Consider the following 144179-nt stretch of genomic DNA (forward strand, 5'->3'; position numbering starts at 1 on the left):
CATGTTTGGCTGACAACAAATTGCGACATGACTCCTGCTGAAAGGTGGAGCCGAGGGGTTTTGGTCCGGGAGAATCCAGAGGAAGTGACTGAGAGTGGCTTGGTAACAGGGTTATGCTGCACGACCCCTTCTAGTCCAGAACAGGGTAATTGAATGTCAGTGAGCCAAGAAGGAGGTACAGCAGTCTCACATAAAACACTGTGGGCTGCACCAGTGTCTACAAGTAATGAGAGTTCCTTCTCTGCCACCTCAAGGGTTGAAGGTCAGAACCCTTAGGATAGGGGTGGGGATATGGTCCATTATTAGTGAAGAATACTCCCGTCTTGTTTTCCACAATACTCTGTAGGTCTGACCATGTACATTCATATGTGTGATGTACCTGTGACAGTTTCCTGAAAAAAGGCATGGGATTGGTTTCAGGATCTCGCAGTAGGTTCACTATGGTAAAGGACACATATTTTGGAGGTCCTTGTGGTCGGGTAAGAGCTAGGGCTTCCTTTACACTTCAAAATTACCCCTTTCTAAAGCTTACATATTCCTTTGTAATTCATTAATCTGTTCCTGGAGCAGAGTTGGTCTGAGGAGGCTCAAGGGTTGGATGCCAGAGGGGTCTGTATGTTTGAGTACAGGACCAGCAACACTGTCCCGATTCTCTTGTTTAGGTACTTCTGACTGTCCCCCTATCATGATCGAGGCGGATTGCTAGGGGCCATAAACGTGCCGTCTGCATTTCTCATGGGATATAACGGAGCCACTGGTGAGATTACAGGGGCGACGGGAGGATCAGGGCTGAAGGAGATTAATGGTCCAGCCATGGGCGTTGGCTGGGAATAAGATGGTGCCGTAGCAGGGACTGGGAGGACCTGCTTGGGGCTGACAGGGGTGTGACTATGTGGGCGTGGAGCACCACAGGCAAAACATGTCTCTCGGGAGGTGGGATTTTGCTGACAACATACATTACAGACCCACCCACTTCTTTTCTTCGCTGCGCCATTATAGGGTGGTGGCTGCCCCAGCCCAACAAGATTACCAGGTTGTGGCAAACCTAGCCACTTCAGTATATCAAAGATTGGATTCATCTGTCAATTTTACACTGTACAAGACTGAGGGCATTTCTATGCTAGTTTCAGGAACAGATGTGTATGCCACACATCCCCCCTCCCCCCTTGCATGTGGAAACTACTGGAATTCCATTATGGAAACCCTGTGCATGGGGACTTGTACATAAACGTTTACATTTTCAATAAAAGCGTTGTTGACTCCCAGACTGTGTGTCGGCCAGTTCTTGGGACAAAGGGATTATACTTATGCTACCCATATCTTGTATGCTGGATAGGACTACCAGCAGAGACACCGTGGATTATACTGTTACTCCGCTACAAATGTTTACAATAATATCTGCCACTAGCTTCATCAAGATTTTGCTCTCCTCCTGTCTGTTCAAATTCTTTGCTACAGTCCAGCCATACTTGGACTGTATCCACTAACGTCTCATCTTCTAATCTACCTTTCTTTTCTGTCAGCAAAGTTTGCCATGTGGTAAAACACAAAGTACCACCTTTACATATAACACATCCTTTCTCTAGCTTGCTCAGACTTTTCACAAATCATTTTTCTCTCCTGTCCGCCACGTACTGCTCAGGTGAGCAGTAACCCTTTGGGACAATTGCATTATGTCCCATTGTCTCTCGCACCTATAGAGACCTTTGTATAGAGTTATTACTGGACCTGATGAAACTTTGAGTCCCATACAAGCACACTCTGGGCTGCTGCGGACCTCTCTCCCGCCTTCTGTGATCGAGTCAGAGAGCCAGGTTGCACTCCGATACAGGCAAATAGGAGAACTCTCTGTCTCTCAGTCAGTGATACTTGTCAACAGAGTCTTCACAGGTTTTAAACACAGTACATCAAGACTTTAAAACACATGGGGTTCTTACTTTCATGCCCTCCAGGACACCCCAAGCTCACACGGCACCCCTCCCTCAGACAGGCACGGGTGGACTACACCAAAGGACACATGGAGGTAAGGTAACTCCTACCTCTTATAACGGGCTGCAGTCCCGGTGTCCATTAGTGAGATCCTCCTCGTCATGTCTTCGGGGGTACTAGATCAGGGGGTCATGTCCTTTGAGCCCCATGTTGGGCGCCAACTGTTTTGGGTCTGATCAAGGCACCAGGTAGGTTGATGTACTGCTACAAATTAGTAGAAAATTGTCTTAACGTGCACGGAGAAATCCAACTCTGACACACCCAGTTGGAGTCAAAGTAAATCTCTAGTTTAATTGTAAGTGTTAACACAGAATATACCCTCCCGGTAGGAGGTCACTAAATGTGGTGCATTTTTATTGGTTACTGGAAAGCAATAGCAAGCATTCAATGGGTTTATCTTACACTTCTTAAGAAATCATCTAATAGCGCAGCTCCGCAGACCCCTCATTGACATGTACATAGGGCCTTGGAATGCGCTCCTTCCCCCCTCCCATGTTCAAGATAGTGGGAAAGCTGTGTGCGTGTCTGGTGGTACATCCAGGAAGCAGGATTTTTCTACTAAGCGGTGTCTGAGCAGTGTGACGCAAGTGTATAAAGCAAGTATCCATACTGTTTCAATAGTCCATAACACTTCCAAACCCTTCCGTGTATTCCTGCACCGTATGCTCCTGCCCGTATATTGAATTGGACAACTAAAGGATTTTTTTTATCAGCACTTCTATTCTTCATTTTGAATTTTTACTGTTCCTAAAGTTTGGGGCTATGCACCACCATATGTGCTTTAAGGGACAGGTGTCTGACGACCCAGTGCATCCACTTGGGAGACCTGCCAGTGCCGCCTGCATTTACTTTTCTACTATTACCACACTACACTATAGTATTTGGTTCTGCTGAGGCAGTATTTACTGCTGCACTGTGGTATTTGGTCCTGATGAGGCAGTATTTACTGCTGCACTGTGGAATTTGTCTCCGCTAGGGCAGTATGTTGTGCTGCACTGTGGTATTTGGTTCCGCTAGGGCAGTATGTTGTGCTGCACTCTAGTATTTGGTTCTACTGAGGCAGTATTTAGTGCTACACTATGGTATTTGGTTCTGCTGGGGTAGTATATTGTGCTGCACTGTGGTATTTGATTCTGCCGAGGCAGTATTTAGTGCTACACTGTAGTATTTGGTTCTGTTAAGGCAGTATTTTCGGCTACACTATGGTATTTTGTTCTGCTGGGACAGCACTGTGGTACTTGGTCCTGATGAGGCAGTATTTACTGGTGCACTGTGGTATTTGGTTCTGCTGAGGTAGTATTTTGTGATGCACTGTGGTATTTGATTCTGCTGAGGCAGTACTTTTTCCTGTTCTGTGGTATTTTTTTCTGCTGAGGCAGTATTTAGTGCTGGGACGTGGTTTTTGGTTCCGCTAGGGCAGTATGTTGTGCTGCTCTGTGGTATTTGGTTCTGCTGAGGCCGTATTTACTTCTGCACTGTAGTATTTAGTTCTGCTAAGGCAGTATTTTGTGCTCCACTGTAGTATTTGGTTCTGCTGAGGAAGTATTTACTGCTGCACTGTGGTATTTGGTCCTGATGAGGCAGTATTTACTGCTGCACTGTGGAATTTGATTTTGCTGAGGGAGTATTTAGTGCTGTACTGTAGTATCTGGTCCCGATGAGGCAGTATTTACTGCTGCGCTGTGGAATTTGGTTCTGCTGAGGGAGTATTTAGTGCTGTACTGTAGTATTTGGTTCTACTGAGATTGTATTTTGTGTTGCACTGTGGTATTTGTCTCCACTAGGGCAGTATGTTGTGCTGCACTGTGGTATTTGGTTCCGCTAGGGCAGTATGTTGTGCTGCACAGTAGTATTTGGTTCTATCGAGCCAGTATTTAGTGCTACATTGTAGTATTTGGTTCTGCTGAGGCAGTATTTTGTGCTACACTATGGTATTTTGTTCTGCTGGGATAGTATATTGTGCTGCACTGTGGTATTTGGTCCTGATGAGGCAGTATTTTGTGTTGCACTGTGGTATTTGGCTCCGCTAGGGAAGTATGTTGTACTGCACTGTGGTATTTGGTTCTGCTGGGGCAGTCTACTTCTGTTGGCCCTGCCTACTTGTGTTGCCCTATCTTCTTTCGCTTTGGACCTGCCCATTGTGAGGGATGAGAATCCATTTTGTATAAACATGTCCTCCATCTTGTGCATATGTGGAAAATTAATGTACCAGCTGGCAGGATGTAGGGAGTCTCTGTGTATATAGTAAAATGTGTTCTAGCTACAAGGCCAAGGTAAGCAGCCCCCTCGCTCCCTTATCAGTGTCTGACATACAAGAGAGAGTTATGTTCCTTCTGAGTTCGGGATGCGCCGCTAACGAGTACTAACTTTGAGATAAGATGCTGCAGAAACTTTTTAATGACTATAATTCTGTTAGTATGGTGCCGAAGTATTGCCATTTATGAATAACCAATCAAATCATTAGTTTCACTTTCCACCCCTTTGGTGGTGTGCCAGATTTGTCTGTGATCAGGCTCGGACTGGCCCACAAGGGTACAGGGGAATCCCCCGGTGGGCCCCTGACCAAGGTGGGCCCCTAGTCTCCCACCCCCTGCACAAGTGGAACATAACACATTAGATTTACTGTACTACATACATATATTCAATGTACAGCACCTCAACTAGCCTATGTTCATATAAAAAACTTGTTAAATTATTTATTATATTCGACTGTACGGTACGGTGGGCCCCCAAAATAAATTTTACTGGTGGGCCCTAGGTACCCCAGTCCGACACTGTCTGTGATTATCTGTAGTGTTATAAAAACGTATGCATGTGTGGAATAAATTAGAGAGAATTTGATTCAGTAAGTGTGTCTGTGTCAGATCTCCGAGCGCTCATAAAGAAAACTTCAACTGGGACCCCGACAATCATAGAGGTGGGGGTTTTGCCCCAACACCACTTTTAGGTTACTTTTCCAAGAACCACTTTACGTTCCCAGCCCGCCCCTGCTCACTAATAAATGTGTGCATACTGCATGGACAGCATCTAAGCCAGTGGTCCCCAACCTTTTTTACACCGAGGACCAGTTTTATGCAAGACAATTTTCCCAGGGACCGGGTGGGGGTGGGGGGTTCTGCGGTGGGGCTTAAGGGGTGGGCAGGGCTTAGGGGTTGCTGGTCGGCGCTGATGCCCCCCAAAAACTTGGTGCCTCGCGTGGGGCTTGACTAATGGACACTTCATTGATCTCCCGACAACTTGGATAATCCGGACCGGGACGGACAGATATAGAAGACAGCGCTGCAAGGTAAGAGACTTTATTTTACATCATAACTGAGCCTCTCTGACCGGTTGTCTGGTTCAAGGGATTGTTGAAGGAACGTAAGTATAAAGTGCTTTTACAGTCGAGTCCATATTGGTAAAGAACCTTGAAAGTTGACAATACCTATGATTGTTGGGTTTAGTTTCAGATTATGAGTAACTTTGATTGAGATGTTTTTGGTCTGGCTTCAGGAGTCATGGTATACGTCTGGTTTGTTATTTACTATGTTTGGAAAATTGCAGAACATTTTAGAAAGGGAAATCAAAGTGCTTGGACTCCGATGTCCGGTTTGTAGACATTTGATTTGTATAATAAATCTCAGTAACAGAGTACACTAGAGTTGTTGCGATACCAAAATTTCGATTCTGTTTTGATACCATAAAAAAGTATTGCGATACTCAATATCATTCGATACCACGTGGAAAAAATAAAACAAAAAAGCCACGTGCATTCCGCATTTTAAAAAATGGTGACTCGCGCAGATTTTTAAAATATTTTAATTGTTTGGACTTTTCATACGTGGCGATGTTTATTTATTTATATATTTTCAAGGTAAGATTAGGAAAGGGGGTGATTTATACTTAATATTTTGGTGTGTTTTTTAAAACTTTTTTTTTTTTTTTTTTACAGTTTATTTACTAACTATCCTGGGATCTTCTTATCCCTTGTCCTATTCGCCCTAATAGAGCTCTTCACACTCTCCCTTCTGCCCTGTGCATAGTGCACACAGCAGCAGAGAGATTACCATGGCAGCCAGGGCTTCAGTAGCGTCCTGGCTGCCATGGTAACTAATCGGAGCCCCAGGATTACACTGCTGGGGCTCCGATCAGAAGCTGCCACTGCCACCAATGAGGAGGAGGAGGGGATGGGACCCTGTGGCCACTGCCACCAATGTTTATAATACTGGGGGGGTTGAGGGAGGGGGCACTGCGCCACCAATGATTTTAATGGGGTGGGGGGGTGAGGGAGCACTGCGCCACCAATGATAATTAATCCTTAATACAGGAGGTAGGTACTGGCAGCAGATCAGCGGCAGTTAACCCCTCAGGTGCCGCACCTGAGGGGTTAACTGCCACTGATCACAGCTCCCTGTCAGAGGCAGGGTGCCGGCTATGCGATTCTGCTGCCGGCACCTGCCTCCTGTATTATGTGGTAAAGATGACCTTATATGGGTTCAGACTTTGTTAAGCAGCAGGCTACACAGAGCGGTGCCCAGGGATGTCCCAGCACTTACTATGATTCCTGGGCGCCGCACCGTTCGCCCGCTGTGCGTTTGTGCCCTATTACCATCTCCTGCAGTCCTGCTCCATATGCTAATTACTATCGGAGCAAAGGGGAGGAGACAGCAGGTTCTCTAGTGGGCGTTCCTTCTCCCTGCGTTGCGATTGGACAGCGCTACAGCCAGGGGAGAAGGAACGCCCACTAGAGAAGCTGCTGTCTCCTCCCCATTGCTCCTATAGTAATTAGCATATGGAGCAGGACTGCAGGAGACGGTAATGGGGCACAGGCGCACAGCGGCCGAATGGAGCGGCGCCCAGGAATAATAGTAAGTGCTGGAACATCCCTGGGTGCCGCTCTGTGTAGCCTGCTGCTTAAAGTCCGGACCCATCAAAAGTCCTATCATTGGTGGCGCAGTGCGCCCTCCCCTCCTCCACCCCTCTCTCCCCATTGGTGGCAGCAGCAGCAGCACAGGGAAGAGGGAGACGCTGCTTCCCTCTCCCCGTGCTGCTGAGGGAAAATGAGCGCGCTCATGTTCAGAGATACTAGACTGCGCAGAAGCACAGGCCAGTATCGAAAAAATGGAAATCTTGGTATCGTATAGACACCGGGGCAAAAGTATTGATTGGGTATCGAAATTTCAATACCCGCAACAACTATAGAGTACACTAGGTGATATAGTGGGGAAGCTGTGAGGAAACTGAGGCTCAGTAAACAGAGTACACTAGGTGACATAGTGGGGTAGCGCTGAGGAAACTGAGGGGAAACCGACGTCTGAATTTTGTTTGCTCTGGTACAGTTAAAGAGCAATGGGGAATAATTTTAGTATACCCGAAGGTTATAAGACAGCCAAAACATTGGTGAAGGAAAGAGGAGGTAAGGAGGGTCTGACGAATGTGGACAGAGTGTTAAAAAAGGCAGGGATGAAGTATGGGAATCTTAACCTAGAGGTCTGGGAAAGATTCAGTAGGACACATTGTGGTTAGATAAAGGATCATGGATGTGAAGAAGTGGTTGATATATGGATAAAAGTAACTTGTGAGGTTGAAACTGAGGGATAGAGAGGAGAAGTTGTGTGAGGTAGATTGTTGTATACTCAGAAACAGAAAGGCAGTACCATTCCTTGTTGACACGAGGGCAGCCAAAACAGTAGTAGACCAGAGTTTCTTGCAGCCTCATCAGTTAACCCCTTGTTATGTACAGGCTGTGATATTTACAGGAGAAACTGTTTCTGTCCGTGAATCTCAGCCAGTTAAACTAAAGATAAAAGACAGTACGGTTGTTTCCCAATTGTTAGTTAAAGAAAACCTGCCAAAACCTCTTTTAGGGACTGATGTTTTGCAAGCTCTGGGAGCCCACATGCACTTTTACCCCGATGGCACTACCCGTGTAGATTTTGGGGCCCTAGAGGAAGTATTATATCCCTTAATACCAACACTGGCCTTGCCTGAGACTGAACCATCACAATTAACCCTTGTAGACCAGGCTGTTCTTGATGTGGTACGGAAGGATTTATGGTCAACATCAAAGGGGCATTTTTTACTGGCACATTATGGGGGGGACCATGGGGGAGATGTCTGTGCATTGAACAATCCTGGTCAAGTGGTGAAGACTCCAAGCAAGCACACCCCCAGGCCACTTTAACTGTTCCAGAGACTGCAGATAGACTATATACAACTGCCTAAGGTAGAAGTATAAGAATTTGTCCTTGAGTGTGTTGATCTCTTTCCAGGGTGGCCGGAAGCCTTCCCAGTAGCAAAGGCAAATGCAAAGAAGCTGGTCAGTGAACTGGTGTGCAGGTATAGTGTCCCTGAAGTTATTGAATCAGACAGGGGTTCCCACTTCACAGGAGAAGTAACAGGGGAAGTGGTGCAGACTTTAGGGATCACCCAACCTTTCCATACAGCATACCATCCCCAAAGCAGCGGCCGCATTGAGCGCCTAAATGGCACACTCAAATTGAAAATTCAGAATGCCATGCAGGAAACTCAGCAGCCTTGGCCAGAGTGTTTGCCTTTGGCCTTATACTCAGTCAGGACCACTCCAAACAGAAAGACAGGATTATCCCCATTTGAGATTCTGTTTGGGAGCGCCCCCAGATTAGGATTGTATTTTCCACAACAGTTGCAAATGAACCATGATAGCCTAACAACCTACATGGGGGCCCTCACAAAGAGGCTTGCGCATACCCATACACAAGTGTTTGCTTCCCTTCCAGATTCAGTAGAAGGCACACACAGTCTGCAACCGGGAGACTGGGTGGTGATAAAAAGACATGTGGGGAAAGGCCTGGATCCCAGATTTGATGGTCCTTTCCAAGTCCTGTTGACTACTCATACAGCAATAAAGGTTGAAGGAAAGCCTAACTTGATACATGCTTCTAACTGCAAGAAAGTTCTGACACCCAAGGATGAAGATCCTCCTGCTGATGGCGGCTCCAATCCTGGGAACAACGGCCCTGTACCAACAACTGAAGGATAATTGTCACAATGCACTTATCCGACACCACCAGGTGCTGTTAGAAGGACTCAATGACACTGACAGTAAAACTAAAGACTGTTGGATCTGTACTCACAGTCCCATGAGTTCAAGAACTCTGCCTTCTCTGGCAATCCCTTTGACTTTTAATTATTCATATGTCTTGTTGGTTTCAAGAGCAGGGCCTGATGTTTAAAAGTAACTCCACTGCAGTTCCTCTTTCCATGGCAGGGTGTGTGGCAGGCGCAGTATTATGAAGTGCCTTTTGCGCTGTGGCATTAGAATCATTTTGGTATCTCTGACTTTTAGTCTTAGGGTACTTTCACACTTGCGTTTTTCTTTTCCGGCATAGAGTCCTGTCACAGGGGCTCTATACCGGAAAATAACTGATCAGGCATGTCTCCATGCATTCTGAATGGAGAGTAATCCGTTCAGGATGCATCAGGATGTCTTTAGTTCAGTCATTTTGACTGATCAGGCAAAAGAGAAAACCGTAGCATGCTACGGTTTCATCTCCGGCGATAAAAACTGAAGACTTGCCTGAATGCCGGATCCGTCATTTTTCCCCATAGGAATGTTTTAGTGCCGGATCCGGCATTCAAAATACCGGAATGCCGGATCTGTCCTTTCGGTCTGCGCATGCGCAGACCTTTAACAATGAGAGAAAAAAAAATACCGGATCCGTTTTGCCTGATGACACTGGAAAAACGGATTCGGTATTGCACTGCATTTTTCGGACTGATCAGAATCCTGATCAGTCTGATAAATGCCTGATCAGTCAGAAAAAATGATATACGTTTGTATACAGTTTGCCTGATCAGACAGTCAGTTCAGGCAACGGAACTGCCTGCCGGAATCAAACAACGCAAGTGTGAAAGTACCCTAACCAGACTGTCTATCACTCTGTAATTCCTCTAGCGCTGTTCCATGCAAACAGAAGGTTTAAAGAGCACACCAAATGCTTGAAATAACTTCTTTATTAACTTCAACTTTTCTTCGTATATAACACTGCCGCAGCAGATAGTCCATGTATATAACATGTGTTGAAAAGATATCACAAAATGGCGGTATGCATAAGATGGTTCAACTGTTCAATCTTGTCATTCAACATAAAATGGTGGATATATTTCTCTTGAGTATCTGTACTCTGTAATATATACTTTAAGTTATTTAAGCACTTTATGATCTCTCTGAGAGCTATAGCTGAGGTCTAACTAATAGTTCACTTGCTGAATTTGGTCGCAATTTGCAATATGCAATTAGCAGTAACTATTTGCAGATTGGTTGAGTATGATCTGGTATGGTTGTATGAGATTTGGATTGCAATATGAAATTTGAATTGCGAACTCGGTAGTTTGTAATTGGTGGAACTGTAAGTAAACACATATAACTGGTTCAGAATACAGTTCTAATCACTATATTAACAGTAGGAACATTATATAGTTGTTTTTAAATACCCATTTTGGCCTCTCTGCCTCCATAAAACAAAGCTCTTAGTGGAGTGAATGTCTGTTCAGCTTCTCTCTCTGGTGAATAATAATTTCTAGCAGCTCCTGCTAGTGAATTTCCCACACTGGCTGTGATTGGTCTAGACTCCTGCCCAGCAACAACAGTTTAACTCTATGCTTTCTGTTGTTTCTGCTGTGTGATTGAGCTTACCTCACATCCATATAATGAATCTTAAAGGCATATTATCTTTTCTGCTTCTGTGAACACAATATATATAACAGTTATATGACATCCAAACATGAAGTCACTGTAAATAACTTTGCTTTTGTCTTTAACACACAAACATAGGAACTGTATTAAGGTTATTGGCAGGTCTAGCTGTATAAACATATAAGCTATGTTAGCAACCTAGGACAGGTATTAGCTGGCCAGCTACAGGGTGGGTGGAGGCTCCCTGGTGGCAAGACAAACAATAATGCAAGTAGTGTTGATTATAATATTAGTATATGCTGTGATTAAGCTTATGTTTATGTGCTACCAAAAGGAGAAACTACCAAGATTATTGAGAGGTCTTGGGAACTGCATCAAGACATGAGGGAATTTGGCCTCCGGCTGGCAGTTGGACCTATCCCAACTAAAGTACCTCTGGGTTAATGGGGGAATTGTCAGGGATGAGAATCCATTTTGTATAAACATGTCCTCCATCTTGCACATATGTGGAAAAATTAATGAACCAGCTGGCAGGATGTAGGGAGTCTCTGTGTATATAGTAATATGTGTTCTAGCTACAAGGCCAAGGTAAGCAGCTCCCTCGCTCCTCTTATCAGAATTTGACATACAAGAGAGAGTTATGTTCCTTCTGAGTTCGGGATGCGCTGCTAACGAGTACAAACTTTGAGATAAGATGCTGCAGAAACTTTTTAATGACTATAATTCTGTTAGTATAATGCCGAAGTATTGCCATTTATGAATAACCAATCAAATCATTAGTTTCACTTTCCACCCCTTTGGTGGTGTGCCAGATTTGTCTGTGATTATCTGTAGTGTTATAAAAACGTATGCATGTGTGGAATAAATTAGAGAGAATTTGATTCAGTAAGTGTGTCTGTGTCAGATCTCCGAGCGCTTATAAAGAAAACTTCAACTGGGACCCCGACAATCATAGAGGTGGGGGTTTTGCCCCAACACCACTTTTAGGTTACTTTTCCAAGAACCACTTTACGTTCCCAGCCCGCCCCTGCTCACTAATAAATGTGTGCATACTGCATGGACAGCATCTAAGCCAGTGGTCCCCAACCTTTTTTACACCGAGGACCAGTTTTATGCAAGACAATTTTCCCAGGGACCGGGTGGGGGTGGGGGGTTCTGCGGTGGGGCTTAAGGGGTGGGCAGGGCTTAGGGGTTGCTGGTCGGCGCTGACTGATTCACTCGCAAAACACAAGGTGCATCCCCCATTCACAGTATTTATTTCCCCCTTTCAGCAGCCAGCCACCCATTCACAGTAGTTATACCCTCCTTTCAGCACAGTCCCCCTTCACAGATGGCCAGACAGTAGGAGTACCTTGGACGGACCTGCGCACTCCGCGCACCAGCGGTCCTCATAGTCTGTTCCTGACTTGTGTTCCCACGCCTGCACAAACCAGAATTGACTGGCGCATGCGATGCAGGCAGCGCTGGACATGTGAGTGTGACGTCAGTGCGCTGTGTGAGTGTGTGATGTATTGTGATCCAGATGTGACAGGGAGGCCTGCTAACTTACTTAAAGAGCCCGTACCCGTCATTAACCACAAAAAAGGAGGACTTCTGGCCGTCCGTTCTGGCCGTGTGCCGGGCGGAGGACCAGGAGTCTAAAAACCGGACGTCTGGCCACCCTAATTGCCGCGGCCCAGCAAACAATCTTCCAAGGCCCGGCGGTTGGGGACGCTGATCTAAGCCAGTGAAGGCGCAGTCATTAGGCCGTTGCACAGAAGTACATACTGGAGCCAGTCCCTCCTTTTTCTGTCAGCAGTCCCTTGGAAAGGTTTTGTTGTCTCTCTCGAGCTCCCTCATCTCTCTCCCACTCACACCTCTCCCCAGATCCCCTCATTTGCCATATCCTATAAATAATCACACACGGCTATGAGTCACACACAGTCCCCCGTGTCAGCCTCCTCCCACTCTGCCCGGTGCCAGTGCCTTGTACTATCCCTGGCATATAGACCCTGTCATGACTGGCACCAACCGGCAAAGGCTGCTCATTAGCACAGCCATATGGTATTCACACGCATATAGCTAGCTGCACAAGTCTATGAGTTAACTCGCTGTATACGCCTCCCCTCCCTCCGTTAGGACACACGGAGAATCTCCCCCTCCGGGGCCTGTCACAGTCACGTGCCCCGAGAATGGGCGGGCTTTCTTCTTCTGGCTTCATTCATAAATCCTGAGGCCGGTGACTGAGCTGCAGCTTGAGACCGGACCGGTGGTGAGACTCGGGCATCGGGCGCAAGGCCAAGTCAGGGAGCAGCGCACCGGTGCCAGCTGTGGAGTGTGTAGAAGAGCCGGAAGGTTAGAGGTAGGCACTGCCCGCCTGTGAATCGATAATAGCAGTGATTTTGCATCACTTTGCCCCAGCATCCTATGGGCACTCCCTAGGTATCATCTGGGTACCGCATGTGGGTTGCTTCAGCATGGACTGAGCTCATCGTAACAGAAGGATGCACTCTGTGACCGTGTCATCCCTGTGATGTAGACCTTGCCTCCTCCATGGATACTTACCGAACATCATCTGGGCATCACATTAACTGGGTGCCACCATGAACCAAGGCCATACTTGGTGGGTTCTGTGTAATATCTATGTGGCAGGAGGTAGGTGGGGCATTGTTAATCTACCTGACGGCAGTAGTAGAATGTGTACATTTTGAGATTTTGCTCAGTGATTGGAGTGGGCACTGCCCTGGTGCCATCCAGACATTCACTTCAACTTGGATGCTGGCCTGTAATGATGAGAAGTGCCTGACGCCAGTGCTGCCTGTTTAGCAAGCTGGTTTAGATCATCTTACACTGTACATAGATGTTGTTTGATTGACTTTTGTTGTGGACAACTCACCTGTCCTAAAAAAAACAACTGGCACTGATTCCATACAGCTTACTGGAGAAGTGGACCTCTGCTTGTGCCCATCACAAGATCTGGCAGGTCCTACACAACAATTTTACAATGAGAACATGTCACAGTTTACAATGAGATTTAACGTTTCTCTAGGTCTCAATGCTGGATTCTCCAACCCACCCTACTTTTTATTTCTGCAGGTGCCAGATCATGAGCGATGAGTCACCTGTATGGGAAAATATAACTGACAGTTCTACGGTGAGAAGCTATACTAATAGACCCTAGTGCTACCTACTATTGATCTAGCCACAGGGGGTTTGAAATGTGCCATTGATTCCAGCCATTTGATCACTTGCACAGTTCTTGTTTTCTTTCATGTTCCTATTAGTGATTACATTATGTAACTTGTATTCACACCTCTACATTGCCGATCTCACTTTTATTGTAGATGTTTCTATTCGGAACCTGTCAGGTGGAACATGGTATCTGAGCTGCAGGCAGCATGTTATAGAGCAGAATTATATGTAGTTTTATGGCAAAAGATTCATTAAAACTTATATTTCATTAATTTAAATCCCTGCTCATTCTGGGCTTTGACATCAAGGATGTGATCCTATCAGTGATTGACAGCCTTCCCTCTATGATTGCATATACAGAGATAGCTGTCAGTCACTGATAGGACCGTCTCCTTGTCTTAAGTCAGTGACTGACAGCCTTCCCTCTATGACTGTGTATACAGAGATAGCTGTCAGTCACTGACTGGAGACAAGGAGATGGTCCTATCAGTGATTGACAGCCTTCCCTCTATGATTGTGTATACAGAGATAGCTGTCAATCACTGATAGGACCGTCTCCTTGTCTTCAGTCAGTGACTGACAGCCTTCCCTCTATGACTGTGTATACAGAGATAGCGGTCAGTCACTGACTGGAGACAAGGAGATGGTCCTATCAGTGATTGACAGCCTTCCCTCTATGATTGTGTATACAGAGATAGCGGTCAGTCACTGATAGGACCGCCTCCTTGTCTTCAGTCAGTTACTGACAACCTTCCCTCTATGATTGTATATACAGAGATAGCTGTCAGTCACTGATAGGATCATCTCCTTGTCTTCAGTCAGTGACTGACAGCCTTCACTCTATGACTGTGTATATAGAGATTGCTTTCAGTCACTGACTGACTGACTGACGACAAGCAGGCGGTCCTATCAGTGACTGACAGCCTTCCCTCTATGACTGTGTATACAGAGATAGCTGTGAGTCACTGACTGAAGACAAGGAGACAGTCCTATCAGTGACTGACAGCCTTCCCTCTATGACTGTGTATACAGAGATAGCGGTCAGTCACTGACTGAAGACAAGGAGACGGTCCTATCAGTGACTGACAGCCTTCCCTCTATGACTGTATACAGAGATAGCTGTCAGTCACTGATAGGACTGTCTCCTTGTCTTTCCCTCTATGATTGTATATACAGAGATAGCTGTCAGTCACTGATAGGATCATCTCCTTGTCTTCAGTCAGTGACTGACAGCCTTCACTCTATGACTGTGTATATAGAGATTGCTTTCAGTCACTGACTGACTGACTGACGACAAGCAGGCGGTCCTATCAGTGACTGACAGCCTTCCCTCTATGACTGTGTATACAGAGATAGCTGTCAGTCACTGACTGAAGACAAGGATTCGGTCCTATCAGTGACTGACAGCCTTCCCTCTATGACTGTGTATACAGAGATAGCTGTCAGTCACTGACTGAAGACAAGTAGACTGTCCTATCAGTGACTGACAGCCTTCCCTCTATGACTGTGTATACAGAGATAGCGGTCAGTCACTGACTGGAGACAAGGAGGAGGTCCTATCAGTGACTGACAGCCTTCCCTCTATGACTGTATACAGAGATAGCTGTCAGTCACTGATAGGACTGTCTCCTTGTCTTTCCCTCTATGACTGTATATACAGAGATAGCTGTCAATCACTGATAGGACCGCCCTCTTGATTTCAAAGCCCAGAATGAGCAGGGATTTAAATGTATAAATTACAAGTTTTACAGAATCTTTTCCCATAAAACTATATATGAATCTGCTCTATAACATGATGCCTGCAGCTCAAATACTATGTTCAACATGACAAGTTCCCTTTAAAGTTTGATGGGTACATTATTTAGAGTTATGAGACATCTATCCAATGGTTCTTTCTGCTGGTCCTGTACTGAAGTGGACTTGTCATTTACATTGGGTGCAGCCATTTTGGATGGTTAGAACAGCAACAAGTGCGCTTTGACCAAATATCTCTCGGGCTTACAGTCTTTGCCAAAAACCAGGACCATCACTGAAGTCTTTTGTATATCAATACAATCCTGGTCACCACTGACCTGGGCATTTGTGTGAATATTACTGTGGCATAGTCTCTACAAGTACATTTTTCCCTGGAATAATGAATCTGTATTCTGCATAGCAAGTGGGTAATAATAACAGTACCCTCTGCAGTCTTTTTACATACACCATTTCTTCATGTAGCATTTGTTAGATCTTGCACTGCGCTACTACAGGGTGGTCTTTATCAAAATGGGTGGCAACTGTAAATATAGTAGAACAAAGATTTCAAAGTTTCTTCATGATCAGTTGATAGAGACATGTCAGAAGGTTACCTAGGCCTCACACTGATCACCAAAACAAATGGGACCCCGGTGCGACTCATAGCTAATATTGTTGAGGCTCCCAGATTTCAGTGGTATTGTAATGCACATTACAGTATTATGACTTCCCATGGCAGGGAAGTCATTAAACTGAAGGAACGTTCCAGGAGCCACTTACTGAGTGATCACTGGTGGTGCAAGTACATGGATATCCACTGATGGAAACTTCTGATAAGTCACTCACAATTAATGTCAAAAGGTTTTTATTTTTAAATTGAAGGCATGCTTTAAAAACTCATTTGAATAAGGTTGAGCAGGAGCACCTGAAAAGCACACCCTGTGTGGCCACGGTCACAGGACATTTAGTTTGTTATCCCTAACATACAGGGAGTTTAGGAGGACACTCAGTGGGTACAAGTGCAACCTTATGGCTTGTATTAGACCAGCAGACATCTTGCAGGTAACCATTATAGAACAACTTTTTTGCAATAAAAAATTTGCTTATCTCATAGTGACGCATTTACTTTTATTCGTTAATCGTACACTACAAAGTACCAGGTCTGAGATCTGTGAGTAGACGACTCCATATTATATAAACAAATCTGTGACCGAGGAACGATATTTTTTTTTTATCAGGATTAAAGGTCACAATTGGCAGGAAATGAGCAATTCCTCACTTGTTGTTTAATCGCTCATACTGATTACATCTCGCGAAGTTCATTAATTGCCATTCGCATTAAAGACATTTAGTACGATATTCACTCTGTCTAATATAGGCTTAATATGCTCTAACTTAAAGCGGACCTTTTATGGTTTTGTATTAATTGCAATAAATACCTTTACTTGGGGGGGGGGGGGGGGGCACCCTCCGCTGATGCTGCCACCCTGCCTGATTTTTTAAAATATTACTGCCAACCCGGCCCCCAACCCCCCCACCCCCCACCTCCGTTTTCGCGCTCAGGATGCTAATACAGAACATCGGTACAGGGAGGAGGAGACTCCAGGGTTTCTCAATGGGCGTCTCCTTCTCCCTGGCTGTGCCACGATCCAATCACATCAGAGAGTGTCACAGCCAGGGAAAAGGAGACGCCCCTTGAGAAACCCTGGCGTCTCCTCCTCCCTGTACCGATGCTCAGTATTAGCATACAGAGCGGGAAAAGGTATTTATCGCAATTAATACAAAACCATGAAAGGTCCTCTTTAACCACTTAAGGACCACAGGTTTATACCCCCCTAGTGACCAGGCCCTTTTTTACAAATCGGCACTCCACAACTTTAGCGGTTTATTGCTCGGTCATGCAACTTACCACCCAAATGAATTTTACCTCCTTTACTTCTCACTAATAGAGCTTTCATTTGGTGGTATTTCATTGCCGCTGACATTTTTACTTTTTTTGTTATTAATCGAAATTTAACGATTTTTTTGCAAAAAAATGAAATTTTTCACTTTCAGCTGTAAAATTTTGCAAAAAAAACGACATCCATATATACATTTTTCGCCAAATTTATTGTTCTACATGTCTTTGATAAAAAAAAAATGTTTGGGCAAAAAAAAAATGGTTTGGGTAAAAGTTATAGCATTTACAAACTATGGTACAAAAATGTGAATTTCCGCTTTTTGAAACAGCTCTGACTTTCTGAGCACCTGTCATAATTCCTGAGGTTCTACAATGCCCAAACAGTAGAAAACCCCCACAAATGACCCCATTTCGGAAAGTAGACACCCTAAGGTATTCGCTGATGGGCATAGTGAGTTCATAGAACTTTTTATTTTTTGTCACAAGTTAGCGGAAAATGATGATGATTTTATTTTTTTTATTTTTTCTTACAAAGTCTCATATTCCACTAACTTGCGACAAAAAATAAAAAATTCTAAAAACTTGCCATGCCCCTCACGGAATACCTTGGGGTGTCTTCTTTCCAAAATGGGGTCACTTGTGGGGTAGTTATACTGCCCTGGCAATTTAGTGGCCCAAATGTGTGAGAAGTACTTTGCAATCAAAATGTGTAAAAAATGGCCGGTGAAATCCGAAAGGTGCACTTTGGAATATGTGCCCCTTTGCCCACCTTGGCATCAAAAAAGTGTCACACATCTGGTATCGCCGTACTCAGGAGAAGTTGGGGAATGTGTTTTGGGGTATCATTTTACATATACCCATGCTGGGTGAGAGAAATATCTTGGCAAAAGACAACTTTTCCCATTTTTTTATACAAAGTTGGCATTTGACCAAGATATTTTTGTCACCCAGCATGGGTATATGTAAAATGACACCCCAAAACACATTCCCCAACTTCTCCTGAGTACGGCGATACCAGATGTGTCACACTTTTTTGCTGCCAAGGTGGGCAAAGGGGCACATATTCCAAAGTGCACCTTTCGGATTTTGCAGGGCATTTTTTACACATTTTGATTGCAAAGTTCTTCTCACACATTTGGGCCCCTAAATTGCCAGGGCAGTATAACTACGCCACAAGTGACCCCATTTTGGAAAGAAGACACCCCAAGGTATTCCGTGAGGGGCATGGCGAGTTCCTAGAATTTTTTATTTTTTGTCGCAAGTTAGTGGAATATGAGACTTTGTAAGGAAAAAAGAAAAAAAAAAGAAAAATCATCATTTTCCGCTAACTTGTGACAAAAAATAAAAAATTCTAGGAACTCGCCGTGCCCCTCACGGAATACCTTGGGGTGTCTTCTTTCCAAAATGGGGTCACTTGTGGCGTAGTTATACTGCCCTGGCAATTTAGGGGCCCAAATGTGTAAGACGTACCTTGCAATCAAAATGTGTAAAAAATGGCCGGTGAAATCCGAAAGGTGCACTTTGGAATATGCGCCCCTTTGCCCACCTTGGCATCAAAAAAGTGTGACACATCTGGTATCGCCGTACTCAGGAGAAGTTGGGGAATGTGTTTTGGGGTGTCATTTTACATATACCCATGCTGGGTGAGAGAAATATCTTGGCAAAAGACAACTTTTCCCATTTTTTTATACAAAGTTGGCATTTGACCAAGATATTTTTCTCACCCAGCATGGGTATATGTAAAATGACACCCCAAAACACATTCCCCAACTTCTCCTGAGTACGGCGATACCACATGTGTGACACTTTTTTGCAGCCTAGATGCGCAAAGGGGCCCAAATTCCTTTTAGGAGGGCATTTTTAGACATTTGGATCCCAGACTTCTTCTCACACTTTCGGGCCCCTAAAAAGCCAGGGCAGTATAAATACCCCACATGTGACCCCACTTTGGAAAGAAGACACCCCAAGGTATTCAATGAGGGGCCTGGCGAGTTCCTAGAATTTTTTTTTTTTTTGCATAAGTTAGCGGATATTGATTTTTTTTTGTTTTTTTCTCACAAAGTCTCACTTTCCGCTAACTTAGGACAAAAATTTCAATCTTTCATGGACTCAATATGCCCCTCACGGAATACCTTGGGGTGTCTTCTTTCCGAAATGGGGTCACATGTGGGGTATTTATACTGCCCTGGCTTTTTAGGGGCCCTAAAGCGTGAGAAGAAGTCTGGAATATAAATGTCTAAAAATGTTTACGCATTTGGATTCCGTGAGGGGTATGGTGCGTCCATGTGAGATTTTATTTTTTGACACAAGTTAGTGGAATATGAGACTTTGTAAGAAAAAACAAAAACAAAAACAAACAAAAAATTTCCGCTAACTTGTGCCCAAAAAAATGTCTGAATGGAGCCTTACCAGGGGGGGGGGGGGGTGATCAATGACAGGGGGGTGATCAATGGCAGGGGGGTGATCACCCATATAGACTCCCTGATCACCCCCCTGTCATTGATCACCCCCCTGTAAGGCTCCATTCAGACATCCGCATGATTTTTTACGGATCCATGGATACATGTATCGGATCCACAGAACGCATGCGGACGTCTGAATGGAGCCTTACAGGGGGGTTATCAATGACAGGGCGGTGATCAGGGCGTTTTGTGGATCCGATCCATGTATCCATGGATCCGTAAAAAATCATGCGGATGTCTGAATGGAGCCTTACAGGGGGGGTGATCAGTGACAGGGGGGTGATCACCCTGATCACCCCCTGTCATTGATAACCCCCCTGTAAGGCTCCATTCAGACGTCCGCATGCGTTTTGTGGATCCGATCCATGTATCCATGGATCCGTAAAAAATCATGCGGATGTCTCAATGGAGCCGTACAGGGGGGGTGATCAATGACAGGGGGGTGATTACCCTGATCACCCCCTGTCATTGATCACCCCCCTGTAAGGCTCCATTCAGACGTCCGTATGCTTTTTGCGGATCCGATCCATGTATCCGTGGATCCGTAAAAATCATACGGACGTCTGAACGGAGCCTGACAGGGGGGGTGATCAATGACAGGGCGGTGATCAATGACAGGGGGTGATCAGGGAGTTTATATGGGGTGATCATGGGTGATCAGGGGTTTATAAGGGGTTAATAAGTGACGGGGGGGGGGGGGGTGTAGTGTAGTGTTTGGTGCGACTGTACTGACCTACCTGAGTCCTCTGGTGGTCGATCCTAACAAAAGGGACCACCAGAGGACCAGGTAGGAGGTATATTAGACGCTGTTATGAAAACAGCGTCTAATATACCTGTTAGGGGTTTAAAAATTCGGATCTCCAGCCTGCCAGCGAGCGATCGCCGCTGGCATGCTGGAGATCCACTCGCTTACCTTCCGTTCCTGTGAGCGCGCGCGCCTGTGTGCGCGCGTTCACAGGAAATCTCGCGTCTCGCGAGATGACGCCTATTGGCGTTAGTGTGACCTGGGAGAGCCGCCGCGATGACGCCTTTCGGCGTTAGCGCGGCGGCAAGCGGTTAAAGGGAGTCTGTCACCTCCATATGGCCATATACAGCGCTTACATTGTCCTATAGCACACCTATACAGGATTGTAACGGTACCTTTGTTCTTTACTTTAGTCTTGCACCAGCAGGAAAAACAACGTTTAATTTATATGCAAATGAGCACTTACAATCCTGTATAGGTGTGCTACAGAGCCATGTAAGCACTGTATATGGCCATATGGAGGTGACAGACTCCCTTTAAAGTGGTATTCCATTACAAGAAGTTCTCTCCTGTCCAGTGCATAGAGTACGACTGTTCGATTGGTGGGAGGGGGCAACCACTGTGACCCAACAATCACATAAATGGGGCTACATCCCCGTTTTAATGGAGCAATGGTCAAGCATGCACACTGCTGCGCCATTCAGTCTATGGGTCTGCTGGAGAAAGCACAGCACATAGTCCTATAACATTTGAATAGAGCTGTGGTGTGCATGCTTGACTATTACTCCACATAAACAGAAGATGTATGTAATCATTTGGATACTGATCATCAACAGCTCTAGACAGACAGAGTTGGCATGGGATTTATTATGCATAATGGCCAACTATCACTTCAGAGAGCCAACAATGCAAAAGTAACCTTTAAGAGTGACACTCTCATCTATCCCTGCAGGCTACACCCGGGGCACCCACTCAGGATGGGTACGTCTTGCTCCTGGTTCTGTTGTCCATCTTCATTGGAGGAACACTCCTCCTCATTATTGGGGTCTTGATCCTTTGCAGGCGCTGTTGTGAATCACGTCTTAGACTTTCCAGGTACATAACTTGTATTTTGAGATACGTTGATATAGATTTTTGGTATGCAAGTTGGTTATTATATACTTCTTTTTTTAGACCCAGTGATGATGCAGAAAAAACAAACACTTCCTATGTGGATGAATCCCAACCCTCACATGGTATGAAAATTATCCAAAACTCTTTCAGAGCCATTCCACCCCATTACTAAATTCACACTGGATAATAAGCATCGTGAAGTGGTTCAGTAGTGACTATTCTCATTAAATAGTTATCCATTTTTAAAGGAAAATAGAATTTGACATATTTGTAAATTCATCCATGAATGCTCATTTGGTAGAACTGTCCTTTAAGTATCAGTCTGCTTTTTATACTACTTCTCTTAATTTGACAGATATAACTATCAGGATAGAGGATGCAGAATCTCTTTCAGCATCAGGCACCCGGGATGTGGAGACAGAGAGATTCCTAGGCACTGTGTCTAGTGGTCGACGGGTCTCATTCAATGAGATAGCATTATGTGGACAAGAAAAGAGAGCACGTGAAAGAGGAAGGAGGTAAAAGCACGCTCAAAAATGAAAATATACTTCGATATGGGCAGATGTTTAAAGGGGGTTATCCCACAAATTAAAATATCTGGAGTAATGAACACCATTATTTTTATTATATCAATGCCCAAAAAAATGCTGCTCTCCGCTGTAATTTTTATCATTTTTAAGCTTCTTTACTCACCCCTCTGCAGTTTTGGTCTCCTCACTTTCTGTGGATGGGCACCTGCTTTAAGTGCACTGCAGTCAGCTCTTTAACGCATTCCCCGTCATCCTTCCCTGCATAGAGAATACCCCTTAGCACACAGCCCCAGTGATTCCACTAAGGGCTCATGCACACAAAACATATTTTCTTTCCGTATCCGTTCCTTTTTTTTTTTTTCAGACCGTATATGGAACTATTCATTTCAATGGGTCCGCAAAAAAAAACAAAACTGAAGCTACTCCATGTGCATTCCGTTTCCATATGTCCGTTCCGGAAAAAAAAAAAATTTGAACATGTCCTATTATTGTCTGCATTACGGACAAGGATAGGACTGTTCTATTAGGGACCAGCTGTTCCGTTCCGCAAAATACAGAATGCACACGGACGTCATCCATATTTTTTGTGGATCTGTTTTTTGCGGACCACAACATACATACGGTCGAGGGCATGAGGCCTAATACATAGCACTATGGTATGTAATCACCCCCCCCCCCCCACAATTCTTTTCTCCATTGTGTACAGAGTGAGACACCGCTAAATACATCTATGAATTTCCCACTTAACTATAAGATCACTACACCTGCAGTGAGGGGAAGCAAGGAAGCTACTGAGCATGTCTAGTCCACCAGTGACTGCAGTAGAAGCTAGACTACAAGAGAAACAGCTATCAGAGAGGAAAACCGTCATTTACTAAGACCAGTATATCACATCAACTTTCGTAAAAACCCTGATGGAGGGAGATCCAATCGATTTTTTTTTAAAGGACGAAGGCAACTTCTCCTGTTTGTGTGCCAGAAACTAAAATCTACTGCACCTAGGAGCTGGAGTAGATTTCAGTTTTAATACACACCAGTTTTCTGGCATAAATGATAGTAAATGTGTTGGGCAGTGGTGGCCCTGCCTTTTCTGCTAAGTCCCGTCCACCTTTTAAAAAAAGCAAAAGTTGTAAAAGTTTTGCACAAAATGTCCAATATTTTTATCACATGCATATTCCAGTAATGTTTCATTTACAATACCATATTCATTGCATAGTAATACTTTTGTTGGGATAACCATAGTTACCTTAAAAATAATTAATAATAAGCCTTGTGACACTTTTTTTTGTTCCAGATACACTTTAACAGAGGGAGATTTTCACTATCTAAAGAATGCCCGACTGACACTCCCCCCTCTTCCTTCATTACCGCCAACTGCCCTGCACATTCTAACGATACATGAAAGCGAAGCCGGTGAAAGTAGTAGCAGCGGTGGAGCATCAGACACACATCCCACCTCTCCAAGTAAATCCAACATTTCCATATACCAGGTTAGTTTTGTACAATGCACTCATTCAACCTAAATCAATTTGTGGCACTGGAGACTTCATTTTATTTTTTACCACTTTCTTTATTAGCCTCCTCGAAGTCCTCCTGCACCTCTTACTAGACTTTCACTCAGCTTAACATCTGCACTTCCTGGAGATGCATACAACTCTGTTGCAGATACAAGTTTTATGGAAACTGCAACCCGTAGTCCATCATCCACTAGGCAAAGCCCTACCAACACCAGGGTAAGTGCAAACAGTTGAAGAAAGCTATAAGAGTACGGCCACACGGTCAGGTTTGCTGATGCAGTTTTGGAAGCCAAAACTAGGAGTGATTTCAAAAAAGAGAAGTCATAGCTGTCCTTTATAACGACCCATTCCTGATATTGGCCTCCAACCCTCCGATCGTATGTCCATACCCTACAAGTGCCCCAAAAAATTGGCCAGAGATATCACTGGAACTTAAATTTTACACCTTCTTTCCATTTTCCAGTTTGACCTCAGCAGTCATCTTCCTCAGGGTGGCACTAGCTCAGATGCAGGTGGCACACGAAGTCATGGTGCTGTCCTTCACTTCTTCAGTCGTTTACGGCGTCATGCAAGCTTAGAAGGAGCGAGCCCCTATCTAAAAATGAAAAAATGGAAACTGGGCAGTGTCCAGAGAGCGAGCAGCCTAGACACCAGAGGTGAGGTTGAGGAATGGTCTGGATGCACAAGATGAAATAGAAGCGGCCTGTAACCTGAGTCACGGATGGGGGCAACCTGGATTCCTAAGGTGATGGGAGGGGTGTAATTTGGATAATAAAAAGTATGGTGGTAGCAGGATATCAGTCAGGGGTCAGAAATGCAGTGTTTTACATAAAAATACAAAAAGGCTAATTAAATGTTGATTCATCAGATGTAAATGGAAGGCAGTATAACTGTGTGGGTGGTGAGACAAAAAACACTGTAGATTTTTTTGTCTTTTACAGGAATATTAGACAGCTCTTTTACTCAAACCAGCAGAAAGAGTTAGACTGTGGCTGTTGATCAATAGATGTGTGATTACTGATAGTTTATTCACTTCACAGGTTCTCCAAAGCGGCATCAGTTTCAGCGACAGAGAGCAGCAAGTGAAAGTGCAGAACGTGATGACATCATACAATACATAGCCCACACACAAGATACTAGTTTCACCTCAAACCAAGGAACTTTCATCCAGCAGCATGGCACTCCACCACATTCTCTCGGCAGGTATTCTTCTATTACCCGCTCAACTAAAAAACTAGGAACCCCATTGTACACACATAATAAATAATTTAATTGATTTTCAGATTCCTCCTTGTCTTAGATGTATAGGAAAACATTTACCACTTCATTGTTCTCCTTACCATCTTTTTTGTTTAACCAGGCTAGACCATGGAGATGACGGATCACTGGCTGATGTAGGAAGCACAGAACATGGTCAACTTCCTCCTCAGTGTGACATCTGGAGCCTACGTGCATCACTGGAGCTTTGTGCCTCTGATCAAAGTAGTAGCAACAATGATCGCGATTCTGTTCGCAGTGATGCAGAAAGCATTAGCTCTCTGAGTGGACTCCCTAGCCTTCCTTCCCAAGATCTGCCTGATGTTAAGTCAGGAAAAGGACAAGAACCAGAAACTGGATCTCGAAAGCTTTTACAGATGGACAGTGGCTATGCCTCTATTGAAGCTCCTTGTCGACCACCAGAGGAGTCATGCAGCCCCCATCGGGACAAGACTGCATCTGAAAAAAGACTGTTTTTCACACACGCAGGGCGAAAAGGGACAGTATTTGAAAGTCTGGAAGGTCGTTTATATGAACAAGGTGCTTCAGGTGGAGAGGAAGACAATTGGTTTCCACAACACACTCCATCACTCAGTCCACGTGAGACACTTTCAAGACGAGATTATAGCATAGATGAAAAAACTGATGCCTTGTTTAATGAGTTCCTTCGGCATGACCCACAGTATGATGATTCCCCCCTCCGCATTAAGCATCGTTCTCGTGCTCATGTGCGCAAACAGTGGCAGAGGACGAAGCAGTACAGTGATCCAGGTATCCGTTTCCCTTCTGCCTTGGACAGACACCGTGCTTCCCCTTTACGTCGAGGAGACAGCACTAGCTACCTTCCAGACACACGATACCATAGTACACTACCACGAATTGCAAGTACTACAGATGAGGAAGGACCAGATGGCTGTCCACTAAGCCCAGCCTCACTCACACCTGAAGACAAAATTCAGGCTATTGAGGAGGAGCCAAGTGAGCATGGGCCTGCCCCTGAGGAACCTAGGCCTCCTGCAGAAAACCCTGATCAAGATTATGGCTATGGCCCTCAAACTACAGAACTGCTAGACAAAATAGGTGCAGGACTTGAGGAACGGTTGTACCCAATTGTGCAGAGGACAGCACGTAGTCCTGAGAGGCTTTGCACAGTGGCACATATTTCACCTGATCACAGTCCTGTGTAGGAGAAACAATGTCTTCAGATGACGGGAATACGTGACTGAGCTGTAAAGCGGAACACTTCCTGTATAGCGCAGTGCCAAATGATAGCAACCCAGTCACTCATTTTGTCCACTGCTACATTATGTGCCATACAAGCATGACTGTAAATACAGGCAGCACATATAGAACACACTTCCACAAACAGCATGAGCATACACACTACATTATTCACAGTAACATGTACAGTTATCTTCCAAGCAATATGAAGTTTCTTCTTGAAAGCCCTCAGGGACCCTGCATTTGGAGGAATGGGGGGCATAGGATTGATATATTGGCTTTCAGTGTGGTTGCTGCAGATCCATTACTCCCTACCCAACAACTGAACGTACAGGCACAAAGAGTGAGATTGACGTAGGGTCTATGAAAAGTTGTGTGGATCTTAATATTTATTCATTAATTTATTTTATTTATTTTCTAAAGCTGCTTTGTTCCTGGGAGATGGTGCAATCTTGCCTTTGTATTCCAATGTAGCACACAACAAGGTGCAAGAATTTTTTCTGCTCTCCCCATTACTGCTGTGCATTTCCCCCTTATTAAAATGAGACAGCACATACTAATTGACAATGACTGAGCGTACACCGCGTGTATCACAGACAGGCTGTATCGATAAGTAAGAAACCACCGTAGTTCCTCAGATTTGCATTCCATTGTGAACTGTTCTACCGATCCTGTTACACCTTTCAAGTTTGTAAGATGTAGCAAGCAACATCGAGGAGTGTTTTTTTTATGAACTACCAGCCTGCCATCGCGTGCTAGTCAGTCATCACCTTTGGTTCATACCCATGGCTCAGGAACCAGAAACTAGTGGAAACCAAATAAACGTTTAATCACTAAGGAGAAAATAAACAACCCGTGGTAGGTAACACATGGCTCCTTTTCTCCGAATGCACACACAACTGATGGGTTTGGATAAAGGAGTATGGTGCTCCCTTTCCTTCCCCACTTTTGCATTTTATTGTGTATGAGGGCTCAGATAGGGCTGATGATGGGCTCTCCACCTCTTTTATGTATAATACATATGGTATGCAGCCAGACAAACAAAGTGGAGCAAGAAGTAAGTTCAAGTCATAAAGTGCAGCAGATGCTGGACACTGTGCAAGTCCTAGAGGTCCAGAAGGGATAAGGGGAGAGGAGAACAATTAAAGGGCATTTCCCTTTACTGCAGCAGTTCGGCTGTAGCATCTGTTGGGTACAATCTCTCAAGGGTGAAATTTGGAGGAGGCTGCAGGAACGGATCACTGTATTAAGAAAAAGAAAAAGCAGTGAGAGTAATATTTTTATACAATTATTTGCACCGTTTTAATAAAGTAGTGACAAGAATTGTGAAATCAATCGGAAGGAAGACCAGTGTAAAGCATGCGGTACTTTAAAGGGCATCTGTCAGCAGATTTGTACCTATGACACTGGCTGACCTGGTACATGTACGCTTGGCAGATGAAGGAATCTGTGTTGGTCCCATGTTCATATGTGCCCACACTGCTGAGAAAAATAATGTTTTAATAATTGCAAATAAGCCTCAAGTTACATCTAGAGGCTCTGCTCTCTCTGCAAATGCTGCACCCTCTCCACTTTGATTGACTTTAGGAGAAGTCAGGGAGAGGTGTGACCATGCTTACAGTGCCTGGCTCTGTCAATCAAAGTGCAGAGCATGTGGCAGAGGAAGAGACAGCAGAGCCCCTAGGTGTAATGGCAACGCCCCTGTTGCTCCTAGAGACTCATTTGCATATATAAAAACTTACATTTTTCTCAGCAATGTGACCAACACAGATGTCTTCACCTGCCAAGCGCACATGCAACAGGTCAGAAGTTTCATAGGTACAAATCTGCTAACAGATGCCCTTTAAAGGGGTTGTCCAGGTTCAGAGCTGAACCTGGACAGCCCTCCATTTTCACCCAGGCAGCCCACCTGACATGAGCATCGGAGCAGTTCATGCTCCGATGCTCTCCTTTGCCCTGCGCTAAATCGCACAGGGCAAAGGCATTTTTCAGAGTTCCGGTGACGTACCAGGGCTCTCCATGGGGCTGACAGGAACCCCGGTGACGTCACCGGCACTGATGGGCAGGATTTGGCTCTGCCCTAGCCAGTAAAACGGCTAGGGCAGAGCTAAAGCCCGCCCCTCAGAGCCGGTGACGTCACCGAACACACCGCTGGGCGGAAGTTACCGCCCGGCAGTGTGTTATTGAAAACAAAAGAGCCCGTGCCCTGCGCGATCTAGCGCAGGGCACTGGAGCGCATCGGAGGATGAGATGCTCCGATGCTAGGCTCAGGAGGGCTGCCGGGGTGAAAATAAGGGTATGTCCGGGTTCAGCTCTGAACCCGGACAACCCCTTTAAGTAAACATGGCTGCCATCGTACTGCATTTCAGCCAACCACCATTTGGAAAATGATTGTGTCTGCCAAAGATTTGATCAGCCTGGTTGTACAATTAAGTCTGAAACTACATGTTTACTGTATGATCAGATCTTTTGCCATTTTAGGCCTCCTGCACATGACCCTATCTGTTTTGCGGCCCGCAAATCGCAGATCTGCAAAATATAGATGTCCATGTGCGTCCCACAATTTTCATGAAAAAAAAAAATGCCTATTCTTGTCTGCAAAACGGACAGGAATAGGACAGGGTCTATATATCTGCGGCCTGGCCGCACGCCTGCAGACAGCGCAGAGTTGATATCAGCGGAAAAAATGCAGATCGGACACAAAAAAAAAAAAACGGTTGTGTGCATGAGGTCTTACTCAAGGAGTAGGTTTAGTCTGGCACGCAACTCAATATCTCACATATGACCGGTTGCTAACCAGCTCTCCTGTTTCAGCGCGCATTTATGTCCATTGTATGTTTTATGACTGTGACAACTGCAAAGACCCTTTAAAAACTTAAAGGGGTTGTCTGGTTTAGAAAGCCTATTTTCAGAGTTAATAGGATGGATCACATGGACAGCAGAAACCATACCAAACAACATAGTGCTCATACCATTTGCATCTGTCCCCTCTTTCAATCCCATGGTAAAAATAAACTTTCAACTAATGAAGACGTCTTGAAAGGGTTTTTTCCATCTCAACATTTATGGCATATCCACCTTATGGCATATCCACCCGCACACATCATTAGGATGAAAGTCTCTGACCCGCATCTCGTGGCTACCGTGGAGAGGTGGTGGCCAGCATGCACAGCTGTGGATATGCCATAAATGTTAAACACACAGAACAGGGACAACCATCATTTGAAACAGGCAAGACTTCTATACCAATTTTTTGGAAGACAACTAAAGAACATAAAAGAATATCCATCTGAATAAACAAAAGAGGCAGCAAAGATGGCTGAAGCAGTAGCGTGTACAACATCTTAAGAGGTCTTTGCACACGACCATATTGATTAGGTGCAATTGTGGCTTATCAACTCATGCATGACCACGTTTGATGGTCTAAGTGTCTGCCATGTCTGTGTGATGTGACTTCAATTACAATTTCATTGCTATATTGAGGAGTAGTTGACGCATTTGTTTTTCTTCAAGGCCAGTAGTGACTAGTTGTCTGATACCGCGTACAATCTGATGATTTATTCCTGACTGTACTGTAGGCAATGCAGTAAAGCAGTTTTAGCATTTCATGGTAAAAACACTGTTGAATCAGAACGTCACATTGCAGTCGAAGCAATCAGTAGGTGCTGTATTACTGAAGTACACGTGCCGATTTACCTTCTAGCAGTGCCTCTCTGGGGTAAAGTACAGTTCTATGTATTTTACTACCGTCTACGTGTGCTAGGATGAGCTGCAAGATCTCCTTTTTTGCACTTGTTACCTTCCATATTTTTATTTTATTTTTTTATTGGGGGGGGGGGGGGGGGGTTATGTTTTGGCGCTTTTGAATTATTAGTTTCCCATAGAATTATGGTCTAAAGTTATAAAGTAGTTTTACAGTAATAAAGTTGGCACAAACTACTTAAAGGGAGTCTGTCACCAGGAAATTCACTGTTAAACCAGGCACAATACCTTGTAGGGCTAGCTCAGCTGAACGTAATGATACCAGAGACCCCTTGCTTCATTCTGGAGAAAAAGCACTTCTAAGCCATAATCAATTGAGCAGTTAAGTGCACCTAGGGTGGGCCCAAACCGCTATGTGCACTCTTGCTCCTACTGCTTCCTCTGCCAGCACTCTTTCTTCATGCTGGCCAGGTGAACTGACTATGCCCTGTCAATCAGGGAGAGGGCATGTGTTTGCATGTGAATTCACCACTTAATGGCTGCCGATATGGGTTTCTATGGCAGTCATTACTGGGCTTTATTTTAGGCCGCTGTGGAAATATGGTGGCCTAGAATAAATGTTACACAGGTCTACAGTGCAGCAGAGAGAGGGGACTTGGCTTTCACATGAGAGCCAGACTCCTGCTCTAACAGCCTGTACTGGCAGAAGTGCCGATCCGGGTCCTTTAACCCCTTAGATGTCAATAGTGACCAGAGCATCTAAGTTGTTTCAAGAGAGGAAGCGCCCTCTGTCTCGCATTGCCATCCCGCGAATGACATTAATGTCTTCATGAAGGCACCAGGCTTGCCTTATATGCACATCAGGCTGCGCCTCTATGGCGCACCCCGATGGTGTCTGTAAGTATAGCATTGACAGGATAATACTCTGTACTGCATAAGCAGTATTATAGAAGCAATCAGATCGCCTGTTGAAGTCCCCTTGAGGGACTAGTAAATAGTAAAAAAAAAAAAACACACTTTTTAACTATTAAAAAAGGTTTTTCAATGAAAAAACCAAAAAACCCTTGAATTAGGACTCGACCGTGATCAGCCAAGGAAATGCGGTCTGCCAGATCTCCCGGGCTGACTTTATCATAGTGTTTCATGATAGTCAATTCATATTTGATTGCGGATCTACTGTACTGAACTTTCCCCGGCCCATCATGATTCTGTGCACGAGTTCTTATCACACAATTTGTCTTGCACAGTAAACGCCGTACAAAAATTATTTTACAAGTATTGCTGTTTTATTCCCATTCCTCCCCCAGAAAGCATTAATAAAAGTTATGTGTACCCTAAATTAGTGACATTAAAAACTTGTCTCTGGTGCAAAGTAAAACTGGCTTAGTTGCCCATAGAAACCAGATTCCACTGTCATTTTTCAGCGCTCCTTTGGAAAATGAGAGGTTCGATCCGATGGGTTGTTACGAGCAACTAAGCCAGTTTTCCTTTGTACCAGTTTTGATAAACCTCCCCTTGTGCCTGGTTTAACACGGAAATTCCTGGTAACAGACTCAGACTCTCTTTAGGAGAAACACTAAAAGTAGAAGTGAATGATACAAGTAATCAACAGATAATCTTAACAATCCGTGAAATAACTAAAATTTCAGAGGTCTTAGAAAATCTTCCTCTGATATGTGTCAATTTTGGCAGGGGGATGATGGTATGATCGGCAGCCCCATAGAAATGAATGGAGGGCGGCAGCGCATGCGCAGGACGCCCTCTGTTAATTTCCCCACTCTGTTCTCATTGTAGGTGCGGGTCCCAGTGGTGGGACCCGCAGCTATCAGACAATGGGGGTATATCCTAGCGATATGTCCCCATCGTCTGTGGGAAAACCCCTTTAATGCATTACCAGCATTGACTGGACAGAGTAAGACACACCCACTAATGGTAACACCCAGCAATAACTTTACTGCAGACTGCAGGAATAATACAGGACTGGCACAACAAAGTCATAAGAATAGATGCTCCAGAATTGTTATTACATGGGGAATTCAAGTACTTCCTAAAACTGACATCTCAGGAGAAGCGGCAGATCCTCCTTAATAGAAAATGCAACAGGGCACTTCCAAATAATGCCTCACTTTTATTTTATTAAATCCTTATTTAAATACCCCAATGTTGCAAAAGGAAAAAAATCTGCAAAGGAAAAAGTCTGCATGTGGACAGAGTCAGATGCAAGCCAAGTCCAAAACTTTAAACATGTAATCCACAGAGGGACATGGTAGAGGAGAAGCATGTGTGATCACACGCAGTGTGACGTTTTGGGGTCCGTTCCTTCCTCAAGCACTTGTCTTGCACCTTTGGACTCTGTTCACATGTGGACTTTTTCCTATGTGGATTTAGTTTTTCTCATGAGGGATATTCAAAGAAGGATTACATAAGCGATGTAATGGTTGGAAAAGTCCTGTTGCATTTTCTAGGGGTTTTATGTACATGAGTAAAGGTAATCTTGGTTGCTGGTGTTCCGATTTATTTGTAAAAGGAAACTATACTTCCCTGCTCCCCAACTCTTGGTTCTGGCTGTGTGGGTCTTGTGCTGACTTCACTACTCTTTCGGTCCACCCATGTAACCTTCTTGAATGGATGGGGTCACGTGCACTGCGGCAGCTAAGGCCCCTTTCACACGAGCGAGTTTTCCGCGTGGGTGCAATATGTGACGTGAACGCATAGCACCCGCACTGAATCCTGACCCATTCATTTCAATGGGTCTGTGTACACGAGTGTTTTTTTTTCCCACACATCAGTTCTGCGTTGTGTGAAAAACATAGCATGTTCTATATTATGCGTTTTTTACGCAGCACTGGTCCCATAGAAGGGAATGAGGCTTCAGTGAAAAAGGCATTGCATCCGGAAGCAAGTGCGTTTTTCACTGATGGTTGCTAGGAGATGTTTGTAAACCTTCATTTTTTATTCATGCGCATGAGAAATAAATCAAAACGCATTGCACTTGTGCTGAAAAAACTGAACGCAAATGCAGACAAAACTGGCTGAATTTGCTTGCAAAATGGTGCGAGTTTCACTGAACGCATCCGGACCTAATGGCTAGCCTCAGCACTGACAAGTCCCCAGATAGCACATGAGGCCAGTTATTGGCTGCAGCTGTGTATGTGACCCCAGCCGTGCAAGGAAGTTTACTAGAAGGGACCGAAGTGCCAGGGAGCTGGAACCAAGTGACGGGGAGCGGGTAAGTATAGGTCCCTTCACAGGACTCGCTGGCTGGGGTGGAAGTTAAAATAAAAAAAGTTAACAGAGGACAACCCCTTCAATACTTTTGTCCTACTGTGCCCATGGCAGAGAAAGGAGGTTCCTGCTCCAGCCAGTTGTCGTACAGCCAGACACAGGGCAGTGAAGAGGAGAAGAAGGGTGGGATGGCTGATCCAGAACACAGAGAATTCAGTCTTTTATACTATTAGCAGTTTTAATTGTGATAGGAAGGAAGAGACTAAGAAAGAATGTGCTGGGATTTTTTTTAATTGATTATTTTTGCATTTTCTATGTTTAGAGTGCCTTTAATGGTTGCCTCAGGCACACACAAGGGCATGACCCACTTATCTAGAAACAAAGCACAGCAAGCATGTGGGCAGAATCAGATCGAGGAACTGGACATACAGTCAACGCAGAATAAAATATAGGGTGGAGGTTAGGCTAGAAACGGACAGTGACTGCTGACTGAGACGGGGAATGTGCGCTTCAGATAGATCAGAGGAAAGGGAGAATGGAGAGAAACATCACATGAAATTGCACTGGATGCAGAAAGTGAGAGATAGCGAGAGAGGATGGGAAAGAGCCCACGTCAGAGGAGACCGGCTGTCATTGGCAAAGCCTATGACTCATTCACTGCAGGATATGAATGAAGACACCTCTTTATTCAGCCCTCATTATCTCTCCCAATATCTCTCAATTCTCCTGCCGCCCACACGCTGTCTCTGCGTTGGGGCACAGAATGTAACCCTCCCCCACACTGTGGATCTATTTGAACAGTAAGGTGATACCATCATCAAGTGCACATTAACTCCATAAGCCATTAAAGGGGCTTATATAGGAAGGGCCACATTACAATGGGGGTAATCTCATCTGTGCTAGACTGAAAGAATGCAAATGAATATTAACCATTATATGGTGTGCCAGTATGGAAACCTGTACATTTGTGTGACCATGTTTTCTTGTCGTGTTCTGAATGGGATACACATAAAATAACCAAAACCATGACGGAAGTAGATTATGTAATGTCTCCTTATTTTAAGGCATACAATACCTTGCAGCGTAGACTCCTCGGTCACTGTTGTTTGCAGGCTGACAATTTACGTACTTTGCCCCCTGATGTGCTAGCCTTGCGCTGGGATGCAGAGCTCACTCTCCTTTCTGACTTTAGCTGGTTCTCTGTGCCATTCATACATAGTTGTTTAGTAGGTCCAGTGCCCTGTGTCTGTGCAAACATGTCCTCTTCAGGTACCTGCCCTAATTTGGGAGGAAAATGGAGCTCAAAATAAACTTTCATACACAGGTCACATACAACATGAGGAGACCCAAGCAGCTTGAGTGGCCTTAGCGTTGCAGCAACAATGTAAGACATTCAGTTCAGTTTCCTAAATTGTACTGGAGCTCACTTCACTAATATATGGCTTCCACTAGAAACTAGAATCTCAATGAGGCTGAAGTTCGGAATGTCCTATGTGATAAAAACAGAATGACAAAGAACTTCATACCCTCTAGAAGATGACAACTATAGCAACATGAAATCTGGGTCATCTTCACCTTGGTATGAAGGTTGCTTTACATTGCCCGATATTGGGGCCAATTATCAGGAAATAATTTTCCAACGAACAGAATCTGTCCATCAAAAGGTGCTGCAGGTCACCCGATGAACGGGTGAAACGCTTGTTCATCGGTGAAACAATAGTTCGTGCAGACACCCAAATTATCTTTTCTGGAAAGTAGATTGTGCTGTCTAAAAAGCTATCTGCTGCCCAGAAACAATGCAGCTGGATGAGGAGGACAGATATCAGTAGCCATCACTTGTACTCATACTGTGGAGGTGATTGCTACATGTAAATGTAGCGCTTCACCTCCAACAATGAGCTGGGATTGTCAGGAAGAAGGCATTGCGCGTCGCCCCTGTGTAAATCCAGCATTAGATCACTGTCATAATGAAAACAGAAGTATGCATTTACTGTCCAGCAATTTCCTAAAAAGCATGGGAAATATCTGACACTCAACAGCCCCGAACTAGCAGATTGTTCCTGCAAATCTGGGTTGTCGTGGGCCGAAAATGGGTGGCACTTATGCAAGCCCCACCCATAAATGGGCAGCCCTACTCAATTTGGGGGTTTTACTGGGAAAAGTCTATTTGTCCCTAATTTACCAACTGCAGTGTTGGTAAAGTATGCACTGCCAGTACCATAAATTACTGGGGTTATCCAGTAATCAATATTGGTGACCTATCCTTAGGATGGGTCAACAATATAAGATCGGCGGGGGTCAAACGCCCAGGACCCCCCCTGGTCAGCTGTTAGAAGAGGCCAGCGCTCCATGAGCGCTGCATCCTCTTCCTAGGCCATGAGACATCACTGAACAGTCGTGGCCAAAAGTTTGGAGAATGACACAAATCGTAGTTTTCACAAAGTTTGCTGCTAAACTGCTTTTAGATCTTTGTTTCAGTTGTTTCTGTGATGTAGTGAAATATAATTACACGCACTTCATACGTTTCAAAGGCTTTTATCGACAATTTCATGACATTTATGCAAAGTGTCAGTATTTGCAGTGTTGGCCCTTCTTTTTCAGGACCTCTGCAATTCGACTGGGCATGCTCTCAATCAACTTCTGGGCCAATTCCTGACTGATAGCAACCCATTCTTTCATAATAACTTCTTGGAGTTTGTCAGAATTAGTGGGTTTTTGTTTGTCCACCCGCCTCTTGAGGATTGACCACAAGTTCTCAATGGGATTAAGATCTGGGGCGTTTCCAGGCCATGGACCCAAAATGTCAAACGTTTTGGTCCCCGAGCCACTTAGTTATCACTTTTGCCTTATGGCACGGTGCTCCATCGTGCTGGAAAATGCATTGTTTTTCACCAAACTGTTTTTGGATTGTTGGAAGAAGTTGCTGTTGGAGGGTGTTTTGGTACCATTCTTTATTCATGGCTGTGTTTTTGGGCAAAATTGTGAGTGAGCACACTCCCTTGGATGAGAGGCAACCTCACACATGAATGGTCTCAGGATGCTTTACTGTTGGCATGACACAGGACTGATGGTAGCGCTCACCTTTTCTTCTCCGGACAAGCCTTTTTCCTGATGCCCCAAACAATCATAAAGAGGCTTCATCGGAGAATATGAATTTGCCCCAGTCCTCAGCAGTCCATTACCCATATTTTCTGCAGAAGATCAATCTGCCCCTGATGTTTTTTTTGGAGAGAAGTGGCTTCTTTGCTGCCCTTCTTGACACCAGGCCATCTCCAAAATGCTTCACCTCACTGTGTGTGCAGATGCGCTCACACCTGCCTGCTGCCATTCCTGAGCAAGCTCTGCACTGGTGGCACTCGGATCCCGCAGCCATATCCTCTTTAGGAGACGATCCTGGCACTTGCTGGACTTTCTTGGATGCCCTGAAGCCTTCTTAACAAGAATTGAACCTCTTTGCTTGAAGTTCTTGATGATGCTATAAATTGTTGATTAAGGTGCAATCTTAGTAGCCACAATATCCTTGCCTGTGAAGTCATTTTTATGCAACGCAATGATGGCTGCACGCGTTTCTTTGCAGGTCACCATGGTTAACAATGGATTTTAAGCATCACCCTCCTTTTAACAGGTCAAGTCTGCCATTTTAACCCAATCAGCCTGACATAAGGATCTCCAGCCTTGTGCTCGTCAACATTCTCACCTGAGTTAACAAGACGATTACTGAAATGATCTCAGCAGGTCCTTTAATGACAGCAATGAAATGCAGTGGAAAGGTTTTTTTGGGATTAAGTTAATTTTCATGGCAAATAAGGACTATGCAATTCATCTGATCACTCTTCATAACATTCTGGAGTATATGCAAATTGCTATTATAAAAATGTAAGCAGCAACTTTTCCAATATTTATGTAATTCTCAAAACTTTTGGCCACGACTGGTCACATGGCCTAGTTGCAGCACAGCCCCATTGAAGTGAATGGGGCTGAGCTGCGATACCCAGCACAGCCACTATGTTATGTATGGCGCTGTGCTTGGACAGCTGGCAGGAGCCAACTGCACTCATCTGTCATCATTATCCATTCCTGAATAACCCCTTTAACAGTGGCAATATAAACCAAAGTGTGAAACTGCATGCTCTACCTGGAACTGTAAAGTCTTGAGTATAGATTATTTCATCCTCCAAGTCACAAAGATCTTCATCCTCACTATACCCGTGTAGATCCTCCAGGTAAGGCACAACTGTCAGGCTTCTCCAGCGGTCCTTGGTTTCTGAGCTAGGGGGAATGGGTACAAGACGATCCATCTGCGGGTGCTTCTTGCGGAACCAGCTGCAAGAAAGTGGAAAATAGTGGACATTAGGATTTTATAAGTGAGATTTAAAAAAGAGTCATACCAAGTCCGGAAGACCAATTAAAACTTTAATTTCTTAGACCACAAAATGACTCTTAGCAGGACCTTAAGGCTTCAATCACATTTCCATATAGAGAGACGGCAGGTTGTTCTGGCACAATGCAGCCTGACATATCCTCTACTTCACTGCCGGATCCACATTAAATGCAATATATAAATGCTGAGTCTCGGCCAGACAAAATCCATTTTTTGTCTGGCTGACAGCTGGCATTTGTGCCGGATCTCCGAAACAGAGATGTGAACGCCGCCTTACCACCATGCCTACCAGTAAATTGCATGATTCCATGCTATTAGTAGCATTTTTACATGGGAGTAGGAGTGGGACTTTTATTGAACGTTTGTTCCCAATAATTGTCCCCTGTAAAGGTGCAGCTGATCACCCGACAAAAGGGTGATCTCATCTTTTAATCAACATTTGCAGGCAGCACATTTAAAATAGGGATGCATGGCTGACAAACAATGAATCTGTATGGAGATGAATGATTGCTTCCCCTATACAGAAGCAATGATTTTTCCATGCAACTGAACAAGTGGGCAATTATCGGGAACAGGGAGTTTGCTCCTAATCATTGCATTATGTATCAATTAGGCTCCCTAGTTTGGATATCATTTGACCAAAATATTCATGCATACCTTTCATTAGGGAGTACGATTCTTTTTTTTGTAAAGTTTCCCTTTAATCACTGACACCTTGGCCACTTTCACTAATGGTCTATGGCCATCTGATTTACATCAATGTCTTGCATTTGCATGCTTTCTGACCCCTATTTTCATTCAACCATCCTTCGTTCGCCTTTTACTAACTATTTCTAGGCCTCACTGTCTGCCTTCAGTAAGCAGCCCCAGTGTTTAATATCTATCCCTCGCCGCAATAATAAACTAGTGGCTGCTGACCTCATTCACATGGTCCTTTTGTAGCACAAAATTGATGTTGACCAAAAAAAACAACAGTAGGTGTGGAGTAGCCAGCTCTAGAGTATCCGAAGCTAGACATTCCCGATTCTCGTTACTGCTCATTTTGTCTCTGATGGAGTGCAGCACATACAGAGAGGTGACCCAGTTGCTGTGGCAACCAGCTGAGGATGAGGGGGGTGCGCGGTTACTCTGCACATCCCTCCACACTCGGTGGATGAGTCACACAGTGTCTTATAAGCACTGTGCCACCAAGGGGGGAGAAAACCATAGATAGCGGGAGGGTGAAGGCTTCACAAAAAGGTGGGGTGTGGAGAGAAGCTAGGGACAGGAGAGCGGAGAGAGATGTGGTGAAAGAGATGGCATATGGCGCATATAAGAAACTCCTGAAGAGGAAAAAGAATATACAATAGAAGAGAGAGAGAACACAGAGTAATTAGCGTATAAGAGGGATTGCTCATCCCTATGGCAGCCCAAGCTGTTGTGATATACCAAGAACGACAGTGCCTGCTCTACTTCCCCTGTGTGCATAATACTGCAAGCACAGCAGGCAGAAATCCTGGCAAGGAGTCAGGGGAAACTAGAGGGAGAATTTAGAGCCGCGGGCGCAAGTAACACCTAGCGGTGGAAGCAATTACACATGCTGCAATTACAGGACTGTAATAAAAGAAAATGTATATATTGTATTATACCTAAGCAACTGTGCGTATCTGTTGTCAAATGGTAAAAACTGAGGAGAGGTCACCAAGGCACGGTGCGGATGAGCATCTCCCCCACAGTTAGAGGTAGGACATGACAATATTTCTTTCTATTGGTTCTGCTACTACTACTACTGTGGGCTGATGTCCACCTTCACTGCTGAAGAACAAAGGCCCATTTTAGTAACAGGTTGGACATCAGGGGCACAAGCAGAAATCATAGGGCCCCATAGCAAATTTCCTAATGAGCCCACCCTTCCCCCCAAATGAATGCCTGTTAATGTGGTGTCGTTGGGCCATGAGGACAATTTTTGAAGTCGGCTTTCTTTTTTTTAGTCTGCATTGTAATAATTTGCACCAAAGCTATCAAAGAACAGGTTGTTTGATACATTTGGCACATCTTAAAATAGGATACTAATCTACAGATGTTACTTCACATTTTCTACACCACATCCCTACTGGAGTTAAAATGTGCCTTTTTTTGAAACATGAAGAGTCTAGGCTAGAGAGGGTTAATAGTTTTCAGTCAGCTCCTGTTCATCCTAGTGTGCCATCTTTTGACGGAACATAACAATAAACATGTACAATACCCACTGTGTAGTCCTCTTCTTCTTATTGGTCTGACCCCTCCCACTGGTGACATCAAAGGGTCTTTAAAAATGTATTTATTTATTTTTCGAGATTTTAATACTGATGATCTGTCCTCAAGATAGGTCAACAGTATCTGATCAGTGGGGGTCTAACAACCAAAACTGTTGCCAATCAGCTGTTTGAGAAAGCAGTGGCGCTCGTAGTAGTGCTGGGGCCTTCTCTCTGCTTTTCCTAGACCAGCGACAACACGTTCATTGGTCACATGGCCTAGATACAGGTCTGCCCCATAGAAGTGAATGAAGCGATAACAAGGATAAAAGAATTGCAGGGGTGGCGCTCAGTGGGAGCTGTATGCCAGAAGCAGCAGTATCGCGGCAGGGACCACACAAACCTGCCGCGCTGGAAAAGTAGTCAAGTGTATTGGAGATACTGCGCTGAAGGACGAGTTTATTTTAAAGGGTCAGTGTTGTTGTATGGGTATTTGCAACTGGGTGCAGGCTGGCATGCGAAAGCGTGTCACTATACAGGTATTTTAGCTGGTTAGAAAACCGCTTACCTGTAGTGAAGACTTGAATTGGCGTGCTTTTGTCTGCGTCCCTGTAGTTTAGGTAAGGAGGCTTTTTTTTTTTTCCTCCTCCTTCCCCCTTATGTTCTTTGTACTTCTTTGTTGCTTTGTCGCTTCTGTTATTGGTTTGTATTTTCTTTCTTTATCTTTTTCTTTCTGTTTTTCTTTGTCTATCGATGCCTCAGATCAGGATATGATGAGATAATCCAGCTGTAGGATGGCCCGGCGTGCTGTCTCGTGTCCCGGCCGGTGGCACGCTGCAGCCGCAGGTGGAGGTGTGTGTAGGGGAGTGGTTGGCGCTCACTTGGAGTTAGTTAGTGACGTCACTGAAGCGGTCAAGCGTTGACTGCTAGGTGCCAGGTATCCTTCTCCAACGCGTTTCGAACAGGCGCTGTTCTTCCTCAGGGAGACTCCCTGAGGAAGAACAGCGCCTGTTCGAAACGCGTTGGACAAGGATACCTGGCACCTAGCAGTCAACGCTTGACCGCTTCAGTGACATCACTAACTAACTCCAAGTGAGCGCCAACCACTCCCCTACACACACCTCCACCTGCGGCTGCAGCGTGCCACCGGCCGGGACACGAGACAGCACGCCGGGCCATCCTACAGCTGGATTATCTCATCATATCCTGATCTGAGGCATCGATAGACAAAGAAAAACAGAAAGAAAAAGATAAAGAAAGAAAATACAAACCAATAACAGAAGCGACAAAGCAACAAAGAAGTACAAAGAACATAAGGGGGAAGGAGGAGGAAAAAAAGCCTCCTTACCTAAACTACAGGGACGCAGACAAAAGCACGCCAATTCAAGTCTTCACTACAGGTAAGCGGTTTTCTAACCAGCTAAAATACCTGTATAGTGACACGCTTTCACATGCCAGCCTGCACCCAGTTGCAAATACCCATACAACAACACTGACCCTTTAAAATAAACTCGTCCTTCAGCGCAGTATCTCCAATACACTTGAAGCGATAACAAGCACAGCACGGTGCTGTGCTTGGTGAGCTGAGAGAAGGTAGTGGTGCTCACAGGAGCTGATCGGCAGGGGTCTCGGGTGTCAGACCCCCACGATCAGTCATCATTATTAAAATCTCTGAAAACTCTTAACTACACGAAGTCAGAGGTTTCATTTGTTTCTCTGCTGCCTGGGTACTTTTAACATGGGGAGGGCGATGTTTTTCACCGTCCTTTTCATGAGCTTAACAATCGTTCATCCTCCCCTCTGGATCGATGTCGGGCGGGGGAGAGAGAGAGAGAGAGAAAACAGTGCAACTGCACACCTCTTTTACTGATCCAGCAAAGTGCTGTATAAGAACTCTTCTGGATCATTAAGGGGGTTGTCCCACAAAAAATATTCGCCAGTTTTCAAACCAGCACCTGGATCTGAATACTTTTGTAACTGCATGAAATTAAAAGTGTATTATAGCTACTGGGTTATTCAATGAAATCTATCTGTATAGCGCCACCTGCTGTTTGCTCTTTTTCTAATTTCTCTGTCCAGCTCACGGAGATTAAATATGCTTAAAGGGCTTCTGTCACCCCCCAAAAGTAATTTTTCATTTTTGGGCTACTTAAAATCCTTATACTGCAATTTTTCACTATATAGTGCTCTTACCCTTTTTCGTTCAGTAGTTTCTTTAAAAATGGCACTTTTATAATATGTAAATTACCTGGCTACCAGCAAGTAGGGCTAGTAGCCGGGGGGGGGGGGGGGGGGTGACAGAAGCCCTTTAATTCTATCATTCAACTGTCACAAGCTGCAGTAGAAAGGACACACCTCTGAGAACAGACATGCCCCATAAGTTTGAGTGCCGGGAGTTTTCTACCTCATAACTTTGGGATATTCCCCATCACTGAGCACCAAAAGTGTATCCATAAGTGGAGTGCCAGCCATTTGATCGCTATGCCCCATAAGCTGACAGCTTGAAATAAATGTAGAACAATTGGAGAAATGAATGGGAAAATCTCTAGATCCATGTGAGGTACAGGGCTTCTAGATTCATGTACTAGATTATGTATGATTTTCATATTTTACATTATTCATGGGATTACCCCTGTCTGGGGGTTCTGGCGATGCTGGAGCACCTTGACTGTGAACTATAAGATGGTGCCACTTTTAAAGGGAATCTGTCACCCGATTTTGGAACATTATCTACAGCAGGGATCCATAAACTGCGGCCCTCCAGCTGTTGCAAAACTACAACTCCCAGCATGCCTGAAAAGCCTAAAGGTATCAGCCTACAGCAGGGCATTGTGGGATTTGTAGATTTACAACAGCTGGAGGGTCGCAGTTTGAGGATGCCTGCTCTACAGTAATACAGGAGTAGTACTGCAGATCATTTTTTTCCTACTGACCATCGTTACCTCGCTGTCAGCTCTGAGAGCTGCATTAAAATACATTGTCAGGACTGCTGTGCATGTGCAGACAAGTTCTTTCTATTATGTTAGAATAGCACAGCAGTCCAGACTCTGTACTTCCGTGCAGCTTTGAGTGCTGACAGTGGGGGAACCAAGGGCATTAGGAAAATAAAACAAATAGTGATCTGGACCCCTTATCTGAAGTACTAAACATGTATTACTGTAGACTTGGATGAAAAAGGCCACCGAGCCAAAAAGCACACCAAATGTGAAGAAAAATACCTTAAAAGGGGTTGTCTTATCACAAGAACATATGCCCTATCCATAGCGGGCACGGGACCAAACCTCTTCCAGTCCAGCATGAAACAGAAGTGGCCGGGGTTGTAGACAGCAATTTGATCTACCACCAATTATGGTCACAAAACACACAGAATATTCAGGGCTATTTTGTTTACCCTTTTCCAACATGTGCCGAACAGCCCAGTAGTTCTTGCAACATGCCGTACGTGTAAGGTGCAGTTATCGGGAAGGCACATGAGTTGTGCTTGGTAGATCACGGCCGGGGCCTGGCTGTGACTGACCGCCATGCTTCTGCTGGAACATCCAGGATCGGAGATAACTCCGATGAAAGCCGTTCCATCCCCTTTGATGTGGTGGTTAATGCTGACTACCGCCTCTAATGGGTTTACAGAGGGAGAGAGCTCCATCTCTCACCTCATCGCTTTCTTACGATGCAACTGCAGTGTGCGGATGGTTGCTATGGCCTCCGGGTCTGCCAGCTACGGAAGCATTTAAAGCTCTGGCACATGCATGGTCTGACAGGGTTAGTGTCAGTTAAGGGCTTGTTTGCACGACCGTGCTGTGCTTTGCGGACCCGCAAAACACAGATGCCAATTTGCGGAACGGAACAGGAGGCCCATTATAGAGATGCCCATTTTTGTCCACAAAACGGACAAGAATAGGACAAGTCTCATAATTTTTGCGAGATCACGGAATGGAGCAACGAACGCGGACAGCCCATGGAGTGCTGTCCGCATCTTTTGCGGACCCATTCAAATGAATGGTTCCATATACGGAATGCAAACACTGCCCGTATACGGAAAGCAAAAAACGTTTGTGTGAACGAGCCCTAAAACTGACAGGTTCAATGCATTACAATAAAGTATGTATTGTAATGCATTCTACCACCGAACATGCCATCAAAAGTTGAAGTCCCCTAGTGGGACCAAAATAAAAAGTTAAAAATAAATAAAAATGATTTCAGGGATTTAGGTCAAAAGCTCAGGGCAAGGAGAAATACTACCTGTACCACGGGCTACACAAGAAAGGCAGCGGGAGATTAACAAGTGGCTCAAGAACTAGTGTAGGAAGGAGGGGTTTGGGTTCCTGGAGAACTGGGCAGACTTCTCTATCGGCTACAGGCTCTATCGTAGGGACGGGCTGCACCTCAATGGGGAAGGGGCAGCTGTGCTGGGGAGAAAGATGGCTAGAAGGTTGGATGAGTGTTTAAACTAGGGACTGGGGGGGGGAAGAGAGTGCAGATAGAGACCGTGGGCAAGGTAGTGGGACTGGGGGAGGAGTAGAAGGAGGGACTAGAACAGTTCAGAAGGAAAGGTGTAGGGTAAAAAATATACATAAACCTCTCAAATGTACAGTACAGACCAAAAGTTTGGACACATCTTCTCATTCAAGGAGACTATGAAAATTGTAGATTCACACTGAAGGCATCAAAACTATGAATTAACACATGTGGAATTATATACATAACAAAAAAGTGTGAAACAACTGAAAATATGTCATATTCTAGGTTCTTCAAAGTAGCCACCTTTTGCTTTGCTCACTCTTGGCATTCTCTTGATGAGCTTCAAGAGGTAGTCACCTGAAATGGTTTTCACTTCACAGGTGTGCCCTGTCAGGTTTAATAAGTGGGATTTCTTGCCTTATAAATGGGGTTGGGACCATCAGTTGCGTTGTGGAGAAGTCAGGTGGATACACAGCTGATAGTCCTACTGAATAGACTGTTAGAATTTGTATTATGGCAAGAAAAAGTACCTAAGTAAAGAAAAACAAGTGGCCATCATTACTTTAAGAAATGAAGGTCAGTCAGTCCAAAAAATTGGGAAAACTTTGAAAGTGTCCCCAAGTGCAGTCAGAAAAACCATCAAGCGCTACAAAGAAACTGGCTGACATGTGGACCGCCCCAGGAAAGGAAGACCAAGAGTCACCTCTGCTGCGGAGGATAAGTTCATCCGAGTCACCAGCCTCAGAAATCGCAGGTTAACAGCAGCTCAGATTAGAGACCAGGTCAATGCCACACAGAGTTCTAGCAGCAGACACATCTCTAGAATAACTGTTAAGAGGTGACTGTGAATCAGGCCTTCATGGTAGAATATCTGCTAGGAAACCACTGCTAAGGATAGGCAACAAGCAGAAGAGACTTGTTTGGGCTAAAGAACACAAGGAATGGACATTAGACCAGTGGAAATCTGTGCTTTGGTCTGATGAGTCCAAATTTGAGATCTTTGGTTCCAACCACCGTGTCTTTGTGCGACGCAGAAAAGGTGAACGGATGGACTCTACATGCCTGGTTCCCACCGTGAAGCATGGAGGAGGAGGAGGTGTGATGGTGTCGGGGTGCTTTGCTGGTGACACTGTTGGGGATTGATTCAAAATTGAAGGCATACTGAACCAGCATGGCTACCACAGCATCTTGCAGCGGCATGCTATTCCATCCGGTTTGCGTTTAGTTGGACCATCATTTATTTTTCAACAGGACAATGACCCCAAACACACCTCCAGGCTGTGTAAGGGCTATTTGACCATGAAGGAGAGTGATGGGGTGCTGCGCCAGATGACCTGGCCTCCACAGTCACCGGACCTGAACCCAATTGAGATGGTTTGGGGTGAGCTGGACCGCAGAGTGAAGGCAAAAGGGCCAACAAGTGCTAAGCATCTCTGGGAACTCCTTCAAGACTGTTGGAAGACCATTTCAGGTAACTACCTCTTGAAGCTCATCAAGAGAATGCCAAGAGTGTGCAAAGCAGTAATCAAAGCAAAAGGTGGCTACTTTGAAGAACCTAGAATATGACATTTTCAGTTGTTTCACACTTTTTTGTTATGTATATAATTCCACATGTGTTAATTCATAGTTTTGATGCCTTCAGTGTGAATCTACAATTTTCATAGTCATGAAAATAAAGAAAACTCTTTGAATGAGAAGGTGTGTCCAAACTTTTGGTCTGTACTGTATGTATACCAATGCCAGAAGCCTGACTAATAATACTGGGGAACTGGAATTAGTGATGTGTGAGGAGGACTATGACATAGTGGGAATAACAGAAACATGGCTGGATGATAGCTATGACTGGGCAGTTAAAATACAGGGTTACAGTCTGTTTAGAAAGGATCGTCAAAACCTTAGAGGTAGAGGGGTCTGCCTTTATGTAAAGTCCTGTCTAAAGCCCACACTCTGGGAAGATACAAGTGAGGGACATGAACATGTGGAGTCACTGTGGGTTGAAATACATGGAGCTAAAAACAATAATAAATTACTAATAGGAGTTTACTATAAACCACCTAATATACCAGAGTCCACAAAAAATCTACTACTAAACGAGATAAACAAGGCGGCAAATCATAATGAGGTGGTTATTATGGGGGACTTCAACTATCCAGATATAGACTGGGAAACTGAAACTGGTATATCTCATAAAGGAAACCGGTTCTTGGCAATAACCAAAGACAATTACCTCGCCCAACTGGTTCAGGACCCGACTAGAGTGACGGCCATACTGGACTTAGTATTAATCAATAGGCCTGACAGAACAACAGACGTGCAGGTTGGGGGACACCTGGGAACTAGTGACCACAAAGTAATAACCTTCCAATTATCATTCAAAAGAGCGTTTCTACAGGGAGGAACAAAAATACCAAACTTCAAAAAAGCTAAATTTAGCCAACTAAGAGAGGCCATAGGCCTAACTAAATGGGATAAAGTCCACAAATAAAAATACAGCCACAAAATGGGATATCTTTAAAAGCATCCTAAAAGCTCATTGTGAGAGGTACATACAGTATGGGAATAAAAGGTTAAGGAACAAAAAGAAACCAATGTGGATAAACAGAACTGTAAAGAAAGCAATAAATGACAAAAAGAAAGCATATAAAACACTAAAACAGGAAGGTAGCATGGAAGCACTGAAAAACTACAGGGAGTGCAGAATTATTAGGCAAGTTGTATTTTTGAGGATTAATTTTATTATTGAACAACAACCATGTTCTCAATGAACCCACAAAACTCATTAATATCAAAGCTGAATATTTTTGGAAGTAGTTTTTAGTTTGTTTTTAGTTTTAGCTATTTTAGGGGGATATCTGTGTGTGCAGGTGACTATTACTGTACATAATTATTAGGCAGCTTAACAAAAAACAAATATATACCCATTTCAATTATTTATTTTTACCAGTGAAACCAATATAACATCTCAACATTCACAAATATACATTTCTGACATTCAAAAACAAAACAAAAACAAATCAGTGACCAATATAGCCACCTTTCTTTGCAAGGACACTCAAAAGCCTGCCATCCATGGATTCTGTCAGTGTTTTGATCTGTTCACCATCAACATTGCGTGCAGCAGCAACCACAGCCTCCCAGACACTGTTCAGAGAGGTGTACTGTTTTCCCTCCTTGTAAATCTCACATTTGATGATGGACCACAGGTTCTCAATGGGGTTCAGATCAGGTGAACAAGGAGGCCATGTCATTAGATTTTCTTCTTTTATACCCTTTCTTGCCAGCCACGTTGTGGAGTACTTGGACGCGTGTGATGGAGCATTGTCCTGCATGAAAATCATGTTTTTCTTACCTTGCAGACTTCTTCCTGTACCACTGCTTGAAGAAGGTGTCTTCCAGAAACTGGCAGTAGGACTGGGAGTTGAGCTTGACTCCATCCTCAACCCAAAAAGGCCCCACAAGCTCATCTTTGATGATACCAGCCCAAACCAGTACTCCACCTCCACCTTGCTGGCGTCTGAGTCGGACTGGAGCTCTCTGCCCTTTACCAATCCAGCCATCTGGCCCATCAAGACTCACTCTCATTTCATCAGTCCATAAAACCTTAGAAAATCAGTCTTGAGATATTTCTTGGCCCAGTCTTGACGTTTCAGCTTGTGTGTCTTGTTCAGTGGTGGTCGTCTTTCAGCCTTTCTTACCTTGGCCATGTCTCTGAGTATTGCACACCTTGTGCTTTTGGGCACTCCAGTGATGTTGCAGTTCTGAAATATGGCCAAACTGGTGGCAAGTGGCATCTTGGCAGCTGCACGCTTGACTTTTCTCAGTTCATGGGCAGTTATTTTGCGCCTTGGTTTTTCCACACGCTTCTTGCGACCCTGTTGACTATTTTGAATGAAACGCTTGATTGTTCGATTATCACGCTTCAGAAGCTTTGCAATTTTAAGAGTGCTGCATCCCTCTGCAAGATATCTCACTATTTTTGACATTTCTGAGCCTGTCAAGTCCTTCTTTTGACCCATTTTGCCAAAGGAAAGGAAGTTGCCTAATAATTATGCACACCTGATATAGGGTGTTGATGTCATTAGACCACACCCCTTCTCATTACAGAGATGCACATCACCTAATATGCTTAATTGGTAGTAGGCTTTCGAGCCTATACAGCTTGGAGTAATACAACATGCATAAAGAGGATGATGTGGTCAAAATACTCATTTGCCTAATAATTCTGCACGTAGTGTATAAGGAAAAAAATAGAACATGTAAAAAACAAATAAAAGCGGCCAAACTAGAGACTGAGAGATTAATTGCCAAAGAGAGTAACACTAACCTTAAAATGTTCTTCAATTATATAAATGTTAAAAAGTATAAATCTGAAGGTGTCGGCCCGTTAAAGAGTAATGAGGGGGGAGTCGCAGAGAGCGACGAAGAGAAAGCAAAGCTGTTAAATATTTTTTTCTCAAATGTATTCACTGAGGAAAATAAACTGTCAGATGACATGCCGAATGTTGAAATAAATTCCCCATTAAAAGTGTCCTGTCTGACCCAGGAAGAAGTACATCAGCGACTTAACCACTTCAACCCCGCTAGCTGAAACCCCCTTAATGACCAGGCCACTTTTTACACTTCTGCACTACACTACTTTCACCGTTTATCGCTCGGTCATGCAACTTACCACCCAAATGAATTTTACCTCCTTTTCTTCTCACTAATAGAGCTTTCATTTGGTGGTATTTTATTGCTGCTGACATTTTACTTTTTTGTTATTAATCAAAATGTAACGATTTTTTTGCAAAAAAATGACATTTTTCACTTTCAGCTGTAAAATTTTGCAAAAAAAAAAAACTACATCCATATATACATTTTTCGCTAAATGAATTGTTCTACATGTCTGATAAAAAAAAAAAAAAAAATGTTTGGGTAAAAGTTATAGCGTTTACAAACAATGGTACAAAAATGTGAATTTCCGCTTTTTGAAGCAGCTCTGACTTTCTGAGCACCTGTCATGTTTCCTGAGGTTCTACAATGCCCAGACAGTAGAAAACCCCCACAAATGACCCCATTTCGGAAAATAGACACCCTAAGGTATTCACTGATGGGCATAGTGAGTTCATAGAACTTTTTATTTTTTGTCACAAGTTAGCGGAAAATGATGATTTTAAAAAAAAAAAATTCTTACAAAGTCTCATATTCCACTAACTTGCGACAAAAAATAAAAAATTCTAGGAACTTGCCATGCCCCTCACGGAATACCTTGGGGTGTCTTCTTTCCAAAATGGGGTCACTTGTGGGGTAGTTATACTGCCCTGGCAATTTAGGGGCCCAAATGTGTGAGAAGTAGTTTGCAATCAAAATCTGTTAAAAATGACCGGTAAAATCCGAAAGGTGCACTTTGGAATGTGGGTCCCTTTGCCCACCTAGGCTGCAAAAAAGTGTCACACATCTGGTATCACCGTACTCAGGAGAAGTTGGGGAATGTGTTTTGGGGTGTCATTTTACATATACCCATGCTGGGTGAGAGAAATATCTTGGCAAAAGACAACTTTTCCCATTTTTTTTATACAAAGTTGGCATTTGACCAAGATATTTATCTCACCCAGCATGGGTATATGTAAAATGACACCCCAAAACACATTGCCCAACTTCTCCTGAGTACGGCGATACCAGATGTGTGACACTTTTTTGCAGCCTAGATGCGCAAAGCGGCCCAAATTCCTTTTAGGAGGGCATTTTTAGACATTTGGATCCCAGACTTCTTCTCACGCTTTCGGGCCCCTAAAAATGCAGGGCAGTATAAATACCCCACATGTGACCCCATTTTGGAAAGAAGACACCCCAAGGTATTCAATGAGGGGCATGGCGAGTTCATAGAATTTTTATTTTTTGGCACAAGTTAGCGGAAATTTATATTTTTTTGGTATTTTCTCACAAAGTCTCCCTTTCCGCTAACTTGGGACAAAAATGTAAATCTTTCATGGACTCAATATGCCCCTCACGGAATACCTTGGGGTGTCTTCTTTCCGAAATGGGGTCACATGTGGGGTATTTATACTGCCCTGGCATTTTAGGGGCCCTAAAGCGTGAGAAGAAGTCTGGAATATAAATGTCTAAAACATTTTACGCATTTGGATTCCGTGAGGGGTATGGTGAGTTCATGTGAGATTTTATTTTTTGACACAAGTTAGTGGAATATGAGACTTTGTAAGAAAAAACAAAAACAAAAAGAAATAAAATTTCCGCTAACTTGGGCCCAAAAATTTTCTGAATGGAGCCTTACAGGGGGGTGATCAATGACAGGGGGGTGATCAGGGAGTCTATATGGGGTGATCACCCCCCTGTCATTGATCACCCCCCTGTCAGGCTGCATTCAGACGTCCGTATGCGTTTTGCGGATCCGATCCATGTATCCGTAAAAATCATACGGACGTCTGAATGGAGCTTTACAGGGGGGTGATCAATGACAGGGGGTGATCAGGGAATCTATATGGGTGATCACCCGCCTGTCATTGATCACCCCCCTGTAAGGCTCCATTCAGACGTCCGTATGTGTTTTGCGGATCCGATCTATGTATCCGTGGATCCGTAAAAATCATACGGACGTCTGAACGGAGCCTGACAGGGGGGTGATCAGGGAGTCTATATGGGGTGATCATGGGTGATCAGAGGTTCATAAGGGGTTAATAAGTGACAGGGGGGGGGTGTAGTGTAGTGTAGTGTTTTGTGGTACTTTACTGAGCTACCTGTGTCCTCTGGTGGTCGATCCAAACAAAAAGGGACCACCAGAGGACCAGGTAGCAGGTATATTAGACGCTGTTATCAAAACAGCGTCTAATATACCTGACGCTGGCAGGCTGGAGATCCACTCGCTTACCTTCCATTCCTGTGTGCGCGCGTTCACAGGAAATCTCGGCCCTCGCGAGATGACACGTATATGCGTCACTCTGCGCAGGGCTGCCGCCTCCGGACCGCACATCTGCGTTAGGCGGTCCGGAGGCGGTTAAAAAGATTAAAATAGACAAATCGCCAGGACCGGATGGCATACACCCCCGTATCCTAAGGGAATTAAGTAATGTCATAGCCAGACCCTTATTTCTGATATTTGCAGACTCTATACTGACAGGGAATGTCCCACAGGATTGGCGCATGGCAAATGTGGTGCCAATATTCAAAAAGGGTCCAAAAACAGAGCCTGGAAACTATAGGCCGGTAAGTTTAACATCTGTTGTGGGTAAACTGTTTGAAGGTTTTCTGAGAGATGCTATGTTAGAGCATCTTAACGGAAATAAGCAAATAACGCCATATCAGCATGGCTTCATGAGGGATCGGTCATGTCAAACATATTTAATCAGTTTCTATGAGGAGGTAAGTTCTAGACTTGACAGCGGCGAATCAATGGATGTCGTATATCTGGACTTCTCCAAAGTATTTGACACTGTACCACATAAAAAGGTTAGTATATAAAATGAGAATGCTCGGACTGGGAGAAAATGTCTGTATGTGGGTAAGTAACTGGCTCAATGATAGAAAACAGAGGGTGGTTATTAAAGGTACACACTCAGATTGGGTCACTGTCACTAGTGGGGTACCTCAGGGGTCAGTATTGGGCCCTATTCTCTTCAATATATTTATTAATGATCTTGTAGAAGGCTTGCATAGTAAAATATAAATTTTCGCTGATGACACTAAACTGTGTAAAGTAATTAACACTGAAGAGGACAGTATACTACTACAGAGGGATCTGGATAGATTGGAGGCTTGGGCAGATAAGTGCCAGATGAGGTTTAACACTGACAAATGTAAGGTTATGCACATGGGAAGGAATAATGCAAGTCACCCGTACATACTAAAAATGGCAAAACACTCGGTAACACTGACATGGAAAAGAATGGCAGCTGCTGCCAAGGCCAATGAGATAATGGGTTGCATCAAAAGGGGCATAGATGCCCGTGATAAGAACATAGTCCTACCACTTTACAAATCACTAGTCAGACCACACATGGAGTACAGGGAGTGCAGAATTATTAGGCAAATGAGTATTTTGACCACATCATCCTCTTTATGCATGTTGTCTTACTCCAAGCTGTATAGGCTCGAAAGCCTACTACCAATTAAGCATATTAGGTGATGTGCATCTCTGTAATGAGAAGGGGTGTGGTCTAATGACATCAACACCCTATATCAGGTGTGCATAATTATTAGGCAACTTCCTTTCCTTTGGCAAAATGGGTCAAAAGAAGGACTTGACAGGCTCAGAAAAGTCAAAAATAGTGAGATATCTTGCAGAGGGATGCAGCACTCTTAAAATTGCAAAGCTTCTGAAGCGTGATCATCGAACAATCAAGCGTTTCATTCAAAATAGTCAACAGGGTCGCAAGAAGCGTGTGGAAAAACCAAGGCGCAAAATAACTGCCCATGAACTGAGAAAAGTCAAGCGTGCAGCTGCCAAGATGCCACTTGCCACCAGTTTGGCCATATTTCAGAGCTGCAACATCACTGGAGTGCCCAAAAGCACAAGGTGTGCAATACTCAGAGACATGGCCAAGGTAAGAAAGGCTGAAAGACGACCACCACTGAACAAGACACACAAGCTGAAACGTCAAGACTGGGCCAAGAAATATCTCAAGACTGATTTTTCTAAGGTTTTATGGACTGATGAAATGAGAGTGAGTCTTGATGGGCCAGATGGATGGGCCCGTGGCTGGATTGGTAAAGGGCAGAGAGCTCCAGTCCGACTCAGACGCCAGCAAGGTGGAGGTGGAGTACTGGTTTGGGCTGGTATCATCAAAGATGAGCTCGTGGGGCCTTTTCGGGTTGAGGATGGAGTCAAGCTCAACTCCCAGTCCTACTGCCAGTTTCTGGAAGACACCTTCTTCAAGCAGTGGTACAGGAAGAAGTCTGCATCCTTCAAGAAAAACATGATTTTCATGCAGGACAATGCTCCATCACACGCGTCCAAGTACTCCACAGCGTGGCTGGCAAGAAAGGGTATAAAAGAAGAAAATCTAATGACATGGCCTCCTTGTTCACCTGATCTGAACCCCATTGAGAACCTGTGGTCCATCATCAAATGTGAGATTTACAAGGAGGGAAAACAGTACACCTCTCTGAACAGTGTCTGGGAGGCTGTGGTTGCTGCTGCACGCAATGTTGATGGTGAACAGATCAAAACACTGACAGAATCCATGGATGGCAGGCTTTTGAGTGTCCTTGCAAAGAAAGGTGGCTATATTGGTCACCGATTTGTTTTTGTTTTGTTTTTGAATGTCAGAAATGTATATTTGTGAATGTTGAAATGTTATATTGGTTTCACTGGTAAAAATAAATAATTGAAATGGGTATATATTAGTTTTTTGTTAAGTTGCCTAATAATTATGCACAGTAATAGTCACCTGCACACACAGATATCCCCCTAAAATAGCTAAAACTAAAAACAAACTAAAAACTACTTCCAAAAATATTCAGCTTTGATATTGAGTTTTTTGGGTTCATTGAGAACATGGTTGTTGTTCAATAATAAAATTAATCCTCAAAAATACAACTTGCCTAATAATTCTGCACTCCCTGTACTGTGTACAGTTCTGGGCTCCTGTGAACAAGGCAGACATAGCAGAGCTGGAGAGGGTCCAGAGGAGGGCAATTAGAGTAATAACTGGAATGGCGCAACTACAGTACCCCAAAAGATGATCAAAATTAGGGTTATTCACTTTAGAAAAAAAGACAACTGAGGGAGATCTAATTACCATGTATAAATATATCAGGGGTCAGTACAGAGATCTATCCCATCATCTATTTATCCCCAGGACTGTGACGAGGGGACATCCTCTGCGTCTGGAGGAAAGAAGGTTTGTACACAAACATAGAAGAGGATTCTTTACGGTAAGAGCAGTGAGACTATGGAACTCTCTGCCGGAGGAGGTGGTGATGGTGAGTACAATAAAGGAATTCAAGAGGGGCCTGGATGTATTTCTGGAGCTTAATAATATTACAAGCTATAGCTACTACAGAGGGGTCGTTGATCCGGGGATTTATTCTGATTGCCTGATTGGAGTCGGGAAGGAATTTTTTATTCCCCTAAAGTGGGGAAAATTGGCTTCTACCTCACAATTTTTTATTTTTTTTTGCCTACCTCTGGATCAACTTTCAGGATGACAGGCCGAACTGGATGGACAGATGTCTTTTTTCGGCCTTATGTACTATGTTACCATGTCATTTATAAAACTAGTGTTAAGTAGAACTAGCTTAGTTGCCCATAGCAACCAATCAGTTCCACCTTTCATTCTTAACAGCTTCTTTGGAAAATGAAATATGGAATCTGATTTGGTGCTATGAGCAACTAAGCCAGTTCTACTTTACACTAGTTTGATAAAAATGACCCCACAAGCGGTTTATAAAAAATAAAAAAACACACCAAGCAAAAAGCATTTTGCCATTGTAAAATTATTTTTAAAAATACATATTTGGCATACCACATCTGTAGCGACATGCTCTACAAAAATATATGATCTGTCACGTAAATGTCAACATTTTTTTTAAAACATGCCAGAACAGCCCCTTTTTTTTAGTCACTTTGCAAAAAATATATGAAGTGATCAAAATGTTGTATGTACCTGAAAATCGTACTAGTGAAAACGTCAAGTCCTCCCGCGAAAAAGAAAGCCCTCATACAAAACCATTAACAGAAATATAAAAACAGAAAATGGCAGAACAAAAATATTTTTTTTTAAATGAATTTATTGTGTAAAAGTAAAAAAAAATAAAAAATTAACTGCTGCCTTTATTTAACGCTGCTTACCAAATAAATAAATAAATAAATAAATAAAAAGGGAGCAAAGTGCAAGGTGCTACCTTGTCATTATAGTATATATAGTTCTTCTCTCTCCCCTGCAATCCTGACACCAACACCTCCAGTGGGTGGCATGGCAATTCCTTACCTGAGAGGGCATCTTATGGATCATTCTGTTATGAAAAAGGGGTCTAAATTAGCTTCTTCTCATCAACACTCTAGATAATCAAAGACACCTAAGATGGGCACTGCCTACCCAATCAGTATTGCAAAGCTCCAAGGCGGACCTCCATGTGGATTTCAAAATGTCGGAAGTGGGCGGTTCACAATCTGTGCCCTTAAATGATAAAAACTGGAGATTCCATTCGCCAAACAAATAACACTAGACATCCAAGACACTTTGGCCAAGACTGCAATGTCCACCCTACAGTGCATGCAGCGTGACGTGCAAGAACATTGAACACCGAGAACAATGTGGAATATGCCTGCACCAAAATACATGACATCCTAAAAGATAATCGAAAGGTATGGAACAAGATCAATGACTTAAAAAAAAAAAGATCCTTCCCAAACAATCTCCGGATCCTGAACATACCAGAGAGTCTATAAAGCCATCTAAACTGTGCCAAATGTGAGAACTCATCCTTCCAATAGCACTGGCGATCACAGCAACATGCACGGCGGAGAGAGACCACCAGACAGGGCCTCCGGATCTTAACAAATATGATGTCATAAAAGGGTAGGGAACAGTACAGCACTGTACTCCATCTGCACCACTGTCCCTACCGACTTGCACGATCTGCCCTAAGTGACGGCATACAACTGGATGACAATCCCTTAGGTGCAGGAGTGTAAACCTAAATGGGAAAAGAGTAGTCAGACAGAAAGAGGTGAAAACCAGACTGGCAAAACAAGGACCATATCAGAATCCAAAATCTGATACAAATACAAAGCAAAGTGAAACCAGAAGAAAACAGAGACAAAGCCAGCGGGCAAAGGTGAGATCACAAACCAGCGGAGTCAAGTACCAGGAGGTCACGTCAGAGGCAAAATCAGTAATCAGAGGCAATTTCAAAGAAACAGGTAAAGGTCAGTGATCCATAGAAAGTAACAAACAAACACCTAGCTAGTAAAGCAACAATACCAATCACAGGTAACTGAGGCCAGCTGATGCCTGTTTAACCACCTCAGCCCCCCTAGCTTAAACACCCTTAATGACCAGACCACTTTTTACAATTCTACACTACACTAATTTCACAGTTTATTGCTCGCTCATGCAACAATTTTTCACTTTCAGTTGTCATTTTTTTTTTAAAAACGATATCTATATATACATTTTTCTCTAAATTTATTGTTTTACATGTCTTTGATTTAAAAAAAGAAATGTTTGGGTAAAAAAATATGGTTTGGGTAAAAGTTATAGCGTTTACAAACTATGGTACAAAAATGTGAATTTCCGCTTTTTGAAGCAGCTCTGACTTTCTGAGCACCTGTCATGTTTCCTGAGGTTCTACAATGCCCAGACAGTAGAAAAACCCCACAAATAACCCCATTTCGGAAAGTAGACACCCTAAGGTATTCACTGATGGGCATAGTGAGTTCATAGAACATTTTATTTTTTGTCACAAGTTAGCGGAAAATGCTGATTTTTTTTGTTTTTTTCCTTACAAAGTCTCATATTCCACTAACTTGTGACAAAAAATAAAAACTTCCATGAACTCACTATGCCCATCACGAAATACCTTGGGGTGTCTTCTTTCCAAAATGGGGTCACTTGTGGGGTAGCTATACTGCCCTGGCATTTTAGGGGCCCTAATGTGTGAGAAGTAGTTTGAAATAAAAATGTGTAAATAAATGCCCTGTGAAATCCTAAAGGTGCTCTTTGGAATGTGGGCCCCTTTGCCCACCTAGGCTGCAAAAAAAGTGTCACACATGCGGTATCGCCAAATATCTCGGTCAAATGCCAACTTTGTATTAAATTTTTTTTTTTGAAAAGTTGTCTTTTGCCAAGATATTTCTCTCACCCAGCATGGGTATATGTAAAATGACACCCCAAAACACATTGCCCAACTTCTCCCGAGTACGGCGATACCACATGTGTGACACTTTTTTGCAGCCTAGATTCGCAAAGGGGCCCAAATTCCTTCTAGGAGGGCATTTTTAGACATTTGGATCCCAGACTTCTTCTCACGCTTTAGGGCCCCTAAAATGCCAGGGCAGTATAAATACCCCACATGTGACCCCATTTTGGAAAGAAGACACCCCAAGGTATTAAATGAGGGGCATGGCGAGTTCATAGAATTTTTTTTGGGGGGGGGCACAAGTTAGCGGAAATTGATATTTTTTTGTTTTTTCTCACAAAGTCTCCCTTTCCGCTAACTTGGGACAAAAATGTCAATCTTTCATGGACTCAATATGCCCCTCAGTGAATACTTTGGGGTGTCTTCTTTCCAAAATGGGGTCATTTGTGGGGTGTTTGTACTGCCCTGGCATTTGAGGGTCTCCGCAATCATTACATGTATGGCCAGCATTAGGAGTTTCTGCTATTCTCCTTATATCGAGCATACAGGTAATGAGATTTTTTTTTTTCCGTTCAGCCTCTGGGCTGAAAGAAAAAAAATGAATGGCACAGATTTTTTCATTCGCATCGATCAATGTGGATGAATAAATCATTGCCGGGATTTTTTTATTTTTTTTATATACAAAGTGTTTGCCAAAGCATATGAACACCGCCACCTCCTCAGCTCATATGCCTCGGCAAACGTATCTTTTACTGTAGAGGAGAAATCTCGTCTTGCAGCGCCGCATACACCGACTTTTGTATAATCTGCCAGCAGCGCAATGTTTCTGTCAGAATGCACATCGGTGCTGCAGCTAGTCGATCGGTTGGTCCACCTGGAAGGTAAAAAAAACAAACAAAAAAAAAACAGGCCGCAACGCATTAAATGTATTAACTTTATAAGAACATTTGAACGGAACATATAAACTTTATTTAACTTTTTGAACAGAACGTTAACTTTTTTGCTTACTGGTGATTTTTTTTTGTTTTTTATGTTTTTACCTTTATAGGACAAGCCTCTCCTTCCCCATGGGACAATGTGCAAAGCGCCCAGAGATGTGGCGAAGTACATTATGCACTTTGTCCCAGGGAAAGGAGAGGTTTGCAGCAGCTCTGTGTGAATGGGCCCTAATAGCCCTGTGTGCCTGTCCTGTGAGATGCAATCCCTATGATAAGTGTACCTGTGTGTGGTACTTCCGGAAACACTCCCCTAAGCATAGGGCAGGGTGGTCAGGGCAGTCAGGACAGAAATAGCGGGTGTCACGCCTTATTCCACTCCTGCTACAGACACAACATCTTTTTCGGGGTGACGGTTGGGTTGAGGTACCAGCAACGACATTGAGGAAATGTCGCTCGTGTAGACGGCTCACTACACTGGTGGATGGGACCACGGAACCTCCTGGATACAGGACTTTCTTGATGATCTCTTCCTGAAATTTGAGGAAGGATTCTGTTCTCCCAGCCTTACTGTAGAGAACAAAACTATTATATACAGACACCTTCTTATACCAGCGTCTGGCGCGTCGGGAAACTAAATAAGGAGCCAACATCTGGTCATTGAAGTCCACCCCTCCCATGAGCGAATTATAGTCGTGGACACAGAGGGGCTTTTCAATGACATTGGTTGCTCGTTAAATTTGTATGGTCGTGTCTGCGTGAATGGAGGAGAGCATGTAAACGTCACGCTTGTCTCTCCATTTCACCGCAAGCAGTTCTTCATTACACAAGGCAGCCCTCTCCCCCCTTGCAAGACGGGTGGTAATGAGCCGTTGGGGCAAGCCCGGGCGACTAGGTCACGCAGTGCCACAGCAGCTAATCTGTTCTAGGAACAAATGCCTGAAGAAAGGCACACTTGTGTAGAAATTGTCCACATAAAGAAGGTACCCCTTGCCAAATAAGGGTGACACCAAGTCCCAGACTGTCTTCCCACTGCTCCCCAGGTAATCAGGGCAACCGACCGGCTCCAGGGTCTGATCTTTACCCTCATAGATCCGTAATTTGTGGGTATAGCCTGTGGCCCTTTCACAGAGCTTATACAATTTGACCCCATACCGGGCACGCTTGCTTGGGATGTATTGTTTGAAGCCAAGGCGCCCGGTAAAACGTATAAGGGACTCGTCTACGCAGATGTTTTGCTCAGGGGTATACAAATCTGCAAATTTCTGGTTGAAGTGGTCTATGAGGGGCCGAGTTTTGTGGAGCCGGTCAGAAGCTGGGTGGCCTCTGGGACGGGAGGTGGTGTTGTCGCTAAAGTGCAGGAAACGCAGGATGGCCTCAAATTGTGCCTTGGACATGGCAGCAGAGAACATGGGCATGTGATGAATTGGGTTCGTGGCCCAATATGACCGCAATTCATGCTTTTTGGTTAGACCCATGTTGAGGAGAAGGCCCAGAATTTTTTTTAATTCGGAAACTTGGACGGGTTTCCACCGGAAAGGCTGGGCATAATAGCTTCCCGGGTTTGGCGGCTATAAATTGAGTGGCATACCGATTTGTTTCTGCCACGACTATGTCCAAGAGCTCCGCAGTCAAGAACAGCTCAAAAAATCCCAGTGCCGAACCGATCTGAGCTGTCTCAACCCGAACTCCAGACTGGGCGGTGAAAGGGGGCACTAATGGTGCGGCGGAAGTTGGGGACTGCCAATCGGGGTTTGCCAGCACCTCAGGGACTCTAGGGGGTCTACGGGCCTGTCTGTGCGGTGGCTGCGACTGGGTAACTATTGCACGTGCCACCGTAACAGTTTCAACTGCCCTTCTGGTGCTCGCCACTTCACCATGTTGTACGGCAGTGCTGGTACTAGGTCCAGGGTGGGCTGCGCTGCTGGTGTATGCCTCACCACGTAATCCGACAGCGCCAGCCCCACTCTGCTGCCCTTGAAGCGGATCCTGGGCAACCTGTGATGTAGCAACACGGGGCCGGGTACGCCTGTTGGTATCAGGGACCTCAACCTCCTCGTCCGAACTTTGGGTCAGACTGCCACTGCTTTCTACAGGTTCATATTCTGACCCGCTGGATTCGTCAGATGAGGGTTCCCATTCCTCATCTAACTGGGTCAGAAGCCTGTAGGCCTCTTCAGAAGAATACACCTTGTTTGACATTTGGACCACTGAATTTAGGGGGTATTCCCTGAGACTACCCAAGAAAAAAAAGCAAGCCTGTCTTACAAATGGGAGGCTAGCGAAGTACCGGAGGCCGCTGCGATTGATAAAAAATATCAAAACTGATTTTTTTTTTATCGCCGCAGCGCTTGTAAAGTGATTGTGCAGTGATAAAAAAATATATACATTTTTTGTCACTGCGGTGGGTGAACGCACGTGTGGGCGACCGATCAGGCCTGATCGGGCAAACACTGCGTTTTGGGTGGAAGGCGAACTAAGGTGACACTAATACTATTATAGATCTGACTGTGATCAGTTTTCATCACTTACAGATACTAAAAAAGTACAAATGCTGATTAGCGATACGATCAGTGACTGCGGTGCGGTGGGCTGGGCGCTAAACGATCGCTAACTACCTAACTAAGGGGCCTAAACTATCCTAAAACCTAACAGTCAATACCAATGAAAAAAAAAAAAAAAAGTGACAGTTTACACTGATCACTTTTTTCCCTTTCACTAGGTGATTGGCAGGGGCGATCAAGGGGTTAATTGGGGTGATGGGGGGTGATCTGGGGGCTAAGTGTGCTGTTTGATGTCTGCTCCTCTGCTGGAACCAACCGACCAAAAGGACCAGCAGAGAAGCCATTATAGGGAGTTAAATGGCTTGTGATTCGTTTTTTTGAAAATCATCAGCCTGCCAGCAACGATCATTGGGTGGCAGGCTGATGATGTAATCCCCCTCTAACTTTTGCCGGCCCGCGATGCGCATGCGCGAACCGGCTTTGAGCGTCATCTCGCACCAACACATGACTCTGCCTCAGACAGCCACCTTAAATAGACCGCCCTCAGGAAGGATGTGATACCAGCCCTGAGCCTAATTGGTCAGATGTCACACCTCCGATAGGTCGAGCAGCTGCGGGACTTGCCGTGGGAGTACAGACAGGTACTATAAGTGTGTGACAGAAGGGCAAAGAGGTCCCCCACAAACCGACATATTATTGTCAAACACCTGAATTATAACAACAAAACAGCTACCATGATAGCTCTTAAATCTAAGAAATCTCAACTGGAATTATTCAATGCCTGCCTGATTTTGTTTGGAGAGAATTCAACAGGTTACATACGGTGCAAGGCATTCTTGGGAATATGCACTACTCTGTACAAAAAGAACATTAAATTTGCCTTACAATACCCGGCTATGCTAAGGATCTTCCATTTGGATGGTTCTTCATTAACCTACACCTCACCGGAAGAGGATTCCTGACTTCTAGACCTTGATGATGTGCTGAAATTGTCCTTCGGAACACTCTTTGGAATCGTTACCTCATACTTACTCACCTCAGAATATCACCCAGTGGTCTCTGGATGCACGGAAAGACTAACCTTCTTCTCCTAAGGATCAGCGTCCAGCTAAGGAACCGAGGAAAGGCCCTGTCCTATGAAACCAGATGCTATAATTGACCGGATGCAACCTTTTTGTTGTGCCTGCTATGGGTTAGTGCATATTAGCACTCACTTCCTAATAATATGGGTGCCCTGCAAACAAAAATTATCTTTCTTGACACCGCCGGCTAATTCTACTTTCACACTCGCATTTGGTGTGGATCCGTCATGGATCTGCACAGACTGATCCATTTAGATAATACAACCGTCTGCATCCGTTCAGAACAGATCTGTTTGTATTATCTTTAACATAGCCAAGACGGATCCGTCTTGAACACCATTGAAAGTCAATGGAGGATGGATCAGTTTTCTATTGTGCCAGAGAAAACAAATCCGTCCCCATCGACTTACATTGTGTGTCAGAACGGATCCGTTTGGCTCAGTTTCGTCAGACGGACACCAATACGCTGCAAGCAGGGCTTTGGTGTCCGCCTCCAAAGCGGAATGGAGACTGAACAGAGGCAAACTGATGCATTCTGACCACTGAGGAAGGGACCAGTGAGGGTCCCAAAATGCATTTGATGCAGGAAGACCCCCTTACTGTCTTTGCAGCAAAAGGACTGGAAATTACAAATAAATCGGAGCGCTCCGCAACTCTCTCCGACGGAAGATACGAAAGAACTATACCTGCTAATATCACCGCTGCACGGTCTACAAATAATCACGGCACTCAGCTGATGTCATCATCCCCCAGCGCATGCAAGCTAACAGAACATCATACCTGAGGTAAGATCGCTCTAAGCCGAGTGACATGTGGGACGCCACGGCCGGCATGAGTCTGAGATCCCTCAGCAGCTAACTGAGTCAGTGCGTATAAACTTATGTGGATAAAAGAAATGGGAGATTGCCAAAATATATGAATGATTGCAGCGAAAATATTAATAGTAATAATACTCTAGGCTGGAAGTAAACTGAAAGTAAGAAGGATTTTGGACATAAATTCATTTTATTGTGAATATCCCACATTTTACACTTTTACTGCTATATATATATATATATATATATATATATATATATATATATATATATATATATATATATATATATATATATATATATCTCTCAGAGGAATTATCTAAATGGTCGTTCTAGTTTTCTTTTTAGTTAACGGGGGGAGAGTCATTTTCCTATGTAGATCTTATATTATATTAGTCCTTGGCCTTGGGTTTTTTGAGAGAAGAGAACCAGCCTCTATTTGGCCAAAACGGGGCTATTAAAATTAGTGTAGTTCTGTCCTGATGTAACTTCCGGAATACCTTTGGAATCAATGGGAGTGGTGGGAAGGTGTAACAGAGGCTCCAATGCCATCTTGTGGTGAATGCATCCAAAGGCCCAAGGGTTGTCCCTGGGGTTTAGGGAGCAAAATACTTCCGCCTTCGAATTTGCCCTTGAGGCGAAGAGATCCACTTCTGAATTTCCCCATTTGTCCACCACCATCTGGAATGTGTCTTCGTTCAGGGACCATTCGGTCTGGTCTAGTCTGTGGCGACGGAGGAAGTCTGCTTCTTGGTTTAATACACCTTTGAGTTGAACTGCTGAGATGGAGCTCACCTTTTGCTCTGCCCAGGTGAAGATTTGGGATGATAGTGACTAAAGAGTCGCTGACCGTGTCCCACCCTGATGTGAAAGATAAGCGATGGATTTTGTGTTTGAGAGGATCTTCACATGGTGAGCCTGAAGAATCCTCTCCGTCACTTTTAGGGTCTCCCAGACTGCCCTCAGTTCCCTGTAATTTGATGATTGTGACTTAATTGATTGGGGCTAGGTTCCCTGAAACAGATTGTCTCCTACCTTCGTGCCCCGGCCTGAATGTAAGGGATCTTTCTGCCATGGTGTCCCCTTGGGCAGGTTTGAGGAGAACTTCCACCAATCTAGGGACTTCTTTACTGGCGTTAGGATAGTCACCTTGCAGTCTAGCGAGGATTGTCGTTTGTCCCAGACCCCCAGGATCCAATTTTGTAAGGGTCTGAAATGATTCTGACTCCAGGGTACTGCTGGGATGCATGAGGTTAGGAGACCCAACAGGCTCATTGCATCTCTTATGGAGCATGTTGTTTTCCTCTGGAATGTTCTGATTTTCTGTTGCAGAGCTGAAATCTTGTCTGGGGGAAGAAAGATAGCCTGGGCCTGGGAGTCTAGGATCATTCCTAAAAAGCGTATCCTTGTAGAAGGCGAAAGGACAGACTTGTTTTTGTTTACCATCCATCCCAGCCTGTCTAGTGTTGACAGAAGGGTGTCTAAGTCTAGTCTCATCTGACGTTGACTGTCGCTGATTAGAAGGAAATTGTCTAAATACAGGACTAGCGTGAGGCCTGCTTTCCTTAGGAATGCCACCATCTCCACTACTAACTTTGTAAAGATCCTCGGGACCGAGGAAATCCTGAACGGGAGAGCCCTGAACTGATAGTGGTGGATTCGGTCTCTGATGGCAAACCAGAGGAACTTTTGGGAATTGGTATGAATTGGGACGTGATAGTATGTGTCTCGTAGATCTATCGTACACATTAGGATATTTGCGTTTAACAAAAGGTATTGTCGACATCAGGGATTCCATCCTGAATTTCCGATACAAGATGAATGTTGTTTAAGGGTTTCAGATTTATTATCATGCGGAATAACCCCTCCTTTTTCTTTAACAGAAAAAGGTTTGACTAGAATCCCTTCCCTTGATGTAGTATGGGAACCTGAGTAATTACGTCCTTTTTTAGAAGGCCTTGAACTTCCTGCCATAGATTCGTCTGGAAGAGCGTTATTGAAAATCTGTTTGGGGGTTTTGAAGACCGCTCTATCCTGAGCCTATGATTTCTTTTGTCCAAGCATTCTGGGAGATCAGCTCCCAGGATGCCAGAAAGTTTGAGAGCCTTCCCCCCACTGTGGCGTCATTGTTTTTCGTTGGGTTTAGAGTGGGAGGTGGGAAAACCCCTTCCTTTACCCCCTTTGGGGTAGCTCCAGCGCCCGGTCTTCCCTTTCCCTCTGTAAGGTCTGTCTTGATTTAATGAGGAACGAAAGGCTTTTTCTAGGATTTTATCCAATACTCTCCCGAGAATGGTATGGAGCAGAGTTTCATTTGAGATGTTTATCCCCTGACCAGCATTTCATCCAGAGCGGCGTTGGAGAGGGCGCCATCCCTAGATGAAAAACGGACCGACAGTGGCAGTGGCTGATTTGAGGAGGGGTAGGGAATTTAGGATCTCCTCCCTAGGGGTTTTATTTTTAATATGATCCTCTAATTCACTAAGCCAGAGGAACATGGATCTGGCCACGGAGGTTGCCGCGATATTAGATTTCATGTTAAACATGGCAGCTTCCCATGACTTCCTTAAGAGGATGTCGGCTTTCCTGTCCATGGGATCCTTTAACTGGGAAGCATCCTCAAAGAGAAGTGATGATTTCTTATTCACCTTTGCTACTTGGACATCGATCTTAGGGATCTCATAAAATGTTTTGGACTCCACAGGATTGAATAGTAATCGATTCTTGAAGGCGGTGGAGACCCCTAAACGTTTCTCAGGGTCAGACCACTCCTCCAGAATCATGTCCCTAATATTCTCAATAGGGAACACTCGGGTTTTCTTAACCCGTAGGCCCCCAAACATTTCCTCCTGGATAGAATGACTTCTCTGTACATTTTTCACCCCCCATAGTTGATCTAACAGCTTTTAGGAAATCCGACATATCCTCCATGGAAAAGTAAAACCTACGGTTACTGTCAGACGAACCTGCCTCCGAGTCCCACTCCCCCTCCTCCTGCGACTTGACCGATGGAACGTCGTCTAACACAGCCTCAGAATCGGAGTATGAGGGGAATCTGGGTCTCTTCTTTTTGGGGTGGGCAGTGTCCACAGGATTGGAAAATAAATGAGACAAAAGATGACCGTATCTCTTCTTGAAGTTCGTATTTTAGAGAAGGAGCTTCATCACCGACAATATTGGAAATTCAGGCTTTACATAACTTCTTGGGAGTAATTATCGGGAAGCCGGGCATTATAGGAAATGCACTTAAGGGATCTCTTGATTTTCTTTTGTGCCTCCTTGGAGACCTAAAAGAAAGAAAGGGGGGTTCCATGAGGAATAAAGTTTGGGGGCCCCCATTATAGGCACCAAGGAAATACTGCCCATATAATCCCACAGCCAGAGGAGAGGGGGATCAAAGAGACTCCCTGACCATAAATTAGGAACTCTTTCCCCAGAGGGGAACTCGCGGTTGCTGGCAGTAGCAGGTCCGACTCTTTGGGAGAGCGCTCCGTTCCGGACATTTTGGGGCCGGGCACTGCTGTAGGACAACTTCGTCGTTCTGCTGGGTGCGCGGCTCCATCAAAACGCTGTGTTCGACTATTAGCCGGCTGGAATGCCGCATCCTGCCCAAGTCACTTTCGGTCGACAGAAGAGATGTCATAAGAAAAACGTGCAAACCCGGCTAAGCCTACCGGAGGACAAGGCGGGAGACGTCGCTCTGGGAGCAAGCTCCAGATAGGACCAGAGCGAGTCCTCCCAATCCTTCCCCTGCCCAGCGTTCGTACCAGGACCGCAGGAGGGCAGGGGAGAAATCCTGAAAGGTAACATCGTAGTTTAATCTCCCTGCATACAGGGAGACCTTTCTCTGCCCTGTCCTTTGTAGGGGACAGGAAACACTGGTGTTGGGGGAATTTAATCCTTTCTCTGTTCCTGCCCCCTACAGAGGGCAGGGGTCAATCTCCATGTATGCTGTCGTGATGATGCTATGGAAAAATGGGGAATTTTTTTTAGACCTTCTGAGAGGGATGCAAAAATGGACTACTATAGAAACATGATGTGTAGTCGGATGGTCGCTGCCTATGAGCACTATCGCCTGTCTTCAGGAAGGTTTGACCCTCTGCGCTCACGCTCCGCTGTCATGACTGGTGGGGGGGAGGCAGGACCAGCACCAGCTCCACAAGCAGCAACTTGAGTCTGGAGTCTCTGATGAGCAGTTTTCTTCAACCGCCTTCTGATGAAACCACCCAGAAGCAGTTGTTGGACATGCAGTAGAACCTAAACCAGCAGGTGGTGGTATACTTGGACTGCATACTGTCACCCATAATCCAAAATCCCCTGGACTAGTGGGCATGAAACTTGAAGTGTGGCCACAACTGGCCAAGTTTGCCATGGGCATGCTTTCCAGCCCAGCCAGTAGTGTGGCATCAGCGCAGGAGTTCAGTGCCGCGGGGGGCACAGTTACCCATAAGAGAACTCGCCTTTCCTCCCAAAATGTCCCAAAATATAACCTTCATAAAGATCAGGAGTGGATCATCAAGGATTTCCAGACACTGGTGCCTGATGCAACAGAATGCATAATTCTGCCACTAATGATCATACTGTAGTGTGCTGCAACACTTGAATATCGTGCAAAATGGGCCATTACTGCTGCCTCTACTGCCATTCCTATAAAGAGGCTTCATGGCCTACTGATCTACTAATATGTACATGTTAAATTATTACAAGGAGATGCATACTATTTGCCCTTGCTATCACACTGCTGTTGTTGGGTTCTGAAACTACTGTGATCTGCCACTGCTGCTGCCTCCCCTCCCCACTCTGTCATGGGGCCACTATTCTTACTGTTACTGCCACTGCTGCTGACCTCCCGCCCACTGTTTTACCGTTGATCCGTCAGAAGAAAAAATATAAAATAAAAGGATCCTGCATTTTGAGCATCCGTAAGGCCTCTTTTGCACGGTCAGTATTTGGTTAGTATTTAATCTGTATTTGTAAAGCAAAAGCAGGAGTGAGTCCAAAACAAAGAAAAGAAGCAAATATTTACATCACGTTTTATCTTTGTTTTGGACCCATTCTTGGTTTTGGCTTAGAAATACTGGTGAAAAATACTGACCATGTTATAAAGGGCTTACGGATGCTCAAAATACAGGATCTGTTATTTTTTCATTTTTAGGTTCTTCTGAATGGAAAAATAAATGGTGATGTGAACACAGCCTTACCGCCACTGCTGCTGCCACCGTCCCCAATTTGTCATGGGGCAACTGCTGTCACTGCTACTGCCACCCTCCCCACTCTGTCATGGGGCCACTAATATCACTGCTACTGCTGCCACCCTCCCCACTCATGGGGCCACTACTTGAATCTTGGTACACTGCACAGTTAAGTCCACAGTAATAAATTAGACCTGATGATAACATTGACCTGTAATACTGACAGACAGTAATTCGACAGCTAATAGAAAAGATTAAAAAGCATGCGTTTGGACTGCCACAACATGGATTAGAAGAACCTCTCTTTTCCCTTCCCCCACGACAGCACCACAGAGAGAGCGGATCCTCTGGCACCCTGGAGTGGGACACCTGCAGTTTTCTTTCAGGTACAGCTGGTCTGGAAGTCCCAGAGATGTTCTGGAGGGCTATGTGGTAAATACCTGCTGGGGTCTATCGCCATATGTTGGGCTGGCAGGACCCTAGTAGCCGGTGGGGGTCCGGGGCTTCTGTTTGGTTCTTGCAGCAGGTGCGTGTGCCCCTCCAGGGGAGTAAGGCCACGCGACGTTGGGAGAGTAAGGAAACAGCCCGGGGGGGAGGCGGGGCGTCACTTCCAGTAAGATGTGCGTTCCACGTGACCCACTTCCAGTTTAGCTGGAATTCGTGTTCAATTGCGCATAGCTTCCAGGGGAGGGGGGGGGGCAGTGATAAGGCGCAAATACCCGGGACCCTCACCGATCAGCTGTTTGAGAAGGCAGCGACGCTGCTTACCGCAGGCCCAGTGACGTCACGACTAGTATCAATGGCCTGGGCGGGGCTAAGCTCTGTTCACTAAAATGGAGCTTAGCCATGCCCAGGCCAGTGATACTAGTCGTGACGTCACTGGGCCTGCGGTAAACAGCGAGAAGGCTGATCAGATGCTGATGATCTATCCAGAGGATAGATCAGTTTAAAAAAACTGCAGAACCCCTTTAAAACTCCTTACATTCAAAATACTTCTATTGGTGGCTTTAACCGCTGCACGAAGAATCAGTGAGATCCAGGCTCTCTTTCTCTCTCTACCCCCCCCCCCCCCCACAAACCAACTGATAAATGCAACTGGATGGTTGAGAGGTAGATCTCAGGCTTACAAGTAAAAGAAAACCCCCTTTCTGCCTCTGCCACATCCCCTGCATGTTCCACAGTGAAAAAAGCTGTTCTCATCACACACAGTCCCCATAGGACTAACCATGACTCCGAGAGAGGGTGGCTAAGCAATGCAGAAATAAATGTAGTAGCATAAGTAGAGGAAGGGAGAACAGAATGAAAATGCAATAAAACAAAGATAAGGCTGTGAAACATGATCACAGCCTAAATTATAGGCCAACGGTATTCCAGGTATACAGTTAATACTGGCACTGGCCTCCTGATATGAAAGGGACGTCCAGGATTGAAAAAAACATGGCTGTTTTCTTCTAATATCACCACCCCTATCCATGAGCTGTATGTGGTATTACAGCTCAGCTCCACTGAAGTCAATGGGGCCGAGCTGCAATACCGCACACAACCTGTGGACAAGGGTGGTGCTGTTTTTAGAAGAAAGCAGCCATGTTTTTCTAATGCTGGACAGCTCCTTTAATACAGACTGTAAATTAAAGGTCCTTGAGTTAGTCCTCCTTTGAAAGCAAAGTTTAGATTTACAGAGTCCACTTATCTGTATAACCATTTTCCATTAAACACGGTTGACAATTAAAATGGAAGAATAAAAGAAACTTGACTTACTTGTGTCGACGAATCTGCTGTATTGAAAACCTCTTGGTTGGGTCATATTCCAGCATTCCTAGAAGAAAAGAAACAGTTTAAATCTGAAGACCTGAAGCCATAAGTACATTCCATATTTATCACAGGATTTAAAGGGGTATTCCAGTAAGGTAACTTAATTTTTTTTAAACTGCATTAGGGCTGCAAGCCGTGACCCAACAAGAACCCATACCTATAGATATAACCAGAGTTTCACTTTACCTTGCAATCCATTTGTCTAGCTCCTGTGTGAGCCTGCAACACACAGAGTGTCATGGGGCCTGATCTCCCCTCACAAAACTACAGTCCCCACAATCCTTAGCTTTCTAGCTGTGAGTGTTGGTGTTTATTGATTGGCTGCCTGATAAGTCACGCCCCCTCTACACACTAATCAGCAGGACACTAACACGCCCTTTGTTTCACAAGACATTTAGCTAGAGAATCGATAGCAACACACTGAGCATGCTCGACCTTACAAAGGTTTAGAACTACAGGTGCATGTCATGGTAACATAGTGGGTAGCAGAGGAAGAAAACTACTTTTATAACTACTGAACGGTAACTATGTGAAATTTACATTATATTAGGTAATTATGGATTATGAATTAGTCTAAAACAGTGATGCCCAACCTGCTGCCGTAAAACTGGACCATTGGATACATAAGCAATACATTGACTTCAATCATTCATGAGTGCTGACTCCGTTTTCTTCTTTCTAGTATATCTAGTATCCTGCCAGTTTATGGGATCCCAAAAGGCATGGCACGCAAGAAGGCACCATGGTCCTTTCATTCTAGCACCAAGACGTCAATCACAGCTTCTGATTATTCTCATTATGAAACTGAAGTCTCCAAGCCTTTTAAATGCCTTCCACATTTCCTTACCATTTTTTGCTGTGCGTCTGACTACAGCATGTGCTTTTTGACAGAGTTCTAGTTTTGCGTTTGCAAGCAGGGCAGTGGAATTGTGGCCCGAGGAATTAGCTAGTATTGGCAGTTGCGTATCATTTTGGTGCAGTTTTTGCAGTGAATTGTGTATGTATATTTTTTCATCTGCACAATGTATCATTTTGTGTAAGATGTTCCTGTCGTGCATGCGGTCCGCCCCGGCATCCTCCATTGTATGCATTTTTTGCTGGGGATTGCCGTTGTCTGCGGACCGCATGCGGAGGAATTGCTCCCCGGTTATAGACACGCTACAGTCTCTGGGTTTGGAGCATTTTCACCCGTTTAGGCCACTTTTTTCAGTGAGTTGTTGTCCTTCTGTGTATGGAATGTGCCCCTTTATTTTGTGGGCAACATTCTTTTGCACCTGGTAGCTTCTGTGTCACATGGTCTGTTGTGGGTGCGGCTTCTGTGTCACATGGTCTGTTGTGGGTGCGGCTCACAGCGCATTGGTGATACCACTATGGAGGCATGTGAGAGTCTGGCTGCGAGTTGGTTCAGACCCTGGTCACACACCACAGGCAGTTGAGTGGTAGGACCCCATGCGTGCTGAGACATCGTGACGTGGTGCATGAGGGGCTCCGATATGTTCCTGACCGGAAGATATTGGCGAAGTTCTCGGCTTTTAACATCAGCCTGAGGAATTAGCTAGTATTGTCAGTTGTGTATCATTTTGGTGCATTTTTTGCAGTGATTCAAGCAGGGCAGTACCCACATGCATTTGAGTACAATGTTCCTGACCCATATACTGCAGCTGAGGGGGTTTGAAATGGTGAGTATACCTTATTATTTTAACACCGTCCCTGCCTTTGATTCTTTATTTTTTGCTTGGAGAACCCCTTTAAGAGTCATACTTAAAAGGGTATTCCCATCTCAACATTTGTGGGATATCGCTAAGATATGCCACAAATGTCAGATAGGAGCGGGCCCCACTGCTATGTCCAGGATGGGCCCTCGAAATGAAACGAAGAGCAGTTGCACATCCATTTCACCAGTAAGGGAGTTACGAAAATAGTTGAGTGCTAGCTCGGCTATTTAACTCCGTCCCATAGCGGTGAATGGAGAAGTGGTCGCGCTTTGGAAGCCTGTTCTGCAGATAAAAGTGGTTCCCAGAGGAGGGACCTACACCTATCTGACATTTGTGGCATATCCTAGAGATTGGAATACCCCTTTAAAACAACACTCCTAGCAAAAACTGACGCACTGCATTATGCTTGGTGCAGGGCCTGAAGCAGCAGTATACAACTTTAAAGAAAACCAAAGAGAGAAGTCATGCACTGTCCTACAGGACCTACACTAAGACTAACACAGTCTTTCTTTAGTATGGAAAACAGGAGAATGAAGTTTAATGAAGGGTAGCATGGTGGGTAACTTATTAGCACTGGGTCCTGGGTTTAAATCTGATGAAGGGCAACATCTGCATTAATTAACACCAACCAAAAAAGTACCTCCAGATCACTCAGTAAGGATACTTTCACATATGCAATTTCCTATCCGGTTTCGAGATCCTTCAGAGGATCTCAAAACCGGAGGAAGGGGACAAAACTGGACAAATGGATGCATTCAGTTCTTTTTGTTGTATGCAAACTGCAGTTTTGTGTCTGGTTTGCAAAACTGAACAAGCCGGATCCAGCACTAAAAACAATGCAAGTCAATGGTGCCAGCGCCCACTAATTACAAGTGTTCGTGCCGGATCCAGTTTGTTTACTTGCGATTTAATACAACCGCATCCGAATGGAACGGATGCAGCCAGTTGTATTAAATGAAACTGAATCGTTTTCCTCCTGTTTTGAGATCCTCTGCCGGATCTTAAAACCAGAAAGGAAATCGCATATGTGAAAGTGGCCTAACATGAAATATATATCCAATAAAAATCCGGAGTTTGATCATAATTTAGATTAAAAAAGTGAGCTGTCAAGGAACTAGAGATAAGGGCTACTGATCAAGCCGTCAGAGCAGATTTCTGGCAGATTCACTGAGAAGGAGATGCTAAATTCTGCAAATACACAGAGACCGAAAGTTGTAGAAGACAGTTTAAAGTTTAAAGGGGTTGTCTCACTTCAGCAAGTGGCCTTTATCATGCAGAGGAAGTTAATACAAGACACTTACTAATGTATTGTGATTATCCACATTGCTTCCTTTGCTGACTGGATTCATTTTTCCATCACATTATAAACTTCTGGTTTCCATGGTTGTAATCCATCAGTGGTGGCCGTGCTTTCACACTATAGGAAAAGGTGCTAGCCTCTCTTGTGGCCGAGACAGTGGGAGCGCACATAGTGTGTAAGCGCGGCCACCGCTGCTCGATTACAGGGTGGTCTTAACCCCTGGAAACGAGCAGTGTATAATGTGATGGAAAAATGAATCCACCCAGCAAAGGAAGCAATATGGATAATCACATATTAACGACCCCATTAATAAAGACCACTTGAAAAAGAGATCATTTTTAGTACAACATAAGTAGAATGTATTAATAATAATATTATTATTATTAATAAAAGTCTCCAAATAGCTTTTAATTCAGAAACAGACAGGAACTGGCAATATAAGGCTTCAACATGGGCAGCTATACACACCACCCATAGATGCATTTGTGGATGATTTCATCATAACAACCAATCCACGCATGACTCTCCCATGCCTTGCCAACATCTGAACACTTTAGTAAACTGTCACATTTCTTGTCATCAAGCCTTGATAGATAAATTGGCCCACATACCAGCCTTCCTTCTTTGCATTGGCTCGATCTTATTTATTTTATGCACTTACATAGCGCTGACATATTCTGCAGCGCTTTACAGACATTAGTGTCACACTGTACCCAATGGGGTTCACAATGTAAGGTCCCTATAAGTCTGTCTTTGGAGTGTGGGAGGAAACCGGAATACCCGGAGGAAGCCCACGCAAACACGGGGAGAACATACAAACTGCATGCAGATGTTGTCCTTGGTCAGATTCGAACCTGGGACCCCAGCGCTAACCACTGAGGCACCCATCAAACTCCACTGGATAAACCTGGTGGCCTCTGCAGCGTTATGGTATGATCATAATTATGCCACACTATTGATACAAAATCGATCTCGCCAACTTTTCCTTTGTGTCATTAAAAACACACGTTTAATAGGCATGGGGTGGCTGTAAACTTAGACTATCCTTTAACACCTTAGCTCTTCCCAAAAAAGTTGCGACTTCAAGACATTTGCCCACACAAGCATGCCACACAGCTTTCCCCCATTACTGAATAGTTTGACACCTCTTCCCCTAAACAATACGTTCCAAAGGAGGAGGAAAGAAATTGCTTGCCGAGACTCGCATACACCCTTACCTCTCAAATAGTGTTTCCTTTATACAGGCCGCTTGAAACGGCAATTATCAGGACCAAACCTTTTGTTTCAGGTAACGTCTGATCTTCAGTGGAGGTGACAGCCTCATTTATATGCAGCTATCACCCCCGCTGTATGGCAGGAGCAATCGCTCGTCACCATACACATTCATTGTTACAGAACACAGAATGATCTACCACCCATAAAGAATCATTTGGGGTGCCAACAATGCTTTCATCAGATGAACAAAATGCTCGTTCCTCGGGTGAACGGTGATCACTCATGAGTGTGTATGTTTACTGCAATGGGGAGAGGGAAATAATCCACTTCTAGCAGTGTCTTATCTCTTGCAAAAATCCAATTTCCTGCAGAACTCCACGGACAGTCATGAGGCCTATACACATCGAGAAAGGTTGTAGCCAGCTCACCTCATCGTCCTGCACGGCGGTGCACGGGGCGGACTCAAGCCAGTCCCTTGTAAGCAGAAGAAGATAGGAAAAAATGCTCCAGCACCGCGGTGGATAATATGAAAATCCCGGTCTTTATTAACACCACAGAAAATTCAGGTGAGTACAGCAATCGAAGACAGACACTGGTGGTCCCCGGTACCCCGGATCTACGCGTTTCGAACTCTTGAGTTCTTAGTCATGATCCTATCTTAGTCATGATCCTATCTTCTTCTGCCTATACACATCAGAGTGACAAGTCTGGCCATGACAATACATATTTCTAATACAAACTTTTTTTCTCGTGAGTCCATACATCTAGGTGGTCTTTTGAAAACGTAAGAAGCATTTTTGAATAGCACTGGTTTCTCTTTTTGTAATCCCTCATGAGCACCACATTCTGTCAGTACCCATACACCTTCAATTGCTGTTGACCGAGACCTCATTTGGCTACTCATATACATGCATGTTCGGTTTGGTTGAGCATGTTGTCATATATTTTCTATATGAAGATTCATGACACTATCTGTTTTCAGTATCAAAAAAGGAGAACACTTATCTACTGCCAGAACCTAAAGCATTGAAATTCATTTTGGCACCTTTGGAAAATGAAAGGTCGAATCTGATTGGTTGCTTTGGGCAACACAGCCAGTTCTACTTTACACCAGTTTGATAAATCTCCCCCATAGTTTATAAGGCTGTAAAAAGACATCTGTCCATCCAGTTCAGCATGTTATCCTAAATGTTGATCCAGAAGAAGGTTAAAAAAAAAACAAAAACAAAAACACACACCTCTGTGGAGTTAGTATGTACACTGTTTGTGTAGCCAAGTTTCATATAGAGGCATCCGTTGCTATTTAACCACGAGATAATGCTTGCCGTTTCTGTCCATCATAACATGTAGAACCATGACATGGAGGGCAATAAACTCCTTTTTAAACATTTCAACAGCTCCAGTCTAGGGGAGGACTGGCCATAGACCCTACAGGAAAATTTCCTGGTGGGCCAACACCCAGAGGGCCACCCAAGCCCTCCTAACGGCTGCTGGCCAGTACATAATGATCTGATGCCCTCAGCTGTAATTAATGTAGGAGCATCAGGTACTTATGCACCTGACCAATATCCAGAGGTCCCCTTCTGAATTCAAATGCATCACTGTCCTCAGGGTAGTGATACAGTTGAATTCTGTGGTGAGGGTGGCAGTATGTTGCACTGCACTGTGGTATTTGGTTCTGCTGGGGCGGTATTTTGTGTTGCACTACGTTACTGCTGGCCCTGTCTACTTCTGTTGGCCCTGCCTACTTGTGTTGACCCACCATTAGGAGAAATAAAATGTCTGTTGTTCTATTAGTGTACACACAAAACCTGTTCTAATCACACAGCAGGACAAGTTACTTCACTCTGAGCTAAAGAGCTGCCTCATCCTTCTCTCTGCTCTGCTGGTCAGGGATCAGTGTGATTAAGGACAGCTGCCATTTTATTTCTTCTAATGATTGCTCCCTAAACAAAACCAGCCATTCTAACTAATGAAGGGTATTTGGAAATGTGTTGAAAAGAATATGATAATATTACTTTATTATAATTTTGTTAATTCACAGAAAACCCCTTTAAGCTCCCAGTCAGTCCTTGCTGCAGTTAGGTTAGTTTCACATCTGCGGCATAGATTCTGGCAGGCTGTTCCATGTACCTTCCTCTGCCCGTTTACCATTTCTGACCCTTCGCTGCCTGACCTGTGCCCCATTACCATATTAAACTTTTGCTGCCTGCCTTGACCTCTGCCTGTTACTGACTACAAGCTTTGCCTGATCCCTCTGTGCTTCGCACTGGTATCTTTCACCCCGTTGGTCAGATGTTAACCACAACAGTACTACTCAATGAAGTGGTCTGGTAGCTCCCCTGCAGCAAAATCCAGATCCCTGTACAGAGGCTAAAGGGTGTTTTTCAAGGTTTTTAACTGATGATCTATCCTGAGCTTAGTGAGCAGAGAGTGGTTATTAACGGTGACTGTCACTAGTGGGGTACCTCAGGGGTCAGTATTGGGCCCTATTCTCTTCAATATATTTATTAATGATCTTATAGAAGGCTTGCACAGTAAAGTATCAATTTTTGCAGGTGACACTAAACATAGATGCCCATGATAAGAACATAGTCCTACCACTTTACAAACCACTAGTCAGACCACACATGGAGTACTGTGTACAGTTCTGGGCTCCTGTAAACAAGGCAGACATAGCAGAGCTGGAGAGGGTCCAGAGGAGGGCAACTAAAGTAATAACTGGAATGGGGCAACTACAGTACCCTGAAAGATTATCAAAATTAGGGTTATTCACTTTAGAAAAAAGACGACTGAGAGGAGATCTAATTACTATGTATAAATATATCAGGGGTCAGTACAGAGATCCATCCCATCATCTATTCATTCCCAGGACGGTGACTGTGACGAGGGGACATCCTCTGCGTCTGGAGGAAAGAAGGTTTGTACACAAACATAGAAAAGGATTCTTTACGGTAAGAGCAGTGAGACTATGGAACTCTGTCTGAGGAGGTGGTGATGGTGAGTACAATAAAGGAATTCAAGAGGGGCCTGGATGTATTTCTGGAGTGTAATAATATTACAGGCTATAGCTACTAGAGAGAGGTCGTTGATCCAGGGAGTTATTCTGATTGCCTGATTAGGGGAATAAAAAATTCCTTCCCGACTCCAAAGTGGGGAAAATTGGCCTCTACCTCACAGTTTTTTTGCCTTCCTCTGGATCAACTTGCAGGATAACAGGCCGAACTGGATGGACAAATGTCTTTTTTCGGCCTTATGTACGTTATGCTGGAGACCAAACTACATATATACTATATACACTCACAATTGTCCTGATACTATGGGGGAGATGGATCAAAACTGGTGTAAAGGAAAACTAACTTAGTTGCCCTTAGCAACCAAAATGCAGTAGCCTAAATGCAGCCCTCTCCTCCTAAACTTCCTAGGTCACATGCACTAACATTAGAGGGGGAAAAGACATGGTTACAGCCAAAGATACAATGCATTTCTATTTTATTTTTCATGCTCTACAATAGAGATGAGCGAATCAATTCCTACAAGTTGATTTGTTCATCAAACAGAGTTCTTGAAAAGTGATGGTCTGTCTTCTATTCTCAAGAGGCTTCCCCCTTCCATTTGATTGACAAGGCCAGAAATCTCAAGCCTGCGCCACTGCTCCGACTAATGGGGCAAGAACAAACGCTTCTACTGGAGCAGCAACAGTGCATGCACCACTACTTGGAAATGTAGCAGCGCATGCATAGTTGCTTCTCCAGCACCAGCAGCAAAGCCTCTGCGCTTGCACCTCCGAACGCGCAAGATTGTCAGGGCTGGGCGAGATGTCTGGCTCGGTCAATCAAGAGGCAGAGGGGAGATCCTCACTGCTCAAGAACTCTGATCGACTAATCGATTCGTACAAACTGATTAGTTCTTCTCTAGTCTGCAATTGTGATATCGGACAAAATAAGGGCAAGAAAAATCAGATGATGTTAGGTTTAGTTAGGTTTTTTTGGCTTTTGTTTAATGTTCCTTTAAGACCTACATGCAAAGTGATACAAACAAGATCAAAGGATTTTTTTAGCTCTTGCTATTTCATGCAGCAAAGGAGTACAGGGCTTTATTTGTATGGAAAGCTCAGATCAAATTATTCAGGAAACCTATTTAGATTCAGCAAGCGTAAGGGCTTCTCTCTCAGTCTCCAGCCTCTGTGATCCTAGGCTCTCCTCCTTCCTATCCAAGACACCCACACAAAGACACGCAGCTCTGCACCACTGAATGAAGGTTTACATTAATAACCTCTGTGGAGTTTGCCATGAATGAAAAGACGTCAGAGCTTCTCCTGGACAGACTGTGGAGGGGGTTTGATCGCATATTAAACATTTGGGTAAAAACTGCTATGATGAAGCAGCTCCCCCCACTGTACAGCAGAGGTAGTGCAGACATCTCCCTTCTGTTTAGCAATCAGATGGTGGTGCATTGCTGCTGCATTGAGAATAGTGGGAACTAGAACCATGAAGCTTCCTTCTTGGCTCCTCAATATCATACTCAGTATCTCTTAGCTCATTTTCACTGTAGAAATAAAGCTACTGTCTACTTATTTGTCTTATGATGGGGCAGAAAAATCTATTCTGCCCTAGATTATTTGCATCTGCTTCCCTCTTTCTGTGGCAGCCAGTTCATTACAGGGATTACCCTGTTACTTTTTGTGTATATTCACCTTCCTCATACCTCTACCTGTCGTTTAATGGCCTCTCAAAGTATTTATTCTCTTCCTACTATTCACTATATACTCTGAATACTCTCCGACTAATTGTGAGAATGGCCAGTTAAGGCCAATTCCACACTTGCGCTTCTAAATCCTATACATGAAAGCGTGAAAGCAGCCTTAGGCCGAATGCAAACAGCCGTGTTCCGCGGCAGAGAGCGGTCCGTGGTGTGCCGGGCTGGATTCCTGTTCAGAGCAGGAGCGCACAGCGTCATTGGTTGCTATGACGTTGTGCGCTTCATGCCGCCGCTGCTGTACAGTAATACACTAGTATGACGCCGTGCGCGCCTACTGTCAGCAGGAATCCAGCCCGGCATACCACGGACCGCTCTCGGCCGGGTGCATTCGGCCTTAATCATATGAGCTATTGCAGGAATCCGGTCGGGAAACCAGACATCTGTGGAAGCCACTGACAAAATATTGAATGGACTCAACCTATTTTTTCATGAAAAGCGGGAAAAAAAAAAAATATAGAACCTGCCAATTAAACAAGGAAAGAGTCCGTTAGAGAGGGTTCACATTAAAGCAATGAAGCAAGGCTTTGTCAAGAGTGTGTCTGAATGTTCTCATTCATCAAGGTCATGGTATATCTGCAGTAATAAGTCAGAGCAACTGCACTTCTTGTATTTTCTCTTGAAGAGTTCTCTAGTCATCCAGCTGGCTCTCTGGGAAAAGTAGTCTTGCAAAATGAATGTCATGTTTGATCACAGAAAGAACCGTGTGGATGTTAAAAGGTGTTATCCCATAAGTAATGTAAAAATGAAACTCGCACATCATATAGTACTTAATAACCTCTTTCTAACAAAGCTATAACCAGCCCTGCACCTCACATGGAACCAGAGATCTCCCCATTCATTGCCGCAATTACTCTATTATACAGTACAGACCAAAAGTTTGGACACACCTTCTCATTCAAAGAGTTTTCTTTATTTTCACGACTATGAAAATTGTAGATTCACACTGAAGGCATCAAAACTATGAATTAACACATGTGGAATTATATACATAACAAAAAAGTGTGAAACTGAAAATATGTCATATTCTAGGTTCTTCAAAGTAGCCACCTTTTGCTTTGATTACTGCTTTGCACACTCTTGGCATTCTCTCGTGGAGCTTCAAGAGGTAGTCACCTGAAATGGTTTTCACTTCACAGGTGTTCCCTGTCAGATTTAATAAGTGGGATTTCTTGCCTTATAAATGGGGTTAGGACCATCAGTTGCGTTGTGGAGAAGTCAGGTGGATACACAGCTGATAGTCCTACTGAATAGACTGTTAGAATTTGTATTATGGCAAGAAAAAGCAGCTAAGTAAAGAAAAGCGAGTGGCCATCATTACTTTAAGAAATTAAGGTCAGTCAGTCCGAAAAATTGGGAAAACTTTGAAAGTGTCCCCAAGTGCAGTCACAAAAACCATCAAGCGCTACAAAGAAACTGTCTCACATGCGGACCGCCCCAGGAAAGGAAGACCAAGAGTCACCTCTGCTGCGGAGGATAAGTTCATCCGAGTCACCAGCCTCAGAAATCGCAGGTTAACAGCAGCTCAGATTAGAGACCAGGTCAATGTTACACAGAGTTCTAGCAGCAGACACATCTCTAGAACAACTGTTAAGAGGAGACTGTGTGAATCAGGCCTTCATGGTAGAATATCTGCTAGGAAACCACTGCTAAGGACAGGCAATAAGCAGAAGAGACTTGTTTGGGCTAAAGAACACAAGGAATGGACATTAGACCAGTGGAAATCTGTGCTTTGGTCTGATGAGTCCAAATTTGAGATCTTTGGTTCCAACCACCGTGTCTTTGCGCGACGCAGAAAAGGTGAACGGATGGACTCTACATGCCTGGTTCCCACCGTGAAGCATGGAGGAGGTGGTGTGATGGTGTGGGGGTGCTTTGCTGGTGACACTGTTGGGGATTTATTCAAAATTGAAGGCATACTGAACCAGCATGGCTACCACAGCATCTTGCAGCGGCATGCTATTCCATCCGGTTTGCGTTTAGTTGGACCATCATTTATTTTTCAACAGGACAATGACCCCAAACACACCTCCAGGCTGTGTAAGGGCTATTTGACCATGAAGGAGAGTGATGGGGTGCTGCGCCAGATGACCTGGCCTCCACAGTCACTGGACCTGAACCCAGATGGTTTGGGGTGAGCTGGACCGCAGAGTGAAGGCAAAAGGGCCAACAAGTGCTAAGCATCTCTGGGAACTCCTTCAAGACTGTTGGAAGACCATTTCAGGTGACTACCTCTTGAAGCTCATCGAGAGAATGCCAAGAGTGTGCAAAGCAGTAATCAAAGCAAAAAGGTGGCTACTTTGAAGAACCTAGAATATGACATATTTTCAGTTGTTTCACACTTTTTTGTTATGTATATAATTCCACATGTGTTAATTCATAGTTTTGATGCCTTCAGTGTGAATCTACAATTTTCATAGTCATGAAAATAAAGAAAACTCTTTGAATGAGAAAGTGTGTCCAAACTTTTGGTCTGTACTGTATTTATTTCAAGCTGGCAGCTCAGGGAGCGTGTGTCTTTTCTGCTGCAGCTGGCGGCAGTTGAAGGATGGAACTGGGCATGAGCGTCCACCTCAGTGAGCCGGACAGAGAATTTTGAAAGAGTACAAACAGCAGGTGGGGTGATAGAGATAGATTTAATTACATGCAATTAAAAAATTATTCGGATCCAGATGCTGGTTTGATAAATGGAAAATATTTTTCATGGGACAACCCCTTTAAATGACTGTGCAGAGGAAATGCAGATAACTGGACTGAACCAAGGGCCTGAACTACAACCACGTAGCTTTACACTATCCCATTGCTTAGACCACAAATCTTTTATAATTTGTTCTTTTATTTCCCCCTACACTCAGTTTAGCTAACATTCCTCCATGGTCACTACTTCATACTTCTATATGGCTGTGTGACGTATCCCTGTAATATATCGTATAGGACAGGAAGGATGTAAAGTTTAAAGGTGCACCAAGCAGCCAATAATTAGCTCGCCTATACACTTCTAGGGCAGGCAATACAGGGGGCCCTAAAGGGGTGTTATAATACAAGGAGCATTACAGAGGGGTTATAAATGCAGGAGGGCATTAGAGCTACAGGCTGTAGGTCTGTAGGCAGGCATCCATCCAGCGCTTGCCTCCTCACCCTGCCTACAGACCCCACTTAAGAAGGTCGCACAGACCGAAACGTTCGGGAATTATCTGATATGGCATAATACTTACTATATGTAAATGAATTGCACTGGATGTACATGAATGATATTCTGTATACTAAGAATTAAAATTTTATTTTGCAAAAAAACTTTCGGAGTGCCGTGGATTTAACTTATACTGTCTAAACCACTCTCACAGGCACCCACACTGGATCCAAGGTGTGCAGAGTACATATTTATCTAATTATGGAGACAATAAAACATAAATTGTTTTTGTTTCGAAAAATTATATCAGTGTAAACTTACATAAATAAAAAAAGACATCAGGTATCGCCGCGTCCGTAAGAACCTGCTGTATAAAAATATCACATGATCTAACACCTCAAGTAAACACTATAAAGTAAATAAAATAAAAACGGTGTAAAAAAAAAAGCAAATTTTTTTGCCACCTTACATCACAAAAAGTGTAATAGCAAGCAATCAAAAATTCATATGCACCCCAAAATAGTGCCAATCAAACCGTCATATCATCCAGCAAAAATGATACCTTACCTAAGACAATCGCCCAAAGACAAAAAAAATAATAATATGGCTCTCAGACTATGGAGACACTAAAACATGTTTTCTTTTGCTTCAAAAATGATATCATTGACTAAAACTTACATAAATAAATAAAAAAGCTAGACATTAGGTGTCGCCACGTCCGTAAGAACCCGCTCTATAAAAATATACACATGACCTAATCCCTCAGGTGAACACTGTAAAAAAAAATAAAAACTGTATCAAAAAAGCAATTTTTTGTTACCTTACATCACAAAAAGTGTAATAGCAAGTGATCAAAAAGTCATATTTAACCTAAAATAGTACCAATCAAACCGTCATCTCATACCGGAAAAATACACAAGACTGTCTACACAAGACAGTTGCACAAAAAATAAATAAATAAATAAATATGGCTTTCAGAATGTGGAGACAAAAAAAAAAATATATCTTTATTATGTAAAACTGAAACAAACAACCCAAAAAAATGTTTTATTTGGTATTGTTGCGTCAGTAGCAACCTGCTCTATAAAAATACCACATGATCTAACCTGTCAGATGAACGTTGTAAATAACAAAAAATAAAAACGGTGCCAAAACAGCTATTTTTTTGTTACCTTGCCTCACAAAAAGTGTAATATAGACCAACCAAAAATCATATGTACCCTAAACTAGTACCAACAAAACTGCTACCTTATTCCGTAGTTTCCAAAATGGGGTCACTTTTTGGGAGTTTCTACTCTAGGGGTGCATCAGGGGGTCTTCAAATGGTACACGGCAACTTAAAATTATCCCAGTGAAATCTGCTTTCCAAAAACCATATGTCATTCCTTTCCTTCTGAGCAATGCCGTGTGCTCGTATCAGTAGTTTACGACCACATATGGGGTGTTTCTGTAAACTACAGAATCAGGGCCATAAATATTGAGTTTTGTTTGGTTGGTAACCCTTGCTTTGTAACTGGAAAAAATTGAAAATCTGCCAAAAAAAAACTAAATTCTGAAAATTCATCTCCATTTTCCATTAATTCTTGCGAAATACCTAAAAGGTTAACATAGTTTGTAAAATCAGTTTTGAATACCTTGAGGGGTGTAGTTTCTAAAATGGGGTCATTTTTGGGTGGTTTCTAATATGTAACCTCAAAAAGTGACTTCAGACCTGAACTGGTCCTTAGAAAGTGGGTTTTGGAAATTTTCTGAAAAATTTCAAGATTTGCTTCTAAACTTCTAAGCCTTCTAAACATCCCCAAAAAATAAAATATAATGGCATTCACAAAATGATCCAAACATGAAGTAGACATATGGGGAATGTAAAGTAATAACTATTTTTTCGAAGTATTACTATCTATTATAAAAGTAGAGAAATTTTAAATTGGAAATTTGCTCATTTTAAAAAAAAATTGGCAAATTTGTTATTTAATTTTTTTATGACCAAAAATGCATTTTTTTTAACTCAATTTTACCACTGTCATGAAGTACAATATGTGACGAGAATACAATCTCAGAATGGCCTGGATAAGTGAAAGCGTTTTAAAGTTATCACCACATAAAGTGACCCTGGTCAGATTTGCAAAAAATGGCCTGGTCCTTAAGGCTGCTTTCACACTAGCGTTCATAGGTCCGTTCGTGAGCTCCGTTTGAAGGGGCTCACGAGCGGACCCGAACGCCTCCGCCCAGCCCTGATGCAGTCTGAATGGAGCGGATCCGCTCAGACTGCATCAGTCTGGCGGCGTTCAGCCTCCGCTCCGCTCGCCTCCGCACGGACAGGCGGACAGCTGAACGCTGCTTGCAGCGTTCAGCTGTCCGCCTGGCCGTGCGGAGGCGAGCGGATGCGTTCAGACTTACAATGTAAGTCAATGGGAACGGATCCGCTTGAAGATGTCACCATATGGCTCAATCTTCAAGCGGATCCGTCCCCCATTGACTTTACATTGAAAGTCTGAACGGATCCGCGCAGGCTACTTTCACACTTAGAATTTTTTCTAAGTTATTAATGCAGACAGATCCGTACTGAACGGAGCCTCCGTCTGCATTAATATGATCGGATCCGTTCAGAACGGATCCGATCGAACGCTAGTGTGAAAGTAGCCTAAGGTAGCAGGGTAAATATAGCAGGGGAAATATAGCAGGGTACTGAAGGAGGGGAAAAAATAAAATAAAATCAGAGTGCAGAATATATTTATCATATGCTCCAAAGACACAGAAATTGAGCTTATTGGCGACACTCTTTAATTCATTTACTTATCCTTACACCTTTTTACTTACCCCTCAGCAGGTCAGACAGCAGCGGCCCACATTCTTCTGGAACAGAGTAGTCTCCCTTTCCAATATTCTCAAACAGTTTGTATATATTATCCCCTTCAAAAGGGTACAGCCCAGTAGTGATATTATACCTGTGCATAGAAAGGGAATACACCATTCCAATAAGCCACTTTAATATCATTGTAGGGGCTGGGGCTGTCCCATCATAAGAAATGATCACTTAGTCACATTATTGACCCATACTGATCACAAGAATGGGTTAAGGGGCCCCAACAGTGAATGGAGTGGTGACCACACATGCACCCTGGGACTGACGGAGATAGATGAGCATTATATTCTACGTTGGCAGTCCTATAGGTGTGAATGGAGCAGCAGTACACATGACTGGCTATTGCTCGATTCACTACGGGTACTCAGTGACCCAGTTCTTGCGATCAATGAGGGTCCCAGCTGTCAGAATTCCACCGGTTAGATACTTATCAGCTATCCAGTGCGTGCATAATAAGTTATTATGATGGGACAACCCATTTAAAGGGTTGGGTTAATGGATAAGAGAGTGTGCAATGTTAGGGGTAAATCCATAATGACAAACTCACAAGGTAACGCCTGCTGACCAGATGTCCACTTTAAACCCTGAGAAGGTGTCCAGGCCATTTGCAATTTCTGGAGGCTGAAAGGCTGGGGACCCCTGGCTGGTCCTGCAAGTATCACCCTCAGCAAATGGGTGTAAGGCCTGTGGAGAGCGAGAGGTTATTACCCCATACTGTTTTACCCAACTGGTGCAGAAATAGTCTCCAATACTCAAAACATACCTCCGCAACACCCAGATCTGAGATTTTGAGCGTCCCATCTGTTGTGAGCAGCAAGTTACCAGGTTTGATATCTTTATGCACAATACCTTGACTATGGAGATACTCCAGACCATCCACAAGCTGGCAAAAATACCTTATGGAGAAAGATGTAGAGATGATTATTCAAGTGTAGCACAAAATATGGGGAATAACATGAAAAGCTTTATAAAAAAAAATTATAATTATATATTATATATACACACACACACACACACACACACACACATACTGGTGTATACAATGTTAGAGGAAGAAGATGAGGGTAGTAAAACCTACACCCATATAGCTGTTATAAAAAAGAAATGTTTGGGTACCTACCCATGTGCCTGAAAGATGGGAAATCGTTTCTCTGGTACACTGTCCAACATCTCCTGCATCCCACACACGCAGTACTCCATCACCATATACGTACAGTTCAAATTAAGGTTTTATGCACCAATATAAAGTGAGCCTTCATTGAAATGAAATTTTAAAATGTAAATATTCAAAAACCATAAGTAAAAAATAAATAAAAATCCCAGTGGCACCTAAATTCGGTGAATTAGTTAAATTGGTGCTGGCTGCCTAATTCGCGTCCAGTGTTGTTTGATTAAAGGAACATTCCAGTTTGTAATGATGGAAAAAAATTAAAATAAATGTACATGGACTGGCTCTTAACTTCTTATGGACATAGCCTATTTTGGACTTGAGGAATTTTTTTTTTTTTTTTTTTTGCCCCTCATCTCCGAAATTCAAAACCTACTGACATCCTCCCACCGTTGTCTTCAAGGCTGAGTTGCCTGTGCCATTTTTTAGCTTCCATACAAGTGAATGGGAGTTACAGACACAGTGTAGCACATTCAGCTAAGCGGTTTTTGTAATTCAGGAACTACAGATGCAGCCTAGCTGGCTGTGCTACACTGTTTCTATAACTCCCTTTCACTTGTATGGAAGCTATGGAAACAACATAGCACAGTCCTCTTGGGTAACTCCATAGTTCCAAGCCTAGACGCTACATTCAACGGGGACCGGTTCACCATTCTGGAGACCCGGGACAGTATCCATCAGACATTTCGGTTATAGCTTGTGGATGTCATAAATGTCTGAGATGGGAATATGTCCTTAATGTTGTAGCAAATGTAACCACACTTTCCATTCACCAGAATCTTACATAGTCAGTACCTGTCTAATGGTCAGCGCTCTCTGCCAATCTAAACACTGGAGGTGCCAATGCCACAAACCAGTTCTCAACTACTACATAGTCATTAAAAAGAATAACAACCAGATCACAGGCTCCACCAATGTCATCTTGTCTATATATCACCATAAAGGTGGTAAAGAATACAATTTCTGGATGACAAACAACCTATTTAGAAATGACTGCAGTAAGGGTACTTTCACACTTGCAGCAGGACGGATCCGACCTGCTGTTCACCCTGTCGGATCCGTCCTTCCACTATTTCACCGTGCCGTCAGACCGCCACTCCGTCCCCATTCACTATAATTGGGACGGGGGCAGAGCTCTGGCGCAGTACAGCAGTGCACGGCAAAAGGCCGCCGGACTAAAAGTCCTGCATGTCCAACTTTTTAGTCTCTCACCGTGAACTGCCTCTCATCGCGAACTGCCGTACCGCGCCGGAGCTCAGCCCTGTCCCCATTCTAGTCAAGTCTAGCAGAAGGACGAATACGATCGGGTGAACAGCCTGTCGGATCCGTCCTGCCGCAAGTGTGAAAGTACCCTAAAAAGCTTGGATATTGATTAATACAGAAAAGGCAATAGATTGCATGGAAAGAACAGTGTTGTTTCGTCGAGGTAAGAGCCTGTGAGTAGTCTCAGCCATGAAGTGTGCCCATGCACATGTCTGGCTGATCCACCATCTTGTTAGTAGTACTGTCATTTGACTTTATTTCTAATATACCGTATTTTTCCCTGTAAGGCGCACCTGCTCATAAGATAAGGTTTTAGAGGAGGAAAATAAAAAAACAAATATATTTTTCATCAGACCTGAGATGAGGCCCCAAATCATACCGCAATGTTAATCAGACCTCAGATCAGATGCCCAATGTGCATAGGACCCCTTTTCAGATCAGACCTCAAATCAGACCCCCATATTACATCAGACAGCATTGCAAAAGAAATCTACTTACCTCTCCTTCACCACTGCTCACATCCAGCACTGCTGTGACCCGACGTGAAGAGCATGAAGTCACAGAGTCCTGACGTCTTTGCGCAGTCATAGCACAGCGAGCAGCCAAGAAAGACCAGGAAGCGGTCAATACAGAGCCTGCATTCACTGCTTTCTGGTCCTCCTGTACTAAAGAGTGCTTCCATAATGGAAGGGCTCCTTAATATTTATCACATAAGACACACTGACATTCCCCCCCACTACTTTAGGGGGTAAAAGGGCGCCTTACAGGTAGTGCATGGACAGGGATGTGAAGAATTTTTGTAGTATATTTTATTAGGGAAATGTGTTTCTTTTTTAGAATTTCATAGAGTGCAATGAGTCTTCTTAGCAACACTGAGCATTGCCAAAGAGAATCCATCTTTGTTGTGGAACATACAGATCTTATCTCACTACCTCAGCCCCCGACACCTTAAAATGTGGCATAACTATTACTGCTGTGTCCATAGCTATATGACTTGCTGCCAGTGCTCTCCTCTGGCAGCTCGGTACGTGTCTTTCTTCTCTGTGCCTCATGCACACAACTGTTTTTTTAGGTCCGCAAAAACGGGGTCCATAGGTCCGTCATCCATGTCAGTTTTTTCTTCCGTGGGTCTTCCTTGATTTTTGGAGGATCCACGGACAAGGAGAAAAAAAATCATTTTGGTGTCCGCCTGGCTGTGCGGAGCCAAACAGATCTGTCCTGACTTACAATGCAAGTCAATGGGGACGGATCCGTTTGAAGTTGACACAATATGGTGCAATTGCAAACGGATCCGTCCCCTATTGACTTTCAATGTAAAGTCAGGAGTCCCTATTATACCATCGGATCTTCGGATCCGTCTGTATGACGGCCACGGATCACGGACGCGGAAGCCAATCTTGTGTGCATCCGTGTTCTTTCACGGACCCATTGACTTGAATGGGTCCGTGAACCGTTGTCCGTCAGAAAAAATAGGACAGGTCCTATTTTTTTGACGGACAGGAAACACGGATCACGGCCGCTGATGAACAACGGTGCATTTTCCAAGTTTTCAACGGACCCATTGAAAGGCAATGGGTCCGCAGAAAATCACGGAAAATGGAACAACGGCCACGGATGCACACAACGGTCATGTGCATGAGGCCTTACTGAGGGCAGGGGAAAAAGCGGAGAACAGACTACCGGCATTTAGTGGTCACAGTAGGTTTACAGGAAAAATAAATAGGATACAGCAGTGATAAGACGCAGGTAAGGAGGCAGGGGTAGTTAGAAAGGAGGCATGCTGAGATGCCTGCCTCTGTCTGTTCCACACAGACATCTTCATAGCTCAGAAAAGAAATGGCGGCTCACTCACTGTCCCACTTCTGGAATGGTGCACTGCCCCTCAGCACTCCCAAATGCTGGTAAGTAAAGCGAATATAAATTTTGGAAAGGGGGTCACTCAATATTTAGGCAAACACACGGTGAATAGGTATCCACAATTTTTTGGCTATATAATTGGCCAATTATATAGTTACTCACAGACTTGTCACTCACGCCAATTATATAGCCATTATATTGGGACATTGCATTTCCAGCGGCATCAGAGTGCGGTATATACTATATTTTTAACTGTATTTTAACCACCTCCCGACCGCTGTACGCGTATATGCGTCCGGGAGGTGGTTGCTTTATTCCTCCTGGACGCATATACGCGTCTTCTCGCGAGACGCGAGATTTCCTGTGAACGCGCGCGCACAGGCGCGCGCTCACAGGAACGGAAGGTAAGCGAGTGGATCTCCAGCCTGCCAGCGGCGATCGCTCGCTGGCAGGCTGGAGATCCGAATTTTTTAACGCCTAACAGGTATATTAGACGCTGTTTTCATAACAGCGTCTAATATACCTCCTACCTGGTCCTCTGGTGGTCCCTTTTGTTAGGATCGACCACCAGAGGACTCAGGTAGGTCAGTACAGTCGCACCAAACACCACACTACACTACACTACACTACACCCCCCCCCCCCCGTCACTTATTAACCCCTTATAAACCCCTGATCACCCATGATCACCCCATATAAACTCCCTGATCACCCCCCTGTCATTGATCACCCCCCTGTCAGGCTCCGTTCAGACGTCCGTATGATTTTTACGGATACATGGATCGGATCCGCAAAAAGCATACGGACGTCTGAATGGAGCCTTACAGGGGGGTGATCAATGACAGGCGGGTGATCACCCATATACACTCCCTGATCACCCCCTGTCATTGATCACCCCCCTGTAAGGCTCCATTCAGACGTCCGCATGATTTTTACGGATCCGATCCATGTATCCATGGATCCGTAAAAATCATGCGGACGTCTGAATGGAGCCTTACAGGGGGGGGTGATCATTGACAGGGGGGTGATCACCCTGATCACCCCCTGTCATTGATAACCCCCCTGTAAAGCTCCATTCAGACGTCCGCATGCGTTTTGTGGATCCGATCCATGTATCCATGGATCCGTAAAAAAATCATGCGGATGTCTGAATGGAACCTTACAGGGGGGGTGATCATTGACAGGGGGGTGATCACCCTGATCACCCCCTGTCATTGATAACCCCCCTGTAAGGCTCCATTCAGACGTCCGCATGTGTTTTGTGGATCCGATCCATGGATCCGTAAAAATCATGCGGATGTCTGAATGGAGCCTTACAGGGGGGTGATCAGGGAGTCTATATGGGTGATCACCCCCCTGTCATTGATCACCCCCCCCCCCCCCCGGTAAGGCTCCATTCAGACATTTTTTTTGGCACAAGTTAGCGGAAATTTTTTGTTTGTTTTAGTTTTTTCTTACAAAGTCTCATATTCTACTAACTTGTGTCAAAAAATAAAATCTCACATGGACGCACCATACCCCTCACGGAATCCAAATGCGTAAACATTTTTAGACATTTATATTCCAGACTTCTTCTCACGCTTTAGGGCCCCTAAAAAGCCAGGGCAGTATAAATACCCCACATGTGACCCCATTTCGGAAAGAAGACACCCCAAGGTATTCCGTGAGGGACATATTGAGTCCATGAAAGATTGAAATTTTTGTCCTAAGTTAGCGGAAAGTGAGACTTTGTGAGGGAAAAAAAATAAATAAAAAAAAATAAAATTATCAATATCCGCTAACTTATGCAAAAAAAAAAAAATTTCTAGGAACTCGCCATGCCCCTCATTGAATACCTTGGGGTGTCTTCTTTCCAAAGTGGGGTCACATGTGGGGTATTTATACTGCCCTGGCTTTTTAGGGGCCCTAAAGCATGAAAAGAAGTCTGGGATCCAAATGTCTAAAAATGCCCTCCTAAAAGGAATTTGGGCCCCTTTGCGCATCTAGGCTGCAAAAAAGTGTCACACATCTGGTATCGCCGTACTCAGGAGAAGTTGGGGAATGTGTTTTGGGGTGTCATTTTACATATACCCATGCTGGGTGACAAAAATATCTTGGTCAAATGCCAACTTTGTATAAAAAAATTGGAAAAGTTGTCTTTTGCCAAGATATTTCTCTCACCCAGCATGGGTATATGTAAAATGACACCCCAAAACACATTGCCCAACTTCTCCTGAGTACGGCGATACCACATGTGTGACACTTTTTTGCAGCCAAGGTGGGCAAAGGGGCACCTTTCGGATTTCGCAGGCCATTTTTTACACATTTTGATTGCAAGGTACTTCTTACACATTTGGGCCCCTAAATTGCCAGGGCAGTATAACTACGCCACAAGTGACCCCATTTTGGAAAGAAGACACCCCAAGGTATTCCGTGGGGGGCACGGCGAGTTCCTAGAATTTTTTATTTTTTGTCACAATTTAGCGGAAAATTATGATTTTTCTTTTTTTTTTTCTTCTTTCCTTACAAAGTCTCATATTCCACTAACTTGCGACAAAAAATAAAAAATTCTAGGAACTCGCCATGCCCCTCACGGAATACCTTGGGGTGTCTTCTTTCCAAAATGGGGTCACTTGTGGCGTAGTTATACTGCCCTGGCAATTTAGGGGCCCAAATGTGTGAGAAGAACTTTGCAATCAAAATGTGTAAAAAATGCCCTGCAAAATCCGAAAGGTGCACTTTGGAATATGTGCCCCTTTGCCCACCTTGGCAGCAAAAAAGTGTGACACATCTGGTATCGCCGTACTCAGGAGAAGTTGGGCAATGTGTTTTGGGGTGTCATTTTACATATACCCATGCTGGGTGAGAAAAATATCTTGGTCAAATGCCAACTTTGTATAAAAAAAAAAATGGGAAAAGTTGTCTTTTGCCAAGATATTTCTCTCACCCAGCATGGGTATATGTAAAATGACACCCCAAATCACATTCCCCAACTTCTCCTGAGTACGGCGATACCAGATGTGTGACACTTTTTTGATGCCAAGGTGGGCAAAGGGGCGCATATTCCAAAGTGCACCTTTCGGATTTCACCGGTCATTTTTTACAGATTTGGATTGCAAAGTACTTCTCACACATATGGGCCCCTAAATTGCCAGGGCAGTATAACTACGCCACAAGTGACCCCATTTTGGAAAGAAGACACCCCAAGGTATTCCGTGAGGGGCATGGCGAGTTCCTAGAATTTTTTATTTTTTGTCGCAAGTTAGTGGAATATGAGACTTTGCAAGGAAAAAAGAGAAAAAAAAATAAAAAATCATCATTTTCCGCTAACTTGTGACAAAAAATAAAAAATTCTAGGAATTCGCCATGCCCCTCACGGAATACCTTGGGGTGTCTTCTTTCCAAAATGGGGTCACTTGTGGCGTAGTTATACTGCCCTGGCAATTTAGGGGCCCAAATGTGTAAGAAAAAAAAAAAAAAAAAAAAAAATCATCATTTTCCGCTAACTTGTGACAAAAAATAAAAAGTTCTATGAACTCACTATGCCCATCAGCGAATACCTTAGGGTGTCTACTTTCCGAAATGGGGTCATTTGTGGGGTTTTTCTACTGTTTGGGCATTGTAGAACCTCAGGAAACATGACAGGTGCTCAGAAAGTCAGAGCTGTTTCAAAAAGCGGAAATTCACATTTTTGTACCATAGTTTGTAAATGCTATAACTTTTACCCAAACCATTATTTTTTTGCCCAAACATTTTTTTTTTTATCAAAGACATGTAGAACAATAAATTTGGCGAAAAATTTATATATGGATGTCGTTTTTTTGCAAAATTTTACAGCTGAAAGTGAAAAATGTCATTTTTTTGCAAAAAAATCGTTACATTTTGATTAATAACAAAAAAAGTAAAAATGCCAGCAGCAATGAAATACCACCAAATGAAAGCTCCATTAGTGAGAAGAAAAGGAGGTAAAATTCATTTGGGTGGTAAGTTGCATGACCGAGCGATAAACGGTGAAAGGAGTGTAGTGCCGAAGTGTAAAAAGTGCTCTGGTCATGAAGGGGGTTTCACCTAGCGGGGCTGAAGTGGTTAAGAGATGTTCTATGTGTAATATTACAGCGTTTATAATTTCAAACTTATAAAAAAAATTGGGGATACCTATTCACCGTGTGTTTGCCTAAATATTGAGTGACCCCCTTTCCAAAATGTATATCTTCATAGCTCAGTAGAACTGAAGACAGACTCTCCTTAGTAACGCTCAGAGTCTTTACTCCTGGTTTTGTAGTAAAAAGAAACACTTTTCCCTAATAAAGTATATTACAAAAATATTTCACATCCTTGTCCCTACACAATATTAAAAATAAACCGAAACCCTAAATTTTAATGTCTCAGGCCAATGCCATTTTAATGGAGATACATGTTAACGGAGGCCTCAAGTGTTGAAATGTCTAATGTGCACAGTCCATGCCTTGAATGTGACATTTAGGACATATAACGGCTCAGTAGCTATAGCCATCTTAGGTGAAAAACACATTCTGACCTGTTGTGATTGCGTGTGTTTGGCTTGATTTACACGTTGTAGTTAAAAAAAATTATATATATAAATAATTTTAAAAAAAAGACAAAGCGCATCATAAGAACAAAGTGCCTTTTTGCTGTGATTCAGCAAAAAAAAAAATTAAAAAAATTAAATAAAAGTGATTTTCACCTGTAAAAAACACATGCACAATTACCAATTGTGCAACTGCAGTAAAAATGCATGTTTTTCTTTTCTATAATGTAGTTTTACCTGTGTTTTTTCACTGCAACATAGGAGTAAATGGGTTGCCATGGTTTTTCTGAAGACATCAGGGCAGATTTACTAACTACCGTAATATTTAGAAGGAAATGTGTAATCAGAAAATGACATATTGTTTAAGGGGCCCTCTCACACTTGCGTTGTCCGGATCCGGCGTGTCCTCCACTTGCCGGAGGTACACGCCGTATCCGGAAAAACGCAAGTGTACGGAAAGCATTTGAAGACGGATCCGTCTTCAAAATGCTTTCAGTGTTACTATGGCAGCCAGGACGCTATTAAAGTCCTGGTTGCCATAGTAGGAGCGGGGAGCGGCATACTTACAGTCCGTGCGTCTCCCGGGGCGCTCCAGAATGACGTCAGAGCGCCCCATGATGTGTACATGCGATCACGTCATCCATGCGCCTGGGGCGCCCTGACGTCACTCTGGAGCGCCCCGGGAGCCGCACGGACGGCAAGTATGCTGCTCCCCCGCTCCCCGCTACACTTTACCATGGCTGCCAGGACTTTAGCGTCCCGGCAGCCATGGTAACCATTCAGAAAAAGCTAAACGTCGGATCCGGCAATGCGCCGAAACGACGTTTAGCTTAAGGCCGGATCCGGATCAATGCCTTTCAATGGGCATTCATTCCGGATCCGGCCTTGCGGCAAGTCTTCAGGATTTTTGGCCGGAGCAAGAAGTACTGCATGCTGCGGTATTTTCTCCGGCCAAAAAACGTTCCGTTCCGGAACGGAAGACATCCTGATGCATCCTGAACGGATTTCTCTCCATTCAGAATGCATTAGGATAATCCTGATCAGGATTCTTCCGGCATAGAGCCCCGACGACGGAACTCTATGCCGGAAGAAAAGAATGCAAGTGTTAAAGAGCCCTAAATCATGTTTAACATATATTTTTAAAAAATTTTTTGATGATGTTATTTTTTTTAAACAAAAACCATAAAATTCTGCAGTTTTCGCACTGGCCACTGAACTAATTAAGATGTGCCACTTCTTGGTCTGTATAGATCACTTTATTGCAGTTACCTGTTTATCTATACACAGAGGTGATATCATTACAGGCAGGATATCATTATAAGGGATTATCAAAGCTATTCTTTCCTTGTACATTGACCACTGCACAGGACACAGAACATGCCTAGGAAATTCTCCCACAGAAGCCAATGAGGTCCCCTCCTGACCATTGTGTCTATGGACCATAGGGCGCCGTAAAGCAATTTTCTTAAAGGGGTTGTCCAGGTTCAGAGCTGAACCGGGACATAACCCCTTCTTCCCTCATTCAGCATGAATGAGTGGCGCTTCGGAGCATTTCATGCTCCGTTGCTCCCCCTTGCCCTGCAATGCATTGCAAAGTGCAAGGGCTTTTTCTTTACCACTAATGATGTACCAGGCTTTTCAGGAGTATGCTAGGCAGAGGCTTCCACGTAGCAGTGAGCCCAGTGGTGTCACCAGCACCAATAGGCAGTCTTTAGCGCTGCCCTAACCTGTAAAACAGCTTAGGGCAGCGCTATAGATCGCCCATTAGTGTCGGTAACGTCACCAGGATTCTCCGCCTAGCAGTGTGACAATGTAACCAAAACAGCCCTTGCCCTGTGCTATGCAAAGGTGAGCAATGTGAGGGATGAGAATCCATTTTGTATAAACATGTCCTCCATCTTGTACATATGTGGAAAAATTAACGAACCAGCTGGCAGGATGTAGGGAGTCTCTGTGTATATAGATCAAATGCTGCTTGATGCAAGGCCAAGGTAAGCAGCCCCCTGGCTTCCTTATCAGAATCTGACATACAAGAGAGAGTTTTACTCCTTGTTAGTTTGAAATGCGCTGCTAACGAATACTACTGTATATTCCTGCGTATAAGACTACTTTTTAACACATGAAAATCTTCTCAAGTCGGGGTCGTCTTATACGTCGGGTATGGCAGGCGCTGCAGTGCCGGGACGCCCGAATTATCAACAGAGAGAGCCCGGGCTATTGCCTTGTACCCCCAGCAGCTGAGAGCTGCGATGTAACCCACGGCATATGCCCCCCCTGCGTTGTACCTTGTATACCGCCCCCTGCTCTGTACCTTGTATGCCTCCCCCCTGCTCTGTACCTTGTATGCTCCTTGTACCGCCATCCTCCCGGCCGCTCGCATCTCACTCCTACGCATGTGCGAGATTTCATGCGGCGAGCGTGAATACACGGGATCCTCACGGCCGCTCGCATCTCGCTCCTGCGCATGTGCGAGATCTCCGTGCGGCGTATCTAAGTGCGGCGCAGATGTGCATATGTGAATGTGAATATGAAGAATAACATAACAAAAACATGTTCAGGGTATAGGTGGCACATGTTTAGGGTCTGGGAGGCAGGGAGGAGGACAAGGAAGGTGGTGGGATGCAGGGATGGTGGCGATACCATGGGATGGTGGTGGTACCTAGGGATGGTGGTGGGATGCAGGGATGGCAGTGGTATCTAGGGACGGTGGTGGGATGCAGGGATGGCAGTGGTATCTAGGGACGGTGGTGGGATGCAGGGATGGCAGTGGTATCTAGGGACGGTGGTGGGATGCAGGGATGGCAGTGGTATCTAGGGACGGTGGTGGGATGCAGGGATGGCAGTGGTATCTAGGGACGGTGGTGGATGCAGGGATGGCAGTGGTATCTAGGGACGGTGGTGGGATGCAGGGATGGCAGTGGAGTGGTATCTAGGGACGGTGTGGGATGCAGGGATGGCAGTGGTATCTAGGGACGGTGGTGGGATGCAGGGATGGCAGTGGTATCTAGGGACGGTGGTGGGATGCAGGGATGGCAGTGGTATCTAGGGACGGTGGTGGGATGCAGGGATGGCAGTGGTACCCAGGGACGGTGGTGGGATGCAGGGATGGCAGTGGTACCCAGGGATAGTGGTGGGATGCAGGGATGGCAGTGGTACCCAGGGATAGTGGTGGGATTCAGGGATGGCAGTGGTACCCAGGGATAGTGGTGGGATTCAGGGATGGCAGTGGTACCCAGGGATAGTGGTGGGATTCAGGGATGGCAGAGGTACCCAGGGATGGTGGTGGGATGCAGTAATGTACTGCTGTGTGTTGAAAAAGGGGTAGTCTTAGACGGCGAGTATATCCCAAACTCTATATTTTCAGTGTAAAAGTTGGGGGTCGTCTTATACGCCGGCATATACGGTAACTTTGAGATAAGATTCTGCAGAACCTTTTTAATTAGTAGAATGATGTGGAAGTATTACCTTTTATGAATAACCAATCAAATCATTAGTTTCACTTTCCACCCCTTTGGTGGTGTGCCAGATTTGTCTGTTATCTATACGGTTATAAAAATGTATGTTTTTATGTAATAAAGGAGAGTAGTTGATTCAGCCAGTGTGTCTGTGTCAGCTCTCTTTGAGCGCTCATAAAACTTCTATTTGGAATCCCGACAATCAGAGGTGGGGGTTTTGTCCCGACAGCATCAGAGTATGAAACGCTCCGACGCTCCACTCATTCATGCTGAATGAGTGACGAAGGGGGCCGGGCAACCCCTTTAATGCTTTGTAAATGCTGGTATGAACAACTCAGGCAAGATTACAGCCTCCATAGTCATGTTCCGAAAACAGAATAAACAAATCTGCAATTAGAAAATAGAAACAGATTGGAAAAAATAAATAAAAAATGTGTGTTAATTTCTGGTTTTAACTAGCAGTTAACATTTTTGGTGTCACATTTCCTTTGACGTAGACAGGCAGGTTAAGAAGTGCCAAATTTATCACAGTAGCTGATGCTGGTTGATAAATGTAGTGCTTCTTTAGACACTTCTGTCTAACTTTCCTTTGCACCAAGTGTTGCCCTAATTTTTCACCAATGGCTTGCCAGTGAACAAGGGTCATTTAAAAAGGATATATTTTTTGCTTCTCTTCATTGTATAAAACATCCACCAGCTGGATGACGTTCCGATGCCTTAAGCGCCGCAGCAGCTGAATTTCTCTAATCAAAGGGAAGACAAAAACAATAAACCAGAAGAACTCTTAAAGGCAAGTGAAAAAAACAAGTTAGTGATGAAAAAACAAAGCAATAACAGTAATGTATCCATATGTACAGTACAGTGCAGATCAAGTCAAACAACAGAAGGGTTGGGGGGACAGATCAATAACCTGTAGAGGGATTGTGGCCGCTGCTGAGCAGATTGATATATAGTTTTGTGGTTAACAATTACAAGTCATACTGAATCTTTTCCCACAAACCATATATCAATCTGCTCAGCATCTCCTGCTCTATAACATGCTGCCTGCAACTTAAAGAGGACCTTTTATAAGTCCAGACATTATGAAATAAGTAGCAGGTTATGTAGGGCATAGTCCATGGATGTATGATCGCTTACTAGTTTGTCTGGGCGCCGCTCCGTTCGCCCGCTGTGCCCCCCTGCAGTTTTCCCGCTTGGTATGCTAATGAATAGCATCGGTACAAGGAGGAGGAGACTGCTCCGTTTCTCAATGGGCGTCTCCTTCTCCCTGGCTGAAGCTTGGTCCAATCACAGCAGAGAGCGTCACAACCAGGGAGAAGGAGACGCCCATTGAGAAACAGGGCAGTCTCCTCCTCCTTGTACCGATGCTATTCATTAGCATACCAGGCGTGAATAGTAAACAGGGGCACAGCGGGCGAACGGAGCATCGCCCAGACAAACTAGTAAGCGATATTACACCCCTGCACCATGCCCTACATAACCTGCTACTTATTTCATAATGTCTGGACCCATGAACGGTCCTATTTAAAAACAGTGTTCAACCTAACACGTCCCTTTAAGATAAATTTCCTAGCAAATGAGTAAGGTTTCAATCTAATCAAATACCTATACACACACACACACACACACACACACCAACTTATGTTGAAACAGTTCTGAATGTAAAAATCTATGAGCTTAAAAGGGGCTGTCATCTCAGATTATGGTTGGGCAATATACCGTTATTAGTGACATACTGCGGTATTAAGAAACGGCGATATGGCCGCTTCTTAATTACCGCAGAATTTTAGTGACGTCATAGGGACAGTCAGACTTGATTGTTGACTGCCTCTAAAATGTCGGCACTACGCCAGCCAGCCGCCACAGTGGAGAAGTAGAGAGTCCCTCCCCATTGTGACGTGGCTGCCACTGTGTCACCAATAGGAATAGTACTGAAAAGGAGGGGAGGGGCAGTGGCCACTGCACCACCAATGAATATAATTAACCCATTAATAAAAATGTGGGCAGCGAGGGCTGGTCATATCACACAGCCGGTAGCCGGCCTTAAAGACAGGAAGAGTCGATCCCGCCGAACCCCGTCAATTAATCCCTCAGGTGCCGTTAATTGACCGGATTCAGCGGGATCCCTGTCATTGAGGCGGGGTAACAGCTGTGTGATGGGAGCACCAAAGATCAGCAATCCCATAGAGAATGAATGGAGCAGCAGGGTGCATGCCCGACAGGACCGAACCTTGTTCTTGGCGGGGCAACTAAGAGATATTATTGTATAGGGGCATCAAGGAGACATTATAATTTATGAGGACAACAAGGAAACATGAGTTCATGTTTTGAGTGTTTTTTATTCTAAATGGGCATTTATGGGGATACATATCATTATTGTGATAAATGTCTTAATATCGTTATTGTGGGAATATTTTTGATATCGCCCAAACCCCATCTCTGACAATAGGGGCATATCACTAGGATCTTTATCTGCATATATCGAGAACGGAGCCCTGAAGGTGCTGGTGGGCACCCCTGTGCATGTGCAACCGCTCTCCATTCATTTCTATGGAGCCGACATGAGAGCTGTGGCCAGTCATGCGCGGTCCGCTCCCATTCACTTCCATGGAAAGAGTGCTTGGTGGTGGTGGCGGCCGAACAGGAGTCCTCCAGCCACCACTTTGAGGGGCTCTGTTTAGGAGATGGGCGCGGGACCCGCACCTATAAGACAATGGGAGCATATCCTAGCGATATGCCCCCATTGTCTGAAATGAGATGCCCCCTTAAACTTAACATTATGGTTCCTCTTGCAGAAACAAAAAGGTTTTGTAGACAGCTGTGGCTTCTTCAAGTGTTGCTGATTTCTTCAAGCTTTGATGATATTAAGATTAGAAAACTGCCGCCTTCATAACCATGAAAGAGCAAGACATTTGTCACCCTGATAAAGCCGAGTTCCTGCTGGATAATCTCAAAAGAAAGTGAAATTCTCCAAGGAAATGAAAGCCATAACAAACATCGATGCAATGGACACAGTGTAATAACTATTAGGATGCATTGACATGTCACTGTCAAGTCAGGTTTGGAGAGGGGGGAATAAGACTTTTGCTTCTCTACCGGATACCCGATGAAGCCCCATTTTGAATATGCAGATTCTATTTGGAAATTTACTGAAATTGATATAAATTGGTGATCATACATAAAAGCAATAAAATTATGGCTATATTCAGGAACAAGAATAAAACACATTACCAATGAAAGGGGATACAGGAATGAGATCTGCATACGTAACTGGACAAATAGCCTTCATGCACAGTAAAACTTCCCTCATTACCATATCTATAGCAAACATAACTAAACTAAACCACAAAGCAACCAAACTACTTCCAAGAAACAGCCACTTCACAAAATAGTTTTACCCACTGACAAGTAAAAGAACTGAAATGTGATTAATAGTAAAAAAGACATGAAATGCCCATTATGAAGCGCCAAACCCAATAATATAGTCTCATGCTCAGAGAACAACCATTTCTGATCCTTTTTCTGTGGATGCCAAATTATGGTGTGGAACAGAATATACAGGGCATTCGCAAAGTCTTCAAACCCTTTCACCATTTTCACATTTTGTTATGTTGGGCTAAAATTTAAAAAAATTGTCTAAAAATTCATGTTTTCCTAGGTCCCGCTGCTCCTCTTCTACCTCACCCACAGCGGCCAGGTTACCGGCGTTTTCTGCTGCTCTGGCAGGACGCAGCCTGTGCTTTCATTTCTTAGCCTGGTTTCTACGCTCGTAGGGCACATGCACTTTCTGGCTTTTAAAGGGCCAGCACCTGAACATCCTAATTCTTTTTTGGCCTATAGCTGGCTGTCCCTGGGTATTTAAAGGGAGTCTGTCATCTACTGGCCAAGATTTAAACAGATGATATAGCTCTGTGGAGCACAAATACATGATGCTAATGTTACCTTTGTTTCGTTTACGAGAATCTCCAAAGCGCCAAAAATCAAGTTCTAAAGATATCCAAATGAGCCATTGCAATTGCCCAGGCCCCACTGGCTTTACTCCTTCCCAATGTATCCTCCAGCCAGCCCTTTACACTTGTGACATCATTCTTTTTCTGCAGCTGGAATCCAGCGCCTGCTCATTGTGAGCAGAGGCATAGTGATATACACTGCGATATATAGTGATATACAGGCCCGGAGGTGATGCGAGAAGGCGCCAGATTTTCGGGGGGAAAGAAAAAAAAACATGTCACAAGCATACAGGGCTTGCCAGAAGATATACAATGGAGGAGTTAGGCGCGAGCAAGGCTGCGGGGACCTGGGCACTTGCGATGGCACATTTGCATAGCTTTGAAACTTGATTTTTGCCGCTTTGGAGACTCTCACAAACTAAAAAAGGTAACATTATCATGTACTTGTGTCCCACACAGCTTTATAATCATTCTAAATCGTGGCCAGTAAGTGAGAGACTCTCTTTAAGACCCTTCACCGGTGGGAGAGTGCCTGAGCTTTCAGTATTCTAGCTTGCTAGACCTAGTTCCTTTGCCAAAGTACCAAACTCTGCCCGTTTCCCCATCTTGACCCTCCACTGCTTGCCACGAGACTGCCAGGTCTGGTCCTAAGTCAAACTGGTTAGCTCAAACAGTGCTTCCACACCCACTGTCTATTACATCTGCACTCAATACCCCATAATGAAAAAGTGAAAACTGCAGTTTAGAAATTTTTGTGAATTTATTAAAAAGGAAAAACAAACATAAAAGGGGTCATTTATTATCTTTTTTACGCCACTTTTAGTCATATTTATGTTGCAGATTTGGTCGCAAAGGTGGACTGGGGTAGAATAAAGCATGTAGCACGGCTGGCAGCAACAAACACCAAAGTTATGTAGAGGCTGCGCCTCAACATAATTTTGACACATCTACCAACAGTGCACAGGGATTAACACTAGAGCATCAATTGCCGGTCTTATAAAAAAAAAAAAAAAGTCTTCCAAAGTATTCAGACCCTTTCCTATGACACTTGAAATTTAGCTCTTTAGTCCTCCTGTGGTAAACTCAGTTGATTGGACATTATTTGGAAAGACACACCCTAGTCTATATAAAGGTTTCACATCTGACAATACATATCAGAGCTAAAAACCAAGCCATGAGGAGGAAAGAACTGCCTGTAGAGCTCAAAGACAAAGAATGTTTGGAACCACAGATCTGCAGAAAGGTTAAAAAAAAAAAAATATATAAAAAAAAAAAAAAAAAAAAAAAAAAAAGTCTCCAGCGCTGAAAGTTCCCAAGAGCACAGTGGTCTCCATAATTCTTAAATGGAAGAAGTTTTTAACAACCAGGACTATTCCTAGAGCTGGCTGCCCCACCAAACTAAGTAATCAGGGGAAAAGGGCCTTGGTATAAGAGGTGAAGAGAACCCAATGGTCACTCTGCCTTAGCTTCCAGAAGGTAAACCATTATTTAATGTTTACTTTACTCACTAATATAGCTCCGACATAGTCTGCAGCGTTTTACAGACATTATCGTCACTTGCTGTCTCCAGTGGCGTACACAATCTCTCAGTTCCCTATCAGTATCTCTTTAGAGTGTGGGAAGAAACCAGAGTACCCCAAGGAAACCCATGAAAATACAGAGAACACACACATTTCATGGTGATATTGTCCTTGGTCAGATTTGAACCTAACCACCAAGCCATTGCCTATAAATGCGGCACATAAAAGCCCACCATGAGTTTGAAAAAATACAAAACACCTAAAGGACGAGGACAAGCAAGAGCTTCGGCGCATAAACCATGTGCTGCATAGACAATGAAGTTACTCGATGAACGAGCGCTTTGGGTGACTGGTGGGACCTTCACATGGGCTGATTATCTTGCTAAAAACAGGAATAGAAGCCAGTAGAGGAAAGCAAGAAAAGCTGCAATGATAATTGCTATGTCAGTGGTAACAAAACCAATAGTTCTGATCAACTGAAACATGTAATGCAATTTAAATACAGGCATTGACAAAAAAAAAAAAAAAAAAAAAAAAAAAAATTATATATATATATATATATATATATATATAATATAATATTAATAATAATAATAATAATAATAATGCACCATGAAGGAGTTTTTGGAATTGAAGGAAACTTTATATATGTGAATGTAATGATATATGGAATTGATTCTCTGGTACTGCTCATCACTTGCCAACCCCATCCCTACAGTGAGGCATGGTGGTGGCCACATCATGCTAATAGAGGTGTTTTTCTTCGGCTGGAACAAGGAGACTGGTCAGGGATGAAAAAAAGCTGAGTGCTCTGGACCTCAGACTCGGCAGCAGGTTCCCCTTCCAACAAGACAATGACCCAAAGAACACAGCTAAGACAACACAGTAGTGGCTTAGGGACAACTCTGTGAATGTCCCAGCCAGAGCCTGGACTTGAAGCCAATCGAACATCTCTGGAGAGACCTGAAAACGGCTGTCCACAGACAGTCAGTCAAAGCTGACAGAGCTCGAGAGGATCCGCAGAGAATGACAGAAAATCCCCAAATCCAGGTGTGCAAACCTTACTGAGAAAAGGGTCTCAATGTAAGCTTTTGTTTTTTTCTTTTCAATAAATAAGCAAAGATTTCTAAAATTCTGGGGGGGGGTTTCCGCCATTTTGGGGTACAAGTGCAGATTGACGGGGAATTATTTTTTTTTAAATGTATTTAGTTTGATTTTAGCACAAGGCCTCAAAATAACAAAATGTGAAAAAAAATTGCCGGTCTAAAGACTTTTCCAAACACATTCTACACAAATCACTACCTATGGGTGAAAACCGCTATTTATTTTTTTCCACATTCGCTGCCTTTCACGCAGGTAAAAATTCTGGCACACAGGGTTTAGTTAGCGGTGAGAGCTGCATTTACACAGCAGGAGCTTCTGCCCATAAACCATGTGCTGCATAGACGATGAAGTCACTTGATGAACAAGTGCTTTGGGTGACTGGTGGGACCTTCACATGGGCCGATTATCGCGAACGAGTGTTCGTAATAATCGGCCTAACAATTTCCAGTGTAAATCTGGCATTAGTTATCCCAGGAAATATGTTTTTGTTAATAGACAGGTGGACATAACCCACAACTAAAAACCTCTAACAAACACTTCTCTCTACTGAAATAAACATACATGCTGAGCTTTTGCCATCATGCACTGAGAAGTACAGCAGCATACCTTCAACGCACTGCACAGTACTGTCATACATTTGACGTATGTGGCGGGGCTTTCCTAGCGCATGCAGAAAACGTATACTGCAGATGCAGTATTAATCTGGCCATATTTGCATAATTCTTGCTAAAAACAGAAATAGAACCCAGGAGAAAAAAAGCAAGAAAAGCTGCAATGATAATTGGTAGGTCAGTGGTAACAAAACCAATAGTTCTGATCAACTGAAACATGTAATGCAATTTAAATACAGGCATTGACAAAAAAAATTATAATATTAATAATAATAATAATAATAATAATTAAAAATAATAATAAACCATGAAGGAGTTTTGGGAATTGAAGGAAACTTGATATATGTGAATGTAATGATATATGGAATTGATTACAATATTAGAGCTAAGGGATAAGTTTATTGGGGAACCTGTACAATAAAAAAAGGAGGCTCTAGTACCCTGCTGGGCCACCTCTAGCCTGAATACAACATGACATACAGTTGGACATGGAGACATACAGGTTCTGAATGGTATCCTGCAGCACATTTGCCCACAGAAGTTGCAGCTGTGCCTGTAGATCCTGCACATTCATAAGCTGTCATAGCTGGACCCATAATGCTTGGAGACCGAGCATGCCAAGGAATTGTTGTAATCTGGTGGAGGTATTCCTGATAGGAAGCTACTACTGAGTGTGGGTGAGCATTATCCTGCTGAAAAATACCCGTTGGAAGCCCTGCCATGAGAGGCAACACATGTTGCCGTGGGATGTCCTGCACATGTCGCTCAGCTGTCAGTGTCCCTTGGACTGTTATATGTGATGGCTCCCCAGATCATCACACCAGTAATTGGGATGATGTTTCACAGCAAAGGCAGGATAAAAGTGCTCACCATGAGGCCTCCAAACTTTAACCCGACCATCGTTGGATCTCAAACAGAACCTGTATTAGCTGATAAAGACAACACGGTTTCAATCTGTAGAAGTCCAGGATGAGTAATTGGCGTCATAGCACCAAATGTCATGCTAAGCACTTGGAAATGGTCTGGGAAGAGACAGAGGTGTTTAATGGAAGTGCCACCTGTGTCTGGATTGTGGACAACAAAACCGCGGAAGCTGCTTGTTGGCAGATCAAACAATCCTCTCTACTGGTGGTCTATCTGGGCCGACTAGCGTTTGTACAGTGTGTGCATGCCCTCACATAACCACTACTCCCAACAACTCATATCAACTAGGCGAGAATGGAATAGATGACAATTTGTTGTAATGACTATCCTGCTCCTCTCAGTCCAATGATGTGCTCCGTCCCAAAGTCTGTCAACTGGGCAAAATGTCTTCAAGTGCGTCGTAGGGGCATTTCTAGCATTCAAGAGGTGCTCTGCCCAAAAGTAGCCTCTGAGAGCCTTTTTATAGGAAAGCAGGTGAAGCACTTTTACACCCTCTTGTGGCAAGATCCCGTGTCTAATCAGTCCACCCCTGTAATCATTTACATATCTGCATGCCAAGTTTTGCAGCAATCCAATATTTCTCTCTGGTGCATTATTATTTTTTTGCCAATGATTGTAACTAGTCGTAATACTGAAACTCACACATTGACTAGTAATATCTTGCAGCAGGCCAATGAATGCACTGTCCGGGAGTTTTCAGTAGACCATCATACAGGAACATCTTTTTCTATGCGGGTAATCATTTTTTTATAGGACATTCAGTTTAAGTGGACGTCTCTTCACAGATTGCTGATCGGACGCTGGAGGCATGTCCTAGCAGTCAGCTGCCTGATGTGCTCCAGCCAAATCACCCAAAACAAGGTAGGAGCAGTGCTAGGAAAGTTCCCCTGCAACTCCTACCAACTAAACCACAAATGTCTTTGAGGAGACAACCTTTCAAATGTTTCTTGCGTTAACAAAATACATTAACCAGGGACACTACCATCAAAATTGGATCATAACGTGAATATTATTTGTAATCTGGTTGTACAGCTTTCTGGATATAATTTTTTGAAGTCACTCCATATATTCTACTTACTATCCTGGCTCTTAACTACACGGTGGCCGGAGCTACTCCTGAACAGCTCATCAGCTGTGTTGCGGGCTGTTAGACTCCTGCCGGTAATATCCTAGGGAAAAGTCAATTGCTAAATCCTGGAGAACCAGCCTTAAAGACAGTAGGCCTCGGAAAGTTGTCTAACACAAAACGGTCATAGTTGTGCATGGCAACCAATCACAGTGCAGCTTCAAGTTTCAGAGATGAGATGTGTAAGAAATGAAAGCTGAGCTCTAATTGGTTGCAGTGGGCAACAAGGCTAGTCTTTTCTGTTAAACAGTGAAGGTCCATGTCTCTATAAATAAAATCCACAGGTAAATGAAGTCCATGAGTTGTCGTCTTCTGTTATATTAAAATCTCTGTTTTCCGTTTCATAGTTGTATCTGTTTTCAGTAAACCTGGGTAACAGCCAGTATGGCGGCCACTCGAGTTTAAAACTACGTCCAACTCAAACCCAAAAACGATATGCAAGTCAGTACCTAATAGAGGGTGCTTACCTGCTCTTTGTTTCCTCAGATCTTTCAGCCTGGCAGCTTATTAGGACATAGCTTTAATCTCGGCTACAGTGCCTACGGGGATTCTGAGATATGCCTACTTTCTCATGATTGGTTCTCCCTCCCTTCTCTTCAGCTCTGTAAGTCCCACCACACACAGACTCACCAAGAAGTCATCGCATGGAGAGCCGATTTCCAGAAAGACAAGGCAATTTGCGGCCCCCAATGCACGGGCAACAACCGTAAAAAATAGAACAAGTAGTGCTTCCGTGGAGTTCCGATCCGCGCTTCCGTGTTTGCGGACCCATTCAAGTGAATGGGTCCGCATCCATGATGTGGAGTCCACACGGGCCAGTATGCACTCCGCAATACAGCTATTCGCGTGCAAGAGGCCTAACTCTAACCACCAGTTTGAAAATGATCAGGCAATTCCTACCTATATGGGCTCATCCACACAAATGTGTGAATCCCGTGCCCATGCTGTGGACCGCAAATTGCGGTCTGCAATGCACGGGCATAGTCCTTGGGGCAGCCACATGGGGATCGTGGACCCATTCACTTGAATGGGTCCGCAGACCATCCGTTCCGCAAAAAGATAGAACATGTTCTATCTTTTTGCGGTGCGGAGGCACAGAACGGAACCCCAGGAAGCACTCCGTAGTGCTTCTGTAGTGTTCTGTTCCGTGCTTCCGTTCCGCATCTCTGGATTTGCAGACCCATTGAAGTAAACGGGTCCACATCCGTGATGCGGAATGCACATGGAACGGTGCCCGTGTATTGTGGATCTGCAATACGGCAACGGGCAGCACACGTACATGTGAACGAGCCCTATAACAGAGTAATGAGCCTTGGGCCCCTTTCACACGTTAGTGAATCACGTATGTGTGCTGAACGTGTTCTCCATGGATAGCGCACTTACCCATTGATTTCAATTTACACATCAATGATTTTCCACTGAAACCACAGAGACATGCGCTACTTTGATCCGTGATGCAGACCAAACATCCATTGAAGTCTACAGGTCTGTGAAATGGCATGTATGTTCTGTCAGTGGTTTCCACTGACCATTGGTAGGAGAAGCTCTGTAAACTCATTTTCAGCCTAGCAGTGAACATGGAATACAGAGGAAGTACTGACCATGTTGTCACAGACGTGTGAAAAAGAGGTCTCAGTAAGGAGGTGGGGGGTTCTGGAGGGTCGCTAAAACTTGCTCAGAGGTACTGCTTGACATATTTACCATGCTGGACACTAGGAAAGCGGGTGACAATCGAGTTGGATCGGCAATTATGGCCGTACTGGTAGTCACTTAAGTTTCCTTGTGGACCTATACTTACGAAGATTAGAAGATTTTGGGGGGAATCGTTCCTTCAGTACATCCTGACTAGTGATGAGGGAACTTCTGTTTTCAAGTTCAGCGTACAAGGTTATCCAAGAATTCCGTTATAGATTCCGCTACCTAGGACCATAAGTTACGCTCCATGGAAGAGGAATCCATAACGGAATTCTTAGATAACCCGAACCTTGCACGCCAAACTTGAAAACAGAAGTTTGTTCATCCCTAATCCCGACGTCCTCTCTACACAGACAAAAACTAGCCGGCAACGTCTGTCAGATCCACCATACCCCCTGGACAAGAAAAACATCAACTCACTTCTTGACATTCGCCTCTCCATTCGGGATTCTCCGCAATTTCTTCTTTTTGAGGATTTTCACAGCTCGGCGGCACAGAGTATCTGAGTCCAGCATCTCCTTTACCTTGCCATAGGAGCCCTCACCCAGCAGGTCTCCCATTAGGTATTTCCCCACCAATTTTGCACGTTTTCGGCGTGGCTGGTATATAACCTCAGTGGAGTCTATACGGTGAATGAACGTGTCCATACCCACTGCCAGGTCTGGCAAGAACCCAATGTCTTGAGACTCCTCCTCATCCATACTGGGTTGGCACAAGCCTGACCCTTACAGTAGTGTCACAGCTTAGAGCAATGTTGTCACTGGAAGTCACGCCCTGACAAAACAGCTCAGAAGACCTCAGGCCAGGCTACTGCTGCCTCCAGATACTCACAGGATGACCCTGTGCCCGGGGTGGCACAATGCAGGCAGAACGGTCACCTCCTGACACCAACTCCCAGGGATTCCTGCTGTAGGATCATCACGGTAGATGCTACATCCTAGACAGCTAAAGGACCTTTGATGATGTCATGATCATGTGATCAGTCACATGGGCGGGCGGAGCCAAGCTGTGAGGTGTGCTGCTGTAGTAGGTGGATGAGTTTCTCATGTGCTTGCTGGTGGTCATGTGTGCATGTATGGAGGGGCGGTTGTACTGTCTGCTGGTGGTCATGTATGAAGGGGCGGTTGTACTGTCTGCTGGTGGTCATGTGTGCATGTATGAAGGGGCGGTTGTACTGTCTGCTGGTGGTCATGTGTGCATGTATGGAGGGGCGGTTGTACTGTCTGCTGGTGGTCATGTGTGCATGTATGAAGGGGCGGTTGTACTGTATGCTGTCTGCTGGTGGTCATGTGTGCATGTATGAAGGGGCGGTTGTACTGTATGCGGTCTGCTGGTGGTCATGTGTGCATGTATGAAGGGGCGGTTGTACTGTATGCGGTCTGCTGGTGGTCATGTGTGCATGTATGGAGGGGAGGTTGTACTGTATGCTGTCTACTGGTGGTCATGTGTACATGTATGAAGGGGCGGTTGTACTGTATGTGGTCTGCTTGTGGTCATGTGTGCATGTATGAAGGGGTGGTTGTACTGTATGTTGTCTGCTGGTGGTCATGTGTGCATGTATGAAGGGGCGGTTGTACTGTCTGCTGGTGGCCATGTGTGCATGTATAAAGGGGCGGTTGTACTGTCTGCTGGTGGTCATGTATGAAGGGGCGGTTGTACTGTCTGCTGGTGGTCATGTGTGCATGTATGAAGAGGCGGTTGTACTGTCTGCTGGTGGTCATGTGTGCATGTATGAAGGGGCGGTTGTACTGTCTGCTGGTGGTCATGTGTGCATGTATGAAGAGGCGGTTGTACTGTCTGCTGGTGGTCATGTGTGCATGTATGAAGGGGCGGTTGTACTGTCTGCTGGTGGTCATGTGTGCATGTATGAAGGGGCGGTTGTACTGTCTGCTGGTGGTCATGTGTGCATGTATGAAGGGGCGGTTGTACTGTCTGCTGGTGGTCATGTGTGCATGTATGATGGCCATGGAGCAGTGGCATGTGTCTATGTGTCCTGAACTCAATGGGACAAATTTGCAGTGAGGGAATTTTTAAAGTCACTTTTGCAGGAATCTGAGATTCTATAAGTTGTGCAACATTGATCAAATGCCACACATTGTTTGATAATTTAAAGGATTTGTTCACTCCTTGGGTTGTTTTCCATGGATGCCACTAGTGTGGCCGGATCCGTGGTGGTAGTCATACACATACCTCCCAACTTTAAACAATTGCAAAGAGGGAAAATATGTGCGCCTTGGCACACCTCTAACGCCGCCAAAAGCATAACTATACACACCCTGTCCCTTTAAAGGGAACCTATGACCTGGATTCTGTGTATAGAGCTGAGGACATGGGTTGCTAGATGGCTGCATCCGCATACCCAGTCCCCATAGCTCTGTGTGCTTTTAGTGTGTAAAAAAAAAAAAAAAAAAATTTGATAAATATGCAAATTAACCTGGGAGGAGTCCTGTACGTGAGAAGAGTCAGGAATAGGACACATCTCAGGTTAATTTGCATATGTATCACATAGTTTTTATACACAATAAAAGCACACAGAGCTATGGGGACTGGGTATTGCGGATGTGCTAGCGGCTATCTAGCAACCCATGCCCTCAGCTCTGTACACAAAATCCCGGTGACAGGTTCCCTTTAATTCCCCCACATCATAATTATTCCTCTTTTATGCCAGAACACGGTAGTAATATCCACATGTGCCCCCTTCACAGCATTCATGCCCATATGCATCCCTTCACAGTAGTAATGCCCATATTGTGCCCCTCACAGTAGTTATTTCTTTACGTCCCCCTTCACAGAAGTAATGCCAACATTATGCCCCCTTCACAAGTTATGCCCACATTGTGCCCCTCACAGTAGTAATGCCCACATTGTGCCCCTCACAGTAGTTATGTCATATGTCCTCCCTTCACAGTAGGAATACCCATATTATGCCCCCTTCCCAGTTGTTATGCCCACATTGTGACTTCTTAAAGGAATTCTGTCAGCAGCCTGACCGGTTTTATACCTATAGCGTCGTTCAGTGGGACACAAAGACATGACACAGATATAACCTGTTTTTAGTTTTTCAGATTTTCCAAGTCACCAAAAATTTGTTGTCATGGTATGCTAATGAGCCATCGCAAGTGTACAAGGGCGGAGAGTTTGCTGCAAGTGCCCAGGCCCCCCTGGCTTACTCTGGCCTAACTCTTCCCCTCAGTGTTCTCTGGCCAGCCCTGGGTGTATGTGAGATCATTTTTCCCTGTAGCCCAAATCTCGTATCTTCGCGCATCAGCACTGGGCCCAGGCATGTACAGTGCTCTGCCCACTGTGAGCAGAGGCACAGAGATATGCAGTGTGCATGCACCAGTGGTGCAAAATTGGAGTAACGGAAGTGGCACCGCATGATCAGACAGCAGGAACTAGCGCATACGCTCTGCATATCTCTGTGCCTCTGATCACAGTGGGCAGAGCACAGTACATGCCCCAGCCCACGAAAGTGCGGGATTTGGGCTGCAGGGCAAAATGATGTCACACAAGGCTGCCTCGAGAACACTGAGGGGAGGAGTTAGGCGGGAGTATGCTCTCTGCCCCTGGTCACTTGCGATAGCTCATTAGCATATCGTTAAAAATTCTTTTGGGATGATTTGGAGGATCTGAAAAACTAAAAAAGATAACATCTGTGTCATGTCTTTGTGTCTCACAGAACTATGTGATCAGTTTAAAAACAGTCAGTTTGGTGACAGACTCCTTTTTACAGTAGTAATGCTCACATGTGCCCCCTTCACAATAATTTGCCCGCCTTCATAGTAGTTATGCCCAGATGTGTCCCCTCACAGTAGCTATGCCCAGATGTGTCCCCTCACAGTAACTATGTTGATATGTGCCCCCTCACAGTAGCTATTCCTAGATGTGCCCCCTCACAGTAGCTATTCCTAGATGTGCCCCCTCACAGTAGCTATTCCTAGATGTGCCCCCTCACAGTAGCTATTCCTAGATGTGTCCCCTGACGTAGCTATGCCCAGATGTGCTCCCTCACAGTAACTATTCCCAGATGTCTCCCCTCACATTAGTTATACCCAAATATGTGCCCCTCATAATAATTATGTCAATCTAGGTTCCCCTTCACAGTAGATATGCACAGCTGTGCCTACTTCACAGGAAGTAAAAAGAAAAAACTATTGTAAATGTTCACCTAGTTCCTCCAATGATCATAGATCCCCATAGCAGCAGGATACAGTCTTACAACTCTCAGCTGTGTAGGAAGAGCAGAGGCTGGCTTTTGGGGAGCACCGTCAGCAGAGAGGAATGGTGAAGCAGGGAGTGGATTGTTCCCTGCTTTACCATTGCAATCAGTTGAAAGCAGGATATACCTCAAATGTTCTGACAGCCCCCCCTCACACTCTCCCCATCTTCAGTCTACAGTATACCTAATGCAATAGCCAGGGTCACCCATCTGTCCAACATCTACTCCAATGCCTCCTCCCCGAGGCCGGTCATTGCACTGGTTGCCCATACAGTATAGAATCCAATTTAAACTGCCTGTTCTCACACCAAAGCTCTCCACAGTGCTGCACCCCCTACATCTCCTCCATCATCTCTGTCTACCACCCTTCCCATGCTCTTCACTCTGTAAAGGATTTATGACTGACATCCGAACCTCTAACTCCCGGCTTCAAGACTTCTCCCGAGCTGCACCAATTCTCTGGAATGCCCTACCCCAAGAAATCAGGTTAAATCACAATATACACCATTTTTGGCTCTCCCTAAAAACATATCTTTTTAGGGTGGCCTATCAAATCCCCTGATCTAACTCCTCTATATATATAGACCATCTATCATTTCCTGAACCTGATCCTCCACCAAACTCTCCACCGCACCCAGAACCACTTCATATATCAGTTGGTGACTTGCTCATGCAGCTTTATATCTGCTCCCCTATTTTCCCAAGATGGCTGGACCATTGTACAAAACAAGCACCTTTACCGTTTGTGTCACCCCTATCTCCTCATAGATTGTAAGCTCTTGCGAGCAGGGCCCTCATTCCTCTTATTGTAAATACAGTCCTGATCAAAAGTTCAAAATCATATTTATCATGGCTGGATCTTAACAAGGTTCCAAGTAAAGCTTCAACATGCAACAAGAAGAAATGGGAGTGAGACAAAACATTTTTTGAGCATTCAATTTAATGAAAACAATGAATAAACTGAAACAGGCTGTTTTTCAGCTGATCAAAAGTTTAGGACCACACCTCCAAAAAATACGTAAACCCCCCCCAAAACAGAAATCCAACTTCTAAACATGAACTCAGTAATGAGTAGTTCTGCCGTTATTGTTTATTACTTCAAAATTTTGTTTCGGCATGCTTGATGCAAGCGTTTCCATGAGGTGAGTGGGAACATTTCTCCAAGTGGTGAAGACGGCCGCATGAAGGCTATCTACTGTCTGGAACTGTTGTCCATTTTTGTAAACTTCCCTTGCCATCCATCCCCAAAGGTTCTCAATTGGATTTAGATCAGGGGAACACGCAGGATGGGCCAAAAGAGTGATGTTATTCTCCTGAAAGACGTCCCTTGTCCTGCGGGCATTGTGTACTGTAGCGTTGTCCTGTTGAAAAACCCAGTCGTTACCACACAGACGAGGGCCCTCAGTCATGAGGAATGCTCTCTGCAACATCTGAACATAGCCAGCGGCCGTTTGACACCCCTGCACTTCCTGAAGCTCCATTGTTCCACTGAAGGAAAAAGCACCCTAGACCATTATGGCACCCCCTCCACTGTGGCGCGTAGAAAACATCTTAGGTAGGATCTGCTTGTCATGCCAGTAACGTTGGAAACCATCAGGACCATCAAGGTTAAATTTTTTCTCATTAGAGAATAAAACTTTCTTCTACCTTTGAATGTCCCATATTTGGTGCTCTCTTGCAAAGTCCAAACGAGCAGTTCTGTGGCGTTCAAGGAGACGAGGTCTTTGAAGACGTTTTTTGTTTTTGAAGCCCATCAGTCTCAGATGCCGTCTGATGGTTATGGGGTTGCAGTCAGCACCAATAAGGGCCTTAATTTGGGTCGAGGATCGTCCAGTGTCTTGACGGACAGCTCAGTGCTGATTAATTTTTTTTGGGTCTTCCACTTGACTTTTTTGTTCCATAACCCTCAGGATCATTTAAGAAATTCCAAATGACTTACTTACAATGTCTTACTGCGTCCCACCTCAGCAGCGATGGCGCGCTGTGAGAGACCCTGCTTATGCAGTTCAACAACCCGACCACGTTCAAAAAGGGAGAGTGTGACTACCTGACAGAAAATGACAATGAATCCACATCTTTGCACAGATTTGGCCTTTTAAAGGCATGTGGTACTAAAATTTGGATCAGCTGAAATACAACCTGTTTCAGTTTAATCGTTATTTTCAATTAATTGAATGCCCAAAAAATGTTTTGTCTCACTCCCATTTCTTCTTGTTGCATGTTAAAGCTCTACTTAGAACCTTGTTAAGATCCAACAATGTAAAATAAGATTTTTTGCCATTTTTCAAGTGGTCTTAAACTTTTGATCAGGACTGTATTAACTAGTCTGTTGCTATGTTATTTATGAATGTTTGTATATGAGCCCCTGAACTGTAAAGCACTGCGGAGTATGTTGGTGCTATATACAAACCGGATTCCCAAAAAGTTGGGACACTATACAAATCGTGAATAAATACTGAATGCAATGATGTGGAGGTGCCAACTTCTAATATTTTATTCAGAATAGAGCATAAATCACGGAACAAAAGTTTAAACTGAGAAAATGTACCATTTTAAGGGAAAAATATGTTGAATCAGAATTCATGGTGTCAACAAATCCCCAAAAAGTTGGGCCAAGGCCATTTTCACCACTGTGTGGCATCTCCCCTTCTTCTTACAACACTCAACGTCTGGGGACCGAGGAGACCAGTTTCTCAAGTTTAGAAATAGGAATGCTCTCCCATTCTTGTCTAATACAGGCCTCTAACTGTTCAATCGTCTTGGGCCTTCTTTGTTGCACCTTCCTCTTTATGATGCGCCAAATGTTCTCTATAGGTGAAAGATCTGGACTGCAGACTGGCCATTTCAGTACCCGGATCCTTCTCCTACGCAGCCATGATGTTGTGATTGATGCAGAATGTGGTCTGGCATTATCTTGTTGAAAAATCTTCCCTGAAAGATTTGACGTCTGGATGGGAGCATATGTTGTTCTAGAACCTGAATATATTTTTCTGCATTGATGGTGCCTTTCCAGACATGCAAGCTGCCCATGTCACACGCACTCATACAACCCCATACCATCAAAGATGCAGGCTTCTGAACTGAGTGTTGATAACAACTTGGGTTGTCCTTGTCCTCTTTGGTCCGGATGACATGGCGTCCCAGATTTCCAAAAATAACTTTGAATCGTGACTCGTCTGACCACAGAACAGTCTTCCATTTTGCCACACTCCATTTTAAATGATCCCTGGCCCAGTGAAAACACCTGAGCTTGTGGATCTTGCTTAGAAATGACTTCTTCTTTGCACTGTAGAGTTTCAGCTGGCAAGGGCGGATGGCACGGTGGATTGTGTTCACTGACAATGGTTTCTGGAAGTATTCCTGAGCCCATTCTGTGATTTCCTTTACAGTAGCATTCCTGTTTGTGGTGCAGTGTCTTTTAAGGGCCCAGAGATCACGGGCATCCAGTATGGCTTTACGGCCTTGACCCTTACGCACAGAGATTGTTCCAGATTCTCTGAATCTTCGGATGATGTTATGCACAGTTGATGATGATAGATGCAAAGTCTTTGCAATTTTTCGCTGGGTAACACCTTTCTGATATTGCTCCACTATCTTTCTGCGCAACATTGTGGGAATTGGTGATCCTCTACCTATCTTGGCTTCTGAGAGACTGCCACTCTGAGAAGCTCTTTTTATACCCAATCATGTTGCCAATTGACCTAATTAGTGTTAATCGGTCTTCCAACTCTTCATTATGCTCAAATTCACTTTTTCCAGCCTCTTATTGCTACTTGTCCCAACTTTTTGGGGATTTGTTGACACCGTGAAATTTTGAATCAACGTATTTTTCCTTTAAAATGATACATTTACTCGGATTAAACGTTTGATCTGTCATCTACGTTCTATTACAAATAAAATATTGACATTTGCCATCTCCACATCATTGCATTCAGTTTTTATTCACGATTTGTAAAGTGTCCCAACTTTTTTGGAATCCGGTTTGTAAATAAAGATGAAAATTATTATAAAAATTATTAAGAGTAGTGTCAGAAGTAGCAGCATAGCATGGAACAAACAAGGCAGTAGATCAGCTGTTTGGGTAGTAGTAGAGGGGGATGCTAAGTGTTAATACTGGTGGCAGCAGAGGAGTAGCAGCTACAGCGGTGGCAGCAGCAGCAGCCATATGGCACATGTTGGCAGGCATGCAGACAGCAGCAGCTGTATGGAAAGTTATGGTAGGCAGGCAGACAGAAGTAGTGCCATGATGGAGCACCATTAGCAAGGCTAGAGATTTTCATCAAGGAGTATGAAATTCCTTACAGATCCATGCCTGGTTTATTTTGACAAAAGTAATGTTTTGAACACTGTTGAAGGACAACTTAGTGCAACCACGCCCATTGCCACAGTGAAAACCCTGTCTGAAATGACACTGGAGGCTGGACAAGCAAAAAAACAGAGGGCATACTGGGCCAGCTTGGGCCACTGTTCTAGTTTGCCTTCCCAGAAAACAGGGTATGCACTAAAGACGAGAAAGTCCAGGTAGGATTGAGGTGGTAGGTCTCCCTTTGTTGATTTACCTCAGCCTAGTGCTGTATATTGAAAAACTGTTCCACCATATTGAGGAGACTAAACTGGTTGCTGCTGCAGCGGCTTTTGCTAAGAGGGCAACAGGTGGGTGACGGAGAGGGGCCACCCTTTCAGAAACGTTGGCGGCAGGCATCTGCTTGCTGAAAGCTGCGTACACAGAGTTTCCGGGTAATAAAGTAATTTCGCCTCCTGTTCAGTGAGAGGAAAACATACTGCCATTTTTCTTTGATACTGAGGGTGCAAAAGTATGCCTGCAGACTGCCTCCTGTGAATGATAGGCGCAATCAAACAGACAGCTCGCCAATCTGGCTAGTGTGCCTGAGGAGCCAGTTCTTTCCGGCTCTGCTCCCCACTGATGCAACTGGCTGCGGTGGCTGGTGTCATCATCATCCTCCTGCTCCTTCGACTCCTCATCCAGTGGCAGCTCCTCCTTCTCCATGGGAGATTCTTCTTGTGGGTCATCAACAGTCACAGCAACTGCACCACCAGCAACTTGGCCATGTGAGGGTTCAGCTTATAGACAAGCCAATTGCTGATCGATAATAGTTCTCATGGCCACATATTCTCTTATGCATGTCTCACGATGGAGCGGAGTACAACTAGGAGTCTGAGCAGGAGAAGAATTAGCTGATAATGATGATGACAAGAACACTGTATTACTTGGGAATGCGGGCTGGCTGCAACAAAACAGACCAGGAGAAGTAGGACAGACTTGTTCTAATTGGGAATGCTGCCCAGTTCTATTTTCACAAAGGATCCTGTGATACTGTCTCATGTGCTGCAATAGAGCTCTGGTACCAATGTTTGTCTTGCATGTGGCTGTAGTTTTATGTGCCGGCCTTGCTGAGACAAAAATGCCATACAGGAATTACTCGCACAATAGAAGCAGATCTGTACATGGCAGTTTTTTTGGAGGTGTTGGCCATACATTGTCTCCACTCTTTATTGCCACCGCAGTCGTCCATCTCCTTAGATGTGTGCTCCTCCTCTTCAGCACCCCGATCTGACTCCGGTGTCCTGTTCAACGCACAATCATCATTGGATTCCTCACCCTCGCTTCCACTTTTATCAGACTGTGATATCTCAGTGGGCTTTTTCGCCCCCTTCCCAATTCCCTGCTCAGTATGTGCCCTGACTGCCACTGTTGTTACCATTGCGTCCACCGCCAATATTGCAGCTATGGGTGTCAATATTACTACCACCAACACAGCTATGCATGAGGTCCCCAACCTCCCCCTAAAACTCTTCTTCAGAGCAGTCCAAACCCTGACTGCTCTCACACAAGTCATCAACAGGGAGACTCAGAGTGTGTGGTGGGGTTTTGTTGCCTCTTCTTAGGAAAAAAGACGCAATTGACAGATTTTTTTCTAGGGCTGCAAGGAGGAGGAGCAGGAGGAAAGCTACGCCCATCCACCTGTCACCACCAGACATCTGAGAAGCTCTGACAGACGTCTAGAACCTCCTCCTTGAGGTTCCTTTGTTTTGCTTTAATTTTCTCATCTCGTTAGCCTCTCTCAGCTGTCATGTAGTTGCACTGATTGCATCCCTTTAAATCCTTTTCCCATAGTGCATCACTTTGCGGTTTATACAGCTTCCTGGAGTGTGTGCATGCTGCTCCTACTTCTGAGTCTTCTACAAGATAAGTTTTGTTCATTTATTTGTGTCTTTCTGTTTGCTGGATCCCAGGTGACCCTGACTCCCTCCGTATCTAGAGTAGGGAGCCGGTGGTCGTGTCCCCTCACTATTATAGGGTGTTCAGGTGTTATACAGTCGAGGTACGAGGATATGCAATCATCTACCATTGGGATTTTCGCATAGGCTGAGCAGTCAGGGAGAGAGCCAGGTCTGATGCAGGGCTCTACCTTTTTGTTCCTTAGTTTTGGATCCAGTCAGTCGTATATTCATTTTGTGTTTTCTAGTTTCCTGCACACCTTCCGTGACACCACCCTTATCAGCAGCTAAACACAGAATGACATTCTAGTCATTCTGCTAGGCCCACTGATTGGCTCACATAGTGACAGACCTCCTGAATGAGCCAATCAGGGCAAGCCCTCCTTCCCCCACACGTTCTCTCTGGGTCATGTGAGCATTCTTTTTCTTCCTCCCTCATGGTTTTTCCCACCGACATGTGAAAAGGGGTTTGTCTTGTGGACAATTTTGTGGGTAGTTTGCGTAGGTTTGTATCCACAACTAAAAAACACTACTGAAACACTGCAAGTAATTATACATAAAATATATTGGAACATTATATATTATGTAAGAATTAATATACCCTATATTATAATTATGTATAATATATAACTTTTCATCATAATCATAATACCCCTTTAAAAATAATGAGTGCTTACTGTGTGTTAAATAGGTGTTCCTATCTTTTCATGTTAGAGCACAATGGTAGTATATCATCGAAAAGTTAACTTATTTCAGTAATTCAATTCAAAAGGTGATCTATTTCAAGTTTTTTTTTTTTTTTATGTTGATGATTCGTGCCTATGGTTCTAATTACATAAGCAAACCTACAAAAAATTACCAGACTGCACACAATTACAATAGTGCATATACTTTAAAAAAAGAGAGTTTGCAAAAATGTGCCATCATTGGAGGAAGAGGGACACAGACAGGACTGGCAATATTAGCTACCGTATTTTTCACCCTATAAGACGCACCTGCCCATAAGACGTTTTTGAGGAGGAAAATAGTAAGAAGAAAAATTTGAACCAAAAGGTGTGCTTTTGGTGGGTTTTTAACTAATGGTGGTCTGTGGATGACACCGTTATGGGGAGGGGGATCTGTGGATGACACCGTTATGGGGAGGGGGAATCTGTGGATGACACCGTTATGGGGAGGGGGATCTGTGGATGACACCGTTATGGGGAGGGGAGTCTGTGGATGACAGCGTTATGGGGAGGGGGATCTGTGGATGACACCGTTATGGGGAGGGGGATCTGTGGATGACACTGTTATGGGGAGGGGGATTTGTGGATGACCATGCTATTAGGGGGATCTGTGGATGCCACTATATAGCATCTTATGCTATATACAGTACAGACCAAAAGTTTGGACACACCTTCTCATTCAAAGAGTTTTCTTTATTTTCATGACTATGAAAATTGTAGATTCACACTGAAGGCATCAAAACTATGAATTAACACGTGAAATTATATACATAACAAGAAAGTGTGAAACAACTGAAAATATGTCATATTCCAGGTTCTTCAAAGTAGCCACCTTTTTCTTTGATTACTGCTTTGCACACTCTTGGCATTCTCTTGATGAGCTTCAAGAGGTAGTCACCTGAAATGGTCTTCCAACAGTCTTGAAGGAGTTCCCAAAGATGCTTAGCACTTGTTGGCCCTTTTGCCTTCACTCTGCGGTCCAGCTCACCCCAAACCATCTCGATTGGGTTCAGGTCCGGTGACTGTGGAGGCCAGGTCATCTGGCGCAGCACCCCATCACTCTCCTTCATGGTCAAATAGCCCTTACACAGCCTGGAGGTGTGTTTGGGGTCATTGTTCTGTTGAAAAATAAATAATGGTCCAACTAAACGCAAACCGGATGGAATAGCATGCCGCTGCAAGATGCTGTGGTAGCCATGCTGGTTCAGCATGCCTTCAATTTTGAATAAATCCCCAACAGTGTCATCAGCAAAGCACCCCCACACCATCATACCTCCTCCTCCATGCTTCACGGTGGGAACCAGGCATGTAGAGTCCATCCGTTCACCTTTTCTGCGTCGCACAAAGACACGTGGTTGGAACCAAAGATCTGAAATTTGGACTCATCAGACCAAAGCACAGATTTCCACTGGTCTAATGTCCATTCCTTGTGTTCTTTAGCCCAAACAAGTCTCTTCTGCTTGTTGCCTGTTCTTAGCAGTGGTTTCCTAGCAGATATTCTACCATGAAGGCCTGATTCACACAGTCTCCTCTTAACAGTTGTTCTAGAGATGTGTCTGCTGCTAGAACTCTGTGTGGCATTGACCTGGTATCTAATCTGAGCTGCTGTTAACCTGCGATTTCTGAGGCTGGCTGAGGTGACTCTTGGTCTTCCTTTCCTGGGGCGGTCCGCATGTGAGCCAATTTCTTTGTAGCGCTTGATGGTTTTTGTGACTGCACTTGGGGACACTTTCAAAGTTTTCCCAATTTTTCGGACTGACTGACCTTCATTTCTTAAAGTAATGATGGACACTCGTTTTTCTTTACTTAGCTGCTTTTTTCTTGCCATAATACAAATTCTAACAGTCTATTCAGTAGGACTATCAGCTGTGTATCCACCTGACTTCTCCACAACGCAACTGATGGTCCCAACCCCATTTATAAGGCAAGAAATCCCACTTATTAAACCTGACAGGGCACACCTGTGAAGTGAAAACCATTTCAGGTGACTACCTCTTGAAGCTCCACGAGAGAATGCCAAGAGTGTGCAAAGCAGCAATCAAAGCAAAAGGTGGCTACTTTAAAGAACCTAGAATATGACATATTTTCAGTTGTTTCACACTTTTTTGTCATGTATATACACTCACCTAAAGAATTATTAGGAACACCATACTAATACGGTGTTGGACCCCCTTTTGCTATCAGAACTGCCTTAATTCTACCTGGCATTGATTCAACAAGGTGCTGATAGCATTCTTTAGAAATGTTGGCCCATATTGATAGGCTAGCATCTTGCAGTTGATGGAGATTTGAGGGCTGCACATCCAGGGCACGAAGCTCCCGTTCCACCACATCCCAAAGATGCTCTATTGGGTTGAGATCTGGTGACTGTGGGGGCCATTTTAGTACAGTGAACTCATTGTCATGTTCAAGAAACCAATTTGAAATGATTTAAGCTTTGTGTCATGGTGCATTATCCTGCTGGAAGTAGAGGATGGGTACATGGTGGTCATGAAGGGATGGACATGGTCAGAAACAATGCTCAGGTAGCCCGTGGCATTTAAACGATGGCCAATTGGCACTAATGTGGGCCTAAAGTGTGCCCAGAAAACATCCCCCACACCATTACACCACCACCACCAGCCTGCACAGTGGTAACAAGGCATGATGGATACATGTTCTCATTCTGTTTACGCCAAATTCGGACTCTACCATTTGAATGTCTCAACAGAAATCGAGACTCATCAGACCAGGCAACATTTTTTCCAGTCTTCAACAGTCCAATTTTGGTGAGCTCGTGCAAATTGTAGCCTCTTTTTCCTATTTGTAGTGGAGATGAGTGGTACCCGGTGTGGTCTTCTGCTGTTGTAGCCCACCTTTCTTTCCCATTCTGACATTCAGTTTGGAGTTCAGGAGATTGTCTTGACCAGGGCCACAACCCTACATGCATTGAAGCAACTGCCATGTGATTGGTTGACTAGATAATCACATTAATGAGAAATAGAACAGGTGTTCCTAATAATTCTTTAGGTGAGTGTAATTCCACATGTGTTAATTCATAGTTTTGATGCCTTCACTGTGAATCTACAATTTTCATAGTCATGAAAATAAAGAAAACTCTTTGAATGAGAAGGTGTGTCCAAACCTTTGGTCTGTACTGTATGTCATCCACAGATTCCCCCCTGCCCCCATAACAGTATCTACCAATACACCGGGCCCCGCCACTCACAGCAGTATATATATCTAAACAGTAATCCTTAACCTCGAGTAACTTTAACTTTAAAGTAGCGCTATCCTATTTACTACCTTAAAATCAAGCTCCGGTAACAGGCAGAGCGGGCGGCGGCGTAACGTTACTCACTTATGTCACACACCTGCTTCATTCATAAAGTGGGAGGAGCAGGCGTATGATGTGAGTGAGTAACGTTACGCCGCCGCCTGCTTGATTGTAAGGTAGCAAACAGTATAGCACTGCTTTAAAGTTAAAGTTACTCGAGGTTAAGAATTACTGTTTAGATATGTATACTGCTGTGAGTGGCGGGGCCCATTGTAAGAGTACAGTGACTGCAACGGGCCCCGCCTCGAGTTGCCAGCCTCCAGCCCCTCCTCCCTCCCTGCTGATACATTGCTGCACTGTGCAGCAGTGTTAGCGATGTAAAAAATGTCAGCATTCGCCCAATAAGACACACTGCCATTTCCCCCCACTTTTGGTGGGGGGGTGTATCTTATGGGGGCGAAAAATACAGTATATACATAAATGTAAACATGATATTCAATTGTGCAGATCAGGGCCGTCTTTAACAAGGGACAAAAGGGGCAGCTGCCCCGGGCCCAGTTGCTCCTGGGGGGCCCAAGGCAGCTGCCTCTTGAGCCCTGCTAGCCACTGCCCCGGGTGTCAGGCAGTCAGCTACACAGGGGGTGCTGCCATGCCTGCCTGCCGGCACTCCAGGCAGCGTACTGTGAGAGCTGTGGGATCTCTAGGACCTTTGATGACATCATCACCATGTGACCAGTAACCTAGCAATATTACTGGTCACATGGCTATGAGGTCATCAAGGTCCTACCAGGAGTGTTGCTGTAGAAGTTTGCCTTAACTGTGGAGCTTTTTTGTGAAGATTACATCAGAAAAAGGTGACAGGGGCTGTTATGCTAATATACTGTAAACTACAGTATAGTGGGGTGCTGTATAGTGTGGGAGCCTGTAAATAGTGGGGGGTGCTGTATAATGTGGGGGCCGGTATATTATGGAGTGCTATACTGCTGTACTGTATAGTGTGGGGGTCTGTATACTGTATACTGTGGGTGCTGTATATTGTGGAGTGCTATACTGCTGTACTGTATACTGTGGGTGCTGTATATTATGGAGTGCTATACTGCTGTACTGTATACTGTGGAGGGCTGTATATTGTGGGGTGCTGTATACTGTGGGGTGCTGTATACTGTGGGTAGAACCAAAAGAAAAAGCCTCACTATAATGCCGTAGGGTAGGGCAAACGGAAAAACAACCGTATAAACCTAAAAGTGTTGCTGAACAAACAACCATAGAATGCCCAATATATTCAAAAAATATATACTTTATTTTATCATAAATAGATCATGATTACATAGATATAAAAGATAACACAAAAAAATTGGAAAAGTCAGCAAAAAAAACTGGATGCCGTAGTCACCCGGCCGGTGTCTCTGTAACCCGCCGAACAGATGGAGCACATGTCAGGTGTATGTATGGTATGCAATGGGGTGATTCACAGAGAAGTGGTATATGGTGCTAACCACTCAAATAACTGTGATAATCACTCCATTGCATAGCCACTGGGCGAGTATATAGGTGTTGGGCCCTTAATGATACACAAATGGCAGCAGAAAAGTGAAATAATATCTATCTGAAGTACTCAAATAAATAAGTTCCCATACACCAAACCATCTGATAAAGGCTATAAGCAAAGCTCGCCCATAGGCACCTGGTGGAAAATCATAACATACCAAGAGACATGATGGACGGCAGAGACAACAGGCACAGGACAGGCTGGAAACCCCGATGCGCGTTTCGCCTCAGCTTCGTCAGGAGGTTAATGAAGTGTGGCTATGGTCCCCTCTTTATACCCCCCATGTAGCTTCAGGGCATAAACTAATTACATGTAGCAGCTGATACTTACTATCGAGCGCTTGTGCTTGATGATGTGCACCGAGTACAACATGGAGATGCCGCATTCATCAGGAGGAGGGGTGGAACGCAAGCCATGCCTTCCAGCCCGCCTCCCAAGGAAACTTAGCGGCGTCCCCACGTGACCCGGCACACAGCGCATCACAGCACAGCGCTGCATCAGCCTGTCCAGCGTGAGTAGTATGTGGCTATGACAATGTCACAACCTATTTATACGTATCGGACAATATCATACACATTGAAATAGCCCTAAACGAAGTCTACATAGAGTCATTGGCAATATGGGGTGCCAATGGAAGGCTGAATACATCTGACTACATACAAATATCAAAGGGGGAGGGAGATGAGAACATAACATCATGATTTTTGAGGAATTGAATGTATTTACACATCCATGAATACAGAATTCCAAAGAGATAAACAATCATAGATACAGCACTAAATATGTCATAATCCATCCAAAATATGCAAAGTCCAAGTACTCCAATCCCAATAGTACACTATGGATGGATTCCATATAGTGCTCAGATCACATTATACATTATCCAGGAATATTGTGCATGATTGTGTAAACATAAATAACAAAATAATTCATATAATAGTACGTAAACAATATAAAAACCTTATCACATACTGGTATATTCAGGGTGTACACTGTACACGAGTGCCATACATAATTGCAAAAAAAATAAAAAATACATGTGGACGTCTCATACCAATATAATCCCAATGCTTATTACAAATGAATACCGTACCCGATTCAAAAGACAAACATGAATACAAATAAATATATGAAGAGTAGATACCTCACAAGGTTCCAAAACCATGAGTATCATAAAAGGTGTCTAGTGTATACCATCTATCACTTCTATCACCCAATAACAGTTATATCAAGTATGGGCAATCATTTATAATAATACCACATTGAGATTGCCATAATCCATAATGAATGGTGCTAAATATACCAGAGTCTGCTGGGAAGACATAACGTATTGTGGACCCAGCATAGTCAGGTACATTGCCACACATCTAAAGTGCTATGTGCATAAAAACTGGGAAAAAAACCAACACAAATACCATGTATTGTTTACCACCATCATACAGTGATATGAATATATTATCTGTCCAAACTGGCTAAAGCAGTCGGGCCTATATTTTGTATCATAACCCCAACAACAAGTGCTGTACCAAATCACTAAGCCAACAATACAAGAAGTGACACTACATGTGTTAAGTTCAGGCCCTATATATCAGTCCATTCCAATGTAAAAATGATGATCCGTCTTCATATTCACATTGTATTTAATTTCCATCACCATATTCACGGCGTGGATGATGATCATCCCTCTCCTCGCAGTTCTCCAGTCATCATGACGTATGGCCACACAAAAACTAGGTAAATAAATAAAAAGCTGTTAAAATCACTGAAACATTCAGTAAGTACGCTAGCCTAAATAAAGGATTTGAAACTCAATGCCTCATTCAATCCATGAGGGGTCACAGTATTGAGCAGAACCATCCACTTTGTTTCCTTTTGGAGGAGACAACTTTTAATGTTGCCCCCCCTAATTCCCAAACGTACACGATCTATCCCTTTAAATGAAATGCCTCTAGGATTTTCTGAGTTTGTCGCACTCAGTGATCTCGGCAGCCGCCTTGATATCACGGATATGCTCCAAAACTCTCGTCTTGAGTGCCCTTGTGGTCATCCCAATATAAATCAGGCCACAAGGGCATTTAGCATGATAGACCACTGCCTCTGTTTTACAAGAGATGTGGTGCGCAATTTTGTACTCCTTCTCCCTGTTTATGTTGGTAAATTTATCTGATCTCGTCATATATTTACATGCTGTGCAATCCCCACGGGGAAAAAAAAACACTGCGGCTCCTTATCTCCAAAACTTCCACCTTTTTGGGGGGCTACATAGTGGCTCCTGGTCACTATGTCTCTCAAATTCTTGGCTCTCTTCCAGGTAACCAACAGTCTCTCAGAAATAATCTTCTTCAGGTCCCTGTCCGTTCGAAGAACCTGCCAATGCCTTTGGAGAATATTCTGCAATTGTCTCCATTGGGCATTGAAGTTAGTGATGAACCTAGGAAAACCATACTCCTTTTCTTTCTTACGGGGAGGGTGATTCAAGAGGCTATCCCTGGAGGAGTTCTTGGCCCTAATATAGCCCTTTTTAATCACTTTGTTACTATAGCCCCTCTCCCGGAATCTCCTAGATAAGTCTGTTGCGTCCTGCTCGAAGCTGGCTTCACTGGAACATATCCGCCTGGCCCTGCAAAATTGGCCGATGGGTATGGCATGGGAGACCTGTGGATGATGCGAGGAAGAGGAGAATAATAATGAATTGGTCGCCGTAGGCTTCCTGTGTATGTCAAAACCCAGCAGGCTAATATTCTCCACAGTGATCGCAAGATCCAGGAAATCAACATGTTCCCCACTATAGATCCACGTAAGTTTGATGTTCTGGTCATTAGAATTGAGATCGTGCAGGAACCCCTCCAAATGCGACGTCGAGCCCTGCCAGATGAACAGCACGTCATCTATATATCTCGACCGCGAGACCACGGCGTCATGTCCCTCCAAATTCATGACTATCTCCCTCTCCCACAGCCCCAGGAACAAATTAGCGTATGAGGGTGCACAAGTCGCCCCCATCGCCGTTCCCCGGAGCTGTAGGAAATAGCGATCCTTAAAAGTAAACACATTGTGTTTCAACGCAAATTCTAATAATGTCATGATTAGATCAATCAAATCGCTATCCAAATTAGTTGTATTCAAAAAGAATCGTGACACTCGTAGCCCGTAGTCGTGACAGATAGACGTATACAGGGACTCGACGTTGCACGTGACCAGAACCATATCACTGTCCAAATGCATCCCACCAAGTCTCTTAGGCTACTTTCACACTAGCGTTCGATCGGATCCGTTCTGAACGGATCCGATCATAATAATGCAGACGGAGGCTCCGTTCAGAACGGATCCGTCTGCATTATATTGGCATATAAAAGCTAAGTGTGAAAATAGCCTCGGACGGATCCGTCCAGACTTTCAATGTAAAGTCAATGGGGGACGGATCCGCTTGAAGATTGAGCCATATTGTGGCATCTTCAAACGGATCCGTCCCCATTGACTTACATTGTAAGTCTGGACGGATCCGCACGCCTCCGCACGGCCAGGCGGACACCCGAACGCTGCAAGCAGCGTTCAGCTGTCCGCCTGTCCGTGCGGAGGCGAGCGGAGCGGAGGCTGAACGCCGCCAGACTGATGCAGTCTGAGCGGATCCGCATCCATTCAGACTGCATCAGGGCTGGACGGAAGCGTTCGGGTCCGCTCGTGAGCCCCTTCAAACGGAGCTCACGAGCGGACAGCCGAACGCTAGTGTGAAAGTAGCCTTAAGGACATCAGTGGTGTCACGTACAAAGGAAGGCAAGGTCTCTACACATTAAACTGTGGGTGCTGTATATTGTGGAGTGCTATACTGTTGTACTGTATAGTGTGGGGTGCTGTATACTGTGGGGTGCTGTATATTGTGGAGTGCTATACTGCTGTACTGTATAGTGTAGGGGCTGTATACTGTGGGTGCTGTATATTGTGGAGTGCTATACTGCTGTACTGTATACTGTGGGGGGCTGTATACTGTATATTGTGGGTGCCGTATATTGTGGAGTGCTATACTGCTGTACTGTATAGTGTGGGGTGCTGTATACTGTGGGGTGCTGTATATTGTGGAGTGCTATACTGCTGTACTGTATAGTGTGGGGGGCTGTATACTGTGGGTGCTGTATATTGTGGAGTGCTATACTGCTGTACTGTATACTGTGGGGGGCTGTATACTGTATATTGTGGGTGCCGTATATTGTGGAGTGCTATACTGCTGTACTGTATAGTGTGGGGTGCTGTATCGTGTATAGTTTGGGGTGCTGTATATGGTGAGGTGCTATACTGCTCTACTGTATACTGTGAGGTGTTGTATACTGTGGGGTGCTGTATACTGTGGGCTGCTATACTGCTCTACTATCTACTGTGGGGTACTGTATAGTGTGTGGTGCTGTATACTATAGGGTGCTATACTGCATTCTGTGGGTTGCTGTATACTATAGGGTGCTATACTGCATACTGTGGGGTGCTGGGGTGCACTGTAACACTAGGGTGAGCCGTGCCCGGGTCTCCTTCCTGCAGAGCGGTGCCCACTTCCAGCTGCCCAGAGCACTGATCCTGAGCCGCTGGAGTCTTCAGAACTGGAAGTATTTACAGTAATTCACTGTACTCTACCAGATGTGTGGATTTTTTGTGTGTGTGTTGTGGTGGAAGGCGTTATTGCCTGCTAAGGTGGGATCCAGGTGGCCCAAGTAAATTTTTGCCCAGGGTCCAATCAATATTAAAGACGGCCCTGGTGCAGATAAAAGGCTAATCATAAAAGGCATAGAAAATCACACTAATACAATAATCTGCAAGTGGTGTGAGGATTTGCTCTGGTAGGCAGGGTAAGTGGACGCAGTACAGAGGCAAAACAAGTTCGTAAATCAAAATGTCAGTGTTTATTCACACAAAAGGCAAAATAAAAACAACTCATCACAGTCTTGGTGTTAATTCACACAATGAAAAAGTCCATAGAACAGACATGTCACCTTGCTAGCCGTTTAATCCCCGACAGTCCACAACAGGTTTTAGGGGGCCTGTTTCCCAGCGTGCAGCCCTCATGCGGCTCTCAACCTTCCAGCACAGTACCATGCTTCAGATCCCAAAACAGAGACTCAGCTGTTGAGCAAGCTTCCTATTTAAAGGACAGCCAGGTGCTGCCAAAACCAGGAACGGCATTTGATCTCACCTGGCTGGAAATCAGCCTAGCCGCCCATGTTGGGAGGAAAATACCTGCCTTCCCCCCCCCCAAAAAAAAAATAGCTATGTCACAGTGATAATACAAAAATGAATATATGTGAAAAGAGAGCCATTACACTACACATACTGTGTCCTAAACTCCAAGATGGCACCTACCCCAACTTGCATTTCACGTGCCTTGGCCGGGGCCTTAATTGCATGCAGTCTGGTAATTTTTGTAGGTTTTTTTGTCACGGAAGGTGTACAGAAAACTAGAAGACACAAAATGAAGATCCGACTGACTGGATCCAAAACTAAGGAACCAAAGGGAGAGCCCTGCAACAGACCTGGCTCTCTCCCTAACTGCTCAGAGTATGCAAAAATCTCAATGGTAGATGATTGCATATCCTCGTACCTCGAGTGTATAACACCTGAACACCCTATAATAGTGAGGGGACACGACCACCGGCTCCCTACACTTGATACGGAGGGAGTCAGGGTCACCTGGGATCCAGCAAACAGGAAAACACAAATGAATGAACAAAACTTATCTGTATAAGACTCAGTACTAGCATCCAGCATGCACACACTCCAGGAAGTTGTATAAACCGCAAAGTGATGCAGTATGGGAAGGGATTTAAAGGGATGCAATCAGTGCAACTACATGACAGCTGAGAGAGGCTAACGAGATGGGAAAACTACATGACAGCTGAGAGAGGCTAACGAGATGGGAAAACGAAAGCAAAACAAAAGGAACCTCAAGGAGGAGGTTCTGAAGAACGTCTGCCAGAGCTTCTCAGATGTCTGGTGGTGACAGTACCCCTCCTTCTACGAGTGGACTCTGGACACTCAGAGCCCACCTTCTCAGGATGGGACCTATGGAAAGCCCTGATGAGACGAGTGGCCTTAATGTCCGTCACTGGGACCCACATCCTCTCCTCAGGACCATAACCCTCCCAATGAACGAGGTACTGGAGAGAACCGCAGACAACACGAGAATCCACAATCCTAGAGACCTGAAATTCAAGATTACCATCAACCACAATCGGAGAAGGAGGCAAAGACGAGGGTACAATGGGTTGGACATAAGGTTTTAATAAGGACTTATAAAGAACATTATGGATCTTCCAAGTCTGAGGAAGATCAAGACGGTAGGCAACAGGATTGATGACGGACAAGATTTTGCAAGGCCCAATAAACTTAGGACCCAACTTCCAGGAGGGAACCTTCAATTTGATATTCTTAGTAGACAACCACACCAGATCACCAACATTCAGGTCCGGACCAGGCACACGTCTCTTATCCGCCACACGCTTATATCTCTCACTCATGCTCTTTAGATTGCCAAATAGATGACAAAGACGAGGAGAATCTGTCCTCATCAGGTAAACCAGAAGACCCCTCTCCAGAGAATGTCCCAAACTGTGGATGAAACCCATATGCACCAAAAAATGGTGACTTATCAGAGGACTCCTGACGACGGTTATTTAAAGCAAACACAGCAAGGGACAAAAAAGAACACCAATCCTCCTGATTCTCCGCCACAAAACAGCGCAGATATGTCTCCAGATTCTGATTGACGCACTCTGTCTGGCCATTCGACTGCGGGTGGAAAGCAGAAGAGAATGACAACCGAACTCCCAAGCGAGAACAGAAAGCCTTCCAGAATCTGGAAACAAACTGTGTGCCCCATCAGAGACTATGTCTGAAGGAATACCATGCAATTTGACAATAAATGCCTGCGCCAGCGTCTTAGCATTGGGCAAGCCAGGAAAAGGAATGAAATGCACCATTTTGCTAAAACGGTCCACCACCACCAGAATCACAGTCTTCCCCGAGGAACGAGGCAGGTCCGTAATGAAGTCCATGGACAGATGTGTCCAAGGACGGGAAGCAATGGGTAACGGAAGGAGAGGACCTGATGGCCGTGAATGAGGGACTTTGGCACAAGCGCAGGTCTCGCAGGCTGCCACAAAACCCTCAACCGACTGACGAAGCGCCGGCCACCAGAATCTCCGAGCGATGAGATCCACTGTGGCTCTTGCCCCCGGGTGCCCAGCAAGGACAGTATCGTGGTGCTCCTTAAAAATCTTGTGTCTTAAAGCGAGAGGTGCAAACAACCTCCCAGGAGGACAAAGATCAGAAGCCTCTGACTGGGCTACCTGAACCTCTGCCTCCAATTCAGGATAAAGAGCAGAGACCACCAGACCTTCAGCCAAAATGGGACCCGGGTCTTCAAAATTCCCACCTCCCGGAAAACAACGTGACAGGGCATCCGCCTTCGCATTCTTAACCCCAGGGCGGAACGTGACAACAAAATGAAACCTTGAAAAGAACAAAGACCATCTGGCCTGTCTTGGGTTCAGACGCTTGGCTGACTCCAAGTACGCCAGATTCTTATGGTCAGTAAACACGGTAATAGGGTGTCTGGCTCCCTCTAGCCAATGGCGCCATTCCTCAAAAGCTAACTTGATGGCCAACAATTCCCTATCTCCCACATCGTAATTTCTCTCTGCGGAGGAGAGTTTCTTCAAGAAAAAGGCACACGGTCGCCATTTGGCAGGAGAGGGACCCTGAGACAAGACCGCACCCACACCCACCTCAGAAGCATCAACCTCAACTATGAAGGGTAGAGAAATATCAGGTTGTACCAAGATGGGAGCGGAAGCAAAACTCTCCTTGATATTAAAAAAGGCCTTACGCGCTTCTACCGACCAGGAGGAAAAATCGACCCCCTTTCTAGTCATATCAGTGAGTGGTTTAACAACAGAGGAATAATTCAAAATAAACTTCCTGTAATAATTGGCAAAACCCCAAAAACGCATCAGCGCCTTCTGATTCTCAGGAAGCTCCCACTCAAGCACAGCGCGGACCTTCTCGGGGTCCATGCGAAAACCAGAAGCGGAGAGAAGAAACCCCAGAAATTGAATTTCTGGAACCGCAAACACACTTTTTTCTAGTTTAGCGTACAATTTATTCTCCCGCAGGATGAGCAAGACCTGACGTAAGTGTTCCTTATGAGTTTTGAAATAAGGAGAAAAAATCTAAATGTCATCTAGATACACTAATACAAATTTCCCCATTAAATGATAAAAAATGCTGTTCACAAAATGCTGAAAGACGGCTGGAGCATTCATCAAACCAAAAGGCATGACCAAATTCTCAAAATGGCCCTCAGGGGTATTGAAGGCCATCTTCCATTCGTCTCCTTCTCTGACCCTGACCAGGTTGTATGCCCCTCTTAGATCCAACTTTAGCCCCAACAATCTGGTTAAACAGGTCCGGGATCATAGGAAGCGGATAAGGGTCACGAATTGTGATACTGTTCAGCTCCCTGAAATCCAGACATGGTCTTAAAGAACAATTTTTTTTCTTAACAAAGAAAAAAACAGCGGCAACAGGTGACTTCGAGGGTCGTATTTGTCCCTTTCTCAGACTCTCAGAGATATAAGCATGCATAGCGACCCTTTCAGGTTGGGAGAGATTGTATAAACGAGATTTAGGCAGCTTGGCGCCTGGGGTGAGATTAATAGGGCAATCGTACTCCCTGTGAGGGGGCAAGTCCTGAACACCACTCTCATAGAACACATCCGAAAATTCTGAGAGAAAAGATGGTACAGTCTTAGTAGAAACCTCAGAAACAGATGTCGTGAGGCAATTCTCTCTGCAAAAGTCACTCCAACCATTTATTTGCCTTGCTTGCCAATCAATGGTGGGGTTATGTTTAGTGAGCCAGGGTAGCCCCAACACTAGAGGAGTAGGCAACCCGCTTAGGACGAAACATGACACATCCTCAACATGAGTATCACTCACAATGAAACGGATATTGTGAACTATGCCCTTTAACGATTTCTGAGAAAGTGGAAGGGAATCAATAGCAAAAACAGGTATATCCTTTCCCAAAGTGCATACGTGGAAACCATGAGTTATAGCAAATTGATTATCAATGAGATTGACAGCTGCTCCACTATCTACAAAAATCTCACAAAAAATGTTCTTGCTCTCTAGCGCCACCCTGGCAGGTAGGACAAAACGGGAACTACAAGCAAACGGAAAACCTTAAATTTCCGCATCAACCTTGCCAATAGTAACAGATGGAACGTTTTTAGAGGATTTTCTTTATTACTCTCAAAAAACTGCCTGAATCTCCTAGAGGGACAAACATACCTTCCTATGAGAGCTGAATCCTCTATTGTCAGAGGCAAGCAAACCCAGCTGCATGGGCCCCTGCTAAGAAGGGATTGAGAGCGACTGAGACCCCTGTGCACTGAATAAGACCGCCACACTGTGCTTGGACTAAGTATGACAGGAAGGAGTGATCTCTCCTCTCTCTCTAAGACGCCTGTCAATACGAACGGCCGGAGACATGGCAGAGTCCAAGGAGGCAGGTCTCTCATGAAAGGCAAATGCATCTTTCAATCCCTCTGAAAGACCATGGCAAAATTGACTTCGGAGTGCAGCATCATTCCAACCAGTATAAGCTGCCCATCTCCGAAATTCTGAACAGTATATCTCTGCGGACTGTTTACCCTGGCTAAAAGACGTAGTCTAGACTCAGCCAGAGCAATACGATCCGGATCATCATATATCTGACCCAGGGCTAAAAAAATTCATCCACTGAACAGAGGGGCCGTGACCCCACCGGCAGCGAAAAGGCCCAGGACTGAGCATTATCCCTGAGTAGCGAGATGATGATCCCCACCCTCTGCTCCTCATCACCAGAGGAATGGGGAAGTAGGCGAAAATGGAGTTTGCAAGCCTCTCTAAAACGAACAAAATTCTCACTACCCCCGGAGAACGTATCCGGGAGCGAGATCTTAGGCTCAGAACAAACTCCATGAACGCAAGCTGAACCGGTCACCTGAAACTGAGAAACAGTTTTACGGAGATCTGCTACCTCCAATGAAAGACCCTGCATATGTTCAGTCAAAAGTGAAACATCCATGCTTGAGGCGGTTTTGGCGGTTTATAATGTCACGGAAGGTGTACAGAAAACTAGAAGACACAAAATGAAGATCCGACTGACTGGATCCAAAACTAAGGAACCAAAGGGAGAGCCCTGCAACAGACCTGGCTCTCTCCCTAACTGCTCAGCCTATGCAAAAATCTTAATGGTAGATTATCGCATATCCTCGTACCTCGAGTGTATAACACCTGAACACCCTATAATAGTGAGGGGACACGACAACCGGCTCCCTACACTTGATACGGAGGGAGTCAGGGTCACCTGGGATCCAGCAAACAGGAAAACACAAATGAATGAACAAAACATATCTGTATAAGACTCAGTAGTAGCATCCAGCATGCACACACTCCAGGAAGTTGTATAAACCGCAAAGTGATGCAGTATGGGAAGGGATTTAAAGGGAAGCAATCAGTGCAACTACATGACAGCTGAGAGAGGCTAACGAGATGAGAAAACGAAAGCAAAACAAAAGGAACCTCAAGGAGGAGGTTCTGAAGAACGTCTGCCAGAGCTTCTCAGATGTCTGGTGATGATATTTGTGCACTCAATACTTGGTTGGGGCCTTTTTTGCATGAATTACTACATTAATGCGGCGTGGCATGGAGGCGACCAGCCTTTGGCACTGCTGAGGTGTTATGGAAGCACAGGTTTCATAACAATTACTGAAATAAATTCATTTTTCAGTGATATTCTAAATTATTGAGATGCACCTTGTAGAAAGGCGCAAGGGGCCGTCATTGAAGGAAGGTATGTGTCACTGAGGTTCCTGGCCTCGGTGAGGTAAGAGACGGTAATTTCAAGGGTCAGCGGCAGCTAGTGCTGATTGACACTGGTTGCTGTTAGTATGGCTGTAAAGCCGATCCAGGCCGGCTCTTACTGGGAGTAGCCAAAGTGCTGGGTGGGTGGCTACTCCCCACGTTCCAGGTCCGGGTCTTTACTGGCCTATATCAAACCCGGCCAGCAGTCTCAGCTGGGTGTGGATTACTCCTCTCTGACGGTGGAGCGCTGTTAGTTTCTGTGTGTTTGGGAACTGAGAACTTGTGCCGTGCTAAAGGGCTGACAAACAGGCCCTAAAGCCTCTTGTGGACTGCGGGTGGAAAAACTGCTGACCAGGTGAAGGCTTTTGTTCTGTGGACTTTTTATGGGGTGAACAAACACCAAGACTGCAAACCCTTACTTTTTGTTTTTCCTTATGTGTGAATAAAACACTGAACTGTTTAAGTTAAAGTCTTTGTGGTTGCCTCTGTACTGCGTTCGCTGCCCTGTCTACCAGAGCAAATCCCCACAACATATATATACTACAAAATCGCAATCGATGAAGGTTTTACCTCTAGAGCCCCTGTCGATCCCAAGAATAGTAGGTCCTAAATCCCTTCATCTTATTTCTTGCACAGAAAGAAAACTGTGATTGAGCCTTCAGTGCCTAGCTAGGGTTGTGGACTCTTCACTTTGAGGATTGATTGGGGGTGTTGACAGCAGAAAATTACAAACACATCCACTACATAGCTAGGTTAGACTGTGTGGCCACAACCTCTACTACCTGCAGTTGCCAGTGGTCACACAAATTTGCAGGTATTTCTTTATACAGCTGTACACATAATGTCATGTTCTAGCGGGTTGAGAGAACCATGACCATACAGACAAAACAGACCAAAGAGGCAAAACGAATACTTTATTAACAAATAATGACCAAACAGAACTGGTATAATCCTCTACAAACAGGGAACAGTGGAAGATGTAGAACCATTAGGACAAGTGACTTAGGGTCAAACTGTAAGGCTGGTTTCACACGAGCGTCGCGGGAACATGCACGATTTTTCCGCGCAAGTGTAAAAAATTGTAATGCGTTTTGCACGCACGTGAGAAAAATCGTTGTGTTTGGTACCCAAACCCGAACTTCTTCACAGAAGTTCGGGTTTGGGATCGGGGTTGTGTAGATTGTAATATTTTCCCTTGTAACATGGTTATAAGGGAAAATAATAGCATTCTTAATACAGAATGCATAGTACAATAGCGCTTGAGGGGTAAAAAAATAAATACAAATTTTACTCACCTTAATCCACTTTCTCGCGCAGCCCGGCTTCTCTTCTGTCTTCTTCTTTGCTGTGTACAGGAAAAGGACCTATGGCGACGTCACTCCGGTCATCACATGGTCCATCACATGATCTTTTACTATGGTGATGGATCATGTGATGGACCATGTGATGACCGGAGTGACGTCACCACAGGTCTATTTCCTGTACACAGCAAAGAAGAAGACAGAAGAGAAGCCGGGCTGCGCGAGCAATTGGATTAAGGTGAGTTAAATTATTATACTGTATATATATTTTTTATCCCCTCCAGCGCTATTGTACTATGTATTCTGTATTAAGAATGCTATTATTTTCCCTTATAACCATGCTATAAGGGAAAATAATAATGATCGGGTCTCCATCCCGATCGTCTCCTAGCAACCGTGCGTGAAAATTGCATCGCATCCGTACTTGCTTGCGGATGCTTACGATTTTCACGCAGCCCCATTCACTTCTATGGGGCCAGGGCTGTGTGAAAAACGCAGAATATAGAACATGCTGCGATTTTTACGCAACGCAGAACTGATGCGGGAAAAACAACGCTCATGTATACAGACCCATTGAAATGAATGGGTCAGGATTTAGTGCGGGTGCTATGCATTTACGTCAAGCATTGCACCCGCGCACAAAACTTGCTTGTGTGAAATGGGCCTAAATGTAGAGGTACAAGATACAGGTATGTGGATCATAATTCTATAAAATGTTATCCTAGACTCGGAACATGAAAAGCTAATACAAAAAGGTCTTTCGTTTACACCAGCACCTCAATTTAATTGTTTCACATGGGTTAAAGACATAAATCTTTTTGCTAGCAAATTAGCGCTACATAAAGAGTTTAAAAATAAAGAAAGAGATCCACAGGAAATTTTTAAAAAAAAGAAGCTAGAGTGATAATAATTCTAGAAGAACTACAAAGTGAACAGACGGGTGAAATAATTTCCCCATCAGCACCTTTCTCAACGTTAACTTCACAGACCACATTTACTCCACCATTCAAACATTCGTAGATCTAGTGACGGCTGATTTGCAAAAGATTAAAACAAAAAAGGAGATATTAATAATAGTCTCACCATCAATGAGAAAAAAGCACTGCAAGATCTAATGACCCATCAAGATTTAGAAATAAAACCGTCTGATAAGGGAGGCAATGTTGTGGTGATGGAAAAATTGAATACAAGAGAATTGTGATGGATCTCCTAAAAGATGAGAATACATATAGACCGTTACCAAATAACCCCACTGTGAAATATACACAAGAACTAAAATAAATATTACAAATAGCAAATAGGGAAGAATTAGCAACAAAGGAAGAATATAGAGTTTTATTTAGACCCAAACCAGTGATAGTGACTTTTTACACTATCCCAAAAGTACATAAAAAAACGTCATCCAATTCCTGGCAGACCAATAGTGTCTGGTAATCAGAATTTGTGTGAGGATATCAGCAACTATGTAAATCAAATTATATCCAGATTTGTCCCGAGTCTCTCGTCCTATTTAAAGGACACAAAAGATGTATTGTCTAAATTGCAGTATATGCATGTCGGAATAAACACACTGATAGCAAGTTTAGACGTTGAGGCGTTGTATACAAGTATCCAACACCAACTGGGATTAGATGCCATCAATTATTATTTGAGCACTAGAGGCACACAATATCAGAAACATAATAAATTTGTTCTTACACTTTTAGAATTTACACTCACGCACAACTATTTTGTTTTTGATGGAAAATATTATTTGCAGATCACAGGAACCGCGATGGGCACGATTTGCGCACCAAATTTCTCAAATTAGTTTTTAGGGTGATGGGAAGAATGTACAGTATTCAAAGAAGAACATGCAAATCTCACAAAATATATCACATTTTGGAGTTGTTACATAGACAATATTGAAATTTTTTGGGATGGCACAAAAGATGACTTCGAAAAATTTGTGACAAATCTAAATGAAAATACAATAGGCCTCAAATTTACAGCAGAAATAGATGATACTAAACAACTTTTTAGATCTAACGCTGACCTTGCAATTGCCAAGAGAAACTGTTCTAGTGATGAAGCCTTTGAACAAGAAAGCCAAGCATTATACAAGAGATTTTTAGAGCGAGGTTATCCAAAAAATGTGCTACATAAAGCCTATAAGAAAGCTAAAACTGCAGAAAGGAGAGAATTATTACAAAATAAGCAACAAATCAGTGAAGGAAACATCATACGATGTATAGGAACATTTGGGATACAACATCAGGTGGTTAGACAAATATTGAAGAAATATTGGTATATTTTGAAAAAAGATGAAGATTTAAAAAGTGTCATTCCTGAGTATCCGGTCGTGACATATGGGAAAGGGGAAAATTTAAAAGAGCGCTTCGTCCATAGTCATTTTCAGTTGAAACGAAAAGAAAGGAAAAATTATACATGGCTAACTACCAGAGGATCATATCCTTGCGGAGAGTGTACCTTTTGTAATCAAGCTTTATCTCAGAAGGAATTTGAGAACCCACTTGATGGTAGGGGATACCAAATAAATCCGTACATTAACTGTAGAACTTCTGGAGTAGTATATGCCATAAAATGCGGATGCCCCAAATTATATATAGGCAAAACTATGTAAGAACTAAGGAGGCGCATTTATAAACACGTTAGTGATATTAATATTGGTGCTGACACAACACTATCACGGCATATACGAGATGTACATGGAGGAATAACTGGTAACCTTAAATTTTGGGGCATAACTAAGATTAGATCAGGTCCCAGACAAGATGACATAGACAAAAAATTACAACAGGAGTAGGGTAGATGGATCTATCAGTTGAAAAGCCTAGCCCCTCAAGGACTTAATGAGGGCTTTAACTTTGCCTCTTTATTATAATGCGGCATACTAAAAGGAGTGTAAAAGAACCATGATAAGACTAATAGAGCATTGTAGAAGAAGGAACTAATCACATGTATGTGGTTGGGATCACCCATTAAATACAATCACTGACCTCCATAGAGAATTATAAATGAAAGCTCCACATGAAGTGAAGAACAACGATTAATAATTGAGAGAGCCGAGTCAAACCTGTATCCTAATGTATATACTGGATTAATAAGAAATGGGGATATATTACTAATTCCCTTTTAATACTCCCATTTAATATAAATATTCAATTGGAAAAAGTATTACCATTATTGTGAGGGAATTATTATCTGACACAGTAAATAAATAAATAAATATACAAAAATAACAATAAAATGATAGATGTGGGTGCGTAGATAGAGATATGATTGAAGGTGAGGAGTCTAAAAATAACTTTATAGCCCCTATTGCACTGGCAGATAAAACCTTTACATCAGTAATAATAATTATATTACTATAGGGTGTATATATAATGTGTAATAATCATGATTGACAATAGAAGAACTGGGCACATTATCTATAGCATAAATATGTGATTCATGTGTAACGGGGAGTCGGCCATGTGTTTCCTCCCTGCAGTGCCGCTGGCATTCCGTCTGTGTGCAGGAGCGAGAACCAGGGGGCGGAGAGGACCCAGCCGTGAACGCCTCCTCAGCGCGGCCGGCATTTCCCTAGACAACAAGCAGCAGGGGAGCTGAGCACCGATAATTATGAATCGGCGCTCGGCTGTGTTGGGTTGTGTAATGTGAGTCACGTGACGCTGGCCACATCTTGTGATTTACCAGTCAGGGCTATTTAAACAGGCAATCTGCTGGCCACAGGTTGCCTGTGATTGGTCTTTTGTTACCCTCACCAGCATTCTCTTGGATTGTGTATCTCGTGTGTGCTTTGACCTCATCTCTGTTTGTGACCTCGACCTCGCTACCTCCTTTTGTACTTGACGTGACCGTTTGGATTCTGACCTCGGCTTTGTTTGTGACCTCAACCTTGCTAGCTCCTTTTGGTATTTAGGCGTCCTCCTGGCTTGACCCTTGCTTTGTCTACAGTATTTGTATTTGTCTTTAGGCCCCTGCACTTATCTAAGAAAGGGACCGTCGCCAAGTTGTACGCCATCAGTTAGGACGGGCCATGCAAGTAGGTAGGGATAGCTGTGCGAGTGGATATCAGGGCTGCACTTATCCCTCCCTACCGTCATAGAATAACAGGCCATAACTCTAACCATGGATCCCATTCGTATCCTTTTGGATCAAGTTCAGAATCTTGCCCAAGTGGTGCAGGAACTGGTAGACAGGTTACAACAGCAGGAGTTGCTCCAGACCCTACCTGTAGCGGCCCCCTCCTCTCAGAATCTGGAGCCTCAAATTAAGCTGCCCAATCGCTTTTCAGGGGATCGTAGGAATGTTTTTGACTTTTAAGGAAAGCTATAAACTTCACTTTCGTTTACACCCTCATTCTTCGGGTTCTAAACAGCAAAGGGTAGGCATTATCATCTCTTTGCTGCAGGGAGATCCACAAGAATGGGCTTAGGGGTTAGGGCCTTAGGGGTACTCTATGACGAACCCGATAGGCCGACAGTGGCAGAGTCCCAGTTAAAGTCGCTTTGTCAGGGGGACAGATCTGTTGAGTAGTACTGAGCCCAATTCCGGAAATGGTGCGTTTCTTCTGGCTGGAATGATCCAGCACTTAGGTGTCAATTCAGGACCGGACTCTCCGATGAACTGAAGGTCATGCTGGTCGGCTATCGCACCCCCGACACCTTAGAACAGACTATGACCCTGGCTGTCAGGCTAGATCAACATGTTAGGGAAAGACGGCGAGAACTTCTGACTTTTCCACAGGTGGTGGTCAAATCGGACACGTCACCCTTGAGAGTCAAGTTGGAAAGTAACCCAGAAGAACCCATGCAACCTGGGATGACCAGGAGGGATCTTAGACGCCAAAAGGGTGCCCGTTTCTACTGTGGAGAATCTGATCACTGGGTACGCCTTTGCCCCAAAATTCCTTCCTCAAAGAGATCCTCCAGGCCTGATGATCATAAGGATAAGGTACTCCCAGAGGTAGTAAAAGAAAAAATATTGTTGCCAGTGATTATTTCTTTGGGCATGTGTAAAGGGTCTGGGAAGGCGTTCATTGATTCTGGGTCCGCCTCTAATTTTATCGACTATAATTTTGCCTTGTCATTGGGGTTACCTATCTTGTCTCTTCCCAAGCCTATACACATTATAGCTATTGACTCCACTCCTTTGGTGGGCAGTACTGTGAAATATTGCACGCCTGAGGTAACCTTGACGGTGGGGGTTAGTCACATGTAGAGTTGTTCCTTTTTGATATTAAAAAAATGTACCTGTGGAAGTAGTTTTGGGCATGCCCTAGCTTCAAATTCATAATCTAATTATCAACTAGTCCATGGGTGAATTAGAAAAATGGGGACAAATGTGTGAGTTATGCTGTTTACCGGTTATTCAAGCTGGAATCGTTCTGAATCGAATTGCCTGCCCTCTTACATCAGTGACTTTGGTGATGTGTTTTCTAAGTCTGATGCCAAGTTCCTCCCCCTCATAGACCATATGATTGTGCTATCGAACTTATTCCAGGATCCAAATACCCTAAGTGTCGTATTTATAATCTATCTGGCCCTGAACGGAGGCCTATGAGGGACTATTTAAAGGAAAGTTTACAAAAAGGTCATATTAGACCTTCGGTTTCGCCTATGGGGCAGGATTTTTCCTTGTTGAAAAAAAATGGTGGGTTAAGACCCTGTATTGATTATCAAGAGTTGAACAAAATTACTGTCAAAAATCAATACCCTTTACCGTTGATTCCAGACCTGTTTAATCAGGTCCTTGGGATGCATTAGGAGGTGACCTGCTCCCTTATCCTTGTGTTTAGGCCTAGTTGCTTTCCTTATCCCTTTGACACCGCACGGTGGGGGGTTTCTCCCACTCCCCGCCGTGACAGGGAGACGAGGTAGACTGGTGTGCACAAGTGCCCTCAAGTCCCAGGGTGCAGCTCATTGTCGTTCTAGGTGTATAGTGTTAGAGTAGTAGGCCGTACCATTAAACCAGTCTAATAGGTGTCTACTGAGGCAGGCTATATTATACCCCTGAACGTCGGGAAAATTAAGACCCTGTGCTCTTTCCGCATCTTTAATTTTCGCAAGGAGATTCTGGGCTTCTTTCCGTTCCAAATAAAGTGAACGAATTTACTTTCTATCCCCACAACATCCGCATGGCATAAGAGTAAAGGTATAGTTTGGAAAGGGTACAGTAACCGCGTCATCCCCATAATTTTGACTAGGTGGCACCTTCCCACCAACGACAAAGGCAACCTTTGCCACCTATCAAGGTCGTTCTTGATTTTGGTGATCAGTGGTGGGTAATTCAGTTGGTAGATGGAGTGTGGCGTCTTCCCTATTTTAATGCCCAGGTAAGAAATGTAGGATTTAGCTTGCGACACACCTAGCCCAGGAGAAGAGACCCAGGAGCGTTTATTGTCCTGGCCAAGAGGCAGCAGCTCACATATAGAGGCATTCACTTTGTAACCAGAGTACCTCCCAAACCCTTCCAAAGTCTCGAACATCTTCCCGATATGTTCCCGTGGCTTCGCCAGAAATAATATGACATCGTCTGTGAATAACACAGATTTTACCTGAGTGTTTCCCACTCGGATGCCTTCAAATACATTAGAGTTACATAATTCTCTGGCTAGTGGTTCTAGTGCTAGGTTGAACAGAAGGGGGGACAGGGGGCAACCCTGGCGGGTCCCCTTCTGCAAGCCAAAAGGTCTAAATAAGAAGTCCTGCGTGTAAACCCTAGCCGTTGGTTTATGATACAGCTGGGACAGAAAGACTCTGAACGCGCCAGTTGATCCCATTTTATCCAGAACCGCCTCCAGCCATGCCCACTTGACATTATCAAAAGCTTTTTTGGTGTCTAATGTGAGCATGGCTGGAGACCCTTCCCCCTCAGGGATATGTTGTATTCTGTACAAAACTGTTAGCACTGTCCTAATATTTGTCACCGCGGACCGTCCCTGAACAAATCCCGCTTGTTCAGGCCCTATCAATTGGGGTAATATTCTGGCCAGACGATCAGCTATGATTTTAGATAGGATTTTAGCGTCTACATTAATTAATGTGACAGTTGATGAATTGAGGTTGCCTAAGGCCTTTTGCAAGATTGGCCAGTAGCTTCCCAGACTTATTGCCAAATTTATACAACCTGGCTTCAAACTCTGAACTTCACAACGATCCCCTGTCTTTTTCACATTTCTCAAACTTCTGGCGCTCCTCCACCCACCTCTTCTTGTTACCCTCTGTGGGGTCCAGGGTAAAGCTAAGATAGGCCTGCCTAACCCTTTGGCTCCCTTGGTCTAACAGAGATTGGGCCTTATTTTTGAGTCCAGTTACATATCCCATGATTTTCCCCCTTATGACCGCCTTGGATGCGTTCCAAAACAAGCAAGGCGTCTCCAAGTGGGCCACATTATCAGCTCTGTATTCTTCCCACCAAATTATCAACTTGTCTATGAACTCTTCTCTGGAGCATAAATGTGAAGGAAAGCACCATATATAGTCTGGGCCTCTAGGAAAGGTGTCTGTCAACACTAGAACAACCGGTGCATGGTCCGAAATTACAATGTCACCAATGTCCATCAACTCCACTCTATGCAGCAGAGAATGAGGTATTAAAATGTAGTCAATTCGAGACCATGAATTTTGTGAGTGAGAATAAAAGCCTTCTTTCTATCCTTAGTCCAATAAGCAACTGCATTGAAGTCTCCTCCAACAATCTTGTTGTCACAGGTATCCCCTAACAACATCATCTCCAAATCTTTGAAGAAAGGAGCATTCCCCATGTTCGGACCGTAAATATTATAGTTACTACGGTTGAAAAAAAAAAACGTCCATCAAGTTCAACCAAGGGATAGGTGGGGACGCGAATCCCAGAAGGAAGTGAGACTCAGATTTCTACACGTTTTTATAAGCATTTATATTTTTTTACTTTTAAGAATTCCTCTAAACCCTTTTTGAAACTTTCCACTGCTCCTGCTGTGACCACATCCTGAGGAAGTCTATTCCACAGATTCACAGTTCTCACAGTAAAGAAGCTTTGACGCTTCTGGAGACTGTACTTTTTCTTCTTCAGTCGGAGGCAGTGCCCCCTTGTCTTTTGAGCACATTTTACATGGAACAGCTTTTTGCCGTATTTTTTGTATGGCCTATTTATATACTTGTACAGGTTAATCATGTTCCCCCTTAGACATCTCTTCTCAAGACTAAATAAATTCAATTATTTTAATCTTTCTTCATAACTAAGACCCTTCATGCCCCTTATCATTTTAGTCGCTCTCCTCTGTACTTGTTCCAGCTGCAGTGCATCCTTTCTATGTACTGGTGCCCAGAACTGAACTGCATATTCCAGATGAGGCCGCACCAGCGCTTTGTAAAGTGGTAGTATTACATCCCTGCCCCGCGAGTCCATGCCTCGTTTAATG

At 44.2% G+C, this 144179-nt stretch overlaps 2 protein-coding genes across 4 annotated transcripts; one reads left to right on the forward strand and one right to left on the reverse strand.

Annotated features, from left to right (window-relative positions):
• Positions 1–5147: 5147 nt before the first annotated feature.
• LOC122920120 (CACN subunit beta associated regulatory protein) lies at positions 5148–26263 on the forward strand. Of its 3 annotated transcripts, XM_044269345.1 has the most exons (11): positions 5148–5275; positions 13721–13778; positions 21610–21638; positions 21720–21752; positions 21831–21892; positions 22126–22288; positions 23595–23790; positions 23878–24033; positions 24281–24473; positions 24858–25020; positions 25178–26263. In XM_044269345.1, exons 2-11 carry the CDS (start codon positions 13731–13733, stop codon positions 26259–26261), a joined length of 2127 nt encoding a protein of 708 aa, XP_044125280.1. In that variant the 5' UTR covers positions 5148–5275; positions 13721–13730; the 3' UTR covers positions 26262–26263. The 3 variants fall into 3 exon arrangements, with proteins under 3 accessions (XP_044125280.1, XP_044125273.1, XP_044125268.1); XM_044269338.1 differs by having other exon boundaries at positions 21610–21752; XM_044269333.1 differs by lacking the exon at positions 5148–5275 and adding an exon at positions 12868–12986 and having other exon boundaries at positions 21610–21752.
• Positions 26264–26345: 82 nt separating this feature from the next.
• STK11 (serine/threonine kinase 11) lies at positions 26346–108533 on the reverse strand. Its single transcript, XM_044269356.1, has 10 exons — positions 108010–108533; positions 97319–97402; positions 85511–85600; positions 85154–85286; positions 84938–85074; positions 84345–84472; positions 69356–69413; positions 37358–37545; positions 34298–34500; positions 26346–27536 (listed from the first exon to the last, which is right to left on the reverse strand). Exons 1-9 carry the CDS (start codon positions 108288–108290, stop codon positions 34319–34321), a joined length of 1281 nt encoding a protein of 426 aa, XP_044125291.1. The 5' UTR covers positions 108291–108533; the 3' UTR covers positions 26346–27536; positions 34298–34318.
• Between the last annotated feature and the right edge of the window lie 35646 nt (positions 108534–144179).

This window comes from Bufo gargarizans, chromosome 1, assembly GCF_014858855.1.
Source record: "Bufo gargarizans isolate SCDJY-AF-19 chromosome 1, ASM1485885v1, whole genome shotgun sequence".
In the NCBI taxonomy this organism is placed as follows: domain Eukaryota; kingdom Metazoa; phylum Chordata; class Amphibia; order Anura; family Bufonidae; genus Bufo; species Bufo gargarizans.

Coding starts and splice junctions, on each gene's coding strand:
- LOC122920120 (XM_044269338.1), top strand. CDS start 13,731: ATGAGCGATGAGTCACCTGTATGGGAAAATATAACTGACAGTTCTACG. Junction 13,779..21,609: donor ATATAACTGACAGTTCTACG/GTGAGAAGCTAT, acceptor CTATCCCTGCAG/GCTACACCCGGGGCACCCAC. Junction 25,021..25,177: donor CCACCACATTCTCTCGGCAG/GTATTCTTCTAT, acceptor TTGTTTAACCAG/GCTAGACCATGGAGATGACG.
- STK11 (XM_044269356.1), bottom strand. CDS start 108,290: ATGGATGAGGAGGAGTCTCAAGACATTGGGTTCTTGCCAGACCTGGCA. Junction 69,414..84,344: donor GCTGTCTGACCTGCTGAGGG/GTAAGTAAAAAG, acceptor CTTTTCTTCTAG/GAATGCTGGAATATGACCCA. Junction 34,501..37,357: donor TCAAGACTTTACAGTTCCAG/GTAGAGCATGCA, acceptor CTCCCAAATTAG/GGCAGGTACCTGAAGAGGAC.